The 121,896-nt window shown below is 41.6% G+C and overlaps 1 protein-coding gene across 4 annotated transcripts; it reads left to right on the top strand.

Moving 5' to 3' along the window:
• The first annotated feature begins 8,028 nt into the window (after window positions 1-8,028).
• Window positions 8,029-102,401, top strand: lztfl1 (leucine zipper transcription factor-like 1). 4 transcript variants are annotated; one of them, XM_073023863.1, is made up of 10 exons: window positions 8,029-8,164; window positions 23,366-23,490; window positions 28,180-28,374; window positions 49,887-49,947; window positions 51,510-51,581; window positions 52,946-53,011; window positions 53,131-53,208; window positions 78,373-78,549; window positions 96,354-96,457; window positions 101,594-102,401. In XM_073023863.1, exons 1-10 carry the CDS (start codon window positions 8,162-8,164, stop codon window positions 101,610-101,612), a joined length of 900 nt encoding a protein of 299 aa, XP_072879964.1. In that variant the 5' UTR covers window positions 8,029-8,161; the 3' UTR covers window positions 101,613-102,401. The 4 variants fall into 4 exon arrangements, with proteins under 4 accessions (XP_072879964.1, XP_072879966.1, XP_072879967.1 ...); XM_073023865.1 differs by having other exon boundaries at window positions 78,391-78,549; XM_073023864.1 differs by lacking the exon at window positions 8,029-8,164 and adding an exon at window positions 8,420-8,534.
• Window positions 102,402-121,896: the final 19,495 nt, after the last annotated feature.

Raw genomic sequence — 121,896 nt, forward strand, 5'->3', positions numbered from 1 at the left:
CCACAGCGCAGAGGCAGACCTCCCAAACAGAGGCTGATCCAGACTGTGGACATTTGGGGGGGGGGGTGTATCGCCGGTTCTGGGGGGGGGGGGGGGTTATGTGCCGACCCACTTTCTGCACAGGCGAACCGGCTCACAAATAGCCAGCACGTGGGGAGAGACTTTGGTAATGCACCTTTGATGTCATTTCCGCCTGGAGAGGGCGGGCGCTAGGGATTAAATGCCAGCGCTGCAAAGTTTGAATAAACTAGTCTCGAAACGACTTACCGACTGCGTGTCGTTATTTCAGCGCTGTGTGTAGCACATTGCTACAATGAGTTGTTTAAAGTTCAAAGTATGTATACATTACACAACCCTGAGATTCATCTCCTTACAAAAGAAAGCCAAAAGAACCCATAAAAAAGACAGTCTAACTCCTAATGTGCCGAGAGAGAAAAAAACAAATCATGCAAACAATAAAAGTAAGCAATGATGAGTCAGGATGAGAGTGAGTCCATAGACACAAAGCGCGGAGCAGGCCACAGCTTCAGCCTCAGTTTGCCGCAGAGCCGAATAAACATTTTGAAGCAGTGAGCAGTACTGGCCTGACCCTCACCTCTAGTCCTGACACCTTGTCTTTTCAATCCATCTGGCCTGGCATTTAAATTGTCCAAACATCAGGTTGTTTAAAATGGACTGGACAAGTAGGTCAGCTGATTTTAGTTCATAATACTCATCAGCAATGTATCCTAATCAGAAAGATGAAAATTGTGAACTTTTTGGTTAAGAAAGGAGGTCAAGGAAACTATTACATCAAAAACTAGAGCAAACAAAGTGACAAAAGCTAATGGTAGACTAGACAACTGAGATTTTTTCAGGAACAAGCAGTAGAGGATGAAAAGCTACAGTGGAGATGTGGTAAACTATGTGTATACCTGTCTGGACACGCCCCTCTGCTGACTGCTCCTGTGGCTCCTCCCACAGACCCCTGTATAAAGGCGATTGGAGGCACTGCTCCCCCCTCAGTCTCCGAGATGCCGTGCTCCATTTTGCTGCTAATAAAAGCCTATCGTTCACCTCTCGTCTCCGAGAGTTATTGATGGTGCATCAGGAGAGAGAAAATTTATTGTAAGAATACAATGGCATATAACATGAAACTGATCGATAAGACAAGCTTCTTTGATACAAAGACAAAGAGGATAGTGAAGATGTGTGGGAAAACAAGACTGGGGCATTAATATCAGGAGACAAGGAAATAGGAAATAACTTATACCAATGTTCACATTGGAGAACATTGAAAATATCCCTTTGGGTATAGGTGGGTAGTTTCAAACAAGAGGGAAGAATTTTCAGTATGTATTCATTATACAACCTTGAGATTTGACTCTTTACAGGTAGCCACAAAACAAGAAACCCCAAAGAACCCATTAAAATAAGGACCCAGTGCACAGAGATTAAAGAACAAACAAAAACATTATTAGACAAAATAGTATGTTGAAATATCTAATGAAGCTAAAGGGAGATATGTAACGTTCTCGCTCGGGTGTGACGTAACGCCGAGGTAAACGTCGAGATAAACCAGAGTCAATGCAAACAAGGCCGCAGTAAGATTAACCATTTACTGTTCACTCTTCACATTAACGTATGGTGAAAACTGTTGATAAAACAATACAAGATTGGTACAGTGTTTGTTTCCTTCTAAATATTACATTTACATTGTGAATACTTGCAAAGGTAAAACTACAATAACTACATTACATTAAAGTGCAGCATACAGTCAGAATCTAGCTGCTCCATTGACTGCTTTAGATACACTTCAATACAAACTATCCCGACTCTTTAACTGACGAAAACATAAACCTTACCGACCGTCGTTACTTTTAACAGAATCGGCGTTAACATTTTAACTCAACATATCGATTATCTAATGACTTACAGCGTTGCTTTCACTGTGTCTTTGAAAACCTAGCCGGCGCTATGGTGGCACATGTGAGTGACCCCTACCCTTGCGTGTATCTCAAACCGGTATTTTCCCACAAGACGCGGCGAACCCAGATGTGACGTCATCGCAGCCGCGATGTATTACAGACAAATAAATTGATTTAAACAATCCTAACTTTAACTAGAAAAATGCTAACAAATTACTAAGCGAAAATATTATAAACTAAATAACTGCCATAAAGGCAGCACACTCCCCGTTTGACCTTCGTAAGGTCACAATGAACATAATACAAACTTCAGTCTCTAAATCAGTCATTAGGTAGAAGTGGAATGACTTCTGTAACAGGCCTTTGGTAAATTTTCCCATCGCCTTGGTCGGTAGTTTTCAACTCGACTTTCCTGACATGTCCATCCCTACTAGGGAATGTGGCAGTGATTCTGGCCATTGGCCAGCAGTTGCGGGCGATTTGCTTGTCCCTGAGCAGGACTAAATCTCCAACTTGAAGGTTCCTTCTCCATTGCTTTGTGTACAGGTCCTTATCGGAGAAGTCCCCTGGTGGAGGGGCAGCTCCTGTCTTCTGCGTAAGGAGCATTGATGGTGAGAGTATGAAGGGGTTTTCCGGGTCAGAAGACACGGGTAGGAGTGGTCATGGATTCATAATGGCTGTGACCTCTGCCATTAGTGTGCCCAGTACCTCGTGGGTCGATCGGATGCGTTGCTGCATCTCAGGTTTCCTTTTCGTGGTTTTTTGCAAGGACGTGAACCGCCTGACTGCCTGCTCTTTGTTGTTTGGCAAGCACTGGCGTGGTTCTCTGAAAGGTAGTGGGGCGACCCCACTATTTGCTTTGTCTCTGAAGACCTTGGTGTCCTCTGTTTTTAAGATGATGGTGTCTTGAGCCAATGGAGCAAGTTTATTATCATGCTCCTTTTGAGCAAAGACTGACTGACCCAGCGTATCGTCAGTTACTTTGCGCTTGTTAAAGCCTTGTGGTGCTTCCTGGACGCACATGGAACTTGTGCGGGGTTGAAGAATCGTATGGCGGCTACTCTCTAGCACATTGGTCTTGAGTGTGTTAACCGTTGATTTGTGTTCGTTGCCAGGGCACACCTCTCCTATCACCACCCAGCCCAGATCCAGGCGTTGGGCAAAGGGGGCGTCGTGTGGTCCATTGACCTGCTGCCTAACCTTGTGTACCTGGAGAACATCCCTCCCTAATTGCAGGAGTATTTCTGCTTCTGGATCCAGCTCTGGGATGTGTTTGGCGATGTGGTGATGTGGTTGGTGTAGCACCGCACTTGGCGTAGGGATCTCAGTGCGGTTATTCAAGATTTTCTTGCACTCTACGAGTGGAGAGAGACAGATGAGGACTTTACCATCCAGGGACTCGATCTGGAAGCCTTCGGCCCTCCTTCCGTAAGTTTTCATGTTGCCTGAGCAAGTTCTAAGGTAGTATGGGAACTGCTCACTCTCAATATTGAACAAGTTAAAGAACTCTGGACTGACTAGCGAGCGGTTGCTCTGATCATCCAGAATTACGTAGGCTTTGATGGCCTTGTCTTTGGCTCCCTTAGGGTACACCTTAGTGAGACGGATCTTTGAACAAGAACGGCTTGCCTGAGCTTGACCGCAAACTTCCGTACAGCTCGAGCTGACAACGGTTGTCCTGGAGTGAGCTTCTCCCTCCCCGCCGTCCTGTTGTGGAGGTGAAGGAGCGTTGTCAGTTTGCGGTAACGGGCCAGGATGCAGGCCTGTCGTGATTAGTGCTATTACATTCCGGGCACTTCACGGCGATCGTACACTCTCTAGCACAGTGAGAGGTCGAGGAACAGCATCTAAAACATATTCCTTTCTCCTCGAGGAGGGCCTTCCTCTCTTCAAGGGGTTTTTCCCTAAACGTTCTGCATCTTTTGAGGGGGTGGGGTTTGTCATGCAATGGACAATTCTTGCTAGGGTCGTTGTTAGTTGTAAAGACTTCAGTCTTAAGCGCTGAGACTGGTTTAGTAATGTTGGAATTATTCGAAGTGGATTTATCTGGCTTGGTGTAAATTGTACTGCTTCCTGGACCTATGAGGCTAGGATCATTTCGCTTCTTCACCTCCTTGCACACAAACCTAGTGAAATACTCGAAGGGAGGAAATCGACCTTCGTGTTCTTCCTTGTAATCTGAGGCAACGGACAACCACCTGTCCTGCAGCCCAAATGGAAGTTTGTCCACGAGTTGTCTAATCCCGGATGGAGTATCTAGGTATACTAGACTAGCTGAGTAGCCATCTTCTTTGGCGCCTTGAATGTCCATGAGTAAATCTCCGAATTCTCTTAGCTTGGTGTGGTCCTTGGCTGACACCTTAGGAAAATTTCCTAAACTTTGGCATAGCGCCGCCTCAATAATTTCGGGGGCTCCGTAGCCCTCCTGAAGTCTCTCCCATGCTTTCTTCAATGCTAGCTCGGGTTTGTTGATGTACACTGAACGCATGCGTCTCACCTGTTCACATGATTCTTTTCCCAGCCATTTTGCCATAAGATCCAACTCCTGGGTTGCTCTGAGCTGGACTCCGTCGATAGCGTTGGTGAATGTGGAGTGCCATGCACGGTAATTTTCAGGTTTATCGTCGAACTGGTATAGTCCTGAAGTGATGAGATCCCGTCGTGCGAAATACTGTGCTACGGGTTCGTCTGCAAGTGGCGTGCGGGCTGAGGGAACATGTCCGCAGGTACGCGACTGAGGGCGTACATCTGTTATGGAATTTGCTGGTCTGGACTCGGTCTTTGCCTCTCTTCTCCCCAAATCTGGTAAGTTCGGTGTCGAGAAATACTGGTCATGAGCCCTTTCATTCCTGGATTCATCGCGGAGTTGTGAGGGTAAATTATCTTCCTCGGATGGACGTGATGCCGTCGGGCCTCTCCGAGACTCCTCATGAAGTGGGACGTTATCGAATAAGTAAGGAGAGGAAGAAAGAGTCTTCCGTTCTATTTGAGATTGGACATAGTCGCTTGTGCGTTCCAATCTGATCTTTTCTGAGGTAGATTTTCCGTCAACCGGATCATGCATTTCTTCAGCATCTTCTATTAACTCTGCTTCCACCCTGGCAGCTGCTGCTTCTCGTTCTAGCTTCAGCACTTCTAACTGTGCCTCTACCCTTTTCCTTTCCAACTCGTTTTCGGCTTCTCTGGCAGCCTTTTCCTTCTGGTTTTCGGCTTCTCTGGCAGCCTTTTCCTTCTGGTTTTCGGCTTCTCTGGCAGCCTTTTCCTTCTGGTTTTCGGCTTCTCTGGCAGCCGCTTTCATTTTTACTTCTAATTCTTCTTTGGCAAAGCGCGCTCGCACCTTGGCGGCTTCTGCTTTAGCTCTTGCTTGGGTGGCCTTACTTGATGCCCTACTGCCCCTGTCGCAGGATGGCAATGACTTGATGCTGGACCGAGTTGACATGGCTGCACTTTAAACACCTGATAATGCCGCTTTTTCACAGTAACGTTCTCGCTCGGGTGTGACGTAACGCCGAGGTAAACGTCGAGATAAACCAGAGTCAATGCAAACAAGGCAGTAGTAAGATTAACCATTTACTGTTCACTCTTCACATTAACGTATGGCGAAAACTGTTGATGAAACAATACAAGATTGGTACAGTGTTTGTTTCCTTCTAAATATCACATTTACATTGTGAATACTTGCAAAGGTAAAACTACAATAACTACATTACATTAAAGTGCAGTATACAGTCAGAACCTAGCTGCTCCATTGACTGCTTTAGATACACTTCAATACAAACTATCCCGACTCTTTAACTGACGAAAACATAAACCTTACCGACCGTCGTTACTTTTAACAGAATCGGCGTTAACATTTTAACTCAACATATCGATTATCTAATGACTTATAGCGTTGCTTTCACTGTGTCTTTGTTGCATAGAGAAAACCTAGCCGGCGCTATGGTGGCACATGTGAGTGACCCCCACCCTTGCGTATATCTCAAACCGGTATTTTCCCACAAGACGCGGCGAACCCGGATGTGACGTCATCGCAGCCGCGATGTATTACAGACAAATAAATTGATTTAAACAATCCTAACTTTAACTAGAAAAATGCTAACAAATTACTAAGCGAAAATATTATAAACTAAATAACTGCCATAAAGGCAGCACAAGATAAGTCATTAAGACCTAGTGGCCTTCATTCAAAGAAATACATAGACTTTGAAGCTTTTAGAACTCTAGTTCTGAAAGGATACCAGTAAACATAAACTGTGATTGTGATTCCCTTGTTCAGTGTAGGAAAGCTTAACAAATCATTGGAAGGTATCATGGAATAAATAGCTAGTGGTTTAGAGAAGCTTGATGCTTCAAGTCAATGTGGTTTCATGAAATGCAAATCACATGAATTATTTGAGAACGTAACAAGCAGAGTCAATGGATGAACTATATTTTGATTTTCAAAGTCATACAAAAGCATATTACATAAAAAGCTGAAGCACAATTGCTTATGTCATTGGGGGAAAATAGAAGACTGGCTATCACAAAGAAGACAACGAATCAGTGTAAATTCCTGTGCTGCTGCACTCCAGGCAGTGGTGAAGTTCATTGTGGAATAGTCAATACTTTATTGATCCCAAAGGAAATTACAGTGTCATTGTAGCATTACACATTCACAGATATACAAATATTAGAAAAGACCTAAGAAAGAACAAAAATAAGTTATCTCAAGCAGTGTAACAGGAGGGTGTAACAACACACACAAAATGCTGGTGGAACGCAGCAGGTCAGGCAGCGTCTATAGGGAGAAGTGCTGTCGACGTCTTGGGCCAAGACCCTTCGTCAGGACTAACAGGAGAGTGTCTTCACTTCCCCAGCTATAGGTTGACTCATTATAGAGCCTAATAACCCGAGGGTAAGAATGACTTCATGTAGCACTCTTTGGAGCAGCGCAGATGTGTTCAGTGTCTGTCTTAATTGAGAGGTGGCTCACAAGATATAAAGAGTGGTCTATTGTGTGGTGACATGCAGATTAGCAGAAGACCTTTTTTTTATAAATAGAAAACTGATCTTTAAATGTGGAGGATCCTTGAAATAGCATGCAGTTTAAAAAAGTAGAGTGCAAGCAAACAGCAGATAGGCTACAGTTATACAAACATCAGACTTGGCAATACTTTGATGTGACTGATAGAGAATTGTTAACCATGAGATATTAACAGATGTCTGAAGCAGATGGCATTCCTGCTAAAGTTTTTTTCTAAAACTAGGTGAAGAACTTCAAATCCATTAACTACATTGGGAACGTGAGAAACTGAAGATGCTGGAATCTGGAATCTAAAATATTGATAGAAGCTGTCCTTGGGCTTGGTGTTTTCAAACTTCTGACCTGCATTTCTCTTGTAGTCCAACCACAAACAAGAGAAAATTTACAGATGCTGGAAATCCAAGCAACACACATGCTAGAGGAACTCAGCAGGCCAGGCAGCATCTATGGAAAACAGTAGAGTTGATGCTTTAGGCCAAAACCCTTCATCAGGACACTTCTCTTGTAGATCTTATCCATTGTGACTCTTTGGTGGGCAGCATTCAGGGAGCAACTCATGAATTGGGAGCTGGTAACTCTTGAAATGATTTACCCCGAGGACAGAGATGTCCTTCTGTCGTTTCTGCAATCACTTTTTTTTTAAGGTAGTTACACTTTTTCTGAGGTTCCATATGATAAAATGAGATTGTGAATGTAGCAAAAAGCAATCTGCTGGAGGATCTCAGTTGGTCGAATAGCATAATAATAAGTACTTTATTGATCTTGAGTGGGAAATTATCTGTGGGAGGAAGTGATTTATCTACGTTTTAGATCGAAAGTCTGTAGCAGTCCTGATCCCAGATTCCAGCATCTGCAGCCTCTTGCGTCTCTGACTGGGCGAACGAAGGGCCAAACTACAGTACTGATAAGTATGAACTTGCAGCCCAGCGTTTGCAAAAGAAGTTGTTGGGAATCGGAAACAAAAATAAAATACGAGTCATAGAGCAATACTGCGAGGATACAGGCCCCCCCTCATCCTTCATCATTCAGTGCTTTCAACCATTTGCCGCTGCAGGGCTCTGAGTGGGGGATCGTGATTGGAGGGCACCGATCTCACGTGCTCGGCTGACGTATGCCGTTGTCGTGGTGATGAGTCTGTCGGGCCTCGGGCGGCTGAGCGCCGCATTTGTGTAGTGCCGACGGCGGGCGAGGAGAGGCTGGGAGTCGGGGGACCGTGATATGCGAATCCGACATGGTAGGCGCGGGGCGACCAGAGCTTTTAAACAGTCGTAGTATACTTGAACTGGTGCCGAGGGTCTTGGGTTGCTGTAAAGGGCCGGTCGTTCCACGGAAGCCCAGGAACTAGGTTTTGCGCTTTTTCGGAGGACTGGCAAACGTCCGTCTGTGTGATTTACTTCAACGTGCACCATCGCACGCATTAGTAGCACAGATGTGGAATGTCGCTTTTGCCGGGAGTTGGTATTCATTGGAAAACAGTGTCAGTATAGGATTTAGTTCTTTAAAAGACCCGGGAGTGTGTTGGGGAAAAACAAACCTGCAGATACAGGAAACTTGAAGATACCGTATAAACAAAGTGCGGGAGAGAAGACCAGGCTGCATCCATGGTGAGAGAAGCAGGGTCCATCACTTTTCATTTGGATTGGGCAAGTAAGGAGACTGGTGTGTTTAAGTCTTGGGCGAAAGAGTGGAACGAACAAAGATGATAGAAACCAGGTGCCATAAATGCTGCTGATGCTCTCCGGGTGATTAATACTTGTTAATCTCACTTGATCTGTCCGGTAGAGTGCAAATTGAGGAAGCTGAATGAGCATGTTGGGCAGAGAAGTGCTGGCACCGTCAGATGCAGAACACAGTAGTTACTGGAATTGCATAGGAGACCTATCTGAAAAGAGATAAAAACCGAGTTAACATGCTAAAATTATGAACCCCTCATCCTTGTACAACATGACAGCCCTTTTTGCAGTGTTTATCAAATGTCTCTTAAAACAAAGATGTACTGTATTCACTAACATACAGCACACACAAAATGCTGGAGGAACTTTAATGGGCTTTCTTACTCTGACTCAACTTCTTTTATCCAGTCCTGATGAAGGGTCTCAGTCTAAAATGTCAACTGTATTCTTCCATAGATACTGCCTGGCCTGTCGAGTTCCTCCAGGAATTTATGTGTGCTGCTTGGATTTCCAGTATCTTCAGATTTTCTCTTGTTCGTGACTATATTCACTCGTTCTCTTTATTGGCCCTGGATAAATCACCCAAACTACACATTTTTCATTATTTGACTTAGATGCCTCATGATTATATAATTTTCCAGGTACTCTGTTGTTATATCTTTAATGATTGATTTCAGTATTTTGCCATCAAGAACTGTCAGGATTATTGGTGTGTAGTTTATTATCTTTCCTATTTCTTAAATGGTGACATTGTACTTGCTGCCTTGTGATCTGCTGGTACTATTCAGAATATAAGAAAGTTCAAAGTAAGTTTCTTTTTAAATCAAAGTACATGTATGACATCACAGTCCTGAGATTAATATCCTTGTGGGCATTTGCAGTACATACAAGAAACACAATAGAATCAATGGAGGACTGCACCCAACAGGACAGGTAACCAATGTGCAAAAGACAACAAACTCTACAAGTAGAGGAAAAAAAAGCAATAAATATTGAGACAAATGTGAGGTGTTGCACTTCAATAGGAACAACCAGGAACGACAGGGCGCTGAGAATAAAGGGATCTGAGAACGCAGGTCCCTAATTCATTGGAAGTGGTGGCACTAGTAGATAGGGTCATGAAGATAACCTTTGGCCCATTGGCCTTCAGAAACCAAGGTATTGAGTACAGGAGATGGAATGTTATGTTGAAGACCTTGGTGAGGCCTAATTTGGAGTATTGTGTGCAGTTTTGGTCACCTAACTGCAGGAAAGACGTAAACAAGTTTGAAAGAGTACAGAGAAAATTTATAAGGATGTTGCCAGGACTGGAGGACCTGAATGTAAGGAAAGATTGAACAGGTTAGGACTTTATTCCTTGGAATATAGAAGATTGAGGGGAGATTTGATAGAGGTATGCAAAATTATGAGGGGTGTATATATAAGGGTAAGTGCAAGCAGACTTTTCCCACTGAGTTTGGGTGGGACTGCAATCAAAGGTCATGGGTTAAGGGTAAAAGGCGAAAAGTTTAAGGAGAACGTCAGAGAAAACTTCTTCACTCAGTTGGTTGTGAGAGTGTGGAACAAGCTGCCAGTGCAAGTGATACATACAAGCTCAATTTCAATGTTTGAGAGAAATTTGTATAGGTACTGTCGTGGTTTCTCATGCCCCACAAATGACCAGGAGACGCAGAAGATTCTTCAAGAAGTATTAAACTTTAATTTGCAAATCAAAGCTGAGACAGTCATTGAGCTAGTCGCTGATTGCCCACCGATCCTTTGGACATAGCATTTTTTATAGCAATCTCCTGGTTTAGTTGCATTAGCATATCCAATTGGTCTATAGTTGTGTATCACAAGTACATCCGCCACTATTGTTTCTACCCATTGACTTAATCATGTTCTAATCTACATCTCTTAGCTACCTCTCATTAACACACCATCGTCTTCTACATTCTTAAGATTTCATTCTCCTACTAAATTGGGTACGTGCATAGCAAATAGCAAGCTCAGACTACATAATCTACATCTCTTAGCTACCTTTCATTAACACACCATTGTCTTCTACATTCTTAGGATTTTGTTCTACAGAATTGGATACATGCATAGCAAATAGCAAGTTTCGAAATGACTACATAGTTTTGGTTACACAGCAAAATTTATACTCCAATAGTACATGGATGGTAGGGGTGTGGATGGCTATGGTCCAGGTGCAGGTTGATGGGACTAGGTAGGTTCAGCACAGACTAGATGGGCCAAAAGCCTGTTTTTGTGCTGTACTTTTCTATGATTTCCTTTAAAGTCAGTTTACAGATTGTGGAAACAGTTTAGTGATGGGACGTGTGAAGTTATCCCCTTTGGTTCATGTGCCTAATGGTTGAGGGGTTATGCCTATTTCTGAACCTGGTGGGATGGGTTCTTAGACTCTTGTACCTTCCTCCTGATGGCCACAGCGAGAATAGAGCATAGCTTTGATGGATGCTGCTTTTCTGTGACAGCAGATGTGCTCAATGGTGGGAAGGGCTTTATCTATCATGGACTGGGCCATATCCACTACATTTTTGTAGGTTTTCCCATTCAAGGGCATTGGTATTTCCATACTAAACCATGATGCAACCAGTCATTATACTCTCTACTAAACATATATAGAAGTTTGTCAGTTTTAGATGATGTACCATATCTTTGCAAAGTTCTGAGAAAGTAGAAGTGCTGTTGTGCTTTTTTCATAATGGCACTTCTGTGCTGCACCCAGGACAAATCTTCTGAAATGATAACACCAAGGAATATAGAACCATAGAACACTACAGCACAGTACAGGCCCTTCAGCCCTCCATGTTGTGCTGACCCATATAATCCTTTAAAAAAAAGTACTAAACCCACACTACCCCATAACCCTCCATTTTTCTTTCATCCATGTGCCTGTCTAAGAGGCTCTTAAATACCCCTAATGTTTTAGCCTCCACCACCATCCCTGGCAAGTCATTCCAGGCCCTCACAACCCTCTGTGTAATTTAAAAAAAAACACACACTTATCCCTGATGTCTCCCCTAAACTTCCTTCCCTTAATTTTGTACATATGCCCTCTGGTGTTTGCTATTGGTGCCCTGGGAAACAGGTACTGACAATCCACCCTATCTATGCCTCTCATAATCTTGTAGACCTCTATCAAGTCCCCTCTCATTCATCTATGTTCTAAAGAGAAAAGTCCCAGCTCTGCTAACCTTGCTTCATATGACTTGTTCTCCAAACCAGGCAACATCCTGGTAAAAATTTAAAGTTGCTCACCCTCTCCAACGCTTGGATTTCCGGCATCTGCAGATTTTCTCTTGTTTGTGGTTATACCTCCTTAGTTAGCTATGGCTTAGTAACTTCTGAAGTTTTAATTTTCTAATGGAACACTGTTTTTGGTGTCGGGTTGGGCATGTACTGTTGACACTGCAGATCCAAGGTGACTATATGTAATTAGGGTTTTAATGCTAGATGTGCTGGCTATGGAGAATTTGTTGATTATTGTTTGCTTATCTTTCTAGTGAATTTAGAGGATCTTGTGGAGATAGTGTTGGTGGTACCTCTGTAGTGCTTTGAGGTGCCTATTGTAGATAATCCAGGTCTTCAAGGCACATAGGACAAAAGAGGTCACTACTGTGCAGGATCTGAGCACTTGACTTTGTTTTCCTCAGCAGGTCAAAGGCTGTGCTAGTGGACTGAATATATTCTATTGAATCATCCATCTCTGGAAAAGTATAGTTGCAGGGAGGGAATAGAGAATTGTAACAGCAACAGAATTATCGTCTTGACAAAATTCTGGAAGCATGTCTTGTCAGAGCTAATACCTTATTTTGTATGGGGACAATCACAAGATCTCATGTTAACATTCCTAGTACTGAAATCTTTATCATTATGCTATTGTCAAAACAAGAGTCTACAAGGATGTCTACATTACTGTGATGAGGACAGATGATTGTAGGACTGAGCACTACCTAATCCACTTCATTATCTCCATCAGTCCGACACAACAACAATGTACCAAAGGAGTCAGTGTTAAATGACTCTCTTCAGACAACACTTAACAGGCATCTTGAAAAACCCCAAGCACCAGGAGCTTCAAAGTATTCTCAACATCTGGACTGCCCCAAAGTCCACCATAATTATCACCTTTGGAGCGACCCTTGGTTATCTACCAGAAAACATTACGAAAGCCTGATGAAAATGACCAGTAGATTCAGGGGTTTTATAACAACAAACATAAGTTCTTGGATTGAAAACTTCACCACATCTTTGATAAATAGAAACAGTACTCTTGGTTCTTGTAGGCTGAAGTTCAACAGAAAACTCGTGATTTAAAGAAGAGGACAGAAAACCAAGACTATCTACATACGGACTGAGAGCCAAAAATGGAGAAGAATTCATCAAGGATAGACAGTCAGTACTTGCTGAAATAAGTTCTAAAATAAGAGTTCAGACATGGTCCCTTTGAATGGTGAAGTACACATGGAAACATAGAAAACCTACAGTACAATACAGGCTCTTCGGCCCACAAAGTTGTGCCGAACATGTCCCTACCTTAAAAAATTACTAGGCTTCCCCATAGCCCTCTATTTTACTAAGCTCCATGTACCTATCGAAAAGTCTCTTAAAGGACCCTATTGTATCCGCCTCCACCACCATTGCCGGCAGCCCATTCCACGAATTCACCAGTCTCTGAGTAAAGAAACTTACCCCTGACATCTCTGTCCCTACTCCCCAGCGCCTTAAACCTGTGTCCTCTTGTGGCAACCATTTCAGCCCTGGGAAAAAAGCCTCTGACTATCCACACGATCAATGCCTCTCATCCTCTGTCACTCCAAGGAGAAAAGGCCGAGTTCACTCAACCTATTCTCATAAGGCATGCTCCCCAATCCAGGCAACATCCTTGTAAATCTCCTCTGCACCCTTTCTATGGCTTCCACATCCTTCCTGTAGTGAGGTGACCAGAACTGAGCACAGTACTCCATGGGTGGGCTGACCAGGGTCCTATATAGCTGCAACATTACCTCTCGGCTCCTAAATTCAATTCCACAATTGATGAAGGCCAATACACCGTATGCCTTCTTAACCACAGAGTCAACCTGCGCAGCTGCTTTGAGCGTCCTACGGACCCGGACCCCAAGATCCCTCTGATCCTCCACACTGCCAAGAGTCTTACCATTAATACTATATTCTGTGATCATATATGACCTACCAAAATGAACCACTTCTCACTTACCTGGGTTGAACTCCATTTGCCACTTCTCTGCCCAGTTTTGCATCCTATCAATGTCCCACTGTAACCTCTGACAGCCCTCCATACTATCCACAACACCTCCAACCTTTGTGTCATCACAAACTTACTAACCCATTTCTCCACTTCCTCATCCAGGTCAATTATAAAAATCATGAAAAGTAAGGGTTCCAGAACAGATCCCTGAGGCACCCCACTGGTGACTGACCTCCATGCAGAATATGACCTGTCTACAACCACTCTTTTCCTTCCATGGGCAAGCCAGTTCTGAATCCACAAAGCCATGTCCCCTTGGATCCCATGCCTCCTTACTTTCTCAATAAGCCTTGCATGGGGTACCTTATCAAATGCCTTTCTAAAATCCATACACACTACATCTACTGCTCTTCCTTCATCAATGTGGTTAGTCACATCCTCAAAAAATTCAATTAGGCTCGTAAGGCACGACCTGCCCTTGACGAAGCCATGCTGACTACTTTTTAAATTTTTTATTAATTTTTAAACAAGCATAAGTAAAACATCGAGTACAAAGAGCTTGAGAGTATATAGTTAATAGGTTAAAGTACAAATACAAACAGTTGATAATCCACATATAATAACCTCCCAAACTCATAGATAGACAGACATACTTTATTGATCCCGAGGGAAATTGGGTTTCATTACAGCCGCACCAAGAATAGTAAAGAAATATAGCAATATGAAACCATAAATAATTAAATAATAAGTCAATCATGACAAGTGGAAATAAGTCCAGGACCAGCTTATTGGCTCAGTGTGTCTGACACTCCAAGGGAGGAGTTGTAAAGTTAGATGGCCACAGGTAGGAAAGACTTCCTATGCCGCTCAGTGTTACATCTCGGTGGAATGAGTCTCTGGCTGAATGTACTCCTGTGCCTAACCAGTACATTATGGAGTGGATGGGAGTCATTGTCCAAGATGGTATGCAACTTGGACAGCATCCTCTTTTCAGACACCACCGTCAGAGAGTCCAGTTCCACCCCCACAACATCACTGGCCTTACGAATGAGTTTGTTGATTCTGTCAGTGTCTGCTACCCACAGCCTGCTGCCCCAGCACACAACAGCAAACATGATAGCACTGGCCACCACAGACTCGTAGAACATCCTCAGCATCGTCCGGCAGATGTTAAAGGACCTCAGTCCTCAGAAAGGCTTTGCCCCTTCTTGTAGAGTGTTCTTTGACCAGTCCAGTTTATTGTCAATTCACCCAGGTATTTGTAATCCTCCACCATGGTTACAGTATGGTTCTGTAGTGGTTACAGAAAATGGAAAAAATAAGAAAAAAACCTAACCGACATGGGCCATTGCATTATATTAAATATACACAGTAGTGTCAATAACTCCGCACCTCTATCCAAATAATTAAAGATGATAAGAATAAGATTTAGGAAAAATCAGTTTAGCTCATACGAAAGTGTTGAATAAATGGTCTCCAAGTTTCTTCAAATTTAACTGAAGGGTTAAAAACGACATTTCTAATTTTTTTCTAAACTCAAACAAGAGATAGTTTGAGAAAACCACTGAAATGTAGTTGGAGGATTAATTTCTTTCCAGTTCAGTAGGATAGATCTTCTAGCCATTAATGTAACAAATGCAATCATCCGCCGGGCTGAGGGGGATAAACAACTGTTATCCACCACTGGTAAACTGAAAATTGCAGCAATAGGATGCGGTTGCAATTTGATGTTCAAAACTGTTGAAATAATACCAAATATATCTTTCCAGTAATTTTGCAAACGGGGCAAGACCAAAACATGTGAGTCAACGAAGTGACTTCAGAATGACATCTGTCGCAGATTGGGTTAACATGAGAATAAAATCGAGAAAGTTTGTCCTTGGACATATGAGCCCTATGTACAACCTTAGTTGTCCAATAAATATAATTTGCCTAAAACTAATTTTTTTAGATACTTACAAGTTAGAAATTTTTTGAATAATATGTTACAGTCCTTTCTGAAATTATGTCCAATGGATAGTACGGAAAAAATCCTAGCTCTGAATCCTTGTCAGAAGGGTTTAGTAGCTATCATTTATAATATGATCATGAAAATACAACCAGGGATATCAGATAACATTAAGAAGGAATGGGAAAAAGAACTTCATTGTCTTTTACCCACAGAGCAGTGGGAGAAAATTTTACAATTAGTTAATTCCTTTTCTATTTGTGCCAAACATGCCCTAATACAATTTAAGGTTGTACATAGTGCTCATATGTCCATGCTGACTACTCCTAATCATATTGTATCTCTCCAAATATTCATAAATCCCTGCCTCTCAGGATCTTCTCCATCAACTTACCAACCATTGAGGTAATTTCTATAATTTCCTGGGCTATCTCTACTCCCTCTTTTGAATAAAGGAACAGCATTTGCAACCCTCCAGAGGCTCAGCAATCTCCTCCCTTGCCTCCCACAGTAGTCTAGGGTACATCTCATCCAGTCCCAGTGACTTATCCAACTTGATGCTTTTCAAGAGTACTAGCACATCCTCTTTCTTAATGTCTACATGCTCAAGCTTTTCAGTCTGCTGAAAGTCATCACTATTTGAGAGGCTAGTTCTGTTTCCGTTTCTTATGTTCAGTTTGAAGAACTCCATAATCACAGCTTGATCATTGACTTGAATTGAACATCCCAGAGAACAGTGTCTTGTCTAGCCTTGTAAGTTATAAACAACTAAAAGACGACAAGGCTTCTGAAGCAGGTGGAATTATTGCTGAGGTTCTAAAACTTAAGCAAGAACTTCATTCACAGTGTTATAATAATCTGTCAACTCCAGGAAGAGGAAGGCATACCAGGGAACTTCTAACATGCTCCAATCATGAACAGTTTCAAGAAAGGAGACAAATATGATACCAATAACTCCAGAGGGCTTTCCCTGCTGTTTCCCACAGGACCAGATATTACTGTGGTCCTCCTTGATTGCCTTCTTACAGTGGCCAAAGAGCTGCTGCTGATATTTTCATGTTGTATGTCAATGATTTGGATGACGGAATTGATGGCTTTCTGGCCAAGTTTGTGGATGATATGAAGATAAATGGAGGGGCAGGTAGCATTGAGGAATCAGGGAGTCTTCAGAAGGACTTGGAGTGGGCAAAGGCATAGTAGTTGGAATATAGTGCAAGGTTATGCACTTTGGTGATACTTAAGAAATCAGCAGCGTGAAGAGACTTGGGACTTCTCATGCAGGATTCCCTAAAGGTTAACTTGCAAGTTGAGTTGGTGGTAAGGGAGGAAAATGTAATGTTAGCATTCATTTCAAGAGGACTAGATTATAAAAGCAAGCTAAGACTTTATAAGGCATTGGTTAGATTGCACTTGTGAGTAGTTTTGGGCCCCTTAACTAAGAAAAATGTGCTGGCATTGGAGAAGGTCCAGTGGAAGTTGACAAGAATGATTCTGGGAATAAAAGGGTTAATGTTTACAGGGAGTGTTTGGTGGCTCAGGGCCTGTACTTGCTAGCGTTTAGAAGAATGGGAGGGGGATCTTAATGAAACTTCAAATATTGAAAGACCTAGACAGAGTGGGCATGGAGAGGATGTTTACTATAGTGGGGGAGTCTTAAGAACAGAGGACATAGCCTCAAAATACTGGGACATCCCTTTAGAACACAGATGAGGAGGAATTTTTGTAGTTAGAGGGTAGTGAATCTAGGGAATTCATTGCCACGGACAGCTGTGAAGGCCAAGTCATTGGGTATATTTAAAGCAGAGGTTGATTAGTAAGAGCATCAAAGGTTATGAAGAGAAGGCAGGAGATTGCGGTTGAGAGGGATTATAAATCAGCCATGATGGAATGCCAGAGCAGACTTGATGGGCTGATTAGCCTAATTCTGCTCCTATGTCTTACGGTCTAATGGTATGAATTATTGGTTCTGTCCAACTAAAGGTATGATCTTCACCACGTCAGCCCCAAAGAGGAATATTCGGAGCAACACCAGCAGTGCATATGATCTATATTGATCTCAAGACATTTTACTTTTGTCAATCAAAGACTGTGGAACATTCCTCACAAATTTGGCTGCCTGCTCAAAATTGCCATCATCTTGCATCTACTACATGATAGTATGGCAGCTAAAAGTCACAACAGAGTTAACCTTGGTATAGATCAATATCAAATAAGCCTTTGTTCAATGCTTCTTCTGCCAATATTTCTTCTTGTATTGCTCTTCATTATCTCCAACAAAACAGACATTGTCACCTAGCAACGATGTCTATAACATCTATTTGTGTGCTTACTTTGCCTGTTTGTAAAAATTTCTAAAAGGTAATAAAGAAGAGAAAGCTATTTGGATCCTGTAGAGGTGACAAAAAAACCTGTTGTTCCCTTGGTTTGTCTAGTAGTTGTACTTGAACTTTTGGAACTTGCCCTGTAAGTTATTCATGTAAATTTTAACACATAGAATTAATAATAAACTGACTGAATTGAAAACTTTTAGCAACAAGAAAACAAAATTTTAAACACCTTGACGAGTCCTGATGAAGGGTCTTGGCCTGAAACATTGACTGCACTCTTTTTCCATGGATGCTGTCTGGCCTGCTGAGTTCCTCCAGCATTTTGTGTGTGTTGCTATAAAATATCTTACTTTTTTGAGGGTAGACAATTAATATACTGAAGGATTTGTTGTGGTTTTCCTTTCTAAGATTCCATGAATCACCAAGAGGAGAGTTAATGTATTATGTGTTGATGTGATATTTTCTAATAATACTAATTTATTACCAAGTAACAGAAGTTAGTAATAGTTAAAATGAATTAGAAGGGTTTGAGACAGTGGGCAAAAAAATAAGTATTAAACATATTGATGTTAAAGTTCACAAACTGAGTGTAGTGGTTATTTGAAAACAAATCAAAACCACTGAGACTAAGCCAGGGTAATCAACATTTTATGACGCACTTCCGAATAACGAATTTCCAAATCAAAATATGTATATTTGATTCTTTATTATGACCCCAGCAAAGACAAACAATCTTGTAGCAATTTATAAACAACTAATGAAGTTAAATTAGCGATTATAACTGTCTAATTAGCAGTCCAATAGCGATATTAGGGATACTAAGTGGTATAATAGCATAATTGGCAATCTAGCTAGTGCTATTACTAAGTGTAATTATCTTGACTAAGTATTTCGAATAGCATAACTAAGCAAAGTTAGCAATCAACTTTAAAAAAAATGATGATTTCCCATAGCTCACCCCCTCTCCACTGGACTAGACTAAACTAAGAGAAAGCGTGAATATTCATTTACTTTCACCATGACCCAACCCATGTGACAGATTACCATAATAAACATGCCACAAAATACAAACAGACATTAAGTAGATACAAGTCTCTAATGGACAGAAAATAGATACATAGCTCCTATGTATCAAAGGAAATTAAAACAAGCAGATTGATTATTCAGTATTTAATTATTCAACCAAATTAATTATTTAATTATTTTTAATGATTAATTATTCAGTAGTTACAAAATATTTTAAAATATTAAGAATATTGTGTTAGTAAAAGTGGTGCTTTTACTAATACAGATAGGTATTGATAGAAGTGATTGAATGCTTTATTAAACAATGTTACTGATCCACTGGAAATTATACGTCTCATTGATCTTAATATAGAAGTACTGGTGTTTCTGGTCAAATGTTACATTATACCTCTTTAGTATATTATTGGGCCAAATGACTTTCATTGTTCTCCACTTTGACCCTTGTTCTGATGCTGACCACCAACTTCATTGAGACCACAAAAAATGCATTGCAGTATGCTTAATGCTGATTCAATTCAATTTGATTTTCCTGTGCCTAGTTCCCATGAAGAGAATTGTCATCTGCTCCTGTTTTATAGCCACGTTAGTCAGGTCAATTCAACATTGAATGGGTGAAAAATGTTTCAAGTACATTTCTAAGAAAAAAAGCTTGCTGTCAAAATGTGATGGCTTTAATATACTTTCATTTTAAAAAAAGTAATTTCTCACCTCTTTGGCCCACGGATTCTGTGCCAACCATTTGTTAGAAGTTGAAAAACAATGGAGGCTAATGTTCGGTTGGTGATCTTGTAGTGTGCTACTGTCTAATTGCTGTGCTCAAGTCAAAGCTTCAGGGATTTTCACCCACTGCAACACCAAAGTATGCCTCAGGCTGAAAGTCAGATGCTGGCATTTCTGGTCTCTGCTTTGACCCTTGATTCTCAGTCGTGTTCTGGGAAGGTTCTTTTGTCTTAACTGAGTTGCAGGGCCAGATGGACTTTGTATCTTGCCCCTCAGGTTTTTGCCGACATAGTAGTGCCCATGTTCATTTAAATAGGGTTTCTCATCCTCAGTAGAAAGGTGCTTTTTCATTAAGTAAAATAATGAGTTAATTTCTTTTATTTTTCACTCAATGCATTTACTATTAATTCCGAACATCACTGATATCAGAGTTATTTACAAACAGTGGTTTCTAAATCCTTGGCTCTAGTGGCCAATTTATTAGGTATCCCTTGTACATTAGGTATCTCTTGTATCTAATAAAGTGTCCACTGAGTCTATGTTTGTGATCTCTTGCTGCTGAAGCCAGTGGTTATGAGGGGATTAAACTATGCAGTTTATACCCTTGTCAGTATAGCTAATATTGAGTTGTTCTGCCTAAATAATTAATCTTTTTTTCAGTATAATAGTGTTAGTCATTGATTTAGTTTGTCACATTGCAGGTAAATGGGACTAGAGATGATTGGAACAGCATGAACTAGAGCCTTTCCTGTGTTGTAGTACTCTGTCACTCTATACCAGGGGTTGGCAACCTTTACCACTGAAAGAACCATTTGGACCCGTTTCCCACAGAAAATAAAACACTGGGAGCCACAAAACCCGTTTGACATTTAAAATGAAATAACACTGCATACAACGTTTTTTTTGCCTTTATGCTATGTATAAACAAACTATAATGTGTTGCATTTATGAAATCGATTAACTCCTGCAGAGAAAACGAAATTACATTTCTGCATGCAACAAAAACATTTTGAACTCCGAAAAAAAGACGTTGGGTTGAAGGTTACTTTTAAGTAAAATACTCAATGTCTATTTGAGTCCTTCTTGTATTTATGAAAAATGCCGAACTTAAATTATCCACCAGCAGCAAACCAAAAATAACGTCAGCCAGCTGTCAACCTGAAAAATAAAAGGACTATTTCACTGAACAATGAAAAAATATGAATATACGTAAAATAATAGGCAATTAAAATATTTATCATACTTGGTTAATGGGATTTCTGCTCCTGGATCTCAGCGCACAGCGTCTGCACATCAGGGCTGTATGTCGTCACCTTCATCTTTACACAGGATCGCAAGCTGTCATCTGTGAGGCGTGCGCGATGTTTGTTTTTAATAAAGTTCATGTTGGAGAACACCTGCTCACATACATATGTGGATCCGAAGATCGACAGGACTCCAAGCGCATACTTTTTAATGTTTACATAAATGTTGGGGATAGCATTCCATGTTTCGAACACAAGTTTGTCCGGTTTGGGGAGGTTTTCAATATCACTCCATTTGTGATTCTGAGCAAGAACGGCCTTCTGACGGGCAACATCTTCAAGGTCTGCTGTCAAGCGTCTAAACTTGGACACCCATATGTCTTTGTCGGCTATGTCGGCCAGTTCAATCTCAAGATCAGGTTGACTCACACCTGCCAATGCAGTCGTATTCAGTAGGGATGGATCGATGCTTACGGGAGTGACCGGGAAGGATAATGTGTTTTTTTTCCTCTCTGAACTCACAGAAGCGTTTCCCAAACGATGTTTGCATTGTGATGATTGCAGAATGTAAATACTCCGAATTTATCATGTCGTGAGCTTGTTTGAACTCTCTCAAATTGGGGAAGTGAGACAATGTGCCTTTCTGTAAATCTCTGGCAAGCACCGTCAACTTGCGCTCGAATGCCAAAACATCCTCCAACATGTGCAGGGCTGTGCGTCCTTTCCCCTGAAGAGCTGTGTTCAGCGTGTTCAGGTGCACTGTCATGTCTACCATGAAGTGTAGCTTTTCCAGCCACTCTGGTTGTTCCAGCTCAGGAAAGGTGAGCCCTTTGCTGCCCAGGAAAGTTTTCACTTCTTCCAGACACGCGACAAAGCGTTTCAGCACCTCCCCTCCGGACAGCCACCGGACTTTGTTGTGCAGCAGGAGATCAGAATATGCGCTTTCCAGCTCGTCCAGTAACAAACGGAATTGATGGTGATTTAAACTTTTTGCCATTATTTTATTGACAATGTGAATGACAACATCCATTACTTCTGTGCATTCCGGAGGAAATGTTTGAGCGCACAGTGCCTCTTGGTGCAAGATGCAGTGAAAAGTCAGCAGCTTTCTGTCCAGCGACTTCTGCAGTAAAGCCACAAACCCCTTGTGCGCTCCTGTCATACTTGGTGCCCCATCAGTAGCTACTGACACCAGGTGGGTGGTCTTTATTCCTTTGGCTCTTAAACAATTCAAGACAGCCTCACAGATGTCCTCCCCCCATGTTTGGCCTTTTAGAGGTATCAACTCAATCATTTCTTCCTGTGGCCCGGCAGAGTTTACATACCGGCAGAACAGCGCTATTTGTTCAATATCACCTTTGTCTTTAGACTCGTCACAGGCAATCGAGTAGGCCACAGCTGAATTGATGTCTTTAATTTGCTGTCTTGTGATGTCTTCTGCCATTTTTATGGTTCTGTCTTTGACAGTCTGTGCAGAGAGGGGCATATCCCTGATTTTCTGCACAATTTCACTCTTGTTTTTAAAGTCCGTGAATAGATGTTCTGAAATCTTAATGAAAGATTCTTTTATATATTCACCATCTGTAAACTGCTTCCCGTGCCTGACTATTTCCTGAGCGGCAACAAAACTAGCATATGTAGTTGATTTTCCAGACTTCATCCACTTCTTGAAATGATTTTTGCTCAGATCAACCTTCTGCATCAGTTCCGAAACGGCTTTTTTTCTCTCATCTCCATCCGGATATTTTTGAGCAAAGGCTGCGTTTTTATTCTGGAAATGTCTTGCGACATTTGACTTTTTGTTGTTTGCTAGTTTCTCATTGCATATTAAGCATACCGGTAAACCAGTCTCGTCAGCAGTGAAAGCAAATGAATCTGCCCACGTATCATTAAACATTCTGTTTTCTTCAGTCACTTTTCTTTTTTTAGAATTCTCCATAGTTAGCCTACCTTGGATCGAAAAATTAAAGAAATCGCGCACTGGTGGGTTTCAGGCATTGGCAGTGGTGACGTATATTAATAGCGACAAAAAACACGTTTTATTTAGATTGTACAAGATCACCATAATCTTCAAATTTAGAATTACATTTCAAAAACTAACAAACTAACATAAAATACATTTTAATTAAATACTCATCATTTATTTTCCAAAGCCACAGGGAGCCGCAGCACAGAGATGAAAGAGCCGCGGGTTGCCGACCTATGCTCTATACCATTGCATAAAATAATTAACCATTGATTTTCTGTAAATAGGAAATTAAGTTTATATTTTTATTTCTCAGGCTGAGCTGGGATTAAATGAACATCATCAGAATGCAGTAATCAGCTACATGCGCTTTGCTCGTTCGAAAAGAGCATTGAGATTGAAAACCGTCGATTCTTGCATTCAAGATCTGAAGGACAGCAGGTGTGCATAATTATCCAATGATGATGAGAAGAAAGAGTGAATATTATATATTGTATGTAATTGTAAATAAGTCACCAGGGTGTTTTAATGTAAAAGGTAATTGTTCTTTGAAGATGTAAAATTTTTAAAAATGATTAATATACAGTATAGATAAAACATGGGTTTATATTGTCAAGTGTTCATGCTATGTCTGACAGGCAAACGGAATATTTATTTTCTAGTTTTGGTCTTGTAATATCACTATCCCACTTTACATTAAATTTAGTCTGATAAAATGTAGTCTTTTATCTTGTTTTACAATATTGGGATTTAGCATGTAGCCCTAAAATGACATTCTGCTACGCTAGTTTTAAATATTCCAAGAAATTTATGTGTGAAATTTGAAATGGTATACAATTATGGGTTGTTTTCTTTTAAATTATCTAGTATTCAGGAGTTTGTTTTTAAGTGATGCCTCCCTGTTGACCGTGGATTATTTATCACCATATCTCTACGTAATCGGTTTCAGTCAAATATTGTAAATACATTATAAACAAAATGTAAAGTGGCAGTGGCTTTTCAGGTCTGGGATCATTCCATTTCCTAGATCTCAATACATTTAATTATTTCTGAAGATTCTGCAGAAATGGGTGTGTAGGAATGGAGAAGTGATCATTTGTTTTAAGCAGCAAACATTGAATGCTGAGAATTCTGACCAATTCTGATACTCCTAGTGTTAGCATCTAGTTTACTATCTAACCTCTCATAGCATTTCCAGCATCAACACACCTCAAGTGAGGAGTCAGAAGGAATGTTTAGCGCAGAACTACTTAAGGCTAAGAAGTGCGAGGTTATGAATTGGGTCGGGCAGAAGTGTCAGAACAATGCAAACCAGGCATGTTTACTAGTGTGAAGTATACCTTGAAAGAATATGAAAGAGTAAGTGGACAATCCAATTCTTGCAGTTCATATTAGACAAAATTTGCTGTTGGTGGAGTATTATATAAGAATTTAGCAAAGACTGCAGTCTCTGAATTATTATGTGGGTTGTATTGGAATTACTATAAGTGTATGAACATTAGCAAGTGACACATAAAAGAGTGAAGTAGGGAAGGGGTTACTGATACTGTGCTGAGACAGGTAGAAACAGTATCCTTGGAACTGGTTCCACCTACACTCTGTGATCTATTTATTTATTTATTTTATTTAGTGATGCAGTCTGGAGTGGGATCTTGCAGCCCTTCAAGCCAAGCCACCCCAACAACTCCACAAATTCAATTAACGCAAACTTATCATGGGACAATTTACACTGACCAATTAACGTACCCAGTACATCTTTGGACTGTGGGAGGAAACCAGAGCACCCAGGGAAAACCCACATTCCATGGGGAGGATGTTCAGAGACTCCTTACAGAACGTGCCAGAATTGAACTCTGAACCCCGGAACGTCCTGTACTGTAATAGCACCACGCTAAACACTACACTACTGTGGTGCCCAGATGATACCTGGTACCTCCTACACTTGATAAAGTGGCCACTGAGTGACCACTATGTTTGTGGTCTTCTGTTGTTGTAGCTCATCCAGTTTAAGGTTCCACATGTACATTGAGAAATGCTCTTTTACACACCACTGTTGATACATGTGGTTACTTGAGTTACCGTTGCCGCCTTGTCTTGAACTAGTATGGCCATTCTCTGACTTCTCTCATTGACAAGGTGTTTTTGTCTGCTCACTGGTTGTTCTTTTTCCGCACCATTACTTATCCTAGAGACTGTTGTGCGTGAAAAATTCCAGGAGATCAGCAGCTTTTGAGATACTCAAACCACTCTGCCTGGTGCCAACTTGTGATTACATATCTTCCCTATTCTGATGTTTGGTCTGAACAACAATTGACTTCTTGGTCATGTCTTCATCCTTTTATACATTGAGTTCCTGGCACATGACTGGCTGATTAGATATTTGCATTAATGAACAGATGTACAATTGTACCTAAAGTGTTCTCTGAGTGTACATTGCAAAGGTTTAGGCTGAAAAGATAAATGGGGCAGTTGCAAAGATTTTAAAGTTAATAAATGTTAGGAAGGATTCAAGGGGAGAAGGCAATATAGCAGTTGTAAAGCTAACAAAGAGGAAGTCAGCAGAATTTAATCAAAAATAGACTGACTTAATTTACCTGTAGATGTGGTGCAGATGAGTTTCACTGTAGTCTGGCTAATTGTCCTGTAGAATAAAGAAAAATTTGGAAAGCCACAGAGAAGGGGCTGGAGAGAGGAACTAATTTGTCCAGGAAGGACATAATCAATCAAAAGGCTGCTTCCTGTACTATGCCATTCTATTATTCTATTTGCATGAAGCAGAGACTGTGCAGCTTACATTGGAAAATCTGAAAATTGTTGATGTTTTGGAAGTGAAAAGAAAAATCAGTGGTAAAACCTTTTTTTACAATTATATAAGGCAAAAAATAGCCTCCTGAAAACAGTTAATAGAATTATTTTATATCATTACAATACGCAGAGAGGTTAGAGAGACTGGGCTTGTACACGCTGGAATTTGAAATTTGGAATTTGGAATTGGAGATTGAGAGGGGATCTGATTGAAACATATAAGATTATTAAGGGATTGGACAAGATAGAGGCAGGAAATAAGTTCCAGATGCTGGGAGAGTCCAGTACCAGAGGGCATGGTTTGAGAATAAGGGGTAGGTCATTTAGGACAGAGTTAAGGAAAAACTTCTTCTCCCAGAGTTGTGGGGGTCTGGAATGCACTGCCTCGGAAGGTAGTGGAGGCCAATTCTCTGGATGCTTTCAAGAAGGAGCTAGATAGGTATCTTATGGATAGGGGAATCAAGGGATATGGGGACAAGGCAGGAACCAGGTATTGATAGTAGTTGATCAGCTATGATCTCAAAATGGCGGTGCAGGCACGAAGGGCTGAATGGTCTACTTCTGCACCTATTGTCTCTTGTCTATTATAGGAATATGTACCGAATATTGTTGGAAAACAAGTAAATCAATTCAATAGGTTTCAATAAGTACATGTAATGTCAGAGTAATGTATACAATATACATACTGAAATTATTTTTCTTTGCAAACATCCATGAAGACAGAGGAGTGCCCCAAAGAATGAATGACAGTTAAATGTTAAAACCCCAACCCCCCCCCAGCTCCCTCCTCCCATGCATAAACAGCACCAAAGCAACGACCCCCCCCCCCCCCCCACCGGCAAAAAAAGCATCTGCACCCTCCACCGAGCACTCAAGTGTACAGCAAAGCATCAATAAAGATACAGATTTGCAGTATCCTGTTCACCTGGTAATTTGACATAATCACAGTCTCTCTCTCTCTCTTTCCCTGGTCCCCGTTTCACAGCAGGAGGGGTGACATAATAAAACAGCTTGCTGATTTTATGGTGGTAAAAGTCTGTAGGTAAACCTCAAGCTAAGGGTGGAACTGAATTGGAACACTTCCATTAACAGCAGTGTTGATGCTCAATCATTTTCAAGTTTAAGATACTTGGGATTTTATTAGCCAGATATATTCGTGGAAGGGTAATAGATTATTGATTACATGAAGTTGAGTTGTTGGTCAGGGTAGGAATATAATAAAATAGAAAAAGGCCATTGAGCTCCTCATACCTACTCTACTGTTTGATAGGATTATGATGATCTTGTATCTCAGTACCACTTTTCTGCAGAAAACCCATAATCACATTGAGTGATAGAATAGGCTATGCACGTTAAATGCATACTGTTGCTCATGTATGACTTGTAAAGTTCAATTGCCACTCAATAAGCTTGACATCTTTTTACAGCAGAGCAACATATTTCCAGCATCTGCAGAATCTCTTGTTCATTTGTACAGCAGAAAATTAGTTTGTTAAGTATTATTTATGATGTAATATCTGTCCCACCATTTCCACACTGTGGTTACAGTTTTGATTAAATAGGATGTTCTTTGCAGATTAAACAAGTTTATTGTGACTGCAACTTCTCCTGTGATTTCTACTGCTGAAAAAAAACTAGGAACAATGTCTTGGACACACTCTTTTGCCAAGATGTTAAACTATATTGCTGTTTGTTCATTGCTCTGGAACTGCCTATCTAACATCACTGCAAAAACTGCGCTGGTCTAAGGAAAACCAGCACTCATTATTTGAGGACAATTATCCAAAATAACAACACCCTAACTGGCATCTAAATTCAAAACAGTTACTCTAAAACTTAGTTACTTAGTGGAGCTTGGTAAAGTCTTTCCTATCATCTGAGTTGCTTGGTTTTGTTTCTATGCATACAACAAATCTGTAAGTTAGAAAACTATCAAGCAAGACATCTAGACTCAACATCTCAAAGCCATTGCTATCAATATTTCCAGGACTGAATGACACTTTAGTTATGTCAGTTTTCTTTTCCTATTTAGGTAAGTTCCAAAGTTCAGTTGTGTACAAAAATATTAGATTAAGGCTCAGGTAGAACAAGGAGAAAAAAAAACACAACTTCTTGAATATATTCTGGCTACTGGCTTAATTCTGGCAATGGAAAAGCTACTCTAATAATTCCTTTCCTTACCATCTCAACTGGGCAATAGTCATTATCATAATATCAGCTTAATGCATATATATATATATAAATTGATTTTAGTTTTAAAGTAATATAAAGGGATATTTAATGATTTAGGAATACTTTATCTAATATTTATTATTTTTGTACCAGACTGACTGAAGACACATTTACTGTGGATGAAGTGACAGAAATTCTAGATGGACTGAAGGTTGTTGTTCATAGTGAGGTAGAGTCCGAGCTCATCAACACCACCTACACTAATGTGCTGCTTCTGCGTCAGTTGTTCTGCCAGGCTGAGAAATGGTACCTGAAGTTGCAAACGGACATTTCTGATCTGGAAAACAGGTAGATCATTTAACATTTTTAAAAGTGTAGTTACATTAATCCAAGTACAAAATTAGCAATCTAAATTCATTAGAGCTAATTTGCTATGAAGAAATTATTAACATAAAATGCTTTTTGTTGTTAAAATGAAGTTTCAGATAAACTTGTCTGGTCTGTCACATCTTACATTTGCGTATTACATTCATTAATAGAGCACTTCCATGTGAAATTTTCTTTAAGCATTGGAGGTAGCTTAGAGCTCCATGGGTAAAAGCAATGAACAAATGGAAGATGAGGAGATAAAAGATTATTAACGTGGAAAATATTGATATATGTTATTACTATTTCCATCTTAGAAAGTTCTGGTATCATTATGAAGGTAGTTCAAATCCTGCTTTAGCAAGACTTTAGGAATTATTGAGGTATCCTACGAACCAGATACCTTGCGTGAACCAGATGATTCTCAGTCTGCTGAGGGCTATTTCTGGCAATTCAAAATTAGTGATTCAGAGCCCTACAAGAAATTCAAGTACGACCTATGGAAGTCCATTGTAAGAGCGAAAAGGCAATTCTGTGTGAAGTTAGAGACACAGTTGCATGTACAACAACTGTAGCAGGGTTTGCATGCTATTACTTCCTATAAGGTGAAACCTAACTGCGAAAATGGGTGTGATGCATCACTCCATAATAACCTTTTATGCATGTTTTGAAAGGGAGAATACCACTACACTTGTGCAATTACCCACAGCATTTGGTGACCCTGTGATCTCTGGATCTCTGTTTCAGAAGCTGATGACAAAGTGTCATTCAAGAGGATGAACCATTATTCAACCAGCTGATCCATCTCACTTGTGTATGTTTCCCTGTTGCCACCTGAAATTCAGCAAGCAATCGTGGTGTCATCAGGGAATATTTAGATGGTATTTGAGCTATGCCTAACCACACAGTCATGAATGTAGAGAGAGTAAAAAATGGGCTAAGCGCACATCCTTGATGTATGTTTGTGTTCATGGTCAGTAAGGTGGAGATGTTATTACTGATCTGCAATGACAGTGGATTCTCCTTTGAGGACGACAAGGATCCTGTGGCAGAGGGAGGTACAGTGGCCCAGGTTTTGAAGCTTGTTGATTAGTACTGATGGGATGATGGTGTTGAACGCTGAACTGTAATCAATAAACGGCAGTCTGATAGAGGCATTGTTGTTCAGGTGGTCCAAGGTTGAATTGTGAGTCACTGAGATTGCATCTATTGTAGACATGTAATGGTAGTAGGCAAATTGCAGCAGGTCCAGATCCTTCCTCAGGTAGGAGTTAATTTTAGCCATGACCAGTCTTTCAAAGTACTTCTTCACAGTAGATGTGGGGGTTACTGGTCAATAGTTATTGAAGCAGCTCACCCTACTCTTCTTGAGCACTTGTATAAGTGACACCATTTTGAAGCAGGTGGGAACCTCTGACCGTAACAGTGAGAGGTTGAAGATGTCCTTGAACACTCTAGCCAGTTGGCTGGCACAGGTTTTCAGTACACTACCAGGTACATCATCTGTGTAACTAATTTGCTCTATTTACTTATTATATTTCTTATTGTAACTTGTAGTAATTTTTGTCTTTTTGCGTTTTGTGTTTCATTTACATAAGGAAACAAACCGACTAATAACATTATAGTCATCCTCAAATTCATTGCATTTCATCAGTTTAGGAAATTTGCATACTGATATTTAATGAGTTAGCAAGCTTGTCTGCAGCAAATCCACTTCAGGTGGAACTGAGGAAACAGATGACTGCAGATGCTGGGATCTGGGATAACAGACTAGATGCTGGAGGAGCTCAAAGGGTCTTAGAGCATCTATGGAGAGAATTGGACAGTCAACATTTTGTGTCCAGACCTTTCACTAGCTGCTCGAGTCTCCAGTCCAGGTGAAGAGTCTCAACCCAAAATATTAACTGTTCATTTCTTCCCATAGACGCTCAGATGGAATTGGTATGTGTGTTGGGAACTAACTCTTGATAAATGTGTAACTACATTTTATATACGTTGTTCCTGAATGCATCCTAACCACTCCATCAAATGGTTGCATATCCCACATTTCTCCTGAATACTTTATTAGATATTTTATTGATAGTCAATTTAGAAAAAAGAGTGAACAAAGGTAATGCAGTGAGACTAATATGTATAAATGCAGGTGTCCCCTGCTATCCGAAAGTAGAGTGTTCCTATGAAACCTTTCATAAGCCAAAGTGGTGTAAAGCAATTACCATATAACCATATAACAATTACAGCCATCTCGGCCCTTCTAGTCCGTGCCGAACAGTTAATCTCACCTAATCCCACTGACCCGCACTCAGCCCATAACCCTCAATTCCTTTCCTGTCCATATACCTATCCAATTTTACTTTAAATGACAATATCAAACCTGCCTCTACCACTTCTACTGGAAGCTCGTTCCACACAGCTACCACTCTCTGAGTAAAGAAATTCCCCCTCGTGTTACCCTTAAACTTTTGCCCCCAAGTCTCAACTCATGTCCTCTTGTTTGAATCTCCCCTACTCTTAATGGAAAAAGCCAAGCCACGTCAACTCTATCTATCCCCCTCATAATTTTAAATACCTCTATCAAGTCCTCCCTCAATCTTCTACGCTCCAAAGAATAAAGACCTAACTTGTTTAATCTTTCCCTGTAACTTAGGTGCTGAAACCCAGGTAACATTCTAGTAAATTTTCTCTGTACTCTCTCTATTATGTTGACATCTTTCCTATAATTCGGTGACCAGAACTGTACACAATACTCCAAATTCGGCCTTACCAATGCCTTGTACAATTTTAACATTACATTCCAACTCCTATACTCAATCAAGGCTAGGATACCAAAAGCTTTCTTCATCACCCTATCCACATGAGTTTCCACCTTCAGGGAACTATGCACCATTATTCCTAGATCACTCTGTTCTACTGCATTCTTCAATGCCCTACCATTTACCATGTATGTCCTATTTGGATTATTCCTACCAAAATGTAGCACCTCACACTTATCAGCATTAAACTCCATCTGCCATCGCTCAGCCCACTCTTCTAACTGGCTTAAATCTCTCCGCAAACTTTGAAAACCTACTTCATTATCCACAACGCCACCTACCTTAGTGTCATATATATATTTACTAATACAATTTACCACCCCATCATCCAGATCATTAATGTATATGACAAACCACATTGGACCCAGTACAGATCCCTGAGGCACACTACTAGTCACCGGCCTCCAACCTGACAAACAGTTATCCACCACTACTCTCTGGCATCTCGCATCCAGCCACTGTTGAATCCATTTTACTACTTCAATATTAATAAATAACGATTGAACCTTCCTAACTAACCTTCCTTGTGGAACCTTGTCAAAGACCTTACTGAAGTCCATATAGACAACATCCACTGCTTTACCCTCATCAACTTTCCTCGTAACCTCTTCAAAAATTCAATAAGATTTGTCAAACATGACCTTCCACGCACAAATCCATGATGACTGTTCCTAATCAGACCCTGTCTATCCAGATAATTATATATACCATCTCTAAGAATACTTTCCATTAATTTACCCACCACTGACATCAAACTGACAGGCCTATAATTGCTAGGTTTACTCTTTTTTTTCTAGGTTTACTCTTAAAACCCTTTTTAAACAATGGAACCGCATGAGCAATACGCCAATCCTCTGGCACCATCCCCGTTTCTAATGACATTTGAAATATTTCTGTCAGAGCCTCTGCTATTTCTACACTAACCTCCCTCAAGGTCCTAGGGAATATCCTGTCAGGACCCAGAGATTTATCCACTTTTATATTCCTTAAAAGCGCCAGTATTTCCTCCTCTTTAATCGTCATAGTTTCCATAACTTCCCTACTTGTTTCCCTTACCTTACACAATTCAATATCCTTCTCCTTAGTGAATACCAAAGAAAAGAAATTGTTCAAAATCTCCCCCATCTCTTTCGGCTCCACACATTGCTGTCCACTCTGATTCTCTAAGGGACCAATTTTATCCCTCACTATCCTTTTGCTATTAATATAACCGTAGAAACCCTTCGGATTTATTTTCACCTTACTTGCCAAAGCAATCTTGTATCTTCTTTTAGCTTTTCTAATTTCTTTCTTAAGAGCAAACACAAGGAAATCTACAGATGCTGGAAATTCAAACAACACACACAAAATGCTGGTGGAACACAGCTGGCCAGGCAGCATCTATAAGGAGAAGCGCTGTCTACGTTTCGGGCCGAGACCCTTCGTCAGGACTAACTGAAAGGAGAGATACTAAGAGATTTGAAAGTAGTGGAGGGGAGGGGGAAATGCGAAATAATGGGAGAAGACCGGAGGGGGTGGGATGAAGCTAAGAGCTGGAAAGGTGATTGGCGAAAGTGATACAGAGCTGGAGAAGGGAAAGGATCATGGGACGGGAGGCCTCGGGAGAAAGAAAGTGGTTGGGGGGGGGGGGGGGATGCACCAGAGAGAGATGGAGAACAGGCAGTGTGATGGGCAGAGAGAGAGAAAGAAAACAAACAACTAAATATGTCAGGAATGGGGTAAGAAGGGGAGGAGGGGCATTAACAGAAGTTAGAGAAGTCAATGTTCATGCCATCAGGTTGGAGGCTGCCCAGCTGGTATATAAGGTTCTATTCCTCCAACCTGTGTTTGGATTCATTTTGACAGTAGAGGAGGCCATGGATTGACATATCAGAATGGGAATGGGACGTGGAATTAAAATGTGTGGCCACTGGGAGATCCTGCTTTCTCTGGTGGACCGAGCGTAGGTGTTCAGCGAAACGGTCTCCCAGTCTGCGTCAGTTCTCACCAATATATAAAAGGCCACACTGGGAGCACTGGACGCAGTATACCACACCAGCCGACTCACAGGTGAAGTGTCGCCTCACCTGGAGGGACTGTCTGGGGCCCTGAATGGTGGTGAGGGAGGAAGTGTAAGGGCAGGCGTAGCACTTGTTTCGTTTACAAGGATAAGTGCCAGGAGGGAGATTGGTGGGAAGGGATGGGGGGGACGAGTGGACAAGGGAGTTGCGTAGGGAGCGATCCCTGCTGAAAGCAGAAAGGGGGGGGGGGGAAGGGAAAGATGTGCTTGGTAGTGGGATCCCGTTGGAGGTGGCGGAAGTTACGGAGAATTATACGTTGGACCTGGAGGCTGTTGGGGTGGTAGGTGAGGACAAAGGGAACCCTATCCCGAGTGGGGTGGCGGGCGGATGGGGTGAGGGCAGATGTGCGGAAAATGGGAGAGATGCATTTGAGAACAGAGTTGATGGTGGAAGAAGGGAAGCCCCTTTGTTTAAAAAAAGGAAGACATCTCCTTCGTCCTGGAATGAAAAGCCTCATCCTGAGAGCAGATGCGGCAGAGAAGGAGGAATTGTGAGAAGGGGATAGCATTTTTGCAAGAGACAGGGTGGGAAGAGGAATAGTCCAGGTAGCTGTGAGAGCCTGTAGGCTTTTAGTAGATATCATCAGATAAGCTGTTTCCAGAGATGGAGACAGAGAGATCAAGAAAGGGGAGGGAGGTGTCGGAAATGGACCAGGTAAATTTGAGGGCAGGATGGAAGTTGGAGGCAAAGTTAATGAAGTCAACGAGCTCAGCATGCGTGCAGGAGGCAGCGCCAATGCAGACGTTGATGTAGCAAAGGAAAAGAGGGGGACGGATACCCGTATAGACTTGGAACATGGACTGTTCCACAAAGCCAACAAAATGGGAGGCATAACTGGGACCCATGCGGGTGCCCATGGCTACACCCTTGGTTTGGAGGAAGTGGGAGGAGCCAAAGGAGAAATTATTGAGAGTTAGAACTAATTCTGCTAGACGGAGGAGAGTGGTGGTAGAGGGGAATTGGTTAGGTCTGGAATCCAAAAAGAAGCGAAGAGCTTTGAGACCGTCCGGGTGGGGGATGGAGGTATATAGGGACTGGACGTCCATGGTGAAAATAAGGCGGTGGAAGCCAGGGAACTTAAAATCATTGAAAAAATTCCAAGCGTGAGAAGTGTCACGAACATAGGTGGGAAGAGATTGAACAAGTGGGAAGGTATGCAGAAATGAGTTCAGTGGGGCAGGAGCAAGCTGAGACAATAGGTCTACCTGGACAGGCAGGTTTGTGGATCTTGGGTAGGGGGTAGAAATGGGAAGTGCGGGGTGTGGGAACTATGAGGTTGATGGCAGTGGATGGGAGATCCCCGGAGCTAATAAGGTTGGTGATGGTATAGAAGACAGTGGCCTGGTGCTCCTTAGTGGAGTCATGATCAAGGGGTAAATAAGAGGAGGTATCAGAGCGTTGTCGCTGTGCCTCGGCCAGGTAGAGGTCAGTACACCAGACAACAATAGCTCCCCCGTTATCAGCAGGTTTTATAGTGAGGTTGAGGTTGATGTGGAGGTAGTGGAGAGCAGAGCGTTTGGAAGGAGTGAGGTTGGAATTGGAACAGGGTGTGGTGAAGTTGAGACGGTTGATGTCCTGTTGGCAATTAGCAATAAAGAGATCCAGAGCGGGGTGTCCATGAAGAGGAGGAGGGTTGAAGATGGGAGAAGGGGTCATCGGTGGGGGTAGGAGAATCCTTGCCAAAGAAATAAGCTTGGAGATGGAGCCGGCGGAAGAAGAGTTCAGCGTCATGGTGTACGCGGAACTTGCTGAGGTGTGGGCGAAGGGGGACAAAGCTGAGGCCCTTACTGAGGACAGAGCTTTCTGTCTCAGAGAGTTGAAGGTCGGAGGGAATGGTAAAGGCCCGGCACGGATAAGAGTTGGGATCAGAGGGGGTAGGGAGGCTGGTAGTGTCAGTGGAGAGGGAAGGGTTGGGGTGAGAGGAAGATGGAGCCTCTGAGGGCCCAGGAGCTGATGATGGGATCTGAGGGAGAGGGGATTGCAGAGTGGTGGTGGGGGAAGGGGAGATGGGAGTCACAATCGCAGCATGTGAAGACCCGGCCTGGAGTTCAAGGCTGGAGTCGCAGTCGGTGGTTGTGCAATCGCTTTGAAGCTGTCCATGGTCGATGGAACCCGCGTTGATGGTGCTGGAGTCCGGATTTTCAAAATGCCCTGGGTCGCTGGGGCAGCTGAGATCGACAGCCGGGATGAATCCATGGTCGATGGAACCCGCATTGATGGTGCTGGAGTCCGGATTTTCAAAATGCCCTGGGTCGCTGGGACAGCCGGGGCGAATCCATGGTCGATGGAACCTGCGTTGATGGTGCTGGAGTCTGGGTTTTCAATATGAAAATCTTTCTTAAGATTCTCCTTACATTCTTTATATTCTTTGAGCACCTCATTTACTCCATCTCTCTTTTTCCTAACCAAGTTTCCAATATCCCTTGAAAGCCATGGCTCTCTCAAACTTTTAACCTTCCTTTCAATCTAACAGGAACATAAAGATTCTGTTCCCTCAAAATTTCACCTTTAAATGACTGCCATTTTGTCTATTACATCCTTCCCATAAAACAAATTGTCCCAATCCACTCCTTCTAAATCCTTTGGCATCACCTCAAAGTTAGCCTTTCTCCAGTCAAAAATCTCAACCCTGTGTCCAGTCCTATCCTTCTCCATAATTATATTGAAACTAATGGCATTGTGATCACTGGACCTGAAGTGTTCCCCAACACATACCTCCGTCACCTGACCTATTTCATTCCTTAACAGAAGATCCAACACTGCCCCTTCTCTAGTTGGTACCTCTATGTATTGCTGCAAAAAACTATCCTGTGCACACTTTACAAACTCCAAACCATCCATCCCTTTTACAGTATGGACTTCCCAGTCTATGTGTGGAAAATTAAAATTTCCCACAATCACAACCCTGTGCTTACTACAAATATCTGCTATCTCCTTGCAAATTTGCTCCTCCAATTCTCGCTCCCCATTAGGTGGTCTATAATACATCCCTATAAGTGTTACTACACCTTTCCCATTCCTCAATTCCACCCAAATGGTCTCCCTAGATGAGCCCTCTAAGAACAGCTTATCCCTTATCCTGCCAGAACACCGCTGTAATATTTTCTCTGTCAAGCAACGCAACACCTCCCCCTCTTGTCCCTCTGATTCTATGACATCTGAAGCAATAAAATCCTGGAATATTTAGTTGCCAATCATACCCCTCCTGCAACGATGTTTCACTAATAGCTACAACATCATATTTCCAGGTATCAATCCATGCTCTAAGCTCATCCACCTTTCTTACAATGCTCCTAGCATTAAAATAAATGCATTTAAGAAATTCTCCACCTCATCCTCTCTGTTTATCTCTAACAGTACAAAGAACTTTACTGTCTTCTTTTTCTTCCTTCTTCCAGACATCTGTTCCCACACTCTGGTTCCCCTCCCCCCTCATATCTAGTTTAAATCCACCGGAGCCTCTCTAGCAAACCTACCTGCAAGAATATTTGTCCCCCTCCAGTTCAGATGTAAACCGTCCCGCCAGAACAGGTCCCACCTTTCCTGGAAAACTGCCCATTTATCTATAAATCTGAAGCCCTCCCTCCTGCACCACGTCTTCAGCCACGTGTTGATCTGCACTATCGTACTATTTCTAAACCCACCTGCACGGGACACTGGTAGCAATCCTGAGATTGCTATCCTGGAGGTCCTGTCCTTTAACTTGGCGCCTAACTCCCTAAACTCACCTTTCAGGACCTCCTCACTTTTCCTACCCACGTCATTGGTCCGTACTATTAATTTATATGGGAAAAATTTTTGAGCATTCCCAGACCCAAAAAAAAAACCTACCCAATCATACCAAATAACACACAAACCCTAAAATAATGCTAACATATAGTAAAAGCAGGAATGTTATGATAAATACACAGTCCATATAAAGTAGAAATTATGTACAGTATAGTTTCACTTACCAGAATCGGGAAGACAGCGAGCACACTGGAAGGTTCACGCATTTTTCTATCATACAGTTCTTTGTAAGCGCTCAAAACATTCTGCAAACCTGCCCTAAACCTACATGCCCTTTCAAAATTAAAGTCATACTTTTCTGCAATCATTGCAGCACTGTCAATTCTAGCGAAAATTTCGAACAGTTTAAAGCTATGATGGCTTTATGCTGAGATGCTTTTTGCCACTCTTGCTGTTCTGGGTATGCGCTACCTCTATAACAGCTCACTGCAAAACAAACGCTGAGCGCTATTCTTGCTTCGCCACTCTCGTGGCTTGGGCTGCGGGCTGCACGCTGCCTCTAATACGGCTCACTGCAAAGCAAATGCTGAACGCTATTCTCGCTTTTCGCCACTCTTGCTGCTCAGGGTGTGCGCTGCCTCTGATACGGCTCACTGCAAAGCAAATGCTGAACGCTATTCTCGCTTTTCGCCACTCTTGCTGCTCAGGGTGCGTGCTGCCTCTACAACGGCTCACTGCAAAACAAATGCTGAACACTATTTTTGCATTTTGCCTTTTTTCGTAAAAGTGAAAATCCTCCGGATTTCTTTCGGTTAGCGCAAGCAGGTACTAATGTAGGTCTTCATAAAAGCGAAGTGGTGTAAAACGAACTTTTGTAAAGCGGTGGATACCTGTATTCAAATAGACTCACAGCTAAGATAAACGCATGTGAGATCATAACAAAATAATTAATAAGTTAGCTACAAGAATGTTATATTTTGCATTTGTAGATAGTAAGATCTTGCACCTATCTCCCTAAGAAATACTTTAGCAATCAGCTAAATCATACCCTCATGTTTATCAGCTATCAAATCTGCTAACAAATACATTCAAAAATTATAACAAACTAGCCATTCTATTAAATTTAAAAAAAAATTGTAATTAAAACTTAGCCATGGAAAGTGAAACCAATTAGTTCAAAATCTAAGTTAAATGTAACTTGCATGTCCTTTCCACTGAAGTAAGTGGAGTTAATGAACCAGATGGTGCAGATTCAGTGGTAGATTCCCAACAGTTGATACTGCTGCAGGACTCAATGTTATAGAGAAGTCAGATTGACAGCTGTGAGAACTTTCAGGAATATTTGCTTACATTTGGGAGTATCTGAGGCTATTTTTATTACTTTTTTCCTGCTCCGTATTGTTACGTTCCCAGTAACCGGGTGACTTACCAGCAAAGATAGAGAGGTCCGCTGAAGTCTGATGGTACTATTTTCAAACGTTTTTATTTATAAAGGGGCACAAACGTATGGTTAATACAAAACATTCAGATCATATACATCGTCAAAACTCAATCTAAAGCATAGGTATAGTAATAATCAATCAGAAATAAGCTCTATCGTTGTCTAAGGGAATACTGAGTCCAATGGAATATAAAAGTCACTCATAAATCTGCAGGCTTTTCCGTTTGGGAACCGCTGGCATTTCACGTGTTGGAGAGAGAGAGTGGTGAGAAAGAAGGAACACTTGCCCGTCGTCTTTACGAAGAAAATCCCGGTTGTTAGTTAAAACGGTTTTCCTTTGGTTTCAGCCACAGACTCCCGATCGGGAATCTAACACACGTGGCTTCTTTCAAAATGGCTTCCCGCTCCGACGGGAAGCGCTATCGTGTCTTCTTCGTGTGTCTCCTTGGTGCGTCTGAGGCCCCGCCTCGGCAGCCTACCTTTTATCTGGACCGGCATTGTTGTAGATGTCAATCAGGGTGGGGGTGAGGCAATCTTTCCCCCATCACCCAGCCCACATTGCCCTGAGGGTTTGCACGTAGTCCAGTCCCTTATTCCACAAAGGTGTCTCCCAAGACAATGGCTATGTCCATGGCTTTTGCCTGGCTGAGAGGCCAGCCCACATTCCAAACCGTAAGGCTTCTCTCTCTCTCTTGCGATTCTCACAAAGGAGGGGGCTGGGGTCATAACAGTATCATTTATCTAAATTGTGAATCGTGATCCTGGCACTAGAAAAAAAGCAATGCCAATCTTAACCTGATTGAATAACTGACTTTAATCTCTATATAACGTTCTTATAGCTAACTTATTAATTATTTTATTATGATCTCACATGCTTTTTTCTTAGCTGAGAGTCTATTTGAATATTTATACATATTAGTCCCACTGCATTACTTTTGTTTACTCTTATTTCTAAATTGAATTTAATAGTTTGTCAAGCATGAACATGTTAAGTCTATTCTGACTATTCTTCTGTGTTTTTGGTTTCTGGAACAATTCTTAGAGACCGAGAAGAAAATAATAAGAAGAAAATAACCAGAATTCCCTTTGTTTATTTGGAATACTATACCGCTTAATTGGGTCAGGAGATTGTTGCCAAACACTTTCTAACTAGTATCAGTCACATGCATTTTCATGGCCATTAGACACAATATCATGCTTAAAGCGAACAGGTTTTAAATAGCGTCAGTTGTGTGTGTTTGTGTTCAAGAAGCAGCAATTTTGCCACTAATAGTTGAAGAGGAATAAACAGTAGGACATTTCAGAACTGTTTTGCTCACCGTAGTTTCAAGCATTTGAGGCTCGGCGAGTGAAAATGAAACTATTTCACTACTTCAAGTTAGAAACTGCAGAGAATTAGAAGTTATCTACAATAATCTTGAATGTTACAATGTTAATGAAGATGGAGGATACAATTGTCAACAGTATTGTATGAAGGCAACCTATTATCTGCACCAGGTGTCTGCACTGATTCACTTACTGTCAAAAGAACTTGACATGGATAAATTTCTCCACTGATAAATAGTAGAAATGAATACGCAATTTTATAGTACTGTGGTAGTATCGGTAGTGTTATAATTTGTTTTGTATTTCATTTAAATACCTAATTTGTTACTCCATTTGTCTTTTTTATTCCTTTTTAGCTACTTCCTTGAAACTTCGACTGATTGGGACAGCCACTTAATTCGGCCAAAATGTACTGGGCTGAATATACCCTAATTAACTGGAATCCATTGTACTGATTTCAATTATAACAGGAGAAAATGTGTACTGCTCAAATTAGAAACACTTGTACAGTAAAAGTGAAAAACAAATGACAGTATTTTACAGGTACAAGTATTGGAAAAAGCATGCCTATCACAAAAGTGCACAACTGTGCTCAGAAAAAAATGTCAGATTTTAGAGCCTGCAAGTTCACAATAGAACATAGAATAGTTAAGCATGAACAGACCCTTTGGCCCACAGTGTCGTGCCGAGCCAGCTAAAAAGCAAATCGAAAACACCCAAGCACTAATCCCTCCTACCTATACAATGTCCGTATCCCTTCATCTTCTTTACATCTCTTACATCTAACGTCTCTTAGAAGCTTCTACCACCATACCAGGCAGTGTATTCCAGGCATCCACGGCTCTGAGTAAAAAAACACCCTCACATTTCCCTTGAACCTACCCCCTCTCTCCTTCAATGCATGCCCTCTGGTATTAGACATTTTAACCCCGGGAAACAGACATTCCCTGTCTACTCTATCTGTGCCTCTCGTAATATTGTAAACCTCCGTCAGATCTCCCCTCAGCCTCCACCACTCTAGAGAAAACAACCCAAGTTTATCTAGCCTCTTGTGAGGGCACATGCCCTGTAAACCAGGTGCCTACCTGGTAAACCTCTTCTGCACCCTCTTCAAAGCTTCAATATCCTTCCTATAGTGTGAAGACCAGAACACAATGCTCCAGATGTGGCCCAAACAGTTTTATAAAGTTTCAACGTAACCTCTTATCTTTGAACTTAGTGCCTCAACAAGCATTCCATAAGACTTCCTAACCACCTATTTGACCTGTGTAGCTACTTTCAAGGAGCTATGAACTTGAATTCCAAGATCCCAAGGATCTTGCCCTTCAGTGTATTGTCTCCTTGTATTTGCTATATCAAGGTGCAACACCTCACATTTATCTGGGTTAAACTCAATCTGCCTTTTCTTTGCCCATATCTGCAACTGGTTTATATTGCATTGTATTCTTCCTCAGTCTTCTACGCTATACACAACTCCATCAATCTGAGTTTCTCCACAACTCTATCAATTTATCATCTGCAAATTTACTAATTCACCCATCTACATTTTCATTCAAGTTACTTATATAAATCACAAACAGCAGACGTCCTAGCACACATCCTTGTGGAATTACAGACCTCCAGCTCAAGTAAGGCCATTCAACCACTACCTTCTGTCTTCTGTATGCAAGCCAGTTCTGAATCCAAACAGCCAATTCATCTTAATTTTCTGGATTAGTCTCCCATGAGGGACTTCTGTCAAACATGTTACTAAAATCTATGTAGACAACATCCACTGCCCTACCCTCATCGATCTCTCTCATCATCTTTATTAAAAAATCAATCAAATTGATAAGATGCAACCTGCCGTGCACAAAACCTGCTGGCTGTCTCTAATTAGGCCATAGATTTCCAAATGCTCATTCATTCTATCCCTAAGAATTTTCTCCAGCAATTTCCCTACAACTGATGAGAGACTTACTGGTCTATAAGTTACCTTCTTAAATGGTACTTGCCAGTGTTCCAGGATCTCACCTGTGCCCAGAGAGGACACGAAGATGCTGGTCAAGGCACCAGAAATCTCATCTCTTGCCTCCCTCAATATTTTAAATGGTTCAGTCACTTATTAATCCTAAGCAACAAGTGTGAAATGCTGGAGGATCCAGCATTTTGTGTGAGTTGCTATGGATTTCCAACATCTACAGACTTCTTTGTGTTTCTCTCTAATTCTGTCAGGTTTGTTTATGGAGATGATGCTAACAACTTCTGTGATGGTATTGGGTTCCCGTTTGCAAAGCTCTAAGTCAAAAGAAAATTTTAAGCCCTATCTGATTTTTATCTATATCTACCTATCTGCGGGTACCCTCACTATAAGGTTATTGTATTCTCCTACTCTTCAAAGACTAGCTTTTGTCTAGACTTTGTATCATCATCAGGTGCGTACACCAGGATGCTTTTTATCAACTACAGTTCAGCATTCAATATTATCATCCCCTCAAAACTAATCAATAGGCTTCAAGATCTTGGCCTCAGTACCTCCTTGTGCAATTGAATCCTCGATTTCCTCAGTTGCAGACCCCAGTCAGTTCAGACTGGCAATAACATCTCTTCCAAAATCTCCATCAGCACAGGTGCACCACAAGGCTGTGTTCTTAGCCCCTTGCTCTGCTCACTTTATAGTTAGGACTGTTTGGCTGAGCACAATTCCAAAGCACAATTTAAGTTTGCTGACCACTGTCATATGGTGAATCAAAGGTGGTAACAAATCAGCATATAGGAAGGAAGATTTAAAAATCTGGCTGAGTAGTGCCACAGCAAGAACCTCTTACTCAATGTCAGCAAAGCTAAGGAGCTGATTATTGACATGTTCTAGATATTTATTGCTTATTTATTATTGTTACTCTTGTATTTACATAGTTTCTTGTCTTTTGCACATTGGTTGGCAGTCCTTTTGGTGTGGTATTTCATTGATTCTATTATGGTTATTGGATTTATTGAGTATTCCCACAAGAAAATGAATCTCAGGGGGTGTGTATGGTGTCATAAATGCACTTTGATAATAAACTTACATTGAACTCTACAGCAAGATTTAGCTGACTGGTGAGTCCCCATCCCTACCAAGGAGATTCTTTCAGCTAACAGAGTAGATTAAACACAGTTACAGTATTTTGTTTTAATGATACAAGTTTAAATTTAGATAAATAGTTTTTAACACCCATTTAGTGCTTGCAGAAGATTTCTAACTTATAAAATATTTCTGAATTACAGAAGATTTATGAACAGCAAATGATTTCAAAGCACAGGTACAATTCTTATAATCTAGAAGAACATAACAATGAATTGCAGACGAGCGTGTCATCCGTCTCAGCCACCGAATGTCAGGAATAAATTCTAGTTCTTCTTTCTGTAATCCCATAGAACCATAGAACATTGCAGTCAGAAACAGGCCTTTTGGCCCTTCTTGGCTGTGCCGAACCATTTTTCTGCCAAATCCCACTGACCTGCACCTGGACCATATCCCTCCATACACCTCTCATCCATGTACCTGTCCAAGTTTTTCTTAAATGTTAAAAGTGAGCCCGCATTTACCACTTCATCTGGCAGCTCATTCCACACTCCCACCACTCTCTGTGTGAAGAAGCCCCCGCTAATGTTCCCTTTAAACTTTTCCCCCTTCACCCTTAACTCATATCCTCTGTTCTTTTTTCTCCCCTATCCTCAGTGGAAAAAGCCTGCTTGCATTCACTCTATCTGTAAAATTATGATGGGTATATACCTCTATCAAGTCTCCCCTCATTCTTCTATACTCCAGGGAATAAAGTCCTAACCTATTCAACTTTTCTCTGTAACACAGTTTCTCAAGTCCCGGCAACATCCTTGTAAACCTTCTCTGCACTCTTTCAACTTTATTAATATCTTTCCTGTAATTCGGTGACCAAAACTGTACACAATGCTCTAAATTCAGCCTCACCAATGCCTTATACAACCGCACCATAACATTCCAACTCTTATACTCAATACTTTGATTTATAAAGGCCAATGTTCCAAAAGCTCTCTTTACTACCCTATCTACCTGTGACGCCACTTTGAAGGAATTTTGTATCTGTATTCCATCTTTTTGTCATTCTCCTGATCATTCCTAACATTTCCAATGTTTGTGATATTTATACTTTTTTCTACTAAATTAAATCATCTGCATATGATGTTTTCTAAATACGTTGGCTGGGACAAAGTAACTCAAAAAGATGCTCTCAAAAGCTTCTGGCGACCAACATTCCGAACATCCACAATTAATACTATGAGAGCTGACCCTCTGAGTACACAAACACCTTAACTTGTAACCATGTTTGATGTGCTAAGGGACATATCCTCAATGTCTTGTATTTGGTGAATGGAGATAAGAAATCACTTGGTCACTTCACTTTGTAAAACAGACCTGTTAGCAGGCAGCCAGCTGCTGTGGGCTAGCAGCCATATTCGGTAACTGTTTACAAAGCTGTACATCCAACTTCAAACTAATTCCTTGCAATTTGCATTAAGAGCTGGAGACTGAATGTTGTTTACAACAAAAAAAAACTGAGCAAAGGAATATTTTGTTAAAAGTTTGACTTTATAACCGTCAACTCTAACTAATTCAAAAAGTCATGCCACTGTGCTAGAAAGCTGAATTTAGCAATAAGCCCTGGAAAGTAAATATCCATCATTTCCTATATGCACAGTCATTTGATGTGGGTCAGGTGTTGTCTTATCTTCTACTCAATGACATGGAAGGAGGTAATTCAGCCCATTTGTTCAGTGTTGCATTTTGGGGAGCAATCCTAATAGTACCTTTCCTCCTCTCTTTCAATCTTGTGGAAAAACTTATCAATACCCCTATCTACTTAATTTATAAGACCATAAAATGTAGGAGCAGAATTGGGCTATATGGCCCATCAAATCTACTCTGCCATTTCTTCATGGCTGACCTATTTTCCCTCTCAACCCCATTCTTTTGCCTTCTTCCCATAATCTATCGTGCACCTATCAACCTCTGCCTTAAATACGCCCAATGACCTGGCCTCCACAGCCACCTGTTGTAATGAATTTACAGATTTACCACCCTCTGGCTAAAGAAATTCCTCATCATCTGTATTCTGAATGGAAGTCCCTCTATTCTGAAGCTGTGCCCTCTGGTCCTAGAATCCCCACTATAGGGGATATCCTCTCTGCATCCATTCTATCCATGCCTTTCAACATTCGATAGGTTTCAAATAGATCCCCCATCATTCTTCTAAGTTCTAGTGAACATAGGCCCAGAGCCATTAAATGCTCAACATACAATAACCCTTTCATTCCCGGAATTATTCTCGTGAGCCTCCTCTTAACCCTCTCCAATGTTAGCACATCCTATCTTAGATGAAGGGCTCAAAACTGCTCTCATTTCTCCAAGTGTGGCCTCACCATTATGACGCCTCAACATTACATCTTTGCTATTCTAGTCTTCTTGAAGTGAATGCTAATGTATTTACTTCTTCACCACCGACTCAGCCTGCAAATTAACCTTTAGGCAGTCCTGCATGAGGACTCCCAAGTCCCTGTGCACCTTGAATTTTTGTATTTTCTGTCTGATTAGAAAATACAAATTTGTATTTTAAAACAAATACAAATTGCTGGAGGAACTCAGCTGGACAAACAGCTACTATGGAAGCAGTCGACGTTTTGGGATGAGACCCTTCATCAGTACTAGTCAATTCTTTAGTTCCTTCTACCAAAGTGCATGTCCCAACACTGTATTCCATCTGCCACTTCTTTTGACCATTCTCCTGATCTTTTTTGAGTCCTTCTGCAGCCTCCCTACTTCTTCAATGCTACCTGCCCCTTCACCTATCTTTGTATCATCTGCTGACTTGCCTACAAATTCCATCATCCAAATCATTAACTTGTAATGTGAAAAAGAAGCTGTCCCAACACAGACCCTTGTAGAACACCACTAGACACCAGCAGCCAACCAAAAAAGGCTCCCTTTATTCCCACTCTTTGCCTCCTGTCAGTCAGCCAATCCTCTATTCATGCTAGCATCTTCACTGTAATACTATGAGCTCTAATGTTGTGAGCAGCTCACGTGTGACACTTTGTCAGAAGCCTTCTGCAAATCCAAGTGCTCAACATCCTTTGTCTATCCTCATATTTAAGAATGGACTCCAACATCCTCCCAACCACTGAGGTCGGGCTAACTGGCCTGTAATTTCCTTTCTTCTGCCTCCCTCCCTTCTTGAATCATGCATTTTGGTAGAAGAAATAAAAGGGTTTATTAGTTTCTAGTCCTTGTGCAGGATTCCCTAAAGGTTAATTTGTAGGTTGAGAAGCCAAATGCAACGTTAGCATTCATTTCAAGAGGACTAGAATGTAAAAGCGAGAATGAGACTTTATAAAGTACTGGTGAAGCCTTGCTTGGAGTATTGTGAGCAGTTTTGGGCCCCTAAAGGATGTACTGAAACTGGGAGAGGTTTAAAGGAGGCTCACAAAGAGGATTCCAGGATTAAATGGTTTGACATATGAAAAGCTTTTGATAGCTTTGGGCCTGTATTCACTAGAATTCTGACTAATGAGGGATGGCTTCATTGAAACCAATTGAATGGTGAAAGACCTTGATAGACCCTTCCCACATAGGATATATCCTCTCCACATCCGCTGTAAGACCAGAAGACACAGCCTCAGAATAGAGGGGTGTTCTTTTAGAATGGAGATGAGAAATTTCTTTAGCCAGACAGTGGTGAAGCTGTGCCTCCACAATCTCCCTAGCCATCTCTTTCAGAACCCTGAGGCATACTCCACTGGTCCAGATGACTTATCTACTTTCTGGCCTTTAAGTTCCTAAGCACCTAGTAATAGCAATGTTGAGCTTCCGGCATACTGTTAATATCTTCCAGAGTGAAGATGGATGCAAGATACTTAATTGTCCACTATTTCCTTGTCCCTATTACTTCCTCTCCAATGTCCAGCGGTCCAATATCTACTTTTGCCTCTATTATTCTTTATATATCTGAAAAAAAAGCATATCCTCTTTGATGTTATTGGCTAGCTTACCTTCATATTTCATCTTTTCTTTCCTGGCTTTTTAGTTGCCTTCTTTTGGTTTTTAAAAGCTTCCCAATTCTCTAACTTCCTACTGATTTTTGCTCTATTATATGCCCTCTCTTTTGTTTTATGTTGTTTTTGACTTCCCTTATCAGCCACAGTTATGTAATCCTGCCTTTAGAATACTACTACTTCTTTGGGATGTATCTATTCTATGCCTTCCAAAATTGTTCTGTCATTCCTGCTAATATTCCCTTCCAATTAACTTTGTCCAGCTCCTTTCTCATGCCTCCATAATTCCCTTCACTTCACTGTAACACTGGTACAACTGACTTTAGTTTCTCCCTCTCAAATTGCAGGCTGAAGTATTATGATCACTGTCTCCCAAGCGTTCCTTTACCTTAATCTCCCTATTCCAATCCGGTTCATTGCACAACATCCAATCCAGAATAACCTTTCCCTTAGTGGGCTCAACCACGAGCTGCTCTAAAAAGCCATCTCAGGTATTCTACAAGACCTTCTTCCATGTCTTTACGGTATCTTCTAGTGATACTTTGCAAAGTCTTTACAGGCAAGGATATGCTTTTTAATAGCCAGCGACTCTTCCATAAATGCCCTTTTTGTGCTAGGCCTTGGAGATTTTAGAGCAAAATGAACTTCATCTCCAGTTGCAGCCATCGACTTTTGCAGCTCACTCAGAGTGACTGGTGTCGCAGTAGCCTCTCTTACAAGTGCCATTCTTCACTGGCGACTAAATTTAGAGGGGTAACCTGACCTAGGCAGTGTAGCTGTGGTTTCATATTTTTTCCACTTTTTCATGATGAACTGCTCTGAGCTTTGAGGTATGATCAATGCCTTTGAGATGGTCTTGTACCCTTCCTCAGATTTGTGCTTCTCTATTATCATTTCCCTGACTTGTCTTGTATGCTCTTTTGTCTTAATTTTGGTTTGGTCTGTTGAAAATCTACCATATTGTTAAAACTTACAGAGAGAGCACATATTTATTCATTGAAAACAGGTGATCCTCCAATTTTCTACATCAACAAATTGGATGAGTTGGTAAGGTGATATACAGTACTGTATCTGAGACAAGTTAGTATAGTAATTACAAATGGGATGAATAAGTTTCTCAGCCTCACATTTCTGGTTTTTAATTTTTAGTAAATTGTTGGCAGTTTTTAGAATTTTCTTTGATCTAATGTGATGCACAGTGTTTTGTAGATTAGCCTAAAAATCCTACTCCAATGTATTTTAAATTAGAAAATAAGACAATAAAAATGAAAATACTTGTGGGGCTGAATATTTTTTTCAAAGTACTGCTTATCTCTGCATACTAATTAACATGTTGCTCCAGCAATAAACTAGATCATCACTCATATTGTCCTTTTCTCACAATTGAAATTGTTCCCATGGCTCTCTTAGCATGACTTCCTCGATAGTTTAATGTTATTTCTCCTAATATGGTGCATAACAACCGGACCATCTACACCTTCTTCCAATTTCTCTTAGTTTGTTTGAATTATCTTTCCACTACACTATCTAAGCACTAGTTTTTGGTTGTAACTGGAGAGGTTACTAAATATTCATTTCCCTTGTCTTGTTTTGCTTAATAACCTTTCCATCTTTCCACCCCTTCCCCCTCCCAAATGCCCCACCCTGTTTTTTTAGATTGTTTTATGGTTCACTGTGACATATTCTCCTTCATCCACAAGATGCAAGAATAATTTACATGCCAGGCAGAACGAGTGACTGTAGTGCTACCACCTGTTAACTTCTGGTGTCACTTTGTGCTCTTTGCGCTTTCCATTCTTTCATTTCTAGCCAGGCCGAATGGCATTTTCAAATCACAGGGAAGTAGGCTCTATCCAAGACACAAATTGGAAAAACACAAGTGGAGAACAGCTCTGTTGACTTGTCCAAGCCTTTTCTCCAAATTTCTCATTTCCCTGTATTCTTTTTGTACCTACCTTTCCAGCCCCTCTTCCTTGTCATGTCTTCTGTGAAATGTTATTTTATAAGTACAGTGGTGGAGACGAGAAAAAAACACAGTACATAAATTTTATTAACATTTAATATTTTTTTGGAAAAAGTAATTGACAAAGAAGGATTGCTAAATCAACCAGGTAGGAAACTGGTAGTTGCACTTAGCTAGAGAACAATTGAAGTAAGTTTTGAGATAAGTTTGCAAATTATGGAGTTAAAAAGAGAATGCTTGGCTTCAAGTTACGAAAATAATATAACACAAGTATGATTGTTAGGGAAAAAAAGCATAAGTCATAGAAGTGAGGAATTAAGTACAAAGGTTTTTGCAGAACAAACCCTTTATGTATATTAGGGAAGCTGATGAGTGAGGAACCCAGTGACATTCAGAGTAAGGTGTATGGTTCTTATAAATTGGAAGACTTACTAAAGCTTAGGAAACATAATTTGACCAGACTTGGAAGCCCTATGATAGCACAGCTGAATGGACACCTGTAAATATAGCATACTTTTGTCATTATAAAACATAAAATGATCAGCTTTATTTGTCACATGAACATAGAAATGTGCAGTGAAATGCATCATTTGCATCAAGTCAAATCAGAGAGGACTGTGTTGGGGGCAACCTACGAGTGTCACCACACTTCCGGTGCCAACGCAACATGACCACAACTTATGAGCCCTAAACCCAATCGTACTTCTATGGAACATGGGAGGAAACTAGAGCACCTGGCGGCAACCCATGCAGTCTCGGAGAACTTACAAGCTTCTTACAGACAACATTAGGATTCAAACCCTGATTGATGATCATTGGTGTTGTAAAATGATTGTACTAACCACTACACTACTGTGCTGCCCCTAAAAGATGCATATTCTACCTTTAAAGGAGTATATTAACTGAATGCCCATTCAAGTTCAAGTTTAATTTTCACATGTATATCTAAATGAAACAGTGTTCCTCCGGGATCAAGGTGCAGAGTACATCCAGTCACACATAGCACATATAGTTACAAAGAAACATACAGTCACAAAAAAAACCAAAATTACAGTTGTTTTAAATATTTTAACAACTTGATGCTAATTTCTCTGTTTCTTTTATTTTAACTTCAGAGAGCTCTTGGAACAAGTGGCAGAATTTGAAAAGACAGAATTTACTTCATCAGGAAAAAAGGTAGGTTTAATATAAAGTTTTGTTGAGTTATTTTACATTTGAAAATTAAACTCTTTCAGGTTTGGAATAGAAGATAGAGTTTAACATAACATTTCTGTAACCATGCAGATACACAGAAACATTACAACATGACTTCAGATAATTAGGCTCATCATACATCTTGCTGGTTCTTTTAAGATTAATCCATTCAGTTCCATTCCCTTGCTCTTTTGTCATAGCCCTGAATATACTTACCTTGAAATATTTATTTGCTTCCCTTTTGAAAGTTGTAATTGGTTTTGCATTAGCTACACTTTTAAGTTTGTACATTCCAGATTATGACTATGCACTTATGTAAAAATAACTATTTTTCAAGTTACCCTAGAACAATTTAAATATTATGTCCTTTGATCCTTGAACCCTCTTGTAATGGGAAAGCTTTGTCTCAGTTTGTCTTATTTGTCAAGATTTTATACACGGTCATATCTGATCTTAACTTTTTCTGTTCTGTAGATAACGGTCCTAGTAAAAGAAATCCTTGGAACCATTTTAGTAAATATCTTCTGCAGGACCATCATATCATTGTTTAAATGTCAGCACCAGCATTGGATTATTCTCTTTTTGTGCCCTATTTTTTTAAATAATGTTTCCTTGTTAATGGATCATATTTTAACCACTTTCTTAATCTGCCCTGTTCCCTGCAAAGATTTATCCACAGATACATCCAAGTCTGTCATTTCTATGCTAACTTCAGAATTATGCCATTCAGAGTAGGAATCATTTCTGTATCTTTGCATTTCATCATATTTGTGACTTATTATTGAGTTTCCCTTTAAATTACTAAGTCCAGAATTAGCTGTTGTCTTGTTGAGGGGGGAAAAAAAGAAAATGTTAGAAACAGCAGGTGAGGCAGCATTTGTCAAAAGAATTAATGTTTCAGATCTGGTGAAGAATCTTTTTTCCTTGTTTTCTTTCTATGTTTTCTTCTGTATTCCTCTAGGATTGTGCAGTATTGAGCCCTTTCATCTAATGTAAGATACCCCTTCCTTTTCCCTTATTCTACACTGTTATGCTCAGAGTTTGGAGATTCCTTGTAAGAACGTATTTACTCTGAGCCCTTCTCTATTTCATTGTGAATTGTTTCAGGTGTTCTGTCACTGATTGTGGCCCATCTTTGCTGTATTATATTGAGTATGTGCCTCATAAAATATTTATCTCCTATTTCACTTCTTTTTATGCTAATCTATCTTGGTTCTTTTCCATTGTAATTTTAAAATTAACTAGGTTTGGTTACACTGTAAAGCACTCTAAAATTTACACATGTTCAGTTTCATAATCTCACCAAGTCCAGAAAGATCCCTTTCTTAAAAAATAGAAAATGTTAGAAGTATTCAACAGGTCAGCAGTCGTCTATCCTATTTTTTTTAAATAAGCAATTTTTAAATTTACCTTCATGCCTTTATATAATGGAAACTCACAGTACCCATCATACTTTATTTAGAGGCTGACACTAAGTCTTTATGTTGCTATCTATACCTTGCCATGTGATGTGATAATCCAGTATATTCATTTGCTCCCTGCAGGCAAGCACAGAAATCAGTAAACCAAAACTTGCACCATTAAATGAAGGAGGAGTGTCAGAACTCTTGAGCAAGGTGAGATTTGAGGAAAGTGTGACTTAAATATATTTAAGGCTATAGATTAAGTACATGGTCTGATACTTTCGTCCAGGGAAGAAATGCCAAATATTGGAGGGCATAGCTTTCATGTGAGAGTGCATAAGTTTAAAAGATGCATGCAAAGCAGTTTTTTCACCCCTTCAGGTATCTGTCACTGTGAATGTCCTGTCAGGTGGGGTTGAAGGGGTGGTGTTGGAAGCAGATACAATAGTTATTTTTAAGAAGCATTTAGTCAGGCAAGAGGGTGTGTGGGGACTGAAGGGATATGGGCAACGTGCAGGAAGATGGGATTAATTAAAACTAGCATCATATTTGGCACAGACATCATTGACTGAAGGACCTTTTTCTGTGCTGTACTATTTTCTATATATTGAAGAAATTAAGTTCTCAACATGCTGTTAAATGATTACCCATATTCCTGAGCAATTCAGTCAAAGTTCTCTGTCATTGATTTAGTCTTTTTATGTGCTTAAATTGTTGTTTATTTATCATATTGTCTCTTTCTATCTTAGCTGCCTTTAATCTCTTCATTCCATCAGTTCTGGCTTTTTGTTGATCCCTTCTGTTAAACTTCTTATTAAGTATTTTGGTCATATATTCTGCTAACAGATTTAAAACAAAATGGTTTTGAATGAAATATTACAGAGAGAATAATGTGAGGGACCTCGTTTGTGAGACAGTGCCCAATCCAAGTTTATCCATCCCTCATTCTCTTCCTTTTCTTGACATGGTCTAGCTTTCACCGCTGACATCTGTTTTAGAGTGCAGCCAAGCATGTAAGTCAGAACCAGATTGGATCTAGATCTTGACCTACCTGCAGATCTAGAGCTGAAATATGAAAAGAGGGGCAGAACAAATTTACATCATTCAGGATAATAGGTCAAATGCCCTAAGACAGTGATGAGCAGGTGGCCAATCATACAAAAGCCATGGATCTTCATTTACTCTCTCTGCTCTGCCACACCACATTCCAACTTCTTTGCCTCACCCTGGCACCTCTCTTTCCCATACCGCTTAGGTTATAAAGTGGGGCAATCAGCTATTTAGTGCTCCTGATCCTTGGCTCAGAAAGTTGTAGCATATCCCTGAACTCAATCATGAATCTAGAGTGGTGCTATATTTCAGGTGCAGGCACATTGTAGACATCCACACTGTGATCCACAGACGTAGAATTTAAAGTCCACAGAATCATTAGCTAGCAGTCTTTGCATGGAGGCCCATTATTTTTGCCAAAAAAAGAAGCAGTGCCTTAATTTTATTTAAACATTTTTGCTTTCATCTGTGATACAGACAGGATAAGTTCTTATGAGAATGTATGAATTTTACCTTTATTTGTACAGGAAATTACACGACTCCAAGAGGAGAATGATAAGCTGAAATCAAGATTAAAAACTGTAGAAGCACAGGTAATGTGGTTATCACCATGATCATTGGCAATCAAGAAATGAAAAAGTGTGAGAACAGTATTCTAATTTCACGTATGTTTCTTGAAATGTATGACTATTTTTAATCACTGGAATTTTAGGCTACGAATGCACTGGATGAAAAGGTCAAATTAGAGTGCGTTCTTAAGGATTTAGAAAAATCCCAAGAGGATCAAGAGGTAAGGCAAATTTAAAATTAGATGTTACAAATACTCTACTCAATAAGGATACAGAAATATTTAATAGTATTCTTTTTGATATTTGCTTAAGATACAATTATGATCTGTGGAGATGGAAGGGGTGATTTACAGCTTCAAAAAACAAGGGTTTGATTTTTAAGGGTACGTCCTTTCAAGGAATAGAAGGAGACCATTCAACTCTTGAACTAGTTCTGCAATTTAATTATTTCATATCTCAATTCAATTTACCTGCTTTTGTCCGTTCTTATAAATATAATAATAATAAGTCTAACAAGTGTGGCTTTGAAAATTTCAATTGACCTATTATCCATAGCATTTTGGGAGAAAACTCCCCTTAGATTACTTTCTAGTTCACTCCTAAGCAAACCTTGCTTTGATTTTGGCCTTTGTTACAAAATAGTTGGAGAATAAAAGTGGAGAACTTTTCCTGCACCTGTGTGGGGTGTTGACGAAACCACAAGTGCAGTACAGTGTACTATTTTGATTTTCTTATTTATGGAGGTGTATATTTGCATTACAGCCATTTTGGAGAAGGTTCACTGGATTCATTTCTAGGGTTCTTTTCTGAGGAAATGTTGAACAAGTTTGTCTGATTCTCATCAGCGCTTCAAACAAAAGAGGTGACCTTAATGAAATATTATTTTCTAAGTTGGTTGGACAGGGTGGACATTGAAAGGATGTTTTCCCTTCAAGTTAAGGGACATCTATTTAAGATGTGGACAAGGAGAAATTTCTTCTCAGAGTTATGAGTCCATGTCAAAGCATGCTGAAAGTGGTGGATGCACAAAGGGATCCTGATACCTACATCTGCAGATTCTTGTAAGCAGCATGGTAGGGACGTTAGGTGGTTAGGAAAGTATATAGGATGCTACCTTCTTGATAGCCAGGGAAGTACAAAAGCAGGGTTCCCCACATTGTATCCCAGTAATAAGGGATGGTAGTGGACAGCAATGTCAACGTTCATTTCAAGTATGCATTTGCAAAAATAGGTATAGTTAGGAGAATTATAAATGTACATGTTATTTAGATTTTTAAAAATGTTATTTAGTTAAGTCAAAAATAATATTTGACATCAGTAAGACAATGAGTAAGATTTCTAGAACCCAATGTGTGTTTGTGTATAGATTATCCAATTGCAGATTGTTATTACTTAATGCAATCTTTAGCACCTCAGCTATCACTTTCTTGGGAGTATTCCATAGTGCCCGCCCGCCCCACCACCCTAGTACCAACCAAGTCTGTGAGGAACAGATAAGCGATAAGTAGGCAGGTTTTGGAAAGGTGCAGTAAAAACAGGGTTGTTGAATTGGGTGACATCAAGTTCCCTAATATTGATTGGCACCTACTTAATGCAAAAGGTTTAGATGGGGCAGAATTTGATGGCTATGTCTAGGAGGGTCTTCTGACACAGTATGTGGACAGGAAGACCAGAGGAGAGGCCATACTAGATCTAGTATTAGGGGCAATAAACCTGGTCAGATGACAGGCTACTTAGTGAGTGAGCATTTCCAAGATAGTAACCACAACTCCCTGACCTTTAGCATAGCCATGGGTAAGAACAGGATCTGATGACATGTGAAAATATTTAACTGAGGGAAGGCTTATTATATTGGACAATATTACTACATATATTATTATTAGGCATGAACCTAGGAGCATAAAATGTGTTCCAATGAACATTATTGAGAGTATAAAATGTTCTCAGGGAAATGCACAGTATAAATGTGGAGGTTGCTTAGGGAGCAACCTTAGGTTGCATGGGGTTCTGGATATGTTTGATAGATAGATAGATACTTTATTCATCCCCATGGGGAAATTCAACATTTTTCCAATGTCCCATACACTTATTGTATCAAAACTAATTACATACAATACTTAACTCAGTATAAATATGATATGCGTCTAAAATCACCCTCTCAAAAAAAGCATTAATAAATAGCTTTTAAAAAGTTCTTAAATAGTTTACTAAAATACATTGAGTGGTAACTTAAGCTCAGTCCTAACCCCAGCACTTTAACATATCTTACCCCTGGCGGTTGAATTGTAAAGCCGAATGGCATTGGGGAGTAATGATCTCTTCATCCTGTCTGAGGAGCATTGCATCGATAGCAACCTGCCGCTGAAGCTGCTTCTCTGTCTCTGGATGGTGCTATGCAGAGGATGTTCAGGGTTTTCCATGATTGACCATAGCCTACTCAGCGCCCTTCGCTCTGCTACCGATGTCATACTCTCCAGTTCTGTGCCCACGACAGAGCCCGCCTTCCTTACCAGCTTATTAAGACGTGAGGCGTCCCTCTTCTTAATGTCCCTATGAGATGGGAAAGCATGATAAGTTGAAAGAACCATATTTAACAAGGGAGTTGGAGCATTTAGTCAAGAGAAAGAAGAAAACATGCTTAAGGTTTAGGAAGCAAAAATCATACAGGGTTCCTGAGAGTTGGAAGGTAGCTAAAAAGGAGATTAGGAAGAGACTTGGGAAATCTGGAAAAGAACATGAAAAGGCCTTAGCAAGCAGGATTAAGGAAAACCCCAAGATGTTCAACACATATGTGAATAACAGGTGGATAACTGGAGTGAAAGTAGAACTGCTCTGGGATAAAGGGAAAAAGAAGTCCCTAGGGTTGGAGGAGATGAGGATTGTCTTTAATAAATGCTTTGTTTCAGTATTCACCAATGAGGGGACCTTTGATAAATGTGAATCAGCATAGAACAGGTAAATGTGGTTGAACAAGTTGAACTTAAGAAAGAGATAGCGTTGGAGCTTCTCAAAAACACTAGAGTAGATAGGTCCTTGGGACTGGGTGGGATATTCTTCAAGTTACTATAGGATGTGAGAGAAGAGGTTGCTGAGGTATCTTTGTGTCTTCCCTGGCCACAAGAGTAGTACCAGAAAATTGGAGGATGGCAAATATTCCTTTGTTCAAGAAAGGTAAAAGTGATAATCCTTGGGAATTTCAGACCAGTGAATCTTGTGTCAGTCAGTGGTGGGCAAAGTAATGGAGAGGATTCTTGGGGACAGAATTTATAAGCATTTGGAGAAACAGTCTTATTAGTGATAGCATGGTTTAGTAAGGATAGTCATGCCTCATGAGCCTGATTAAATGTTTTGAAGGGTGACAAAACAAATTGATGAAATAGAGCGGTGGATATGGTGGACATAGATTTTAGTACAATGTTTGACATAGTTCCCAAGGTAGGCTCATCCAGAAAATCTTGAGAAATATGAGATCCTTGGAAACTTTGCTATGTGGATTCAGAATTGACTTTCCCTTAGAAGGCAGAGGGCTGATGGTAGATGGAGTGTATTCTGCCTGGAGGTCAGTGATTAGTGGTGTTTCACAGAGATCTGTTCAATGACTACCATTATTTGTGATTTTTAAAAGTGACTTGGATGAGGGAGTGGATGAGTAAGTTAGATGATGTGAAGGTTGGTGTTGTGAATACGGTATAAGGGAGAAGAGGAGAGCGGTAGTTATAGGAGACTCCATAGTCAGGGGTATAGACAGGAGATTCTGTGGTCGTGACAGAGACTCCTGGATGGTTTGTTGCCTCCCGGGTGCCAGGATCAGGGATGTCTCTGATCACGTGCACAGCATTCTGAAGTGGGAGGGAGATCAGCCGGATATTGTGGTACACATCGGTACCAATGACATAGGTAGAAAGAGTCAAGAGGTCCTGAAAAGTGAGTACAGAGAGCTTGATAGGAAGTTGAAAAACAGGACCTCGAGGGTAGTAATCACCGGATTGCTGCCTGTGCCACGTGCAAGTGAGGGTAAGAGTAGGATGCTCTGGCAGATGAACACGTGGCTGAGAAACTGGTGTGGGGGCAGGGTTTCAGATTTCTAGATCATTGGGACCTCTTCTGGGGCAGGTGGGACCTGTACAAGAGAGATGGGTTACACCTGAACTACAAGGGGACCAATATACTGGCAGGGAGGTTTGCTAGTGTTACTGGGGAGGGTTTAAACTAGATTTGCAGGGGGATGGGAACCAGAGTACTAGAGTAGATAGTGGAACGGGGGTAAAAATAAATGATGTTAGTAGTTCATGCCAAGTCACAAATAATAAGATTGTGTGTGGTGGTAATAATCTTCTGAGGTGTGTATATTTCAATGCGAGGAGTATTGTGGGAAAGGCAGACGAGCTGAGGGCCTGGATTGACACGTGGAATTCTGACATCATAGCCATTACTGAAACTTGGCTACAGGAGGGGCAGGACTGGCAGCTCAATGTTCCAGGGTTCCGATGTTTCAGACGTGATAGAGGCAGAGGGATGAAGGGTGGAGGAGGGGGGGTGGCTTTGCTAGTCAGGGAAAATATTACAGCAATGCTTCGGCAGGACAGATTAGAGGGCTTGTCTACTGAGACCATATGGGTGGAGCTGAGAAACAGGAAAGGTATGACCAAATTAATAGGGTTGTATTATAGACCACCCAAAAGTCAGCGAGAATTGGAGGAGCAAATCTGCAGAGAGATAACAGACAACTGCAGGAGACAGAAAGTTGTGATTGTAGGGGATTTTAATTTTCCACACATTGATTGGGACTCCCATACTGTTAAAGGTCTAGATGGGTTAGAGTCTGTGAAATGTGTTCAGGAAAGTTTTCTAAATCAATATATAGATGTACCAGCTAGGGAGGATGAAATATTAGATTAGAAATATTAGATGAAATATTAGGAAATGAGTTAGGGCAGGTGACGGAAGTGTGTGTAGGGTAACACTTTGGTTCTAGTGATCATAACGTCATTAGTTTCAACTTGATCACGGATAAAGATAGATCTGGTCCTCGGGTTGAAGTTCTAAACTGGAAAAAGGCCAAATTTGAAGAAATGAAAAAAGATCTAAAAAGCGTAGATTGGGACAGGTTGTTCTCTGGCAAGGATGTGTTTGGTAAGTGGGAGGCCTTCAAAGGAGAAATTTTGAGAGTGCAGAGTCTGTATGTTCCTGTCAGGGTTAAAGGTAAAATGAATAAGGAACCTTGGTTCTCGAGGGATATTGGAACTCTGATAAAGAAGAGAGAGATATATAAAATGTATAGGCAACAGGGAGGAAATAAGATGCTTGAGGAGTATAAAAAGAGTAAGAAAATACTTAAGGAAGAAATCAGGAGGGCTAAAAGAAGACATGAGGTTGCTTTGGCAGTTAGGGTGAAGGATAATCCTAAGAGCTTCTACAGGCATGTTAAGAGCAAAAGGATAGTAAGGGATAAAATTGGTCCTCTTGAAGATCAGAGTGGTCGGCTATGTATGGAACCAAAAGAAATGGGAGAGATAATAAATGGGTTTTTTGCAACTGTATTTACTAAGGAAACTGGAAGGAGTCTATGGAAACAAGCCAAACAAGTAGGGAGGTCATGGAACTTATACAGATTGAAGAGGAGGAGGTGCTTGCTGTCTTGAGGCAAATCAGAGTAGATAAATCCCCCTGGACCTGACAGGGTTTTCCCTTGGACCTTGAAGACTAGTGTTGAAATTGCAAGGGCCCTGGCAGAAATATTTAAAATGTCAATATCCATGGGTCAGGTGCCGGAGGATTGGAGGATAGCTCATGTAGTTCCGTGGTTTAAAATTGGCTCAAAAAGTAAGCCGGGAAATTTTAGGCTGGCAAGTTTGACATCGGTAGTAGGTAAATTATTGGAAGGAATACTAAGAGATAGGATCTACAAGTATTTGGATAGACAGGGATTTATTAGAAAAAGTCAGCATGACCTTGTGCGTGGTACGTCATGTTTAACCAATCTATTAGAGTTTTTCGAGCAAGTTACCAGGAAAGTGGATGAAAGGAAGCAGTGGATGTTGTATACATGGACTTCAGTAAGGCCTTTGACAAGGTCCCGCATGGGAGGTTAGTTAGGAAGATTCAGTCGCTAGGTATACATGGAGAGGTAATAAATTGGATTAGACATTGGCTCAATGGGAGAAGCCAGAGAGCGGTAGTGGAGGATTGCTTCTCTGAGTGGAGGCCTGTGACTAGTGGTGTGCCACAGGGATCAGTGCTGGGTCCGTTGTTATTTGTCATCTATATCAATGATCTGGATGATAATGTGGCATATTGGATCAGTAAATTTGCTGATGATACAAAGATTGGAGGTGTAGTGGACAGTGAAGAAGGTTTACAAAGCTTGCAGAGGGATTTGGACCAGTTGGAGGAATGGGCTGAAAAATGGCAGATGGAGTTTAATGCGGACAAATGTGAGGTTTTGCACTTTGGAAGGTCAAACCAAGGTAGAACATACAAGGTAAATGGTAGGGCACTGAGGAGTGCAGTAGAATAGAGGAATCTGGGAGTACAGATACATAATTCTCTAAAAGTGGCTTCACAAGTAGATAGGGTTGTAAAGAGAGATTCTGGTACATTGGCCTTTATAAACCAGACCAAAGTATTGAGTATAAGAGTTGGAATGGTATGGTGAGGTTGTATAAGACATTGGTGAGGCCGAATTTGGAGTATTGTGTGCAGTTTTGGTCACCTAATTACAGGAAGGATATTAATAAGGTTGAAAGAGTGCAGAGAAGGTTTACAAGGATGTTGCCGGAACTTGAGAAACTGAGTTACAGAGAAAGGTTGAATAGGTTAGGACTTTATTCCCTGGAGCGTAGAAGAATGAGGGGTGATTTGATAGAGATGTATAAAATTATGACGGGTATAGTTAGAATGAATGCAAGCAGGTTTTTTCCACTGAGGCCAGGGGAGAAAAAAACCAGAAGTCATGGGTTAAGGGTGAAGGGGGGAAAAGTTTAAAGGGAACATTGGGGGGGTTCTTCATGCAGAGAGTGGTGGGAGTGTAGAATGAGCTACCAGATGAAGTGGTGAATGCGGGCTCACTTTTGACATTTAAGAAAGACTTGGGACAGGTATATGGATGAGAGGGGTTTGGAGGGATATGGCCCAGATTCAGGTCAGTGGGACTAGGCAGAAAAATGGTTTGGCACAGCCAAGAAGGGCCAAAAGGCCTGTTTCTGTGCTGTAATGTTCTATGGTTATTGTAGGTTACATAGAACATAGAATAGTACAGCACAGTACAGGCCCTTTGGCCCACAATGTTATGCTGACCCTTAAACCGTGCCTCCCATATATCCCCCCCACCTTAACTTCCTCCATATTTTCTAGTAGTCTCATAACTTTCTAGTAGTCTCTTAAATTTCACCGGTGTATCTACCTCCACCACAGACTCAGGCAGTGCATTCCACACACTAACCACTCTCTGAGTAAAAAACGTTCCTCTAATATCCCCCTTGAACTTTCCACCCCTTACCTTAAAGCCATGTCCTCTTGTATTGAGCAGTGGTGCCCTGGGTAAGAGGCTGTCTACTCTATCCATTCCTCCTAATATCTTGTGTAACACTTACCCAACAGGCTGGTATATGTCTAGGGGAAAAGGAGATCCAGCCACACACCAACCCACCTCCCGTACACGCAGGTGCTGTGAGAATCGAGTTTATGCCTCGTGCCGCTCACCGTATCAACTTCACACCAAATACCGATATGACATACACTTTATTGAATTTACTAACATTAACTAAAGAAGTATTAGGCAATACAATATATATATACAAGGAAAGAAAAAAACAAAAGGCGCCAACTTATCAAAGTTCAGTCAGTGTAGTGCACATCGTAGGAGCTCAATCAACGAATCATCCGACAGCCACGTCGTCACCCCTGGGACCACCCGGTGGTCTTACGAGCCGTCTAGCGCCAGTCGCGGTGGTCCTACGAGCCGTCCAGCCCCCGTCCACCTTCCTCGTCCGTCTCTCCTCCCGACTCCCTTCACCCCCAAGCCCGCGCAACCCCTCCCCCAAGTTCCCAGCCTCACAAAACACAATAACATTCCCCATTGATTAACAAATGAATACAATTACCATATCAGCCATTCTAAAGCGAAACAACGGCGAGAGAAACATTTAACAGACAAAGAAACATTCCTACTCGTAACAAACCAAAGAAGCCTTTTTTAGTAACATACACCGGACATTGTACATTCTCTCCCCACCAGCAAATGTCATGCCCTCATGGCATTACTAGAGTTCTCCAAAGCTTCTTGCAACACACAAAACCCCACCCAGGTGCAGAAAGCAGTGACATAACTACCCAGAGCAGTAGACATCACACTCGGTTCTCCTGGTACCACATATGTCAACCGCTCCGGGGGGCGCCTAATCCTCTGAGATCTCCATACCCCTTCTGCCCCACTGGGCTCCCTCTCCACCTGCGAACCCACTGTCTCGGACACCCCAGGTCTTCCTGACACACCCTCACCCCCTTCCTCACGGGGGTCCTCACTCACCTGAGATCTCTCCGGCTCACGCTCGGGCTCCACCCTCTCTCCCACCACTGTTGGCTGCCTCTCCATCTGACCCTCAAGACCTTCCCTCCTCTCACCCAATTCAGTATGGGAAGGGCCCGGAGCCTCCTCTCCTGGTACTGAAGCACCAGCGAATGGGAACAGGGGCCACTCATCTGAGTCGTCCTCTTCCGAATCAGTAGCCATTCCCGGGTGAGGGACCCGTCCCCGCTCTTCAGCAGCGGGCTCTTCCCTTTCTCTGCGCCCTCGCAGAGTCCTTGTACTAGGCGTAACCTCCCACTCTGGCTCCGTATCCACCTGCACCGCTTGACCCAGTGGCAGCAGGTGATTCCGATGGAGTACCTTGATAGGCCCTTTCCCATCCTCAGGTTTCACCCGGTAAACTGGCAGGTTCGGCATCTGGCTCTCTATTACATAGGGGCTGGCCGCCCATTGATCTGCCAACTTGTGCTTACCAGGGAGTCCCAAATTCCGTAAAAGGACCCGGTCGCCCGGCAATAATTGAACAAACTTCACCTTTCGATCATACCGCATCTTATTCCTCTGATTTTGTTTGGTAGCTGCCGCCTCGGCCAACTCGTACGCCCGCTGTAACTCCCTCTTCATGTCGGACACATACTTTAGATGGGACTTCCCGGGTAATTCACCCACTTCACCCCCAAAACACAAGTCAATGGGCAACCTCGCTTCCCGCCCGAACGTCAGATAATAGGGCGAATATCCGGTAGCATCATTGCGAGTACAATTGTAACAGTGAACCAATTGTCCAATATGACGACTCCACCTGCTTTTCTGCCCAATCTCCAGCGTCCCGAGCATATCCAACAGGGTCCTGTTGAACCTCTCTGGCTGAGGATCTCCCTGTGGGTGATAAGGGGTAGTCCTGGATTTCTCAACCCCAAGCATAGTCAGTAATTCATGGATAAGGCGGCTCTCAAAGTCCCGCCCCTGATCGCTATGGATTCGCCTGGGAAGGCCATAATGAACAAAATACTTCTCCCATAACACCTTCGCCACTGTCGTCGCCCTCTGATCCTTAGTGGGAAATGCCTGAGCATAGCGAGTGTAATGATCGGTGATGACTAAGACATTCGCGGTGTTGCTGGTGTCAGTCTCAATCGACAGAAAATCCATACATACCAGGTCCAGAGGTCCCGCACTCTGCAAGTGCGACAGTGGAGCTGCCAACGTGGGCAGGGTCTTCCTCCGGATGCAACAACTGCAGCCCCTACAGTATTCTTCGACTTACCCCCTCATCCGGGGTCAGTAGAACCGGTCTTTGAGTAATCCATAGGTCTTTTCCACCCCCAAGTGTCCAGAATCATCATGTAGGGCCTGGAGTACAGCCTGCCGATACTCCTCCGGCAGGACCAGTTGCCAACAGTGGGGTTGGTCCGGAGGCGCCGTTACCCGGTACAAGATTTGGTTCTTTAACTTCAACCGAGACCACTCCTTCAACAACAGGGGCACGAATGGGTGTTTCGCCTTCTCAGCCAACGCCCCATCCCCCCTCTCGACCACTCTCCACGCTGTGCCAATGCCCGGGTCATTTTGCTGAGCAGCTGCCACTTCCCCCGGACTCAGTTCCGGCAACTGTTTAGTCCGCAGTGCGGTCAGGTCACAGTAAGCTAGGGGTATGGCATCATCAAAACCCCCCAAATGGTCCACGGCTCGTTCCAGCCTCCCTCTTCCCTCGGCCTTCACGGTGATAGCAAACTGACACATTGCCTTCACTCCAGGGGCAGGGACACTCTCCCACTCCTCGTCCCTCTCCTGTTCCCCCGGCTCCCGACGAGACAAAGCATCCGCATCGACATTCTTGCTTCCGGGCCGGTACCTCAGGCTGAAATCATATACCGACAAGGCCGCCAGCCACCGATGTCCTGTGGCATCCAGCTTCGCCAAAGTCAAAATATAAGTGAGAGGATTGTTATCCGTTCGCACCTCAAACTTGGCTCCGTACAGGTAATCGCCCAACTTGTCCACCACCGCCCACTTCAGCGCCAGGAACTCCAACTTGTGAGTGGGATAGTTTCTCTCCGATGGCGACAAGCTTCGGCTGACAAAGGCTACCGGCCTCAATGCTTTGCCATGCTCCTGGTACAGAACAGCCCTGAGACCCTCTCGACTGGCATCCGTGTGCAGCACATATGGCTTCTGGGGATCGGCAAAAGCCAACACCGGGGCCTGGGTCAGTGCCCTTTTCAAAGATCGGAACGCCTCTTCACATTGATAATCCCATCTCGAGCCAAAAGGTTCAGCCGGGTTCCAGTATCCTCCAGCGTCCTGCCTCTGGTCCCCCGTCCTTTTCTTTCCCACCGGGGGATAGCCACACAACAGCTGAGTCAACGGGTGACACACTTTGGCGTATCCTTTCACAAATCGCCGGTAATACCCACAGAACCCCAAAAATGAGCGCAGAGTGCCCACTTTCTGGGGTCTCGGCCAGGTGGTCACGGCCTCTATCTTGGTTGGATCAGTAGCCACTCCCTCTCGCGAAATGATATGGCCAACGTAGCTAACCGACGACTTGCAGAACTGGCATTTGTCCAGGGAAAGCTTCAACCCTTCTTCATTAAGCCGGCCCAACACCTTCAACAACCTCTCCTCATGTTCCTCCAAAGTCGATCCATACACTATCAAATCGTCCAGGTACACCAGCACCTCTAACAGATTCATATCCCCCACAGTTCTCTCCATGAGCCTCTGGAAGGTGGCTGGGGCTCCCGATATGCCTTGGGGCATTCGTTCGAACTGAAAGAACCCCAGCGGGCAGATAAAAGCGGTCTTTATCGCCTGGACTCATCGGGATCTGGTAATACCCACTTCTTAAATCCAGCACACTGAACCACTTAGCACCGCTCAGGCAGGCCAGCGCATCCTCGACTCTTGGGACAGTATATTGATCAGGGACAGTTCGCCGATTCAACGTCCTGTAGTCAACACACATGCGCACTCGCCCATTCTTCTTCCGTGCCACCACTATTGGGGACGCATAAGGACTTCGGGACTCAGCTATGATTCCGGCCTCCTTCAACGTGCACAAGTGCTGCCGCACGTCCTCAACATCTGCTGGAGCCAGCCGCTGGGATCTCTCTCTGAACGGGGTGTCCTCCATTACCCGAATGGTGTGGCGAGTGCTTTTGGAGCAGCCAACATCAAACTCGCCCCGAGAAAAAACAGCTTCCATCTTCAGCATCTTCTCCACTAGCCTGCGTTTCCACTCTGGCGACACAGGGGAATCCCGGAAGTTAAAGACTTCAGCGGTCAGCTCCCTTCGATGCTCCGATCCCTCCCCGTCAGGGGTCCTCACTGGTGCGCTAGACATTACCGTCACCGGGAACAGGTGTGCCAGCGGCATTCCCCTCTTAAAGGTGATGTCTCTTGCCGTGGTGTTCCTGACACTTATAGCTATACGCCTCGCATGTACCACCCCTGGTCTCTGCACTTCGGGCCTCACCAGCGCCCCCGCCGGAAATCGTGTCTCCCCTTCAAGATGGTCCGGGGCGTCTACTAACAGGGCTTCGCCCGTCGGCACTTCTGGGAATCTGGGGGTCCCCATCACTAGTGCTACCTCCCCGGGTCGGATCACCTTGGGCCTCGCCTGCGTACACCACACCGTCCCTCATTTACACTCCGGGTCCAGTCCGAGGGAGGCAACCCCTTCTTCGAACACTGCTCGAAACACTGGATGCACCGAGAGGGTCTCCAGAAAGTCTTCCCCCGCTTTCTCCTTACAAGCTCCCAGGAGCTGTCGCACAACGGGGGAATTAGTCCCCACCAGGAGGGCAGCACCACCGGTTTCCACCGGGTCAGGACACACCAACACCAACGTCTCAATAGCTTCGGACACTCCCACATCGCCCTCCGAGAACTCCTGGTCTCTCACAATCCCACCTAAAGTGTCCCTCCTCTCCACAGCTATAGCACACACTGCCTGCCGCCACTCCTCTCCCAGGATGACTCCCACTCCCAACCCACGGCACTGGTCACCCCTGAGAGTGGGTACCTCCCCTGTCCCTCCCCTCCAGAGGGGATTCTCTACCCCTCGGTGGGTTGTCATTCCTCCACCCAGCCACCACTTCCTGTATCGCTGAGGTTTGCTCCCGTAGGCCCGCGCCCCTTTTCTGCCCCAACGCTCTCTCTTCCTCCTGCACCTCTCTAATCAGTTGCCCCAACGATGGAGGGGGGCCTTTCCTATAAGCCTGCTGAATAGTCCACGCCACCTTGTCCTCCTCCAGAGAGCCACTGAATATCTGACTCATCCTCACGCTAGCCACGTCAGGCGCCTTCACTACCCCCCGGCACCACAGCCCCGAGAGCATCCCCTCCATTCTAAATATGTACTCGGAGAGCTTTTCCCCTCTCCATTGTTCCAGGCGTTGGAACTCTGCTAAAAGCAGCCAGGGTTCCCCTGACAACCCAAACGCTCCCTCCAAAACTTGTATACATTCCTCCACTGAGGCCCCAGACTTTTCAGCTTTCCACTCCCGAACTGTTTTGGCTGCTAAACCCCTCAAACTTCCCACCAATTGCTGCCGCTTCTCCTCCTCCGAGCCTGGCCACTCCTCTAACATCAAGGACGTATGCTCGATCCAGGTCTCATAGTCCACCTCCCCGTCTGGAGTAGGCTTGGCTCCGGAGAACACCCCCAGCTTCAGCCGTGGCCTCTCGGCCACTCCCACCAGGGAGTTAAGTGCGGCTGCCAGCTCGGAGGCTTCCACCCTACCTGGGGGGCGGGGCCTAGTCACGACTCCCTCCTCCCTCCTCCCTTTGCTAGTGCCTGCCACCTCTCCGGGGTTTTCCTCTAGCTCTAGCTCCTCCTCCGATGTCTCCTCAGCCTCATCCTCGGAGAGAGTGTGGAGTCCCCACAGCCCCTCCTCCCCCGGTACACTGACCGTCGCCAGCAGTTCCAACGTCCTGACGTCAGCAGTCGTACTAACCAACACCCAGCTAGACTCCATCTCTTTACCACACCGTCTAGCTACCAATTCTACCTGCCCCATACCTTTCACCAAACTTAACCCCCGCACTAACACATCTCCCGAAACTCGAAAATCCACTCCGCTCACTACGCATGCGTACTGTACCGGTACACCTTCAAATCCGCACTAGTGAACAATTTTCTCTCTCTCCATCTTTGCTCACTACCTGCGCGATTCCACAGCACCCTGACAATCCAATCCCGGACGAGCACCCCACAAATGTAACACTTACCCAACAAGCTGGTATATGTCTAGGGGAAAAGGAGATCCAGCCACACACCAACCCACCTCCCATACACGCAAGTGCTGTGAGAATCGAGTTTATGCCTCGCGCCGCTCACCGTATCAATTTCACACCAAATACCGATATGACATACACTTTATAGAATTTACTAACATTAACTAAAGAAGTATTAGGCAATACAATATATATATACAAGGAAAGAAAAAAACAAAAGGCGCCAACTTATCAAAGTTCAGTCAGTGTAGTGCACATCGTAGGAGCTCAATCAACGAATCATCCGACAGCCACGTCGTCACCCCTGGGACCACCCGGTGGTCTTACGAGCCGTCTAGCGCCAGTCGCGGTGGTCCTACGAGCCGTCCAGCCCCCGTCCACCTTCCTCGTCTGTCTCTCCTCCCGACTCCCTTCACCCCCAAGCCTGCGCAACCCCTCCCCCAAGTTCCCAGCCTCACAAAACACAATAACATTCCCCATTGATTAACAAATGAATACAATTACCATATCAGCCATTCTAAAGCGAAACAACGGCGAGAGAAACATTTAACAGACAAAGAAACATTCCTACTCATAACAAACCAAAGAAGCCCTTTTTAGTAACATACACCGGACATTGTACACTTGTATACCTCTATCATGTCTCCTCTCATCCTCCTTCTCCAAAGCCCTAGCTCACTTAATCTCTGATCATAATGCACACTCTCTAAACCAGGCAGCATCCTGGTAAATCTCCTCTGTACCCTTTCCAATGCTTCCACATCCTTCCTATAGTGAGGTGACCGGAACTGGACACAGTATTCCAAGTTTGGCCTAACACAGAGTTTTATAGAGCTGCGTCATTACCTCGCAGCTCTTAAACTCTATCCGTCAATTTATGAAAGCTAACACCCCATAAGCTTTCTCAACTACCCTATCCACCTGTGAGGCAACTTTCAGGGATCTGTGGGCATGTACCCCCAGATCCCTCTGCTCCTCCACAATACCAGGTATCCTGCCATTTACTTTGTACTCTGTCTTGGAGTTTGTCCTTCCAAAGTATACCACCTCACACTTCTCCAGGTTGAACACCATCTGCCACTTCTCAGCCCACTTCTGCATCCTATCAATGTCTCTCTGCAATCTTCAACAATCCTCTACACTATCCACGACACTACCAACTTTTGTGTCATCTGCAAACTTGCCAACCCACCCTTCTACCCCAACATCCAGGTCGTTAATAAAAATCACAAAAAGTAGGGGTCCCAGAACTGATCCCTGTGGGACACCATTAGTCACAACCCTCCAATCCAAATGTACTCCCTCCACCAAGACCCTCTGCTTTCTGCAGGCAAGCCAATTCTGAATCCACCTGGCCAAACCTCCCTGCATCCCATGCCTTCTGACTTTCTGAATAAGACTACCATGTGGAACCTTATCAAATGCCTTAGTAAAATCCATGTAGGTCACATTCACTGCACTACCCTCATTTATATGCCTGGTCACCTCTTCAAAGAACTCTTAACAGGCTTTGTTTCACAAAGCCATGCTGACTGTCCCTGATCAGACCATGATTCTCTGAATGCCCATAGATCCTATCTCTAAGAATCTTTTCCAACAACTTTCCCACCACAGACGTAAGGCTCGCTGCTCTATAATTACCCGGACTATCCCTACTACCTTTTTTGAACAAGGGGACAACATTTGCCTCTCTCCAATCCTCCAGTACCATTCCCGTGGACAACGAGGACATAAAGATCCTAGCCAGAGGCTCTGTAATCTCTTCCCTTGCCCTAGGGACTTATCCGTCCTAATGTATTTTAACAACTCCAATACCTTCTCTCCCTTAATATCAACATGCTCCAGAACTTCAGCCTCACTCATATTGTCCTCACCATCATCAAGTTCCCTCTCATTGGTGAATACCGAAGAGAAGTATTCATTGAGGACCTCGCTCACTTCCACAGCCTCCAGGCACATCTTCCCACCTTTATCTCTAATCACTCCGACTTTCACTCCTGTCATCCTTTTGTTCTTCATATAATTGAAGAATGCCTTGGGGTTTTCCTTTACCCTACTCACCAAGGTCTTCTCATGCCCCCTTCTTGCTCTCCTCAGCCCCTTCTTAAGCTCCTTTCTTGCTACCCTAAATTCCTCAATAGCCCCATCTGATCCTTGTTTCGTAAACCTCGTGTGCTGCCTTCTTCCACCTGACTAGATTTTCCACCTCTCGTCACCCATGGTTCCTTCACCCTACCATTCTTTATCTTCCTCACCGGGACAAATTTATCCCTAACAGCCTGCTAAAGATCTCTAAACATCGACCACATGTCCATAGTACATTTCCCTGCAAAAACATCATCCCAATTCACACCTGCAAGTTCTAGCCTTTTAGCCTCATAATTTGCCCTTCCCCAAGTAAAAATTTTCCTGTCCTCTCTGATTCTATCCTTTTCCATAATAATGGTAAAGGCCAGGGAGCAGTGGTCAGTGTCCTCAAGATGCTCACCCACTGAGAGATCTGTGACCTGACCTGGTTCATTACCTAATACTAGATCTAGAATGGCATTCCCCCAGTCGGCCTGTCAACATATTGTGACAGGAATCCGTCCTGGACACACTTAACAAACTCTGCCCCATCTAAGCCATTGGAACTAATCAGGTGCCAATCAATATTAGGGAAGTTAAAGTCACCCATGATAACAACCCTGTTATTTTTGCACCTTTCCAGAATTTGCCTCCCAATCTGCTCTTGGTATCTCTGCTGCTACCAGGGGGTCTATAGAATACTCCCAATAGAGTAACTGCTACCTTCCTGTTCCTGACTTTCACCCATACTGACTCAAAGAGGATCCTGCTACATTAACCATCCTTTCTGTAGCTGTAATAGTATCCCTGAGCAGTAATGCCACCCCTCCCCCCCCCATCCCTTTTAAAACACTGAAATCCAGAAATATTGAGAATCCGTTCCTGCCCTGGTGCCAGCCAAGTCTCTGTAATGGCCACTACATCATAATTCCAAGTATGTATCCAGGCTCTCAGTTCATCACCTTTGTTCCTGATGCTTCTTACATTGAAGTACATGTACTTTAGCCCTTCTACCTTACTACCTTTACACCCTTTATTCTGCTTCTCTTTCCTCAAAGCCTCTTTATATGTTAGATCTGGCTTTACTCCATGCACTATACTTGCAGCTCTCGCATGACCATTATCCTCCTCCACCTCACTATATGCTCTAACACTCTGGTTCCCCTCCCCCTGCAAATCTATTTTAAACCCCCCGAAGCAGCACTAGCAAACCTTCCCACAAGCATATTAGTTCCCGTCCAGTTCAGGTGCAACCCGTCCCGTCAGAGCAGGTCTCACCTTCCCTGGAACAAGGCCCAATTGTCCAGAAACATGAAGCCCTCCCTCCTGCACCAACTCCTTAGCCACGTATTTAGCTATATTATCTTCCTATTTCTAGCCTCACTAGCACGTGGCATGGGTAGCAATCCTGAGATTGCAACCCTGGAGGTCTTGTCCTTCAACTTTGCACATAACTCCCTAAATTCTCTTTGTAAGACCTCTTCCTTCTTCTTATCCATGTCATTGGTCCATGGACCACGACATCTGGCTGCTCACCCTCCCTCTTGAGAATACGGAGAACTCGATCCGAGGTATTGTGGACCCTGGCACCAGGGAGGCAACAGACCATCTGGGATTCTCGATCTCTCCCACAGAACCTCTTATCTGTCCCCCTAGCTATCGAATCCCTGATCACTACTGCTCTCCTCTTTTCCCTCCTTCTTTTCTGAGCTGAGGGTCCAGTCTTGGTGCAAGAGATGCGACCACTGCAACTTGTCCCTGGTAGGTCATCCCCACCAACAGTATCCAAAACGGTATACTTACTATTGATGGGAATGGCCACAAGGATGCTCTGCTCTTCCTGTCTATTCCCCTTCCCTCTTCTGACAGTCACCCAGCTATCTGTTTCCTGACTTTTAGTGGTGACTATCTCCCTTAAACTCCTGTTTATTTCTGCCTCTTCCCACATACTGCAAATGGAGCACCCGACTGCCCTAACTGCTGCCTCCATTACCTACTCCTAACTTAATTAGATTAATTAAAGGAGCTTACCCAGCCTTACCCTACTGGGAGCAAGCTCGTCCTCAGCCTCTGCTTGCCAAAGCCTCTCGAGCCAGAGCCTTCCTACTCTGTCTGCCACTACTCTGTCGCCCGCTCCGTTAATCTGCTCGCTTTTTAAACTCTCCAGCTGTCACACAGGCCGACTTTCATGTGCTTGCCCAGTTGTGCCCCGTTCAAACTGCCGAACAAGTAGCCACATGTTACAATGGAAGAGACACAGTTTGCAGAGCTGGATGGAGAATCAGGAAATGGATTTCAATGTGAAAAAGTGTGAAGGTTGAACTGGAAGACAGAATACAAGGTTAATAGTTGGAATCTTATCAGCACGGAGGAGCATAGGGATCTTGGTCTAAGTCCATAAATCCCTCAAAGTTACTGTGCAAGTTGATAGGGTGGTTAAAAAGGCATTCGAAGTGCTGCCCTTCATAGTTGGGGATTGAGTTTAAGGTAGTATTAAAGTACAAGGTGATGTTGAAGTTGTAAAAATAACCCTCTGGTTAGACCACATTTGGGGTATTGTGTTAATTTCTGGTTACCTCATTATGGGAAGGATGTGGAAGCTTTAGAAATGGTGCAGAGAAGATTTGCTGGGATGCTGGTTGGATTAGAAATCATATCTTATCAGGAAAGGTTGAGTGAGCTGGAGCTTTTCCCTTTGGAGTGAAGGAGGATGCGAGGTGATTTGATAGAGGTATATAAAATTGTGAGCGGAATAGATAGAGTGAACAGCTAGTATCTTATTCCCGGGGAGCAGTGGCCAATACCAGAGAAATCCATTTAATGAGAATGGAGAAATATTTAGGGGAGATGTCAAGGTAGTTATTTTTTAAACACAGATTGGTGGGTGCCTGGACACCTACTTGTTAATGAAATAATCAGCCAATCATGTGCAGCAGCCGAATGCATAAAAGCATGCAGATGTGGCCAAGAGGTTTCAGTTACCGTTCAGACCAAACATCAGAATGTGAAAGAAATGTGATCTAAGTTACTTTGATTGGAGAATGATTGTTGCTGCTAGACGGGGTAGCTTGAGTATCTCAAACTACCAATCTCCTGGGATTTTCATGCACAAGTCTCACAAGTTAACTGAATGGTATGAAAAAGAAATCCCAGTGAATAGCAGTTCTGAGGACAAAATGCCTTGTTAATGAGAGAACTCGGAGGAGAATGGCCAGACTGGTTCAAGCTGACAGAAAAGAGACTGTAACTCAAGTAGCCACATGTTACAACAATGGTGTGCAGCAGAGCATTTCTGAATGTACAACACATCGAACCTTGAAGTGGATGGGCTACAACAGCAGAAGACTGCAAATATACACTCAGTGGGCACTTTATTAATTTCAGAAGGTACCGAATAAACTGGCCACTGAGTGTATGGGGGAAGGGTTAGATTGATCGTGGAGTAGATTTCTGTAGGTTAAACAGCATTGTAAGCCGAAGGACTTTTTCTGTACCGTTCTATGTTCTGTGGTGAGTGCCATAGATATTTACTGTCAGACAGATCTAGCACTCTTATTGCAGAGACTAAAGCAAAGAGACACTGGACTGGAGATCGAATGATGTGAGACCCCAGAAACTGATCAACAGCAGGCCTGACGTGGTTTGGAGTCTGACCAGTTGGCAAGCCTGACACTATGTAAGGTTCTCGAAATAGACCAGTGGGCAGGTTTTCAGTACTTGAAGCCCCATAGGCTGACCAATGGACAGGGAAGCCACTGCAAAAGCCCAAAGACTAACTATGAATCAGCCTAACACTATGTGACACCCCACAAACTAATCAACAAGCAGGCCTGATACCATGACGGATTTTGGAGACCAAACTAAGAGCAGTGCTGGCATTGTGTGAGACTCCAAAGATTGATTGTTAGGCAGGCCTGATGTCACATCAAACCCCGGAGACCAACTGGAGGTTGACACCAATTTGCATAGTCTTCACCTCCCTTGACAGAAGAACTGGCATTGCATGAGGTTCCAGTATCAGGACTGGCCCCTCACCAACATCAGGAGAAATCTGAAATAAAGTATGCCAGCTCAGTAGAAGGAGCAAGTTGATGTTGTACCTTTGGAATATCAGAAGACCTCAAATAAAATGCCACAGAAAAGATTATTGAAGAAAATCTGTGGATGAGACTGGATTGATAATCAATAAATGAATTAAAAAATGATTAGACATAAATGAGTCATTTTTAGGGTGGAAAACTGTGACCAGTAGAGTGCTGCCAAGGACCACATTCATTATCTATATCTACGAGTTAGGTGAGGAAGAGAATTATAATATGTCTAGATTTATAATGTTACAAAGCTAGGTGGCAGTGTGGGCTATGAGGAGGATGTGGCGAGATTTTAGGAAGATAGAAGTTGGTTAAGTGAAGAGATGAAGTTGAAGCACATAGAATACACTGAAAATGTATGAAATACACTTTGGTAGAAAAAACAGAAAAGCAGAGTGTTTTTACATGATGAAAGGTTAAAAAGTATGGCTGTTCAAAAGTACCTCGTGCTTTGTACACAATTCATTTAAAGTTAAAATACAGCTACAGCAAGCAATTGGGAAAACAATGTGGGTGTAAGGACCGAAAGCCTTCCCCTGCTAGTGGACAGGAGCATTTGAGTAGGAAGAATTGTATACAAATTTGTATACAAGAATTGTATACAAATCAAGGATGCACTCCATGTAACTAAAATAATAATAATAATAATAACAGTAATAGTAAAATAAGAAATTTTCCTACATTAGTCTGCAGCCTTGGCTTTGGTACAACCAAGTAAACTAGGTGCTTCTAAATTCATCAGAGTTTTGTGGCCATGTATTCTGACCTTGGTTTTGTGATGTTTGGCCTGGTCTGTGGATTTCCTGCACTACCCCAGTCCCTCTATTGGCTTTATGAAGGAACTGACATCCATAATCAAAATCCACAAGACACCCAAATTTCTTTTTAGATGAACAAAATCCTTCACAATACAGGACTATTGGGAATAAGAAATTTGTGAAATTTTAGTTAGACAACAGCTATATTCCTCAACATAGCGATCAATGTTTTGGGCTGACAGGTTTAAAGTTATTAACAGATAAATTATTGGATAGTTAATTCTTTCAATGTGAAATAATTCTGGAATTCACTGCCTGAAGTGGTGATGGGCACCAACTTTCATTATATTTTTTAAAAAAAGTTACTAAGCAGTGATAAGTTAGTTATAGAGCTGTAGAGCACAGAAACACACACTTCAGTCCACCAAATCTGAGTTGACTATCAATTTCACACAGGTCCTGTTTTATTCTCCCCCCCCCCCCCATTTTAATTGACTTTCCCAGATTCTTCCAGTCATTATGGGTCAACTAACCTACAGACTATAAATCTTTAAGAAATAGGAGGAAATAGAGTGTCCAGAGGAAATTCACGAAGAAATAGATAGAACACCTAAACTTCGCACTTACAATGTCACCCTAAAGAACAGTTTGCTTTTGCTGAGAGTAAAGTTATCATCACTGAACATTCAGAAGGATCAACTACTGCATCTGATTGAGCAGTTAGGTGTAGTGTTTTACTAATTTGTGCCATATAGTGCTGTGGGAGGGACTGTCAGAGTATTCATAATGTTACTTTACTGGCCTCTGCACTCTCCCTATCTCCGACCTCTCCCTCGCCATTCCCCATGTCTGACAATCACCTGCCGCACCCGATCTCTGAACCTTCCCTCTTCTCTGACCATCACCCTAATTTCTACACATTTCATAAATGCTACATTCCTGGCATCATTGCATAGTTCATGGGTTCTCTGCAAGATTTTCCTTTCCATGTGGAAAAAATACTGCATTTGAGGCCTGATGAATGATATAAAAAAGAAGAGCTCCATGCCACTTTTTGTCAAATTCAGATTCTACATTTTGTTGTGACCGCTTTATTAAATTTCCCTTTTGCCATCAAATATTCCCAGAATATTCTGTTCTTTGTACTCCTACATAGTACTGTTCAGTTGGTGTTTCCTTTCCAAATGTACCTTTCAATGTTTCATTGTGATAAATTTCATCTTCGTTTCCATTCATCATCCTGAAGTCTGCTACAGTCCTCACAAGGTTATACGTTCAAGTTTTGTGTTCCTGCAATATTCAAAATTTGCCTCCTAACCCCAAGTAAAATATAAACTATCAGAAGGAGCTGTATTCCCCTGGGAAACCACTTTCTCTAATGGAAGGAGAGGTGGGGAGAGTATAACTCTGAGTATACTCAGCTTCTCGGCGTAATTAGTTTGATGCTCAAACACTTTAGTACCCTTGGAATATTAACGGTTATGTAAGATTTTATCAAATGCTTTCTGAATAACATTCTGCTCATAACTGCATTTCTTCTGTCCACTCATGATCCCATGTGGTTGTCTTTAAAAATGCCTATTATTTGTCATTTATGAACTCGTGTTCTTCCAAGTCATGATTAATTTCATCTCTGTTTATGGTTCTAGAAGACCTCCTGTTACCACTTAGATGTTTGATCTCCTTTCTTTGTTCTACGCCCTTATTTTTAAATAGATTATTTAAAAAAAAGATTTATAAATCTTTAGTCCTCTGCAAAGAGTGCTACTATTCAAAAAGAAGAAATTGTAGCCAGTTCCTGCTGTCTGCTCCTTGGTACCCTAGAATGCAGCATTTCTGCACCTGATAGTTTTTTTACTCTGTTGCTAATGGCCTTCTATGAACTTGTGTACTTTTATCCCTCCCTTCATTTCCCAAACAGCTCTCATATAGCTCAGAAACAGGCCCTCGGCACACAAAGTCCATGTCAACAGTTTACACTTTAAAATTCCAGTTTATTTGCCTACTCATAAACACAAGAAATTCTGCAGATACTGGAAATCCAAAGCAAATTGTAGAAAATGCTGGAGGAACACAGCAGGTCAGGCATCATTCATAGAAAAGAATGAACAGTCATTAAATGTTTAGGGCTGAGATCCTTCTTCAGGACTGGAAAGGAAGGGGGAAGATGCCAGAATAAAAAGGTGAGGGAAGGGGAAGCTAGAAGGATAACTAGAAGGAAGCTAGAAGGATATAAGGATAAAAGGTGAGGGAAGGGGAAGGATAACTAGAAGCTGATAGATGAAGCCAGGCAAGTGGGACAGGTAAGGGGCTGGAAAATGAAGATGGAGAGATAGTAATTGGGGACAAAGAAATAGTGGATGAACTTTTAAGTTTTTTGTGTCAGTCTTCACTGTGGAAGACACTAGTGGTATGCCAGAAATTTGAGAGTATCGTGGTAGAAGTGAGTGTAGATGCTATTACTAAGGTGAAGGTGTTTTAGAAGCTGAAAGGTCTGAAGGTAGACAAGTCAACTGGACTAGGTGGACTACACCCACGGTTCGGAAAGAGGTAGCTGAAGAGGTTGTGGAAGAATTAGTAATGATCGTTCATGAATCACTGGAATGGGTCCAGAGGATTGGAAAATGAGTGAAGCAAAAAGCAGAAATTATAGGCCAGTTAGCTTGACTTCAGTTGGGAAGATGTTGGAATCCATTATTAAATATGAAGTTTTGGTGTACTTGGAGGCACATGATAAAATAGGCCAAATTCAGTATGGTTTCTTTAAAAGGGATATCTTGTCTGACAAATCTGTTGGAATTATTTGAGTAAATAAGAGACAAAATAGACAAAGGAGATTTTACTTGGATTTCCAGAGGCCTTTAACAAGGTGTTGCACATGAGGTTGCTTAACCTGAACCCATGGTATTACAGGACAGGTACTTGCATGAATAGAAGATTGGCTGAGTGGCAAGAGGCATGGAGTGTGAATAAGGGGACCTTTTCTTGTTGGTTGCCAGTGATTAGAGGTGTTCTGCAGAGGTTGTTATTGGGACCTCTTTTTATGTTATATTTCAATGATCTGGATGATGGAATTGATGACTTTGTGGCCAGGTTTATGGACAATACAAAGATAGGTAGTGTTGAGGAAGCAGGGAGTCTGCAGAGAGACTTAGACAATGGGCATATAAATGGCAGGTAGAGTATGTATATGGAAGTGTATAGTTATACATTTTGATAGAAGGAATAAAGGTGTAGACAATTTTCTAAATAGGGAGAAAATTCAGAAATAAGGAGCACAAAAGGACTTGGGAGTCCTGGTGCAGGAATCCCTAAAGGTTAACTTGTAGGTTGAATCGGTGGCAAGGAAGGCAAATGCAATGTTAGCATTCCTTTCAAAAAGACTAGAATATAAAAGCGAGGACATAATGCTGAGGCTTTATAAGACAGTGGGCAGACTGCACTTTGAATATTCTGATCAGTTTTGTATTCCTTATGATGTGCTGGCATTGGAGATGGTCAAGAGAATGATTCTGGAAATGAAAGTATTAATGTACGAAGAGTGTTTGATGAATCTGGGCCTATACTTGAAGGAGTTTAGAAGAATGATGGGGATCTCATTGAAACCTTTTGAATATAGAGTGGATATGGAGACATTACTTACTAAAGTGGGGGGAAATCTAGGTCAAGAGGGTGCAGCTTCTAAGTAGAAGGATGTCCCTTTAGAACAGATGAGGAGGAATTTCTTTAGACAGACTGTAATGAATATGTGGAATGCATTTCCACAGCTAGCTGTGGAGGCCAAACCATTGGGTATATTCAAAGTGGTGGTTCATAGGTTCTTGATTAGTAAGGGCATCAAAGGTTACAGGAAAAGGCAAGTGAATGGGGTTGGGAGAGATAATAAATCAGCCATTATGGAATAATGGAGCAGACTTAATGGCCCGAATAGCCTGATTCTGCGCCTATTCTTATGGTTTCATACACGTGTATACAACTAAATGAAACATTGTTTCTCTAGGGCCAAAGTGCAAAACAGAGTAGATTTAGTCACACATAGCACATGGAGTTATGATCCAGTACACACAGTCTCAAATAATATTAGCACAAGTCACTGAGTGGCATGGCCTGAATATTGACAGGCTGACATAACGTACAAGGTGCAAGCTTATAAAATAGTTCAATGTTACGAGCGCTATTGTAATAAAACAAGCAGTAGTAAAAATATGTGAAACAGCAGAAATAAACGATAAGAGACCAGTGCAAGATGAGAGTGTGTCTGTGAGTTGGGGAAGGGCAGTAGGGCACTCAGACTCATAAATTTCTGTGATTCTGAGCTTTCAAATTTGGGAACCATTTCTTTGTTCTTATTGAAACCTGATAATGAAGTGCAAATAGTGGTTTTGATGTTGAAGATGCCAGTTATTTTATTTTAAAAATTGAAACTTTTTTAAACCACATTACTAAAGAATAGCTATATTTTTATAAATGTTATTGTTTATTGCATGTTTGTGACTAGAGTCATATTTTAATTGAAATTTACTTGCTTCCTGTTGGCTGCCTGAATGGTGCTTTGGTATGTATTATTTAATAATCCCAGATCATATTGAATTGCATTGAAGTATAAAAGCACACAATAGGTATAATAGTCAACTGCATTTAATTTTCTAATGGCCTTTTACATTACAGTTATTAACAATTACATTTCAACTTTTTTCTTAGTCCAAATTGAAAACACAGGAGGTTGCTGATCTTGAAGCAACATTGGCCACACTGAAGGCTGATTTTGAGAAGAGCCTGAATAAGAGCAGTGAGAACCAGAAAAGTTTAGAAAGTAATCTCATTGCCACCAAACATGATCTGCTAAAAGTACAAGAAGATCTTTTGTTAGCTGAGAAGGTTTGTATTGAATTCTTCTTCATTGAATAGAAATGGATAATTGCTCGTAAATTGGTAAATAGAGTTATTATTGTCACATGTACCAAGGTACAGTGAAAAACTTCTCTTGCATATCATCCATACAAATCAATTAATTTCAATGGGCATTAAGATAAATGGTACAGAATAAAGTGTTGCTGTTCAGAGAAATAAGTTTCAAGGTCACAGTGAGGTAGATTGTGAGGTCAAGAATCCATCTTATCATACAAGGGAAACATTCAGTAGTCTTATAACAGCAGGATAGAAGCTGGAGCGTGGCAGTACATTCTCAGGATTTTGTGTTTTCTTCCCGATTGGAAGGGAAAAGAGAGAATGTCCAGGGTGTGTATGTCTTTGATTACGCTGGCTGAATTACTGAGGTACCAGTACCAGTCATCCATTTTAAGATGAGTGGAAATTTAGGAGAGATGTCAGAGGTAGATTTTATTTTTTTACGCAGATCAGTGGACTCCTTGAACACACTGCCAGGCACGATGCAGAGGGTGATAACAATCCAATGCATTTCACTGTACGTTTTGATGTAATTGTGATGAATCTGAATCTGATACAATAGCGACCTTTAAAAGACTGTAAGAATGGCTGAGATTTGGAGAAATGGGCCTAAAGATTAAAGTCCAATAGACAGGGAATAAAACAAATAAGTGGTTAGAACAGGGAACAGTACAACACGTGAAAAGACCCTTCAGCACATTATGTTCATGCCAAATATAGTGGTAATTTAAACAAATCCCATCGGCTTACACATGGTCCATATCCCCCCATTCACTACTTGTTCATGTATGTGTTTAAATGGCTCTTAAACATTGCTATCACATCTGCTTCTACTACTGCCCCTGGCAGCACATCTCAGGCACCTGCTACTCTGTGTGTTAAACAAAAAGCTTGCCTTATAGATCTTCTTTCAACTTAGCCCTTCTGTCCATAGAAAACCATGCCCTCTAGTTTTTGATATATCCAGTTAGGGAAGAAGACTATCTATCATAATTCTATGAACTCCTATTAGGTCATCGTTCAGCCTCTGATGCTCCAGAGATAATGAAGTTAGTCAATCTTCTTATAGCCAATTCACTTCAATCCAGGCAACATCCTGGTGAGCCTCTGCACTTTAATTCAGGCTATAGTGGCGGAAAAATAGCTATGAGAGAAAGTAGAATCCAACTGCATTGTACTCATAATTGATTTAATACTGACCTTTTAGGGAAGTAATCTTTCCATCCCTGGCTTCACTGGAACTACATGCTGTAGTCCCATACAGAGATGAATTCATATCTACACACTGCCTAACAAGCAGTTTTATGATAAATGTGCAGGTTTTACAGAAATGATGAACATATTGCTGGATATGCTATCAGTGCCCACTTCTAGAATGAATGTATTTTTTTATTAAATAGTAATAGTATTATTCAGGTGGTTCACAGAAAGATATGTTGGAAAGCCATTTGGCTGATTGTCACAGTTTGAAAGAGTCATTCCAATTAGCCTTGTTTTGCTTTTTCCATTTAGCTCTATAATTTCCTTTTAAAATTTACAATCATAGTTGCAAGAAAAAGTTTGTGAACTGTTTGAAATTATCTGTTTTTCTGCATTAGTTACTCATGAAATGTGGTTTTATCTTCAACTAAGTCACAATAGACAAACACAATCTGTCTAAACTAATAACACGCAAACAATTGTACTTCTTTACAATTTAAACAATTACAGTCTAGGCTCAAAAAAGAATGTGAACCTCTGGGGTAATGTCTTCTACAAAAGCTGTTTGGAATCAGGTGTTCCGATCAATGAGATGAGATTGGAGATGTGGGTTGTAGAGGTACCCTGCCCTATAAAAAGAACACAAAGTCCAATGAGACAGGAAAGTTATGGTAGGGTACAGGAATCATGGTGTACAAAAGGCTGTAATAAATCTAGTCAAGAAGAAAAGACAAGCCTACAAAAGATTCAGAGAGCTAGGTAATGTTAGAGATCTAGAAGATTATAAACCTAATAGGAAGGAGCTTTAGAAGGAATTAGGAGAACCAAAAGGGGCCATGAGAAGGCCTTGGTGGGCAGGATTAAGGAAAGCCCCAAGGCACTCTACAAGTATGTGAAGAGCAAGAGGATAAGACGTGAAAGAATAGGACCTATCAAGTATGACAGTGGGAAAGTGTGTTTGGAACCGGAGGAAATAGCAGAGATACTTAATGAATACTTCAGTATTCACTATGGAAAAGGATCTTGGTGATTGTAGTGATGACTTGCAGCAGACTGAAAAGCTTGAGCATGTAGATATTAAAAAAATGGATGTGCTGGAGCTTTTGGGAAGCATCAAGTTGGATAAGTCGCTGGAACCGCATGAGATGTACCCCAGGCTACTGTGGGAGGCGAGGGAGGAGATTGCTGAACCTCTGGCGATGATCTTCGCATCTTCATGGGGATGGGAGAGGTTTCGGAGGATTGGAGGGTTGCGAATGTTGTTCCTTTATTCAAGAAAGTGAGTAGAGATAGCCCAGGAAATTATAGACCAGTGAGTCTTACCTAAGTGGTTGGTAAGTTGATGGAGAAGATCCTGAGAGGGAGGATTTATGAACATTTGGAGAGGTATAATATGATTAGGAGTAGTCAGCATGGCTTTGTCAAGGGCAGGTCGTGCCTTACGAGCTTGATTGAATTTTATGAGGATGTGACTAAGCACATTGATGAAGTAAGAGCAGTAGATGTGGTGTATATGGATTTCAGCAAGGCATTGATAAGGTACCCCATGCAAGGCTTATTGAGAAAGTAAGGAGGCATGGGATCCAAGGGGGACATTGCTTTGTGGATCTAGAAATGGCTTGACCACAGAAGGCAAAGAGTGGTGTAGACAGGCCATATTCTGTTTGGTGGTCACCAGTGGAGTGCCTCAGGGATATGATCTGGGACCCTTACTCTTCGTGATTTTTATAAATGACCTGGATGAGGAAGTGGAGGGATAAGTTAGTAAGTTTGCTGATGACGCACGGGTTGAGTGTGTTGTGGATAGTGTGGAGGGCTGTCAGCGGTTACAGAGGGACATTGATAGGATGCAAAACTGGGCTGAGAAGTGGCAGATGGAGTTCAACCCAGATAAGTGTGAGGTGGTTCATTTTGGTAGGTCAAATATGATGGCAGAATATAGTATTAATGATAAGACTCTTGGCAGTGTGGAGGATCAGAGGGATCTTGGGGTCCGAGTCCATAGGATGCTCAAAGCAGATGCACAGGTTGACTCTGTGGTTAAGAAGGCATGCGATGTATTGGCCTTCAATCGTGAAATTGAATTTAGGAGCTGAGAGGTAATGTTGCAGCTATATAGGACCCTGGTCAGACTCCACTTGGAGTACTGTGCTCAATTGTGGTCACCTCACTACAATAATGAAGTGGAAGCCATAGAAAGGGTAAAGAGAAGATTTACAAGGATGTTGCCTGCATTGGGGAGCATACCTTATGAGAATAGTTTGAGTAAACTCGGCCTTTTCTCCTTGGAGCAATGGAGGATGAGAGGTGACCTGATAGAGGTATATAAGATGATGAGAGGCATTGATCATGTGGATAGTCAGAGGCTTTCTCCCCAGGGCTGAAATGGTTGCCACAAGAGGACACAGGTTTGAGGTGCTGGGGAGTAAGCACAGAGGAGATGTCAGGGGTAAGTTTTTTACTCAGAGAGTGGTGAGTGTGGAATGGGCTGCCGGCAATGGTGGTGGAGGTGGATACAATAGGATCTTTTAAGAGACTTTTAGATAGGTACATGGAGCTTAGAAAAATAGACGACTATAGGTAAGCCTAGTAATTTCTAAGGTAGGGACATGTTTGGCAGAACTTTGTGGGCCAAAGGGCCTGTAGGTTTCCTATGTTTGTAAGTCAGGTTACTGACAGAGCCTGCTCTTCTTAAGAAAGATCTGTTTATGTGCACCATGCCTCAATCAAAACAACTTTCAGAGGACCTAAGGAGAAGAATTGTCGAGATGCATGAAGCTAGAAAAGGTTACAAAAGCTTATCTAAAGACCTGAGTGTTCATCGGTCCACAGTAAGAGAAATTGTCTACAAATGGAGGAAATTCAGTACTATTCCCACAGGACATCCTACAAAGATAACTCCAAAAGCACAATGTGCAATGCTGAAGGAGGTGAAAAAGAACCGAAGAGAATAGAAGACCTGCAGTAATCTCTAGAACTTGCTAAAGTCTCTGTTCATGTGTTGACTATAAGAAAAATGCTGAGCAAGTAGTTTGCAAAAGACCATCTGGGATGTTCCCCAACACTTCTGGGACAATGTCCTTGGATAGAAGTGACAAAAGCTAAACTTTTTGGCAGAAATGCATATTGCTATGCTTGGAAGAAAAAGGGTACTCACACCAACACCAAAACCTCATCACAACTGTGAAGCTCATGATTTGAGGCTGCTTTGCTGCCAGGGTAGAGGTCTATCACCTTGAAGCTTAATAGAAGTTGGATGATGCAACAAGGTAATGACCTGAAAAATGAGTAAATCAGCATCAGAATGGTTTAAAAAGAAGAAATTTAATGTTTTGGAATGGCCAAGTCAGACCTGAACCCAATTGAGATGCTGTGGCATGACCTGAAGTGGGATGTTCATGCAAGGTATCCCAGAAATATTGATGAACCGAAACAGTTTTGTATGGAGGCATGGTCTAAAATTCCTCCTTGTTGATGTGCAAGTCTGATCAGCAACTATAGGAAATGTTTGGTGGAGGTTATTGCTGCTCAAGGACCTTCTACTGGTCCTTAAATACAAGCGTTCACATACTTTTTCCAGCCTGGACTGTGAATGAGTAAACAACATGTTCAATAAAGACATGAAAAGTACAATTGTTTGTGTGTTATTAATTGAGGCAGATTGTGTTTGTGTATTATTGTGACTTGGATGAAGATCAGACCACATTTTATGAGTAATTAATGCAGAAAAACCAGGTATTTGCAAAGGATTCACAGACATTTCTTGCAACTATAAATCTGCTTACTTAACCTTTTAGTTAGTGGATACCAGATTCATATTAATTGCTACATAAAAACATTTTATCCTATTTAAGAGTTAAAAAACATTGATACTGGATGCAGGGAAACAATCCATAAGTAACTTGTGATTCCACAGGTGCAGTGGGTTGTTATATGTGAATAGTTCACTGATCGCAATAGACAATAGGTGCAGGTGTAGGCCATTCGGCCCTTTGAGCCAGCACCGCCATTCACTGTGATCATGGCTGATCATCCACAATCAGTACCCCGTTCCTGCCTTCTCCCTATATCCCTTGACTCCGCTATCTTTAAGAGCTCTATCTAACTCTCTCTTGAAAGCATCCAGAGAATTGGCCTCCACTGTCTTCTGAGGCAGAGCATTCCACAGATCCGCAACTCTCTGGGCGAAAAAGTTTTTCCTGAACTCTGTTCTAAATGGCCTACCACTTATTCTTAAACTGTGGCCTCTGGTTCTGGACTCCCCCAACATCGGGAACATGTTTCCTGTCTCTAGCTTGTCCAATCCCATAATAATCTTATATGTTTCAATCAGATCCCCTCTTATCCTTCTAAATTCCAGTGTACACAAGCCCATTTACTCCAATCTTTCAACACGTGACAGTCCCGCCATCCCGGGAATTAACCTTGTGAACATACGCTGCACTCCCACAATAGCAAGAATGTCCTTCCTCAAATTTGGAGACCAAAACTGCACACAATACTCCAGGTGTGGTCTCACTGGGGCCCTGTACAACTGCAGAAGTACCTCTTTGCTCCTATACTCAACTCCCCTTGTTATGAAGGCCAATGTGCCATTAGTTTTCTTCACTGCCTGCTGTACCTGCATGCTTACTTACAGTGACTGATGAACAAGGACACCTAGATCTCATTGTTCTTCCCTTTTTCCTAACTTAATAACATTCAGGTAGTAATCTGCCTTCCTGTTCTTGCCACTAAAGTGGATAACCTCATATTTATCCACATTAAACTGCATCTGCCCACTCACCCAACCTGTCCAAGTCACTCTGCATTCTCATAACATCCTCCTCACATTTCACACTGCCACCCAGCTTTGTGTCATCTGCAAATTTGCTAATGTTACTTCTAATCCCTTCACCTAAATCATTAATGTATATTGTAAATAGCTGCGGTCCCAGCACCAAACCTTGCGGTACCCCACTAGTCACTGCCCGCCATTCTGAAAGGGACCTGTTGATCCCTACTCTTTGTTTCCTGTCTGCCAACTGATTTTCTTCCCACGTCAGTACCATACCCCCAATACCACGTGCTCTAATTTTGCCCATTAATCTCCTATGTGGGACCTTATCAAAGGCTTTCTGAAAGTCCATGTACACTACATCTACTGGCTCTCCCTTGTCCATTTTCCTAGTTACGTCTTCAAAAAATTCCAGAAGATTAGTCAAGCATGACTTCCCCTTTGTAAATCCATGCTGACTTGTTACTGCTATCCAAATGTGCCGCTGTTTCATGTTTCATAATCAACTCCAGCATCTTCCCTACCACTGATGTCAGGCTAACTGGTCTATAATTCCCTGTTTTCTTTCTCCCTCCTTTCTTAAAAAGTGGGATAATATTAGCTACTCTACAATCCACAGGAACTGATCCTGAATCTATGGAACATTGGAAAATGATTACCAATGTGTCCACGATTTCTAGAGCCACCTCCTTAAGTGCCCTGGGGATCTATCAGCCTTCAGTCCCATCAGTCTACCCAACACCATTTTCTGTCTAATGCGAATTTCCTTCAGTTCCTCAGTTACCCTAGGTCCTCTGGCCACTATTACATCTGGGAGATAGTTTGAAGGCAGATCCAAAGTACCTATTCAACTCGTCTGCCATTTCCTTGTTCCCCATAATAAATTCACCCGTTTCTGTCTTCAAGGGCCCAACTTTGGTCTTAACTAATTTTTTCCTCTTTACATACCTAAAGAAGCATTTACTATCCTCCTTGATATTCTTGACTAGCTTACTTTCGTACCTCATTTTTTCTCACGGTATTGCCTTTTTAGTAATCTTCTGTTGCTCTTTAAAAGTTTCCCAATCCTCTGGCTTCCCGCTCATCTTTGCTGTGTTATACTTCTCTTTTATTTTTATACTGTCCTTGACTTATAACTGTGTATAATCTCAATTATAATCTCCAACAGAGAAGTGTTGTATTTCAGCAGATTGTCTTCTTGCAGGTGCAGAAAGATGCCAAACATGAGCAGATTGCTATCCTACTTAGGAAGAGATATGGTGTACTTGAACTAATATATGCCAGAAACGGTGGCCTGATATGTGGGATCAGGGTACTAATTTCCCCCCTTCGCAAGGGGACCTTCATCTTTGAAAGAACACACACTCATCCATGTTCTACAGCTAGATTGCCAGACTGCTCCTTCAGTTGGTCCTGGACAGATGCCTGTAGCTGGCCTATCTTGAGGAGGTCTTTGTGTACACAAGTTGAAAAGGAGCAGGTTTTCAGCAGACTGACTGCAGCCATTCGAAGGACTCTCTTGTATATTGCTAGAGAGCTCCTTGTGGTGCTCTGTCAAAACCCATATATACAGTGGTGAAAGAGGAAAATTACTAGGGCATGATTTTACTAAAAATGTTATGATTTTCAGTATATTGTATAAATAATACTGAATACACTGAAATTAGTTAACTTAGAGGAAATTACATGCTTTTGGGAGCTAGAGATCCTGCCCTGCCTTGGCAAGAAAGGTTGTTGACAAATGTTATTGATGGCATCAACAATGAGGCACCCATGGAATGGGTACATCAGGAGACTAACTATTATTGAGGAACAAGGAGTCCACAGGTCCCTGAAGATCGGAGGGAGGTTATTGCGAGGTCATAAGGCATACTTCCCTTTTTCAGCTAAAGCATGGACTATAGGAATCAGGAATTGTGTTCAAACTATATAAAGTATTAGTTTATATACAGTTATAATGGAAATTTATATGGATGAACTGGAGAATTTTTTTATAAGAAGGTATTTATTAGGCTGGAGCTCTCCTCTTTGAAATGAAGGAAGCAGAAGGGCACATGCACAAAATATTGTGAATCCTACAAAATATGGACAGGAAAGACATCTTTCACTTGGTAGAGGGGTCAGTTTAAGTTATTGGTACAAGGATTTGACGTGAGTTGAAGAAATGTTTTTCATCCAAAGCATAGGTGGGATGTTTGGACTTTATTTGAAAAGGTAGTGGAAACTGAAACTTTCATCAGATAAAAAGTAACTGAATGAGGACTTGAAGCACCATAACACATGCAACTGTAGTCAGAGTGTTGAGACATGAGGAATTGCAATTGGTTCCATTTTTGACTAGTAGGGGCACAATGATTCTATGAAATTGTGTCAATCAAAAATGCATGCAAGAGTCCATGAGCCTCTTTATTGGATGTGAAAATATGAAACCGAATTAATGAAATTTCAGTAAACCATGTTAAGATTAGGAAGCAGAGCTTCTGTGAAGCATTTAAAAACAAAACATAGTTTTCATTGAGGAAAAATGGCTTAGAGACAAGCTATAGATTTAGTTCAAGTTTAATTGTGATTTAACCATACCAGAATACAGCCAAATGAAACAGTGTTACTTCTGGGTCAAAGGTCAAAACACAGTACCAATAATCATACACAGCACAACGTACATATAGTACATATAAGATAGCAGTAAAATACAGTCACACAAGAATATGTAGTCCAAGTCCCTGAGTCCATGAGAGATGCAGCAGTCTGCAGTCTAACATAATACAGCTTGTCTTCTGCAGTGAACACTGAGGGGCAGCACTGACTTCAGCACGGACGATGCACCGCACCGCCTCTGGGAGTGCCCGTCTCCAACATCACCTCCTTCATGCACCAACGCCTCTCTGTCACAGACAGCATCACAGTCTGTAACAAATTCAGCTTCTTCAGTTTCTCTGCCAACAAGCATCTTGCATTAAGTACTTTAAGTTCTTAATGTCCAGCAGGGTCTTGCTATCGTAAAAAATGTTTAAAAAAGACAATAACACCTTAGGTTGGCCCCATAAAAGCAGTTACATCTGAGCAAGCAGCCATCTTACCAGAAGTCTGAAGTCTCCACCAAATCACCAGAGTAAATGAAAGTGCTTCTGCTGCTTGTGAAATAACAGGCTAATTTAGAAGTAGAATAATACTGAAGTATTAAGCGATATGAGGAGACGGTAGGAACAGCATATTGAAGTGGTTGATTGGGCATAATAACCAGAATGACTCCTGCTCTGATTTTCTGTGTTAAAGACAGAATTCTAGAATTCTGTGGTCTTTTCCATGAGGGAGAAAAGCTATTTTGTTGAGTTGCTGGGATTTTCCTCAGAGACATTGTGGAATCATTGCTAAATATGACAAAACACAGGCATTGTATGAAGCCCAGAATATCTCTCATAGTTTCCTCAAATTTCTTGAGTTACAATTTTAAGTCTTGTTTATTGCAACATACCATCTATACAAAAGCTATTGGAAAAATCATTGACCATTAGTATTTAAGGTTTATAAAGTGATGGATTATGATTGTGGGTGTATACTTGGAAAACCTGCAATTTCCAGTAAATAGACAGGATTGCTAGAGCTGTTGGGGAGGGTTTAGACTAATTTGGCAGAGGATGGGAACCAGAGTGATAGGGTTGAGGATTGGGCAGTTGGTATGCAGTGTGCAGTGAGAGTGTGTGGAAGGACAAGCAGATGATAGGGCAAAACTGCAGTCAGTGGGATGAATGTATAACAGGATGCTAACATCAAAGATGATGATGTATACAGGACTGAATGCACACAGTATATGGAATAAGGTTAAATGACCTTGTAGTTGGAGATTGCAGGTATGAGGTTGTGGTCATCAGTGAAAGATCATAGTTGGGAGCTTTTCATCCAAGGATATGCATTGTATTGAAAGGGTAAGCTGAGGGGGTTGGGTGGCTTAGTTAGTTAAAAAATGAAATCAAATCCTTAGAAAGAGGTTACATAGGATCGGAAGATGTAGAATCCTTATGGGTAGAGTTAAGAAATTGCAAGGGCAAAAACTTCCCATTGGGAGTTATATACAGGCCTCTGAGCAGTAGCCTGGATGTGGGCTACAAACTACAACAAGAGATAGAAAAGGCATGTAAAAAGGAAAAAAAATGATTGGTGCTAGAACCCGAGAGGGGGAATTTGTAAAATGCCTACTAGATGGCATTTTAGAGCAGCTTGTGGTTTGCCCATTATGGGAATGACAATTCTGGATAGAGTGTTATGTAATGGCCCAGGTTTGATTGAGGAGCTTAAGGTAAAGGAGCCCTTAGAAGACAGTGATCATAATATGATAGAATTCACCCTGCAGTTTGGGAGGGAGAAGCTAAAATCAGATGTATCAGTATTGCAGTGGAGTAAAGGAAATTATAGAGGCATGAAAGAGGAGCTGGCAAAAGTTGAAGAAAGGGACTGTAGTAGGAATGACGACAGAACAGCAATGGTTGGAATTTCTGGAAGCAATTTGGAATGCACAGGAAAGATGCATCCCAAAGATGAATAAGTATTCTAAAGTGAGATTGAGGCAACCATGGCTTACAAGGGAAGTTAAAGACGGTATAAAAGCAAGGGAGAGGGCATATGATATAGTAAAAAATAGTGGGAAGGTGAAGGATTGGGTTGCTTTTAAAAACCAACAGAAGGCAAATAAAAGAGTAATAAAGAGAGAAAGATAAAATATGAAGGTAAGCTAGCCAATAATATAAAGAATACAGAAAGTTTTTTTAGATATATAAAGAGTAAAAGAGAGACGAATGGATATCAGACTGATAAAAAGTAATGCTGGAGAGGTAGTAATTTGAATTTATTTAAATCTTACATCCATCCCACAATGTGAGGGAGTAAAAATTTTTGCATTATGTCTCTGTCGCAATGTACAGATGTGAATTTATAAGTCTAATGACTTATAGAAAGAAGCTGTCCTATAGCCTGTTGGCCCTGGCCCTGGCCTTAATACCATTTGCCAGACGGAAGCAGCTGAAATAGTTTATGGTCGGGGTGACTGGTGTCCCTGATGATCTTCTAGGCCTTCTTTACACACCTGCTGCTGTAAAAGTCCTCAGTGGAGGGAAGTTCATATTCACAGATGCGCCGGGCTGTCTGTACCACTTTCTGCAGTGCCCAGCGATTAAGGTTGGTGCAGTTCCCGACCCAGGCAGTGATACAGCCAGTCAAGATGCTCTCAATGGTGCCCTGTAGAAGGTCGTGAGGATTTGGGGGCTCATGCCAAACTTCTTCAGTCGCCTGAGGTGGAAGAGACGCTGCTGTGCTTTTTTTGCCACACAGCCAGTATGTACAGTCCAGGTAATATCTTCAGTGATGTGCATACTGAGGAACTTGAAACTACTCACCCTCTCAACTGCAGTTGCATTGATGTTGTTCAGAGCGAGCCTGGCTCCGTTCCTCCTGTAATCGACAATCAGCTCTTTTGTTTTTTGGACATTGAGGGACATCTTGGTACCACCGTGTCAGGGTGTTAACCTCTCCTCTGTAGGCTGTCCCGTCACTGCGAGAAATAAAGCCGATCAATGCTGTATCATCTGCAGATTTGCTCAGCAGATTAGAGCTGTGTGTGGCAGCACAGTCATGGGTGTAAAGGGAGTAGAGGAGGGGACTCACATTGAGTACGTGAGTTGCAAACTCATTTTCGCTGTATTGGTGCATGACAAATTGTACTATGCAATGACAATAAAGATATTTCAATTTCAATGTATATTCCCAAAATGATGACTGTCATTCCTCTCCATAGACGCTCCCTGCTGGGCTGTGTCCCTCCAACATTTTATGTGGATTTCCAGCACCTGCAGAATCTCTTGTATTTATGTAATATTCCAAGTGCAGTCTCACCATTGACTTACATAGAATGTCTCTATTCTTAAGTGTGATGTCCTGACTAATTATGCTCTCTGCACCACCTTGTTTACTTGCATGGCTGCTGTCAGTGAACTGTGTATTGTTCTCTCAGGTCCCTTTATTCCATAAGCTTCGTCAGTGCCCTGCATTCTCTGTAGGTCTTTTTCTGATTTGAATTTCCAAAATGCATGTAAGTTGAAGTCTAGTTGCCATTCCTCAGCGCATCTCTCTAATTGATCAAGATCTCTGTGTAATCCATTGTAATGTACTTGACTATCACCAAGACCCCTAATTTAGTCAACGGTCACTACAACACAGAAACGGGTCCTTTGGCTCACCTAGGTCAAACTATTAATCTGCCAAGTCCATCAACCTGTACCTGGACCATACCTCCATACCTCTCCCATCCATGTACCTGTCCAAATTTCTCTGAAATGTTGAAATTGAACCAGATTCCACCACTTCCATTATCATCTCTTTCCATACTCTCACCACCCTCTGAATTCCCCTTACCTTTAACCCATAACCTCTAGTTCTAGTCTCACCCAACCTCAGTAGAGGAAGCCTGCTTGCATTTGCCCTATAATAATTTTGTAATACCCCTCATAATTTTGTATACTTCTATCAAATTTCCTCTCATTCTCCTGTGCTCTAGGGAATAGTCTTAACTATTCAACCAATCCCTATAATTCAGATCCTTAAGTCCTGGCAATATCCTTGTAAGATTTCTCTGCATTCTTTCAATCTTATTGATATCTTTCCCAAAGGTGCGACCAGAATTATACATAGTACTCTCAATTAGGCTCATCAATGTCTGATACAACTTCAATATAACATTACAATTCCTGTACTCAGTACTGTATTTTAATTTATGAGGGCCAGTGTTCCAAAACCTCTCTTTGCGAGCTATCTATCTGTGACACTACTTTCAAGGAATTATGAATCTGTATTTCCATATCCCTCTGTTCTATGGCAGTCCTCAGCGCAAATTCTACCCTGGTTTGTCCTCTCAACGTGTAACACCTCATACTTCTCTGCATTAAATTCCATCTGCCATTTTTCAGTCAATTGTTTCAGTTTGTCCATGATCCACCTGCAAGCTTTGAGAGACTTCCTCGCTGTCTACTACACCCCCAATCTTGATACCTTCCACAAATTTGCTGATCCAGTTAACTACATTATCATCTAGATTGTTGATATTGATAACAAACACCAATGGACCCAGCACCGATCCCTGTGACACATCACTTGTCACTGGCCTCCAGTCAGAGAGGCACTCTGGCTTCTTCACGAAGCCAATGTCTAATCCAATTTACTACCTCATCCTGAATGCCAAGCGACTGAATCTTCTTGACTAAGCTCCCATGCAGGACCTTGTCAAAGGCCTTACTAAAGTCCATGTAAGCAACATCCAAGTAGTATATTAACATACTATGTCAATTCATATCCAAATCATTTACGTAAATAATGAATATGTTCCTGGTGGAAACATGGAACGCAGGAAACATGTTCCAGATGTTGGGGGAGTCCAGAACCAGAGGCCACAGTTTAAGAATAAGGGGTAGGCCATTTAGAACAGAGTTGAGGAAAAACTTATTCACCCAAGGAATTGTGGATCTATGGAATGCTCTGCCTCAGTGGAGGCCAATTCTCTGGATGCTTTTAAGAAAGAGTTAGATAGAGCTCTTAAAGATAGCGGAGTTGAGAGATATGGGGAGAAGGTAGGAATGGGGTACTGATTGTGGATGATCAGCCATGATCACATTGAATGGCGGTGCTGGCTCGAAGGGCCAAATGGCCTACTCCTGCGACTATTGTCTATTGAATAATAGGGATCCCAACACTAAACCCTGGTGCATTCCACTAGTCACAGGTCTCTAGTCAGAGAATCGACCTTCAACCACTAATGTCTGCTTCCCATTATTGAGCCAATTCTGAATCCATCTAGGGTACCTCCCTCTGAATCCCATGCAACCAGATCAGTGTATATGCCATATGGAACCTTATCAAAAGCCTTAGTTATGTTCATATAAACAATGTCTACTGCCCTCCCTTCATCTGTCTGTTTTAACTCAGGAGATGCCTGAAAAGGTAACTTTAAAAAAACTCCAAAAGATTTGACAGGCATGACCTTCCATGCACAAAACCATGCTGATTATTCTTGATCAGTAATGGTATCAGTATCCAAGTAATGGTAGATCTTATCATTCAGAATTCCATCCAGTAACATTCCTACACTGAAGTCAGTCGATTGTCCTGAACTGTCCTTACTACCCTTGAACAATGGAACAACATTTATCACCCTCCATTTTCTGGAACTTGACCAATGGCAAATGATGAAGAAATATCACGCAAGGGCTTTCACAATTTTTCCGTAGCCACCTATAAGGTCTAGGGGTGTAGCTGGTCAGGCTCAGGGGATATGCCCACCTCAGTATACTTCAAGGCTGCAAATACTTCGTTTCTCATAATATGCACATGTCCCAAGACCTCCCTGCGTATTACCCTAATTTCTTCACTATCCATGATATTCTCCTTGGTAAACCAATGACAAATAGACATTAACAATCTTGGCCATCTCCTGCGGTTCCATAAATAGTCTCCTGATGGTCTTTAAGAGGACCTAGTCTCTTCCTAGTCACCCTTTTAATGTAACTAAATCTCTTTAGATATCTTTAACCCTGCTTGATAAATCTATCTCATACCTTCTTATACCTTCTTTTTGCCCTTCAGATCTCCCTCTTATGCATGCTCTTATACCTCATATTTGTCAAGGGATTCATTTGTACCCAGTGGACTAAAAGCGACGTACACTTCCCGTCTCCCGTCTCCAGAGCCACGAAATCTCAGACCTCCGAAGGCGAGCAAAGCTCTTGTGTCGTGTCCTTGACATGCCAAATAACAGCCAGTTGTGGAACCCCAAGAGTGGGTGTCATTCCCACAAAGAAATGAAGTCAGCGTGTAACTCCAGGTCAGGGCCTTCAAAAGAACCCTGAAAGGGAAAAATAGAGATATTAAAGATGGAAATAGAGCTGTTTCTGAAGATGCAAGCAAAGGAGTCACCGTTAGGTGCCATTGATTCTCCTAAGCTCTTATATGCAATTTAATTTATCTACTGTAACTCCTTATACTAATTCTGCAGGACCCCATCCCTTGTTCTGCCTGTGTTTGTACTGATGTGTCCAGCGACCTCTGGCTGTTTGCCCTTCCACTTAAGAATTTTCTGCAGCCACTCAGATACATCCCAGATCTTGACACCTGGGAGGCAACACAATTGTATTTCTTCCACTGTAACAGAATCTTCTGTCTGTCCTCCTAACTAACGAGTCTTTTATCACTATTGTTGTGCCTGACTTTACCCTTCCTGCTGAGCCTCAGAGTGGGCTATAGTTCCACTGACCTGGCTGCTGCTCTTATACCTTGATAAATCATGCCCCCCAGCAGCATCCAAAGTGGTATTAGCTGTTGAGGGGAATGGCCACAGGAGCACCCTGTACTTCCCTTGTGTTTCCTGATGGTTACCCATCTATCTGCAACTTGTACCCTGTGTGCGATCACCCAAGTAAAAGTCTCATCAATGAAGCCTTATAGAGGTTTGTCGCATCATGAGATTAGGCGGAACAACACAGTCTTTTTCCCAGGGTAGGGATGTCCAAAAGCTAGAGGGCATAAGTGAGAAGGGAAATATCTAGAGGAGACCCAAAGGTCATGTTTTTCAACTTGAGAGTGGTAAGTAAATGGAATGAGCTGCCAAAGGAAGTGGTAGAGCTGGGTACAATTACAATATTTAAAAGATATTGGGTAGGTACGTGGATAGAAAAAACCTAGAGGAATATGGATCAAACTCAGGCAAATGGGACAAGCTCAGAAAGGCAGCCTGGTTGCTTGAATGATTTGGGTTGAAGATAGATAGATAGATACTTTATTCATCCCCATGGGGAAATTCAACATTTTTCCAATGTCCCATACACTTATTGTAGCAAAACTAATTACATACAATACTTAACTCAGTAAAAATATGATATGCATCTAAAATCACCCTCTCAAAAAGCATTAATAATAGCTTTTAAAAAGTTCTTAAGTAGTTTACTTAAATACATTGAGTCCTAACCCCGGCACTTTAACATATCTTACTCCTGGCGTTTGAATTGTAAAGCCGAATGGCATACACAGAGCTCACTTCTGTGCTGTTACTCTGTGATTATAATGGGCCAGCTAGTTTCTTATTTCTCATTTTGTGCTTTGTGCCAAAGTAGACTCTGCCCAGAGAAAACGGAAGCATATATTCATCATTATAAATGATGGCAGATAAAGTGTTTTGCTATTTTATTAGAACTCTCCTATCAACATATCACCTCCTGCCCCATATACAACTTGGATCTGCTCCAATTTGCCTACCAGCACAATGCAACTCTTCTCATTGGCTCTTCACTCAACCCTGGAACATCTGAACAGCAAAGATGTGTACATCAAGATGCTCTTCATTGAGTGCAACTTGCTATTATCCCCTCAAACCTAATCAATAAGCTTCAAGATCTTGGCCTCAATACCTCCTTGTGCAATTGGATCCTCCATTTCCTCAAATGTAGATCCCAGTCAGTTCAGATTAGCAACAACATCTCCCCCCCTAATCTTCATCAGTACAGGTGCACCATAAGGCTGTGTGCTTAACCCCCTGCTCTACTCGCTTTATACTTATGATGGTGTGGCTAACCCCAGCATCAATGCCATATTCAAGTTTGCTGAGTCAAAGGTGGTGACAAATCAGCATAAAGGAGGAAAATGGAAAATCTGACTGAGTGATGCCATACCAACAACCTCTTACTCAATATTAGCAAGATCAAGGAGCTGATTATTGACCTCAGGAGGAGGAAACCAGGGGTCCATGAGCCAGTCTGCTTCAGAGGATCAGAGATGGAGTAAGTCAGCAACTTTAAATTTCTCGGTATTACCATTTCAGAGGACCTGTCCAACACTTTATAAAAAAAAGCACGGCAGCACCTCTACTTTCTTAGGAATTTGTGAAGATTCATCATGACATGTAAAACTTGACAAGCTTCTATAGATGTTTGATGGAGAGTATATTGACTGGCTGCATCACATTGGTGTGGAAACACCAATGCCCCTGAACAGAAAATCCTACAAAAGTAGTGGATGCAGTCCAGACACAGGTAAAGGCCTCCCCAGCATTGAGACATCTGCATGGAGTGTTGTCACAGGAAAGCAACATCCATCATCAGGGACTCCCACTTCCCAGGTCATGCTTTCTTCTTGCTGCTGCCATTAGGAAGAAGATACATGGCCTCAGGACTTGGACCACCAGGTTCAGGAACAGTTATTACCCCTCAGCCATCAGGTGCTTGAATCAAAGGGAATAACTTCACTCTACTTCAATTCGGTCCAGCCTATGGATTCAATTTCAATAACTCTTCACGTCATGTTCTCGATATTTATTGCTTGTTTGTGTAGTTAGTTATTATTTCTTTGTTTTTGTATTTGCACAGTTGTTTTTGCTCACTGATTGAATGCCCATTTGGTGCATTTTTTCATTATTCTATTAATGGGTTTTTGCAAGAAAATGAATCTTAGGATTGTATATGGTGAAATATATGTACTTTGATAATAAATTTACTTCGAACTTTTACTGAACTTTCAAACTGGAAAGCCTCACTCAGTCATAAATAAGAGAAAATCTGTTGATGCTGGAAATCCAAGCAACGCACACAAAATGCTGGAGGAACTTAGCAAGCCAGGCAATATCTAAGGAAAAGTGTGTAGTTGATGTTTCCGGCTGAGGCCCTTCATTAGGACTAGAGAGAAAAAGATGAGGAGTCAGTCATAAATGTTCTGTTTGAATGCCAAATTATGTGATACTCTTTCAATTAAATCTTAATTTGATTCACAGGAATTAGAGAAGAAATTTCAGGAAACAGCCGCTTATCGCAACATGAAAGAATTATTAACCAAGAAGAATGAGCAAGTAAAGGAATTACGCAAACGCCTTTCACAGTAAGTTGGCATAACGAATAATAATTCTTGACTATATTCCACAGTACAATTTGAACTTGGCCATTTTTATTCAGCTGTTCAGTAATACTGTAAACCCTCAAATTTCAGTATCTATTTAGTTCTTCAGTGATATTTAAATCTGCCATCACATTTTATCTGGAAGTCAATACCCAATCTTAAGCAATTTTTGGATAAGACTATACTGTATCAGTTAAGTAGCTCTAGTCCTACTCTGACAAAAGGAATACATTTTGATGAGAGTGCAGAGGAAGTAAATCTCAGTGACGTCAGCAGAATACACATTGCTTCCTCATCGTATTTGTGGTTTTGAAGAAGATTAAGTGATTTAATTGCAGTGCTTAAATGCCTTCTCATTACATCTGTGCTATTTGCCCACTTTCAATGAAGTTACCTTATCAAGCCCCTCTCCCAGCATAGTGCACTCTGCTGCAATTGTACAGCACATTTCAAAGATGAACACAAAACCAGAGTCATCACTCTACTACAGTGGCAAGGAACTCTTCATGGTCAGATGTTCAGCAGAAAGGGAGTACCATACTGAGAGATAAGTAGGCTTTCACTTGCAACAAAGATTATCCATGGTATCTTGTTTATAAATTATCTACAATGAATATCACTAAAAGCAGGTTACCTGACCGAGGAGATGGAATGAGAACAGATATCTGCCCTCACCATAACAAGGATAGGGTTCCCCTTGTCCTTGCCTACCACCCCATCCAAAACATAATTCTCCATAATTTCCACCATCTTCAACAGGATCCTACCACAGAACACATCTTTCCTGACTCCACTTTGCTTTCTGCAGGGATTGCTCTCTACGTGACTTCCTTGTTCACTCTTCCCTCTCCATTGATCATCCTCCTAATTCTTATCCTGGCAAGTGGGACAAGTGCTACACCTGCCCCAACATCTCCTCCCTCACCACCATTCAGAGCCCCAAACAGTCCTTTCAGTGATGCAATCTGCGAATCTGTTGCGGTCATCTACTATATACAGAGCTCCTGATGTGGCCAGTGAGACCTGATGTAGATTGGGAAGCACTTCACCAAACACCCTCACTCTGTCCGCCACAAAGGGTGAGCTTTCTTGGTGGCCACTCATTTTAATTCACCTTCCCATTCCCGTTCCAACATTTTGGTCCATGGCCTCCTCTACTGCCACAATGAGATCACCCTCAGTCGGAGGGACAAAAGAATGCTGTCAGGTTGGAGGCTCTGGGTAGCTTCCAACTGGACAGGATGTAACACACACAAATTGCTGGTGGAACGCAGCAGGCCAGGCAGCATCTATAGGAAGAAGTACAGTCGACGTTTCGGGCCGAGACCCTTCGTCAGGACTAACTGAAAGAAAAGATAGTAAGAGATTTGAAAGTAGGAGGGGGAGGGGGAAATCCAAAATGATAGGAGAAGACAGGAGGGGAAGGGTGAAGCTAAGAGCTGGAAAGGTGATTGGCAAAAGGGATGCTGCCTGGCCTGCTGCATTCCACCAGCATTTTGTGTCTGTTGCTTGAATTTCCAGCATCTGCAGGTTTCCTTGTGGAAATACGAGGAAATCAGGATGTACATTGATTTCTCTAACTTGATGTAATTTCTCTCCCCTTTCTCTTCCCTCTTTTTCTATTCCCCATTCTGGCTCAACTCTTTCCCTTTCTGTACTCCCCACCTCACAATCACCTCCCTCTTTTGCACCTGCTCCTTCCCTTCTTCCCATGGTCTACTCTCCTTGTCTATCAGATTTGTTCTTCTTCAGCTCTTTACCTCTTCCACCTATCACTTCCCAGCTTCTCACTTCATCTCACCTCCCCCACCCACTTATCTTTCCCCTCATCTGGTTTTACTTCTCATTCGCCAGCTTGTACTCCTTCTCCTCCCCCTAACTTGTTATTCTGGCTTCTTCTTTCTTCCTTTCCAGTCCTGATGGAGGTTCTCAGCCTGAAAAATTGACTCTGCATTTCTCTCCATAGATGCTGACTGATCTGCTGAGTTCCTTTAGCATTTTTGTGTTTGTTCTTCTGGATTTCCAGCATCTGTAGAATCTCTTGAGTTTATTACCTGACCATTGTTTGTTGCAAATTGACTTTTTTTATTTCAAAAGTTCTGGGATGTCATGAAAAGTGGCATTAAATGTAAGTTCTTAATGAAGAATAACACAGTGATTCCCCCAGCCATTAACTAAGAAGGGACAAAATGAAAATTGTATCCACTAGTAACAATGGAAGATGTTTTGAGAAGGTTTTATTTTTACATGCATCTGTCTATGGCATAGCAGCTTTACCCCTTCCCCTCACCTCTTTATACTAGCTATCTTCCTTCTACGATTTCATTTCAGGGTCTCAACCTGAAATATTGACTGTCCATTTCCCACCACAGGTTAAACAGCATCTGAAGAAAGAGAAATATTTAATATTTGGCTTCTGGGACTCTTTCTCAGATATGGAGGAAAAGTGGACGATTGAAAGCAAAAGACCACGTGGAAATAGGTTCAGACAAATCAGATGATAAGGAGCATGAGTACTGACCATTAGCAAGCATTTTAACAAAACAGAGCAAAAGAGGGGATAAATGTGATAAAGGGAACAATGGAGACCAGTTTGCCTGAAGTTGGAAAATTTTAGAAGGTTGCAAATTTCACAGCTCGAAGAAAAGATATTGTCATAATGAGGCCCAATGTAAACTAGAAAAATAAGTCGTATTTACAAAATCCACTGCAGTAAAACATGCATTTAAGACCCTGAGGAGATTGTTTCACAGGGTTCTAGCCCCACAGTTGATTGGTAAAAGTGCATGGAATGCTTATCATGTACAACTAGGATGATCTAATAGAAAACAAAGAGAATCATATTGTCTTTGAACAAAACCTTGAGTTGGTTCATCATCCATAATCCTTCTTGGTCCACCTACCTCCCCTCTTTGTACTATCTTCCTCTCCATTCACTAGCCTGTTGCAGAGTCTTGACCTTTGAGAATTTCTTTTCCCCTACAGATGCTGCTTGACCTCTGGAGTCCCTCATGCAGTTTGCTTTTTGCTCTGAATTAGACTCAATCTCTGGTACCATTCCCATTTCTGGTTCTGCCATTCAGTAGGAATAGAGATTGAGAGGAGAGCTACCAGATTAATATCTTGTGCAAAAGGAAACACTTTTGAGTGTGGATGAGGGAGATGAGTACTTTTGAAATCAATACCAGCAAGTTTCAAGTAGGAGCCAGCTAGATTTTCAATATCTGGACAGATTATTTGAATTGGATAAATTAGGGAAGAATTGAGGTCACAAGTTATTTAAGTATAGAACTACTTTAATGTTGAGGTGAGAATTACTTTCCTTGATATGAAATCAGTATTGAACAGAGTGTAGCATTAGTAAAGGAGAACAGAAAATCCTTAGTAAAATTTAATTAGATGGAAATCAAAGGAAATGCCATTCATTGACTGAAGCCCCAGCATGTACAAAGGAAGAAAGTTGTGATAATTAAGGGCAGTCAACCAAACCTCATTTATGCACATGAGTTTGTCAGGGCAATTCCAGACACAACCAAAAAGTTTCATTATAAATTTCCTTCCCATTGTAATGTCAAAGGTGGGGATTTTGCTGATGTTTGCCACATCTTAAGTTAATGACTCAGATAATAATCAGCGTATATCAATGTGCAGCAAAATCTAGATGTCAGTAAGATGTAGCTGATAATTTACAAATAGCATTTACCTCACAAAATTATGCAACCGTTTATTTTTGACATTCGTTGAATCCTTTATGTAACATAATGGAATGATTGTTGTCCAGCAATTTAACTGGATCAGCTATATAAATGGTCAGAGATTGGATAATATGTACTAAGTAATTCACCTCCTGACTCCTTAAAGTCTATAAGGCAAATGGGAATACTGTGCACTTGACTGGATGAGTGTAGCTCTAACACCACTTGCCAAGCTTACCAAGACAAAGCAGGCCACTTAATTAGCACCACGTTCTGTACTCTACCATTTTGCTCATTATAAGCACACACTTTGGCTGCAAAATGCTCTGCAGTGAAACAGCTAGGCTTTTCTGACATGTCCAAATCCGTGAATTCAACCCTCTAAAAGAACAAGAGCTGCAAGGATGTGGGAATGACACCTTCTAGGGGATTGGAGGTGGAAGGCTGGTGGTCTCTGCAAGTTACATGTAATTCCGACTTGAAAATAGCATGATCTTCCTTAGTTGTAGTTGGGTCTAAATCTTGGGACTCCTATCTAATGACACCATTGGAGAACCTTCAAAAGAAATCCAGCTTTTCAAGTAAGCAACTCAACTGCTCCAGATCCTTTGAGATAAAATATTGCTAGCCTTGGTCATATTCAATAAATAAAATTAACTTCTTTCATAGTTAGCCTTTGTTATGGGTAGCTGGCTTATTATGTAATAGGTGCAAATTTACTAGGAATATTTAAATAAAAAGCTGGTGACTGTAAAAAGTTACATTTAAAGACTAGGTGGGATACTGGATGATATGGAGTTCATTTTTTATCACTTTGGTGAAATGGATGAGGGAAGGAAGGTAGGGAGAAAGGAGTAATAGACAATAGGTGCAGAAGTAGACCATTCAGCCCTTTGAGCCTGCACCGCCATTTTGAGATCATGACTGATCAATTACTATCAATACCCAGTTCCTGCCTTGTCCCCATATCCCTTGATTCCCCTATCCATAAGATACATAATAGTCAGCAGGAATTTCCCTACAATTCTTGTTAACTGGAAATAGCTGGTTTTAATTTTAGAGTTGTGCAGAGACAACTGGCCATCAGGTGTCTGCCCAAATTAATTCCATTTTCCACAATTTGGCCCATAGCCTTCAAAGCTAAGACCTTGTTAGTGTTATGAGTTATTGTTGGTGATGGTATTCGATAACAGCTTTTATGGACGAGTTGTCTTTTTCTAATTTTTCTTTTTTAATTACCAGTATGTTATGGGTCTTTTGCGTTGAGTACTACTTAATTAAAAGTTATATGTTCCAAGTAGAAAATTTCCAGTTATTTCTTTACATCAGTAACAATAGTCTTAAAAATTGCTTGGGATATTTAGAGTCCGTACTTTTAAATTTTTGCTGTAAGTAGAACACTAACTGTGTTTAATACTTTTAGGTATGAAGCAGAAGACTAAAGGCATTGTTGGATTCTTGTCAAGGTGCTTCAGAAAATAAATTTTAATGATCTTTTTCCATATTTAAGGGATCTTATTTAGAATTGTTTGTTTTAACATTTTTGCTTTAAATTAAAAGTTGCTACATATATTTTAATGTCATGGGTCCATATAATTTTCTTGTGAACAGCTTCACTTTTGAATGCATATACATTATGTGATGCTGTAACCTGTAATCATGAATCACTAGTCATTTCTATTGACAAAACAGATGGACAGTTAGTACTGTCATGAAGATTCAATCAAAGCAATGAATTACCTTATCATTTGCTTAAGTAAAAGAACTTGCATTTATACAGACCCTCATTATGTTCTCATATCGACAGATTATTTTAATCCAATAAATCTACTTGAAGTGCAGGCACTTATGTAATTCAGAGAAACTTAAGTGTCTTTTTTCAAGTTAACACTTGTGGGAGTTTCTTGGTCATGATTTCACAGTCATTACTTAGTTTTGATTATCAATCAGAGTAGTGATTGTATATGATATTGCTAAGACTTTTTCAGTACTTTACTTTGCAGAACCAGCTTCGCAGAAAGGAAACTTACTGTAAGACTTTCTTAGAGATGAATATCCTTGCCAGTATATTATTTCATCATGCATTGAATAGTTAGGAGATATTATTAAATCTATTTTTCCATCAATTATGTAGACTTTAGTGCTATAACTGTATTTCTTTTGAAATTTAATGCTCTTTGCTGTTAAACATTGCTGCACCTCTAAGTAATAAATATATTTCTGCTTTGAAAGTTGGAACTTGCGTTAGCTTTTGTATTCATCTATTAAACATAAAATACATTTTAAAAATTAAGAATTTTCTCAGAGCTGCTTTGTTATTGCACCAGTCCTAGGTAATAAGGAAAGCACGGTAGCATAACAGTGCAATCACTTTACAGCGCCAGCGATCACCAATCAGGAATTGATACCCATTGCTGTCTGTCAGGAGTTTATACATTCTCCCCATGATCACGTGGGTTTTCTCTAGCTGCTCTGGTTTCCTCCTATATTCCAAAGACATACAGTTAGGGTTATAGGTTGTGGGCATGCTATGTTGGCACTGGAAGTTTGGTGACAGTGGTAGGCTGCCCCAGTCTAATCCTTGCTAATTTGATTTGATGCAAATGACGCATTTCACTGTATGTTTCGATGTTTCATTGTACGTGTGACAAATAAAGCTCATGTCTAGAGTGCTTCAACCTACTGAATCAACAAAAGGTTGTTGGCTTCATGTTGTACTATTATAACATGTAGCAACTGCATTCTACCCTGTCAGAAAATGAACTTATAATAACAGGATATTTTTAAAGTACTTGCTACTTTAGAGAATATCCCTTAGGTAATTTATCTTTAGTTGACTCCCAACCCTAGTTCACTGAATCTACAAGCTCAGAATAAGAAAAGAAACAGGTTTAATATCACTGATATATTTTGTGAAATTCATTGCTTCTAGGCAGCAATACATTGCAATACATAATTTTTTAAAAAATTACAATAAGAAGTGCGTATATACAAAACTTAAATAAGTAGTGCAAAAAGAGAAGGAAAATACTGAGGAGGTGTTCATGGGTTCATCGTCCAATCAGAAATCTGATAGCAGAGGGGAAGAAGCTGTTCATGAAACACTGAGTGTGTGTCTTCAGGCTTCTGTATCACCTCCTTGATGGCAGCAATGAGAAGAGAGCATGTCCTAGATGGTGAAGGTCCTTATTGATGGATGCTATCTTTTTAAGGCATCATGTTTTGAAGGCGTCTTGGATGCTGTGAGTCTAGTGCCCATGATGATGCTGGCTAAGTTTTTTCCAATCCTGTGTAGTAGCACCTCCATACCAGATGGTGATGCAACCAGTTAGAATGTTTTCTGCAGTACATTTCTGGAAATGGTGACATACCAATTCTCCTCAAACTCCTAATGAAATATAGCTGCTGTTGTGCCTTCTTTGCAATTGCATCAATATGTTGCATCCAGTGACCCTGTGATCTCTGTCTCAGAGGCCGGTGCCATCCTCACAAGGTGACAGGCCCCAATAGAGTACGAGGTAAGCCTCTGAAAACTTGTACCAACCAGCTGGAAGGTGTATTCAAAGACATTTTCAACCTCTCACTGCTACAGTTCGAAGTTCCCACTTGCTTCAAAAGGGCAACAATTATACCTGTGCCCAAGAATAGTGGTGTGAGCTGCCTTAATGACTATCATCCAGTAGCATCTATGCTGGTGAAATGTTTTGGGAGGCTGGTCATGGCAAGAATCAGCTCCTGCCTCAGCAAGGACCTGGACCCACTGCAATTTGCCTATCACCACAATAGGCCCATGGCAGGAGCAATCTCATTGGCTCTTCATTTTTGCTTTAGGTCAGCTGGACGATACAAGCACCTATGTGAGAAGCTAAAGTCAGATGTAACAGTATTACAGTGGAGTATAGGAAATTCCAGAGACATGAGAGAGAAGTCGGTCAGAATTGATTGGAAAAGAACACTGGCAGGGATGACAGCAGAGCAGCAATGGCTGGAATTTCTGGAAGCAATTTGGAAGGTACAAGATATATATACATTCCAAAGAGGAAGAAGTATTCTAAAGGCAAGATGACACAACCATAGTTAACAAGCGAAGTCAAAGCCACCATCCCAGGGATGGTGGTGGAGGCTAAAACATTAGGGGTATTTAAGAGCCTCTTGGACAGGCACATGGATGAAAGAAAAATGGAAGGTTGTGGGGTACTGTGGGTTTAGTACTTTTTTTTAAGGATTATATGGGTCGGCACAACATGGAGGGCTGAAGGGCCTGTACTGTGCTGTAGTGTTCTATGGTTCTATAAAAGTCAAAGAGAGGGCATATGATAGAGGAAAAATTAGTGGGAAGTTAGAGGATTGAGAAGCTTTGAAATATCAACAGAAGTTTACTAAAACGGTCATTAAGAAGGTAAAGATGGAATACAAAAGAAAGCTATCCCATAATATTAAAGAGGATACCCAAAAGTTTCTTTGGATACATAAAGTGTAAAAGAGAGGCAAGAGTGGATATTGGACCGCTGGAAAACAATACTTGAGAGGTAGTAATAGGAGACTAGGAAATAGTGCACAACTAATTAAGTGTTTTGCATCCATCTTCACTGTAGAAGACACTAACAGTATGCTGGAAGTTCAGGAGTGTTGGGAAAGAAGTGCGTGCAATGCTATTACTAGGTGCTTGGGAAAATTAAAGGTCAGAAGGTGGTTAAGTCACCTGGACCAGATGTAGTACACTTCAGGGTTCTGAAAGAGGTGGCTAGGGAGATTGTGGAGGTATTGGTAATGATCTTTCAAGAATTATTGGATTCTGGAATGGTTCCGGAAGACAAGAAAATTGCAAATGTCTTTCCACTATTCAAGAAGGGAGAGAGGCAGATGAAAGGAAATTATAGGCCAATTAGTAGACCTCAGTGGTGGCGAAGATGTTGGAGTCGATTGTTAAGGATGTTGTTTTGGGTACTTGGAGGCACATGATAAAATAGGTCAAAGTCAGCATGGTTTCCTCAAGAGAAAATCTTGCCTGACAAATCTGTTGGAGTTCTTTGAAGAAATAATAAGCAGGATAGAGAAAGGAGAATCAGTTGATGTCATGTACTTGGATTTTCAGAAGGCCTTTGACAAGGTACTCCACGTGAGGCTGCTTAACAAGCTAGAAGCCCATGGTGTTATAGGAAAGATTCTAGCATGGATAAATCTGGCTGATTGGCAGGAGGCAAAGAGTAGGAATAAAGGGAGCCTTTTCTATTTGGCTGCCGGTGCCTAGCGGTATTCCACAGGGGTCTGTGCGGGGACCGATTATCTTTACGTTATATGTTAATGATTTGGATGATGGAATTGATGGCTCTGTTGCAAAGTTTGCAGACAATATGAAGATAGGAGGGGCAGGTTGTTTTGAGGAAATAGCAAAGCCACAGATGACAGACAGATTAGGAGAATGGGCAAAGAAGTGGCAGATGGAATACAATGTTGGGCAGTGTATGGTCATACATTTTGGTAGAAGAAATGAAAGGGTTGACTATTTTCTAAATGGAGAGAAAGTACAAAAAGGGTGCAGAGGGATTGGGGAGTTCTGGTGCAGGATTTCCTAAAGGTTAATTTGCAGATTGAGTCTGTGGTGAGGAAGGCAAACGTAATGTTAGCATTCATTTCAAGAGAACTAGAATATAAAGGCAAGAATGTAATGCTGAGACTTTACAAAACACTGATGAGGCCTCACCTAGGATATTGTGAGAAGTTTTGTGTCCCTTACCTTAGAAAGGATATGCTGAAACTGGAGAGGGTTCAAAGGCTGTTCACAAAAATGATTCCAGGATTAAACGGCTTGTAATATGATGAGCATTTGATGGCCCTGGCCCTATATTCACTGGAATTCAGTAAAATAAGCGGTGACTTAATTGAAACCCATTGAATAGTGAAAGATCTTGATAGAGTGGATGTGGAGAGGATGGTTCCTATGGTGGGAATGTCTTAAGACCAGAGGACACAGCCTCAGAATAAAGGGGTGTCCTTTTAGAATGGAGATTAGGAGGAATTTCTTTAGCTGGAGAGTAGTGAATCTGTGGAATTCGTTGCCACAGGCAAATGTGGAGGTTAAGGTTTTATGTATATCAAGAAAGGGAGTAGAGATAGATCAGGAAATTATAGACCAGTGAGTCTGACTTCAGTGGTTGGTAAGTTGATGGAGAAGCTCCTGAGAGGCAGGACTTATAAACATTTGGAGAGGCATAATATGATTAGGAATAGTCAGCATGGCTTTGTCGAAGACAGGTTGTGCCTTACAAGCCTGATTGAATTTTTTGAGGATGTGACAAAGCACATTGATGAAGGTAAAGCAGTAGATGTTGTGTATATGGATTTCAGCAAAGCATTTGACAAGGTACCCCATGCAAGGCTTATTGAGAAAGTAAGGAGGCATGGGATCCAAGGGGACATTGCTTTGTGGATCCTGAATTGGCTTGCCCACAGAAGACAAAGTGTGGTTGTAGACGGGTCATATTCTGCATGGAGGTTGGTGACCAATGGTGTGCCTCAGGGATCTGTTCTGGTACCCCTTTGTGATTTTTATAAATGCCCTGGATGAGGAAGTGGAGGGCTGGGTTAGTAAATTTGCTGATGACACAAAGGTCAAGGGTGTTGTGGATAGTGTGGAGGTCTGTCAGGTTACAGCTTGATAGGATTGAGAAATGGCAGATGGAGTTCAACCCAGATAAGTGTGAGGTGGTTCATTTTGGTAGGTCAAATATGATGGCAGAATGTAGTATTAATGGTAAGACTCTTGGCAGTGTGGAGGATCAGAGGGATCTTGGGGATCCATAGGATAGTCCATAGGATGCTCAAAGCAGCTGCGCAGGTTGACTCTGTGGTTAAGAATCGTGGAATTGAGTTTAGGAGCTGAGAGGTAATGTTGCAGCTATATAGGACCCTGGTCAGACCCCACTTGGAGTACTGTGCTCAGTTCTGGTTGCCTCAGTACAGGAAGGATGTGGAAACCATAGAAAGGGTGCATAGGAAAGTTACCAGGATGTTGCCTGGATTGCGGAGCATGCCTTATGAGAATAGGTTGAGTGAACTCGGCCTTTTCTCCTTGGAGCGACGGAGGATGAGAGGTGACCTGATAGAAGTGTATAAGATGATGAGAGGCATTGATCGTGTGGATAATCAGAGGCTTTTTCCCAGGGCTGAAATGGTTGCCACAAGAGGACACAGGTTTAAGGTGCTGGGGAGTAGGTACAGAGGAGATGTCGGGTAAGTTTTTTACTCAGAGAGTGGTGAGTGCGTGGAATGGGCTGCCGGCAATGGTGGTGGAGGTGGATACGATAGGGTCTTTTAAGAGACTTTTAGATAGGTACATGGAGCTTAGAAACATAGAGGACTATAGGTAAGCCTAGTAATTTTTAAGGTAGGGACAAGTTCAGCACAACTTTGTGGGCTGGAGGGCCTGTATTGTGCTGAAGGTTTTCTGTGTTTCTGTGTTTCCTGAGTGTCAAGATCTCTGAGGATCTAACCTGGTCCCAACATATCGATGCAGCTATAAAGAAGGCAAGACAGCCGCTATATTTCATTTGGAGTTTGTATAGGTTTGGTTTGCCACCTAAAACACCATGGAGGGCATTCTGCATCACTGTCTGGTATGGGGGGGGGGTGGGGTGGGGGGTTGTTGTTGGAGCTACTGCACAGAACCGAAAGAAGCTACAGAAAGTGTAAAATTAGTCAGCTCCAACATGAGTACAAGTCTCCATAGCATCTAAGACATCTTCAAGGAAAGGTGCCTCAGAAAGTTGGCATCCATTATTAAAGATCCTCATCACCCAGGACATGCCTTCTTCTCATTGTTACTGCCAGGAAGGAAATACTGAAGCCTGAAGGCACACACTCAACAATTCAGGAACAACTTCTTCTTTGCCACCTGATTTCTAAATGGATATTGAACCCATTTACACTATCTCACTTTTTTCTGTTTTTGTACTGTTAATTTCACTATTTAATATACATTTATATACTTTCTGTAATTGATTTACTACTTATTTTTCTGTATTTATCATGTATTTCATTGCATTGTTGCCACTAAGTTTTCAAATTTCACAACATGCCTGTGATAGTAAATCTGATTCTGATGTTGGGCACAGGATAGATCCTCAGAGATGTTGACACCCAGGAACTTATAAAACCATAAGATATAGGAGCAGAGTAGGCCATTCAGCCCATTGAATCTGCCCCACCTTCAATCATTGACTGATCCAATTCTTCGAGTCATTCCCATTTCCCTACTTTCTCCCATACCCTTTTTGACATCAAGAACCTACTTATCTCAGTCTTAAATGCACCCAATGACCTGGCCTCCACAGCCGTTAATGGCAAAATTCCACAGATCTACCACAGTCTGACTAAAATAATTTCTTAAAGCTGGTCGCCCTTTACATTTCTGATCCCTGGATGAAAACTGGTGTGTGTTCCCTCAATTTACCCTCCCTGAAGTCCACAAACATTCCTTAGTTTCACTGACGTTGAGTGCAAGGTTGTTGCTGTGCTACCACTCAACCAACTGATCTACCTCGGTCCTGAAAACCTCCTCATCACCATCTGAAATTCTGTCGACAAGGTTGTGTCATCAGCTAATTTATAGACATTGTTTGCGCTGTGCCTAGCTACACAATCGTAGGTGTGGGGAGTAGATCAGTGGGCTACACTTTAGAATTGATTTGTTGCACACTGCAGAAGCTTGACTTTCCTTGCCTTACGTCTCCTCATTTTGCACTTCTGCATTTTGTAAGTCAATCTGAATTAATTGTCTAAGAATAAGATCTAAAGTTTGGAATCCCTCTTAATTTAAATTCTTTGTATTCCTTTTTGTTCTCCTTCCAGCACATGGTACCACAGGATATGGCAAGAAGGCAGGTGTATGGGGTTGAGTGTCTTATGGTCTTATGGATACTGGAACAATCTTAGGACTGGGACACTGAGGTTGTGAGTAGTCTGATCCATTTTCATACTGTGGCTAGGGAGAAGGATGGAATCAGTGGTCAGAGATTGTGGTAGTGGATGGAATCAGTGGTCAGAGATTGTCGTAGTGGATGCAAACTTCTGTGTATCTGTTATTGGATATCCGACAACCAGTTCACAATATAGAGATGATTGGTGGTATTGATAAAACTGGGTGTCTTCAAATCTTCAGCCCCAACCTTGTAAACTAGTCTTGAAATATTACCACTGTGCTAATGCAGCCCTACATGATGGAATATTCAGATATTTCACAAATCAAGCAACAGTATTGAATCTTCACTACAATTTACTGAATCAAAGTTTCAACATGTGTGTATTCTTCTGTTCCTTGTACGTATCAGAGAAATATAGCACCACTTACAACTTAAGCTGTGCAACTTTCACAATACCATTGGCTAACTTTGTTTGGTTGCATGATCTCCTGGTACTTTGGAATAATGGCTTTAGGTCTTTCGCGTTTGATGTATACCTGTGATAATTTTTTTGTTGAGGTTTCCCTTTCAGTTTTCTGTTGGAATCTTCCATATACACACATCATTATATGATCAGGCACCTTACATTTTTCATCTGAATGAAGCTGACAAAGATGATGTACCTTACTTTGTAAAAAAAAATTATAGCAAAGTACCAACCAGTAAATCAGGAAATCCTCAGCAGTGGATGTTTTCTAGCATAGATTTGTGTGAATTATTAGTTCCCAATCTATGATTGGTATGTGCTGTACATGTTACATGGATAATATGCATCCTTTGCACAAGCTGGTCAATTGCAGAGCAATGAATAGATGTTAAATTTCTAAGCTCTCATTTGCCGGTTGCTTTAATTCTCCATCCCACTCTGACCTCTCCTTTGGCTTCCTGTGAAGACCAGTACAAGCTCAAGGAATGCCAACTTATTCCTGACCAGATGAGTTCCTTCAGCAGTTCATTTTTGCCACCTTTAATGTTCATTCAGTTTTTTTCTTTCTACTTAGATGTTACCTAATCTGTTGAGTAACATTATTCTGGGTTATTTCAGATTTCCATTGACTTCTGTGTTCTGTATCTCACAGTTCCAGCATGTTGCCCCCCCCCCCACCCCCCCCCCCCCCCCGGCCTTTTAAATTCCAGAATGATCCCTCTCTTGGATAGCACTGAAAACTGTTGTGTCACTGGAACATCTTTGCTCTCCTTCCTGTCATCAACATCCCATTTGCACTCTCCACTTCTGTCTTCTGTGCAACTTAATATGCCTTTGTTTTCTCAACTTTCTACTTCTGACAGTGAGTCTTTGGTATGAAACATTAACTCTGCTTCTACCTTTGCAGATCTGTTGATTATCTTATGATTTTTTTTCCCCAAACTTCAACAGCATTTTTTACAATGTCTGTTGTCCACTATCTGTAAATTCTTTTTTGTATTTATTTAGCATTTGGTATTTAGATGTAAAATATCAACTTTTTATCTGCAATTTGCTACTTAGTTATTTTTATGTACCAGTTAAAGTATTTTGTAGGTGCCACTGGAAGTGGTTTCTTTGATCCCTGATGAATGGTTGCTTGGCTAGTAAATTAAGCAAGACTCAGATCACCACACACCATTGAATGACTTGAATCATTATCTAGTGTTTTTGCTGAGACCTTGGATCCTAAGCTGAGACTTTACTGAATGGTTAGACATTTGATTAAAGTTCCAAATGTTTTTTTTTATAATTTTGTATTTTAAATTTAGAAAGTATTTGGCCATTTCCTGTGCTGTACTGTTTGAAGTAATAAATAAGTATAAAAATATTAACTTTACAGCATCCTTCCTTTTTAAAAAAAAAACTTTTGCCTTCCCATCCTATCTCTAAATTTCTCTTTGTTTTACCCCAACCTAGATTTACTTTATTTATAATTTCTGATTTCTGTTAAAGGGTCATTACCCTAAAATATTAACTCTCTACTGATGCAGCCTGGCCTAAGCATTTGCAGCAGTGGTAGTTTATATTTAAGAAGTTTATTTCTCCCAGTTATTTTCTCTTCATATTGAAAATCTACTAGTAAGTTTTACACAGTCCATCTCCCAAAAAAAAGCTTAATAATTGATCTTATGAAGGAAAAGTTGGTGCTGATTATTGGCCTCATTCGGTGTTCAACTTTACAGCTTTTCTGGAATTGAATGAAGCAAAGTATCCTACATGAATAATCAAGGAATCTGAACAGTAGTTTTCACTAATGAAATCAGGAGTTTTAAAGCTCCCATAACTACTATCTCAATTGTTCTTTTGACACCAATTGTTTACCTTGCCAAGAAAAGTCTTTTAATTTTGAATAAAAATAGTTTTGCTTCTTTAACATGTTGTAAATAAGCCTCTACAAAAACATGTTACATAGTAATAAATAAAGCATTTTTATTTAAACAAGAGCAACCACAGAATCCAGTTGCTAAATTTATTTTCCAGCTGAGGCAATACTTCATCTGTGAATCTGCCAGAGTTGACTATTGTGTCTGGTGCTCCCAATTTAGTCTCCTTTACATTGGTGAGACCTGTTGTAAATAAGGAGACTAATTCGTCAAGCATCTCTGCTCCATCCGCCAAAAGTGGAACTTCCTGGTGGCCCAACATTTTTTTATTTTTATTTTTTTTAAATTTTTTTATTAGTTTTTCAAACCATTTTACAAAATTAAAAACCCCAAATCCCAATGAGGAGCATTAATACAGTGCAAGATTAAGCATACAATAACAATATGCTACAAAGGAAGAGAATTTAACAAAAAAGCACCTAAATTAAAGACAAGTGAGCTTAGTGTCCTCCCCAAGCCCCACAACACAAGAAAAAAACAACTCCAGACCAACCACCACACAGTATAAAGAGTATAAGTCTGGACAGTTAAACTCCCAGACTGTGAATACACTTAGTAACAGAGGATAATAATGCCTACTACCAGAAAAAAAAAGGGAGCTGAAAGCAAGGGACCGAAAAGAAGAAAAAAAAACCCTAGTCAAGAGGAAGGTTATGAAAGTACTCGATAAAAGGTCCCCAGACCTTATGGAACTTTAGATCCGAATTAAGAACTGAATAATGAATTTTTTCGAGGTCCAAGCAGGCCATAATGTCGTTAAGCCATTGCACATGAGTGGGCGGGGCAACATCTCTCCATCTAAGGAGGATCAAGCGTCTCACCAGGAGAGAGGCAAAGGATAGTATTCAGCATTTGGTCGGACCCAGACATAAATCTGTCTCGCCCCAAAAACCGAACAGACCAATTAAGGGGTTAGGTTCTAGGTGCTGATTCAGAATACCCGATAATGTAGTGAAGAGATCTTTCCAGAATTTCTCCAAGCTAGGACAGAACCAGTACATATGGATGAGAGAGGCCACGCCCCTCTTGCATTTATCACAGAGCGGACTAATGCCAGGGTAGAATCGAGATAGTTTAGATTTAGACATATGGGCTCTATGAACAATCTTAAACTGTAAGAGGCAAAGGCGAGCACAAAGGGAGGTTGAGTTAACCGATTTGAGAACTGAGTCCCAGCTCTCCTCGGATAAGGAGATATTTAAATCCTGCTCCCAGGCCATTTTAATTTTATCCACAGGGACCCATCGTAAGGCTGCTAGTTTATCTCGGATAATTGAAATTAAACCTTTACCTAGTGGATTAATGGAAAAAAATAGGTCCATAGCATTTTTCACAGGCATTTCAGGAAAGTTAGGAATTAAAGGAGCAGTAAAGTGTCGGATTTGGAGATATCTGAAAAAGTGAGCGTTAGGCAGGTTGAACTTAATGGAGAGCTGCTGAAAAGAAGCGAAGCGATTATCAATGAAGAGATCTTCAAAATGTCTAATGCCCTTCCTGTACCAAACATGGAATGCTGAATCGTACGTAGTAGGTAAAAAAAAGGTGATTATGCGCGACAGGGCTAGAAACGGAAAACCCCTGGAAACCATAGCATTTCCTGAACTGAGCCCATATATGCAAAGTGTGTCTAACCAGAGGATTAGCTATTGATCTGGGCAGACTGCTAGGGAGTGCAGAGCCAAGAAGTGCAGGTATAGATAATTCTTTAGTGGAGCTCAACTCCATTGCCACCCAGTTAGGGCACTCGGGTTGACCGTGGAAGAAAGACCAGAAGGCAGCACAACGTATATTAGTTGCCCAGTAATATAAGCGAAAGTTAGGTAAAGCCATGCCACCCTCTTTTTTAGATTTTTGGAGGTGGATTTTATTAATTCTAGAGCGCTTATTCTGCCACAGATATGACAAAATAATAGAGTCTAAGGAATCAAAAAAAGATTTAGGAATAAAAATTGGGATAGATTGAAATAAGTATAAAAATTTGGGGAGAACATACATTTTAACAACATTAATACGACCTACCAAGGACATAGATAGAGGTGACCATTGTACCAGACTCTGTTTTATAGCATATGAAAGATTGACAAAGTTTTCACGAAAGAGATCTTTAAACTTCCTTGTGACTGTAATTCCAAGATAAGTAAATTGATTATGGACTACTTTAAAAGGGAGATCACGAAATATTAGTTCTTGTGCTTCTTTATTAATTGGGAAAAGTTCACTCTTATGTAAGTTGAGTTTATAGCCAGAGATCTGGCTAAACTGGTCAAGAAGTGAAAACATTAGAGGTAAAGATGTAGACGGATTTGAGAGAAAGAGTAATAAGTCATCAGCATAGAGAGAAACTTTATGCTCAACACCCCCTCTCCAAATCCCGGTCAATTCAGGACAATTTCGAAATGCTATCGCCAGAGGTTTGATAGCCAAATCAAAGAGAAAGGGACTTAAGGGGCATCCCTGACGGGTGCCACGTTTGAGATTAAATACTTGGGATTTCTGAAAATTAGTTAGAACAGAAGCAGTAGGACACAGGTACAGCAATTGGATCCAAGAGATGAAACTTTGGCCGAGGTCAAATTTTTCTAAGACTGCAAAAAGGTAGTTCCACTCTATACGGTCAAATGCTTTCTCCGCATCAAGGGAGATAACACATTCAGGAGTCCCAGTTGGAACTGAGTATAAAATATTAAATAGACGCCAAATGTTAAAAAAAGGGAGATGGTTTTTAATAAAGCCTGTTTGGTCATCAGAGATAATGGAGGGGATAACGGTTTCTAATCTATGAGCCAACACTTTAGCTAAGATCTTTACATCAACATTGAGCAGAGAGATCGGCCTGTACGAGGAACACTCTGTTGGGTCTTTGCCCTTTTTTAAAAGAAGAATAATAGATGCCTCGTTGAAAGAGGGTGGCAATTTGCCGTAATTAAACGAGTCAGATAATACTGAAAGTAACTGAGGAGAAAGAAGTGAGGAGAATGATTTATAAAATTCCACAGGGAACCCATCAGGTCCAGGAGATTTCCCTGAGGACAGTGCAGAAATTGCAAAAGATATTTCATCTGGTGATATAGGCGCATTGAGTTTGGCTTTGAAATCAGATGAAAGTGAGGGGATATTCAGATTCTGTAAAAATTGATCCACAGAGATATTGTCATTCAGGGATTCAGAGGAATAAAGCCGAGAATAAAATTTTTTAAATGCATCATTAATTTCTAAATGATCCGATGTAAAGTCTCCGTTCTCCTTCCGGATCTTTGTAATATGTTGTTTGGCTTTGGAACGCCTCAGCTGATTGGCTAGGAATTTACCAGACTTATCCCCATGAATGTAAAAGCGGCTCTTGCTTTCGAGAAGTTGGCGTTCGACAGGTTGAGTGGACAGAAGGTTAAATTTAGTTTGGAGTTCAACGCGCTTCTTGTATAATTCAGGGTTCTTAGTTTGGGCATATATTTGATCCAAATCTTTAATCTGGTTAATGAGGTCTGCTCGATCTGCACGGGATCTTCTATTGAGATTTGCTGTGTAAGAGATTATTTGACCCCTCAGATATGCTTTCTTGGCATCCCAGACAATCTGGGATGGCACTTCAGGTGAAGTATTAGTATTAAAATAAAAGGTTATCTAGTCCTTAATAAATTTTACGAAATCATCATCTGATAGTAAAGTTGAATCGAACCGCCAGTGTTTGTTCCTCTGAGGGAGACCAGGAAAGTTCAGAGAGAGGGTAATTGGGGCATGGTCAGAGATCAGTATACTCTGATAGTCACAAGAGTGGGCAAATGGGATAAGTTGGTTATCGAGTAAGAAATAGTCAATTCTAGTGAAGGTATGGTGAACATATGAGAAAAAAGAATAATCTCTCTCCGTAGGATGGAGGAAACGCCATATATCAGAGATACCAAAATTAGAGAGAAACGATTGAATAGCTAAGGCAGATTTAGTAGGTGATCTGGTAACAGAGGACGATCGGTCCAGTTTAGGATCCAACCAAAAGTTGAAGTCACCACCCAATATAAGAGAGTATGAGTTTAAGTCTGGTAGTGAGGAAAAAAACCGTTCAAAAAAGTTAACATCATCAAAGTTGGGGGCATACAGGTTTGCTAGTGCAACTTTAGTGTTATATAGTTTACCAGAAACAATAATAAAGCGGCCATTTGTATCAGATATTTTATTATGGAGTTCAAAAGGAATATTTGAGTTAATAGGAATGGAAACTCCCCTAGCTTTAGCGGCAAAGGATGAATGAAAATGCTGACCTGCCCACTTTGACAGAAGCCGGGAGTTATCAAAACAACGAATATGAGTTTCTTGGAGGAAAGCAACGTCAGCTTTGAGTTGTTTAATATGTGAGAATACCTTCCTCCTTTTAACAGGGTGGTTCAGTCCCTTTACATTCCAGCTCACGAATTTAAGTGCACTAGCCATTATCAATTACTAATGCATAAAAGGCAGCAGGCATATAAAAAAATCAAGCAGTACAATAGCAGTCTGGAAGCAGAGATGTAAACATAGATTCGTAAGGTCAAAATATAAACATGTCCTAAGCAATAAAGAGATGTTGGAACTGGAAAACCCACCCCATCCGCACAACCCAAAACTAGACGGCTACCAAAACAAGTAGCTAGCTCTACCAAAAAAATTAACCCAAATACAACTTCCAGATCTGTGTCATTAACAACAGTTCCGTATAAATACTATAGCAAATAATAACTAGTTTATGCACTAGAAAACATAACTACAGATTAGAACACCTTCTGCAGAAATATACAACTTAATACAGAGAAAATTGGAAGAAAACCAAAACTAACCTACCCGCGAAAAATTATAGAAGAATAAAGTAAGAGAAAGGGAAAAAAAAGGTAAGAAGGAAAAAGAAAAAAGAAGAGGAAGGGGAAAATTATAAATTCAAGATGAGTATTTATCAACCATTTACAGAGAAGGGAGAGAAAAATTCAGAGATGAGAAAAAAGGGGTGAAGAAAAGAAAAAGATAAAATAAATAAATATTTAAAGCAAAGGAAAAATAAATCAGCAGTTGAACTGTGAACTGTCAAACAGGGAGGCCTTCACTAAAGACTTTGAACCTCCAAAACAAGTTAGAATTAGTTGTAGAACTCTGTAGGTAAAGTTATACAAGAATAAAAATAGGTTACACACACACCAAATCCCGGGAGAGATTGTCAACAGCCCTTAAAGTTTCAATGAATAATGTCTGAGTGATTCAAGTGAATTCCGAGTCCAGAGAAAGTAATTTTACTACGAGGAGTACTTATCCACCATTTTAGGAGGTCCGATCAGATTCCGAAGATGACTGGATAGCCGGAAGACTTGCCACAAACGCTTCAGCTTCCTTTGCTGATTTGAACCACTTGAATTCCCCGGTATTAAGCTTGATTCGTAGATCAGCAGGGTTACGAAGGGAAGGTTTGAAACCACGATCAAAAAGCACTTTCATTACGCCTTTAAACTCAGCGCGCATCTTTAAGGTCTGGGGTGCAAAATCTTCCACAAAGTGAATGGTTGTATCCTGGAAAGAAAAAGAACCTCTGCGACGTGCCTCCACAATCAGACTGTGTTTTACCTGGTATTGATGGAAACACAAGATTACTGGTCGTGGGGGGAATGTAAACTCTGTGTGCCCGTTCGAGCTCGGGCGGCTTTGGAAGCAAATCTTTCCCGAATAACTCACAGAGAAACTCGGCGAAAAACTTCACGGTTGATCCCTTTTCAGTCGCCTCTGGTAATCCCAGAATTCTGATGTTACAGCGTCTGCTGCGATTTTCGAGATCCACCATTTTGGAAAGAAGTTTATTAGATTTTTCCTCTAAGCTGGAACAGAGAGTCTCCAAGTATCGAACACGACTTTCTAAATCTTCAGAAGTCGAATCGATGCGAGATAAGTGTTCAGCATGTTTGTCCACTTTATCGTTGATCCGATCCAGTTTGTCTTCTAACTGTTTGAAAGCGGTTTTAAATTCCTTTAAGATTTCGTCTCGGAGCTTTCCCAGCGCAACCAGAGTCTCGTCCGACGGGGTCATAGCTTCTTTTCTCCCGGATTTAGAACTCTTGCTAGACATTGTAAGTTAGATTTATTCACAGGCAAGTAAGAGATACCGAAATAATTCCTAACTAAGGTTTAAAAAATGGAGACATTTAGTGCAAAGGTAGCGACAGTAATGGAACAAAAGTTCGGAGCAGCTAAACAATCGCCATCTTACCGGAAGTCCTGGCCCAACATTTTAATTCCGATTCCCATTCTAATTCCAACATGTCATTACATGGCCTCCTCTTGTGCCATGATGACCTCAGGGTGGAGGAGCAATATCTTATATTCCATCTGAGTAGCAGGAAGATTGATTTCTCCTTCCTGTAAAAAAAAGGACTTCCCCTCCCCTCCTTCTCTTCCCAACTCTGGCCTCTTACCTCTTGTCACCTGCCTATCTCCTCCCCCTGGATCCCTTCCTCCTTCTCTTTCTCCTATGGTCAACTCTCCTCTCCTATCGGATTCCTTCCTCTCCAGCCCTTTCCTACCCACCTGACTTCACCTATCACATTCTAGCTATCCTTCTTCCCCTCCCCCCATCTTTTTATTCTGGCATCTTCCTCCTTCCTTTCCAGTCCTGAAGAAGGGTCTTGGCCCAAAACATCAACTGTTTATTTAGTTCCATTGATGCTGCCTGAATAAGACCATAAGATATAGGAGCAGAAGTAGGCCATTCAGCCCATCGAGTGCTCCAATCATGGGCTGATCCATTTCTTCTGGTCATCCCCACTCCCCTGCCTTCTCCCCATACCCTTTAATGCCCTGGCTAATCAAGAATTTGTCTATCTCTGCCTTAAATTCACCCAGTGACTTGGCCTACACAGCTGCTCGTGGCAACAAATTTCACAGATTTACCACCTTCTGACTAAAGTAATTACTCCGCATCTCTGTTCTAAATGGACGTCCTTCAATCCTGGAGTTGTGCTCTCTTGTCCTAGAATCCCCTACTATGGGAAATAACTTTGCATATCTAATCTGTTCAGGCCTTTTAACATTTGGAATGTTTTGAGATCACCCCTCATTCCCCTGAATTGCTGAATTCCTCCAGTATTTTGTGTGCATTGCTTTGGATTTCCAGCATTTGCATTATTTCTTGTGTTTATACTAAATTTATCTGTCTGCCATCCTCTTCCGTGCACTGACAGCTAATGGTCTTCATGATGGAAGGAATATTTTCTTCAATCATATTCATTATCATTCTCAGAATAAAGAAGGAAGCCATACTGTCAAGCTGTCATCTTCCTTTCTCCAGACATTAATATAGCCTTTGAGAGCATAATTTATGACTTATTCAATATGACATCACTGTTACTAGTAAGTAATGGGCTTTACAGTCATATTTAGGATTTCCACTATTGAAACTTCTACCCAAATTTTAAAAAAACACTGGAAATACTCAGTAGGTCAGGCAGCATCTGTGCAGGGTGAAACAGGAACACTAGGTATCTGTCCTTGGGTATATTTGAAATGGAGTTAGAGAGGTTAATAATCAGTAGGGGAATGATTGAGGAAAGGGCAGGAAAGTGGACTTGAGGAACAGAGATGCTAAATGGCCTGCAGCTCTTATCACTGATTACCATTTTATAGTTTGATTTCAAAATGGTAGTTTTTCATCAATATTTGTACATAAATGCTCCTAATGGCCATCCCCTCAAGTAGCTCTGACAGCCAAGTCCAGCTTCTGGCCTTCACGTGTGGCTTAGCTACTGAACCAGGCAGAACTGTTCCTACTGACAGGAGAAGGGGAAAGGTGGGTCACTGGCACCTTAAAACCTGTTGGTTTGGGTAGATGGGGCTCGTCAGTGTGGTTGGCAGCTCGCCTTGGAGAAGGAAAACTCTGATCTCAAACCAACACTGCCTTGTGGCTATACCCACTCATGGGGAAGGCTTCAGGAGTAAAATCCAAGGGAAAGATCCAGAGCTGGAGTCCTTAAGGCAGTCCTACACTGAGTTAAATGCTAACTGGCAACTCCTGCGATGCTGCTGGTACCAAACTCTGCCATTCCTTTGGGTTCATCAGATGCTTGGAGAAGGGGAGCTTGCTACATGAGCAACAATGAGGAAATCTGCAGATGCTGGAAATTCAAGCAACACACACAAAATGCTGGTGGAACACAGCAGGCTAGGCAGCATCTATAGGGAGAAGCACTGTTGAACAGCTTGTTCTCCATTTCATACTGCCCAGGCTTGTGTATCTAAACTGCTAGGATACAACGTCCATGGTCTACCCTGACCGACTGAGGCCTCACTCTGTTTTTAGTCGTGACTCTGTTGAAAGCAAGATTATCCATCCTGGAACTATAGTACCAAGATCTTTTCCTGAGCCTAATTCTGACTTGAATCTGATCTCTCTAGTCTGCTTTTGAACCACTGTGTCTGTCTTGTGAGATGTATAAAAAGTTTTCGATGCAGTAGGTTGAATTATTACGGTATGAAACCACAGCGTGTAAAGATTTATATGAAAAGCTTAATGGTATTTTGGTTTTGAGTCAAATAGTTTTTATTACTTCCTGTGATAAATGCAAATGATAAAGCAAAACAATTCAGTTAATAGAAAAGAGGCAAATGTTGGAAGCCTTAAATAACACAGAAAGTTTTATATTAACTACTAAAGTCCTGAGCCCTTCCATGTGAGAAACCATTGCTACCTTTTGGGACTTGATGGTCAACTTTTGGATCAGGATTTGTAGTTCATGTTAGCAGTCTTCCCCGATAATGCTCCACAACTCTTTTGGCACTGCACTGATAACTGCATTGCACCAATGCTGAGCTCATCAATTTCATCAACATTGCCTCCAACTTCCACCCTGCCTTGATCTATTACTGACACCTCTCTTCCCTTTCTTGATCTCACTGTCCCAATTTCTGGAAACAAACTGCCTACCAACATCTTTTACAAACCTACTGATTCCCACAGCTACCTTGACTATACTGCTTCCCATGCTGTCTCCTGTAAACATGCCTTTTCTCAGTTCCTTTGTCTCCACCACATCTTCTCCCAGGATGAAGCTTTCCTTTCCAGGACATCAGGAGATGTCCTCCTTCTTCAAAGAGCAGGGTTTTCCTTCCTTCACAGTTAATTCTGCCCTCACCCTTTCCATTTCTCAGGCATTTGTGCTCACCCTATCTTCCTGGCACCTTAACAGGGATAGAGTTCCTCTTGTCCTCACCTACCACTCCATGAACTTCTACATCCAACACATAATTCTCTGTAAGTTCCACCATCAAACACCATCATTACCTCCCCCACCCCATTCTCTGCTTTCTACAGAGATCACTCCTTCTGTGATTTTCTTGTCCATTCGTCCCTCCCAACTGGACAGAAGTGCTACATCTGTTCATTTACCTCCTCCCTCACCTTCATTCAGGGCCCCAAACCGTCCTTCCAGGTGAGGCGACACTTGAAGTTGGTTCGTGGGTTTGGTAAGTGAGACAAAAAACACTGTCTGTGAATAAGTATATTGGTCATTTATTTGCAAACAGTAAAAATTTTGACCAAACATTCGTTTCCCCAAGTTACACTAAATATTCAACAAACAGATATTTAGTTAAAAGTGGAGCATACCTTCCTGATGGGTCCGGGGACAAAGGAAGAGAGAGAGAGAGAGAATCTCTCAGGTGTGCTATTCTTTATACCCCCAAGGTGTTTGAAACTGGACACTAGTTGCTGTGGCATGCAAGCCAACCAATGGGAAGAGTGGCTGCAGTTCTTAAACTGACCAATCACAATCGACACAATGGAAGTGGCTCTTGACAGCAAATAAGCCATGCCCGCCACAGGACATTCCACCCCTCGAAAGTCGTGGCAGCATTACAATCTGACCCTCAGGCCAGTATGGCCCTTGCAAACTTCCAACTAAACTACATATAAAAGAAAAGTACAGTACTGTAAACCCAAAAGTCACCCCCAGTGTACTACAGTAGTCCACAAGTCTAGAACCACTCCAGAGTGTTATAGCCAATGAGCTGACCCCCCACTTAATCTTATATACTGACTCACAGATGTGATCAACCAGGTGAGAGATGTCCCCCGACCCATCAGGAATGTAGCTGCAGCAGTAACAGTGCAAGTACCACCTTTCTTTGTCAGTAGATAATCTAAGCTATTGATACCAGTTCCCGGGACAGTCTGGCCATACCATGCTGGGAAAGGCTATCATTCAAAACCTTCCTTTCTCTGTAATACTATGCCAACCAGTATGGAAAAGGTGCTCTGGGGTGGTTTACAACTATCAGCTGCACCATCCTGTGGGAGCCACAGGTAGGCCAGGGAATGGCATATCCAGTACGTGCCATTCAGCATCGAGCAGGTGCCCACCTTCACAATACCATGTGGCTTAGGCACAGCGATGCCAGACTACTGTTACTGCTC

Source organism: Hemitrygon akajei, chromosome 20 (genome assembly GCF_048418815.1).
Source record: "Hemitrygon akajei chromosome 20, sHemAka1.3, whole genome shotgun sequence".
NCBI classification, from domain to species: domain Eukaryota; kingdom Metazoa; phylum Chordata; class Chondrichthyes; order Myliobatiformes; family Dasyatidae; genus Hemitrygon; species Hemitrygon akajei.

Bases quoted from the DNA above. Each gene is read 5' to 3' on its own strand.
- lztfl1 (XM_073023863.1), top strand. The intron at 28,375-49,886 runs GTAGATCATTTA...TTTTAACTTCAG, and splicing joins ATTTCTGATCTGGAAAACAG to AGAGCTCTTGGAACAAGTGG. The intron at 51,582-52,945 runs GTGAGATTTGAG...TTATTTGTACAG, and splicing joins TGTCAGAACTCTTGAGCAAG to GAAATTACACGACTCCAAGA.